The 121,896-nt window shown below is 47.0% G+C and overlaps 2 protein-coding genes across 2 annotated transcripts; one reads left to right on the forward strand and one right to left on the reverse strand.

The window, feature by feature from the left end:
- Positions 1-4,668: 4,668 nt before the first annotated feature.
- On the forward strand, positions 4,669-121,580 carry MEDAG (mesenteric estrogen dependent adipogenesis). The gene is made up of 5 exons (XM_063951754.1): positions 4,669-5,074; positions 43,794-43,906; positions 60,416-60,528; positions 81,746-82,037; positions 119,946-121,580. The coding sequence occupies exons 1-5, from the start codon at positions 4,842-4,844 to the stop codon at positions 120,023-120,025; spliced, it is 831 nt and encodes a 276-aa protein (XP_063807824.1). The 5' UTR covers positions 4,669-4,841; the 3' UTR covers positions 120,026-121,580.
- On the reverse strand, positions 46,720-54,141 carry LOC135003663 (uncharacterized). The gene is made up of 2 exons (XM_063951753.1): positions 51,715-54,141; positions 46,720-47,985 (listed from the first exon to the last, which is right to left on the reverse strand). The coding sequence occupies exon 1, from the start codon at positions 54,126-54,128 to the stop codon at positions 52,359-52,361; it is 1,770 nt and encodes a 589-aa protein (XP_063807823.1). The 5' UTR covers positions 54,129-54,141; the 3' UTR covers positions 46,720-47,985; positions 51,715-52,358.
- Positions 121,581-121,896: the final 316 nt, after the last annotated feature.

Here is a 121,896-nt window from a genome sequence, read left to right on the forward strand (position 1 = left end):
TTTTGAAACATTTGGGACAAAAACTAATTCTTTTCCCCCCAACCATGACCACCTCCCCCTCTTCTTCATCATCAGAAGAAGACAGGACATCAAACCTATTTGAGCAAATAAAATCTGCCTCCTTTTTTTTAGGCTTCCTCCTCCTCCCTTTATTCACGATCTGAAAGGATGCCTCCCCCTTTTCAGGCTGAACCTTCTCTTTCCCACCATCTTCTATTCTCTTCGAGATGTCCTGATGCTGCACAGTAACCGGTACGCTACTTTCGTGACCAGGACCAACCTCCGGCACCACTTCTTCCACCCCTGCACTATAATTATGCGAAGCCTTAGGGCATCGACTGTAGGGATGACCAACTGTACCGCAAAGATTACACCTGACCTTGCTGCATTCCCGGGACCCATGCCCCAACTGGCCACACAAAGCACATTTAATCACCCCACAATCGCTACTGAGGTGACGAAAGTCACCACACTTATGACAGGTTCTGGGTTGCCCAGGATAAAAACACTGGAGCCGATCACGGCCAATGTAAGCAGCGGAAGGTATGTGTCTAGTCTCAGCCCCTACCTGGTGTAACCTCACAAAGGCCGAATAGGCACCACCCCAGACCCCCCTAGTATGATCAAACTTTACCAAAGGAGAGAGTACTGTACAAGACCTAGACAACCAATATATAATATCAGCAGGGGACAGTGATTCGTTACGCACCAACACAGTGATCTTAACCCTGTCCTGTCTCGTGATGGTATGGGCTTTGAAAAAACAATATGGTTCCTTCATCTTGTTTTTCTCCCAACGGGAGCCAAAGGCCTGCAGGCCATTCAGGGAGAGGAAGCTCAGGTCAAAATCTGGAGTTCTCACTGGGTGAATGCATGCGAAAAGATCTGCAGCCTCAAACCCCAGCGAGAAGATCATACCTAAGAACTCCGACTTCGAAGGAGCCTCCCCATCCCCTACCCATCTGAACTGCACCACATTTCTTCTTTTTATGAGCTGACCCCCACTCACCCCGAACTGAGGACCAGCACTCGGCCGAACAGGAGCCGCCAAAGAATTAGCATATGAACCAGCACCCGGCCTAACCTCAGAGGGAGTTACAGGGAGCCCTTCAGGTGCCAGACCACTACCAGCCCCTATTCCCACACTCCCCACCCCACCAGTCATCCTGGCCTGGTTCGCCTGAAACAAATTCACAGCTGCTAAAGCCCTCACCGGCATATCCATGTTACCATATACAGTTTCTATCAACATAACTTCTTCAGGGGTTAATTTGCTCTTATCTACAGCTGGCAGTCCTTGAGCCAATCTCTGCCCCTCTTTCGGCACGGCTTCGTACTTTGAAACACCCATCGATGTGGGTAATGATGTCACCTGCGATGTCATACCCGATGCGTCTTTGGCCCCGCCTCCCTCAGCCACCACAGCGACTAAGCCAGAGCCAGCCACCGCAGGCTTACAGGGATGGCCAGCCTCAGCATCAACCACGGCCCGCGCCGCACCCACACTTGCAACTTTAGAGGCGAGCGTTTCGGGGACAAGTCCACAGGGAGCAGCGACAGTCACAAGAGTGCCAGCATCTGCCATTACCCCAGCAACCGCCACGCCCCCTGCACCGTCACCACTCAGCACTCCCTCCAGGAGAGACGCCTCCCCCATTTGGAAGCCACCAGATACTGCCATCATTGGTCTTTCCACGATATCTGCAGCATCATGCACGATCTTAGAAACATCACTTCCATCACAGCTCCTGACAGCCACTTCCTTCTCCATAGGCTGGACTCCCACCTCCATACACTCCACTGGAGGCTCTGATGCTGCAACTGAACTTGCCAGGACCAGGCCGCCACCGCCATCCTGTTCAGGCAGAGATTCCTGCAACTCCTGTTTCCCCTGAGACAGTACCTGACTACACAATGCTGATGCAGATACAGAAACTGCTGGGACCGAGCTGCTACTGCCCCCACAATCCTGCTCAGGTAAGGACTTTATCAACAATTCTTTCTCCTGAGAAAGTGCCAGATCACATAACACTTTAATTCTTTCCTTTACTGCAGCCAGGCTAGTATTTAGCTCCCAAATCTCATCCTTTAGGAGAGCTCTCTCACGACTGCTACAAGTATTTCGTTTCCTTCTCTTGAGGGAAAGACGAGAGGTTAAACGAGACTGCTCCGTTTTTAACTCTTCCAGGCTCATATTCACATATTTATCCATAGAGGATTCTGAGCTGTTATCAGAGACCACAGCATCCCCCGCTTCACCACAGGCAGATACCTTCGCCATATCACCCCCTCGGGTTTCCTCACCTGGAGAGCCAGCGTCCCGTGGTTTGGGGGTCACCAGTTGGGGATCCTGTTTCTTCACAGGGTCCACAATCACTGGGGCTGCCACACTGACCGAATCTCCCAATGCTTTAACTTCCACGGCTGTATGCAGGCCAGAAATCCTGGGGCCTCCTTCGGGCCCAGCAGCCCGGGACTCGCCATCATCGTCCTCCCCAGGAGGATCCATCCTCCCCTGGGAGGCTCCCAGGGGAAACACTGCAGGCTTCAGAAAAGGACCAGGGCCTAAGAGCTCTCTCCTGTGCAGCCTCCTCCAGTCTCAGGTGTCAAATTTGTGGCCCAAGACTGGTTAACCCTTGCAAAACTACAGCTACTTATTCAAAATGGAAAATATGGTGTGTGTGTGCCCACTTTGCCAGTGTATTTCATGCCCAAAAACAGCGTTGGGCCAGGCAAAATACAAGTGGGTCACATGCAAGTGACCACTCTCTGTTGATTTCAGGGGTCAAATTTGTGGCCCAAGACTAGTTAACCCTTGCAAAACTACAGCTACTTATTCAAAATGGCAAAATATGGTGTGTGTGCCCACTTTGCCAGTGTATTTCATGCCCAAAACAGTGTTGGGCCAGGCAAAATACAAGTGGGTCACATGCAAGGGACCCTACTCTGTTGATTTCAGGTGTCAAATTTGTGACAGAAGACTCATTAACCCTTGCGAAACTGAATGATCTGAATAAGAAGCTGGAGTTCGAATAAGAAGTGAATAAGAAGCTGGAGCTTGAATAAGAAGTGAATAAGAAGCTGGCCGAATAAGAAGCTAACTTCAGCCTCGTCCAAATTTCCAGGAATTTATACCTCTGCACCTGTGTATAGTGCCCAGATGTACCCTTTGGCTCATATATAGTGCGTATATCTGGCTCTGGTGCTAGCCAGTGCCTCCTGAGCCATTTAGCTTACCGCACATCCCTGGGTACACACTACGAGATACGCTCCACGAGCGATATCGCATAGTGTTTCCCCTCCTGGTCCGCTGACATAGTGCATACACACTATGCGATATCAGACAGTAACGTCAGTGATGATATAGTCAGATTGAGCTGCATGTACAGGTGACAGCGGGGGTCATTAATGACCCCTGGGAGCGTGCATTAGCCATCACTGGTAGCATACACACTGGGCGATATTGTAAGCAATATCACTCAGGAGGGCAAAAATGAGCGATATTGTTTACAAAATCGCCTAGTTTGCACTTTAAGGGTGTGGGGAATTATCGGGTCAACGCAGAGGCGTCTCTGGTACTAGTTATACCCAGTGCGGCAACCCCCTTGCGGCCGAAAAGGGGGCGTGGCAACGCGGTTGATCCCTTACAGTGGGCGTGGCTTGTGCATGAAGGGGCGTGGCTTCACATACAGCCCCCTGATTTAATCACTCCATGAGGCGTGCCCAACATCCACGGAGATTGCTGGCTGCCCCGGAGACCTGCCTGTATGCAGTGTCGGCTTCTCCGCTATGACAGGAGTCGGGTGCTGCAGGAGAATGTTACACTGCAGCACCTGATTCCTGTCTCTGTGGAGAAGCCGGCATATTGGTGTCACCCCTCCGATGGTGACACCTGGGTGCGGGCCGCACCCCCCGCAACCCCCTTCTGACGCCAGTGGGTCAACGGCAACCATTGATGGCAGGAAAACATTTTATTCCTTGCCATCGATGGTAAAACTAATAAACGTGTGGAGACCATCGATGATTATGCGGCATCGATGGTCGATGGCCATCCCTAGGGTCATTACATCATAGGGGTAATTCCAAGTTGATCGCAGCAGGAATTTTGTTAGCAGTTGGGCAAAACCATGTGCACTGCGGGGGAGGCAGATATAACATGTGTAGAGAGAGTAAGATTTGGGTAGGTTATTTTGTTTCTGTGCAGGGTAAATACTGGCTGCTTTATTTTTACACTGCAATTTAGATTGCAGATTGAACACACCACACCCAAATCTAACTCTCTCTGCACGTGTTATATCTGCCCCCCCTGCAGTGCACATGGTTTTGCCCAACTGCTAACAAAATTCCTGCTGCGATCAACTTGGAATTACCCCCAATGTGTCCATTAGTCTGTTGTACTTGGTGGAAAAATGTGAGCCTGTGCGTTGCTGCCTAGTGTGAACACTTCTTACTACATTTCACAGTTACCTTGAAGAAGCCATACATTAAACTGTGCTGCACATTAAGCTGCAAGCACAACTGTATTATACTATAGTTACTAATGTTAGGACCTACTTCACCTTGTGATATTTTGCATAGCACTGCAGCACACACATGTAATCCTCCATTCTTTTTTTTTAAATATATTTCGTAAGTGTTCGTAAAAACTTCAGTGCAGGAGAGAGGGCCACAGAGGGTGTGGTGTGTGACCAGTCCTGGCAATGGATGTGTGGGCAGTGCCGCTGCTCCATGTCGGTCCTCTGAGCTGCAATAGTATTTTTGTACAGTGCTACAGTCGCACACGTCCCGAGTCCTCTGCATATACAACCTCTGCTGCGATTTACTAGCGACTTGCCTCAGCAATGTCTGTAAACTCCGGCTCCGTGTCTTCCGAGATACTGGCCGCCGTCACCACGGCCAACTGCGAGATCGCTGTTCTGCCGCTAGCGCTGCTGCTGGAGTTGCAACCGCAGTACCTCAGCCTGGAGAGCGGCACCATGACCTGCGCTAGCCACAGAGGCGGCTACAACCTGTTCAGCGACGGCAGCGCTCAGATAGACGGGCGTCGGTGCAGGATCGGAAACTACCTGCAAAGGTGAGTGCAGGCCTGGAACGTTACAGTCTTTTTTTTTTTATTCTTTCCTATTCTATACTTTAGCTTCAGGTTATTTCAGAATGGTGTGCAACGCAGAGCTGGTCGCAGATTGTATACTAGTATAATAAAAAGTAGTTTAGGTCAGTAAGACTTGTTACCACACCCTAAAATGTCATTATTTTAAAAAATCATTATAAAATAAAACTGCTTAAAAATAGTCAGGGGGGGATGTACAAAAAAAAATGCAGAAAACCCCCCATTTTTTTCAAATGTACGAACCCGCGGCCGCCCGCATATCGATGCGGAGGGTATCGCTATCTTTTTATGGCGATACCCCATAGAAGCCTATGGGCGTCTTACTGCTTTCCGCCACTCATACCGACCTCCACCCCCCCTCACCTGCTTCCTTGCACCCTCCCGGTGCGCTCCACGATCCCCAACCACCTCCTACCCCACACCACAGCCATTTGTCCCTCCGGCTGTTGGGAGGAGGAGCCCAGGGAATCCCTACACACGCCACCTCCCGAGGCTGGGAGGTGACGGACCAGACAGAGGGGTGTGGATCATCAAATCGACAGTATCTAGGTCGACAATGTTTAGTTCAACCACTATAGGTCGACAGTCAGTAGGTCGACATGGATGGAAGATCGACAGGGTTTCTAGGTCGACATGTGGTAGGTTGACAGGTCTAAAGGTCGACATGAGGTTTTTTTGGTGTTGTTTTCTTCGTAAAGTGACCGGGAACCCCAATTAGTGCACCGTGTCCCCTTGCATGGCTCGCGAGCTTCGGGCAAGGTGCATCGCACCGCTACCGCTTCGCTCGGCACAGATTACCGTTCCAGTCGTAGTCACCGTGGATTGTTAAGTATGAAAAAATTCAAAAAAAGAAGGAAAAAAATTGTGAAAAACTCATGTCGACCTTTTGACCTGTCGTCCTAGCACATGTCGACCTAGAAACCCTGTCGACCTTCCATCCATGTCGACCTAGTAACTGTCGACCTATAGTGGTCGACCTAAACATTGTCGACCTAGACTGTGTCGACCTTCAGACCGGATCCCCAGACAGAGACCCCCTGCCAGCCCTCTCACAGGTCCTCTGTCATCACATTGCGATGCTAATCGCATATGTTAGTACGAGGGCCCTCATTCCGAGTTGTTCGCTTGCTAGCTGCTTTTAGCAGCATTGCACACGCTAAGCAGCCGCAACTGGGAGTGTATTTTAGCTTAGCAGAATTGCGAACGAAAGATTAGCAGAATTGCAACTAGAAATTTCTTAGCAGTTTCTGAGTAGCTCCAGACTTACTCTGCCATTGCGATCAGTTCAGTCAGTTTCGTTCCTGGTTTGACGTCACAAACACACCCAGGGTTCGCCCAGACACTCCCGCGTTTTTCCCAGAAACGGCAACGTTTTTTCGCACACGCCCAGAAAACGGCCAGTTTCCGCCCAGAAACACCCACTTCCTGTCAATCACAGTACGATCACCAGAACGATGAAAAATCCTTGTTATGCCGTGAGTAAAATACCTAACTTTTGTGTAAAATAACTAAGCGCATGCGCTCTGCGAACCTTGCGCATGCGCAGTAAGCGACTAATCGCAATATAGCGAAAATCGGCAACGAGCGAACAACTCGGAATGACCCCCCGATAGGTAGAGATGTATGTTAGTACATCCCGCCCTCAGTACGGATCCCTCTAGCTTCTGGGTTGGGAACCAAGTACATGCCGTCCCATTTATAATGATACTCTTAGTACCAACCTATATGTATTACAGACTAGCAAAGTAATTATTAATTATACTCTATTGTTATTGTGTATACGTCTTCCATATTAATAATTGTCCATTTCTAAACAACAATAGAATTAAGTTAATTACAAAACCGATGGTAATCCCCAAAAATCTCCCGGCATGGAGCAACTCATGGGCCTCCTGCTAGTGTCATCATAAGCTCAGTGATACCGCTTTCAGATCGCTAATGCCGGGTCGCACCCGGGAATCGGAAACGGGTCCTTCCCGGTGGCAACCCGGCATTGGACCCTGAGGAGCTGCCATCGGGGGCATCGACCCAGGAAATCCATTCACACTGCACCTGACCTGGTAATAGCCCGGGAATAGCCCTGGGAATCCCAGGAATTCGGGACTGGCCCTTTCACACCGCACAGCGACCCGTGGGGACTCGGCAATATACCGGGTCAATACTGGGTCATTTGTGTGGTGTGAAAGAGGTAGAATATTAAGGTGGCAGTGCAACTTTAATGGGTTTGGGATACTTGTTAGTATGTATACCACACCCAGACGTCAGACGTTCAGAATGCCGACACTCGATGTTGTCCAACTGGTGATACTGACATAATGTTGACATTTTTTAAATACTGACATTATGCATGTCGATGGAACTACTTTACTGTAACCCTAACACTGATATGTTCATAATGTAGACATGCATAATATTATGGGGTATGGTATCGGGATCCCGGTACCTGGGATGCGGCAGTCAAATCCCGACAGCTAGTAGGAACCTGACACCTAGTAGGTAAGTATGCCAGACCTAATCCCTAAACTTCCCAACCCTAACCCACCTTTCTCGCAGCCTGACCATAACTCTCCCTCCCCCGAAGCCTAACCTTAACCCTCCCCGGTGGTGCCTAACCCTAACCCCCATCCCCGTAGCTTAAACCTAACCCTCTCTCCCCTTCAGCCTAACCCTAATCCCCCCCCCACACACACACAACCAACCCCTAACCCTACCCCCGCAGCCTAAACCTAACCTCCCCAACCCCACCGCAGCTTACTTGTGTGCAGTGCCAGCAGTCCTTCATTTGGGATTCTGCCGCTGGCATTGCGATGCATGTCGGGATCCCGGCACTGGCATACTGAGCAGTGTCGGGATTCTGGCGTCTGTATTCTGACTGCTAGGATCCTGAATGCCGAGATCCTGACTGGATCCATGTTGTGGACCTGTTGACATTCTGACCAAATATGTCAGCATTCTGATTGTCCACATCCTATATATTAATAGCAGAAGGACGACCTTTATGAATGACATACAGTATTTCTATGATGCCGTTTTCTAAGCAGGACACATCGTAAAAGTCTTGGTCTGTAGGTTTTCAGAGAAATATTGGCGTTGTAATTTGTTGCTTCATTTCAGAGTTATGTGGCAAAAAAATGTCCGCCTTCCATTTACAATGCATCACCATTGTGCTCTGGAAAATGTGACAGTTTGTGAACTCTCCCTGTGCACCTGCTGGGTGACCTGAAACATGTGACCTGCTGGATGGTCTGGAAACTGTGACAGTTATTTGCAGCCACCCACTAAGCAGGGATTTCTCCTAAGGGGGTGAAAAGGGGTAAAATGTTCCTCCCAGCAAACCTTTACCCGGTTGAAACCGGACACATTATCTAGTTATTATTATTATTGTTATTATTACTACAACTTATTCACTGGCCTCCAGCTGGTACAGTGACATGACTGTTCCTTTACGTTCTGTGCTGCTTGCCGGAAACTTGTGCACTGTGTCTGTAAGAAGTCTCTGGCATAACCAAGAATGATGTCATTCATACGGTCCATGCCAATTGGTGAGCTGTCTTAAAGTCTAACTCTCAATGTGGGATGTTAAGTGAAGATTGTACGGGGGCTATTCAGGTTATCATTAGTTAAATTAGTTTACGCTTTTGCAGGATAGAAAGAGTAATGTGTACAGACTGAAACTGAAAAGAGATTTTTAAGTAATTTTCAGCCGTTGTTTATATAAATAAAAATTGTGTCTCTAGTGGTGACTGTTGCAATATGCTGATTTAAGAATGTCAGGTCCATTACTTATTGGCAGTCACTGACTACAGACGTCTTTTTTGGCATTGACCATTCTAATGAGATCATTTTAAGAAGAGGAGAAAAAATGATAATTAAAATGAAAGAAGGAATATTCTTATATTATTAATTATTTATTTTTTATCTTTAATGTTTAGGAACCTTATGCTGGGTACACACTGGGCGATATATAATCATCCATTAGAGCGAATATATCGCTAGTGGGTCGGCAGGGTGTGTATACCCGATATGTCTGTGAACAACGTCATATTGGCTGTGTGTATGGAAGGTCCTGTTACTGCCCGTTCTCTGGCTGCAGGGACTGATGTCAAAGCTGGGTGGGCAAATGCAGTTGTACTCCCATATCCCATGTACTCGACATATCGAGTGGCTGATCGGTAAGTGTATATGCTTACCTGAATCGACTGCTCAGGTAAATGTGTACCTAGCTTTAATTATCTGTAAATACCAAATTGCTTTCTAACAAATATTTAAAATGCCCGCTCTAATATATATTGTAAACGCCTGCACATCTTATTACCATGTGCCATGAATGTGCGCTATACATCGCAAAACACTGCATCCCATAAGAGAAAACAATACACCCACACATTATCTGAGTTCCAAAGCTCATTGATGTATATATTTGTTATTAAAAGGATATGTATTCAATATATCACAATGTACAGTATACATATAGTTACATGGTTACAATTTATACAGTAAGCAGTTAATACATACAGTTACAGGCCAGCGATACAATTACCATATCTTTCTCATATAAACTCGTCCCTCCATATCACTCTCTCTCTCTCTCTGTAAAATCATGCAGGAACTGGTCTAGAAGCACCTCCATCATCGTCTGGGATAAAACAGCAACTCCCTCCTGTGTGTCTCTGTAATGTGTTATCTAGTTTAAGGGAGGGAACTTTCTCATTCATGATGAGTCACTGGTCTATTCGTATGCTAAACATGTTCAGCCTTGAAGACATCCAAAGGGCTGGACTGAGTTTCCTGTCCACCACCTGTTTGGAATGTCTATTGTTCTAATAAAAATGACTTTAGCTTTCATACATTTAATCATAACTATTTGTTGCAATGTCCTACAACTTAATAACAAGTATCAAATGAATCTACACATTAATCTGCTTGCTTTAATACCAAATATGACAGGTCTATCTTGCTTCGTTTCAATAATACACATACATGACATTACTCCGTTATATAATTTTAAATCATTATGATGTCTGGCGCTTGATATTATTATAATTATGTACTGTATGAAATAAGTGTTGAATCCATCTCTGTGGCATGTCCGTGTAAATGCGTGTATTACCATATAATGCTGTGCTCGCTGCGCGTATGCAAGTATAGCGACTTATATGTGTGGAGTCTGTATGTTTTTTTCTATCTAATATTTTTGACTTCGACAGTCCACCCCTTGGCAGTAAACAATAACTGCCATCAATTATTAACATAAGAAAAAAAAATTTCAGACAATAATCGGTGACCTAGACACAAGTCTGTATTAATTTTGCAAATCAGACACTTGACTATATTTGGGGAAGACAGGGAGGAGGACGAGACATCTTCTATATGCAATCGGCGGTCACGGGACCACTGGTTGGGTGTGGGACAACATTCAACTTATAGCGTATGCTGGGACAGTGCTTTGGCCTATAATGTCTGATTTGCGACGAACATTTCACACATACATGTACCTACGTCTTTGTACACTGATGTTTGGATTCAATTGAGGTTCTGCTGGGTAGATGAAAAAGACACAAACAAATCGTGAAAGTGACATATAAAGTTTTCATGATCTACATATTCCTATCATTTTCGGAACATTGTTTCCATTTCTGGAACGTATGCTAGGTCTGTTTAATAATTGAACAAGGGTTATAAGTAGTGTCCTTCCTAAATAACATAAACCTTCGGAGTTCGGGGAGAGCCACTCATAAACCTTCCTTCCACATATATTAATGAGCTCTTTATCTGCAATGTGTGAATAGCCATTGTCTGATTGTTCCTGATTACCTCCGAACTCCATAACTACTAGACCTTTGATTTTTTCTCTGGTTTTAACAAACTGATCGGCTAATCCTGGGATCCTATAAGGAAATCACTCCTTCCTCCAGAACCAGTTCCGGTCCCACACTCGACTCCGCATAAAAAAACATCGCAAAAATAGAATGTCCTGAAAAAAAATGTTTGTCAGCGGGAAAGAGAGAAAAGAGAAATAGAACAAAACAACTCTTGTTCATAACAAATCAATTACAATGACTAGTCTTTCTGCAATCCTTTAGTACGCTCAGGTAGTGTTCAACAGTGCCGCCTCTCAGTCTTCACGGAACAGAGTCTCTGGTGATACTTTTGCGATCTCACTCCATTTACGAGTTCCTTCTGGACTACCGACTTTCCTGCAATGGGAATCGTGGACCCAAGTCTCTCTCTCGGCTACTTTCACTGGGGTAGTGCTGTCAACAAAACTTGGTAGGGTCCTTCCCACCTGTCTATTAGGCAACCTGAGCGTAAGAACAATCACACAGTCTCTTGGTTCACAATCAAGACAGTTAGTATTTGGCATACCAGCAATCAACAGTTTCAAGTTCTTTTGTCAAGTTCTCAAATGCTGGCTCATCTCAATAAGGTACTGTACTGTCACCTCATTGGTGTCTTCCAAAAACAACAACAAAAAAACACAAATACCAAAACAAAAACAAATTTCGAAGAGGGTGATTCGTTAAGTGAAGATCTGGGAGTGGTTCCGATGCTACATAATACTAGTGGCAGTATCTGTGATCACAATAGTACAATTTCAAGCTTTGCTCCTACTTCTAGGGGTACCATTATCTACACACACATTTCTGCTCAATTTTTTCTTTGCGATAAACACAGCAGCATCCGTGGCGGCAGGAAATGCCTCTACCCAGTTTGAGAAAACATCAGTGCACACCAATACATAACAATAATTCCCAAAGGGTGTTAACTGTACGAAGTCGATTTGTATTTCCTGAAAAGATCCGTCTGCAGGAGGGATGTGGGATAGCTCTGTTGGTATTGCCTTACCAATATTCTTCCTCAAGCAAGTAAGACAGGTCATTGCTTTCTCACCTGCATGAGAAGAAAACCCTGGTGCACTCCAGTAGGCTCTTACCAGCTTGCACATACCTTCCTTACCCTAGGTGAGTCAGACCATATGCCGCCTCAGCTAGGCTTGGGAGATATGCTCTGGGGGCCACTGGCTTACCGTGTGCACCACTCCAGAGTCCTGGGGACTCCTAACCATACCCCTTTGACTTCCAGACCTCCTTTTCCTGTAGGGAACACAAATTTGTATCTTAATTTAACTGTTGTGTGTTTGCAATGTAGAGTATCATGAGCATAACTCAAAAAAAAAGAAAAAAAAAACATCTCTAGAGGAGAGAAAGAAGGAGAAAATGAAAAAGAAAAATGTCAGGTTTGCCATTCACCAACAGGCATATAAGTGTCTATACAAAATTTCCCTTCACCAGTATTCTCATCCTTCCTCCACCCTTTGTGCATGACAAGGCACACTGCAGTAATACTGGTGTTATCGTGCTGTTGAGATATACTGGGTTTGGGCAGAACTCTGAAGGACCTAGGCATATGGAGTTTGAACTGTACTTGCGTCCATGTATTGTACCACCCTGTGTGAACGCAAAAGATGAAGAGGAAACTGTAGAGAAACAGAATAGAGGTTGGTGACAGATGAGTTTGTAGAGGTGGAGAAGATTTTATAAAAATTTGACAACTGGATTGGGCGCTACGGGGAAGTGATTCTCTACTTGGTCTACTCCCCTTAAAAAAATTCTGTGTTTATCGTATCGCTATTGGGACTATCCCAGCCATCAATCCAGTGTCCTGTCCATCCTAAGTTCATAGGGAACCCGGTATCTGTGAGATAATTTCCTCTACCTGTGATGGACATGAATCTAGAACCATGAAATGCAACATTAGTCTTCGTGGGTATCCAACATACTTTGTGCTTCCTGGGCGGGAGCACGCTATATGTATACCATCTCTAACAAAACTCCTGTTAAGTTAATCAGGGGCCATTTCTGCTAGAGAAAGAAGCAACAGTTTAGAGGCCTCATCTTAACCCCAGCAAGTTTTGTCAAAAGGGTAAAGTTGCATTTATTCCGTTCTTCCCATTAACCAAATCTGTGTTTTCTATATGGCTTATGATTCCTTACTATGGGGGTAATTCTGAGTTGATCGCAGCAGGAACTTTGTTAGCAATTGGGCAAAACCATGTGCACTGCAGGGGAGGCAGATATAACATGTGCAGAGAGAGTTAGATTTGGGTGGGGTGAATTCAATCTGCAATCTAAATTGCAGTGTAATAATAAAGCAGCCAGTATTTACCCTGCACAGAAACAAAATAACCCACCCAAATCTAACTCTCTCTGCAAATGTTATATCTGCCCCCCCCTGCAGTGCACATGGTTTTGCCCAATTGCTAAAAAATGTCCTGCTGCGATCAACTTGGAATTACCCCCTATATGTCCCTTGGTCCCGTCTATGTGTTTAATAATGTTGCTTGTGTTTTCTGTCTAGGGGGTCTATATTGACTATGTGTCCGACTACTCCTACAAATGCCCTTCCTTCCTACAAGTGTAACATATTATTGACCATTAGGGATCTGGGGTTTGGACTGATGTGTCTTTCCTGTATGTGCTAGTATACTTACCGTCCTCAACCTCTCCACCTGTTGGTCTCTGCGCCTAGCACTATTCTTGTGATGTTCAATAGCACACTTTCTAAGATTAGCTACTGTGACCCCTTTCCAATTTTGCAAAGAAGTCTGCACCCTGCCCTCAATGCCTTATTGAGCCCGTCCATTAACACAGAGACAGCCACCTCCCCTTTGCCGAATTAGTGTTTACCAGTGATCTTATCCAGATGGAGAGTTTTCTATTACTGCAAAAGACAAAAAAAAAATGAAAATTGTAACAAGCTTCTAGGTCATGCGAAGTATTCATTCAATCCTTCTCATCCCTTATTAAGGGTCTGTACATGGTCCAACAAACATTTCCGAGCTCATCTTGACTAGGGGCATTACTAGGAATGAATACTTCTTATATGGTAACTGAAAGAAATACCCGGGGGTTACCCTGTCTCTGTCCGCTTTCCTACTGGCAAATACTAATGTGCGGACAGGTTTTTCTCCATTTCTGACGTTACTTTCTTGATTTTTGTTTTATTTTTTGGGTTTTACTATAGATGTACACAAATAATACCATACTTACCCGTTCCACTGGTCTTAGCCACTTCCCCCACAGGCTACTGCTCTTCTTTTACCGGTTGGATACTCCTCTGAGTTCATGAGAAATGGCTGAAAACAATCAGGTCACCTTCTCCTCCTAAATAAACTTCAACATTCATTAGTACATATATAGGTTACAGTCATTTTTCATATTCTTATTATTTTCTATAGTTTGAATGCTGGCCGTAACTGCTTCCACATCTACAAATGGCGGTGTACTTGCATTCTCTTTTATTTTCCTACTTGTTTATTGTTGCTATAAGTTCAAACAGTTCTTATATTTCCATTCTTGTCTTATATGACTTTGGTTGGACATACCATCTGCAATACCTTAGGATCAAATTCACCAACCCCTCTTGCTGTCACAGGTTTAAACAATTTGTATGTCTGACCCTTTGTTTTCTGGATTTTATCGGACATATTTTAATACCTACATTCTGCAGTACCTCTGGTTCAAAGCTGCCCACCCTAGGGAATGATACCCTATCGCTGTCAGTCATACGTACCCATTCGTCACAGTAAACTTCAGCGTGTGGACCATATTTTCCACACATAATAAACCTTGCTGACCCTCTCGGCTGCAATTCTGACCTTCTCGGTCCCGAGTCTGACCTTCTCGGTCCCCACTCTTCTGCCTGAACCCTGGCTACCATACGTCCCTTAGTTGAGCAACTGGCTCCTATAATTTGTGGGTCTTGCCTTCTCAGCTATTCCCACAAATACCAAAATACTCAATATAAGGTGACGGTGAAAGTTCTCCGAGCGCTTCCACCCACTCTCGCCATGTTGGCCGGTACTACCATACACTGTCGATAGCGAAGGCAGTGTACCCAACTTAGGGCTCCTATCAGACCTTACAGCACCGTAATTTCTTTCGGTGTAGGTTCTGTTGGAATATTTTCCTGAGAGAGGCAGCGAAAAATTCCTTTTCGATATCTTTCAACTGGAATTGTTTGTAGGGTGAGAAACAGAGAAATTAGATAACTATCCTTCACCCTTTCCAGTGAAGGCCCACCAGGGAGATTTCCCGACATTATCAAAGAAAAACCCCTTTGGCTATACAATCACGTCTGCGTATGCCTTTCCACAGCGCATATGACACAATGGTATCACGTTGTGCTGTGTAGAACAAACAGACATGCGATGCAATAGCACAGCCTATAGATACTAGTTATCTATATGCCCTACGATTGCTGAAGACCACCTAGCCTAGACCACTCCAGATCACCTAGTTGTATGGGACACCTAGACCACTTCAGATCACTTAGACCACTTAGTTCTAATCACGCAAGGTAGCGAACCCTACGCCACTGGGCCTCTACTAACCCAGTGTTACCACTCCAGCCACTTAGACCACTTCAGTTCCTGGGTTCAGCTCCACTCGCTCCGCTTTCACTCACTCAAATACGCTTTGTTTTTCTGTACAGAAAATGTTCACTCGTTCTGATTGCCAGCTTTACCCCCAGAGGCAATACAGTTTTTAAACTAAATTAAGAGTAACCTGCTTCTGAAATCGGATAGTTATGTGCTATTGTATTAAATGTCTACTATCCCACCTTAATTGAACAAATATCGTGTGGTTTTATTATGCGCACACAACCCTACGCAAGCTTGCGTAATTACGCAACTGTGCGTACCCCTATGCCACGTGTGCGGCCTTGCGCCACATGCACGTTTTTGTACGCTGTCCTCACGTTCCGTACCACGTGTACCAATGTGCGTACACAATAAAACAAATCACACAACTCTATAAATGTGAGCAATACTAACTATAATCGCTCACTTAACACAGCACCCAGTTTTTTTTTCTTAACAACCGGGTCAGAACTGCGTTTCATGTCTATAATTACTCTCTTAAATACATTTATTTAAAATGTATCTGTATAGCAAACAAATGTATCTGATTTCACACAGATCTATGACTGCAATAATCTATAATTTAAATGATATGATTCAGATTGGATAGCTATCTTGCAGAACATACACTGATATAAATATACACATAATTATAATAATATTATATATATATATATATATATATATATATATATATATATAAAATTTACTGGCCTCCTATGAGTCTCATTCACCCATTCAGTGCTTCTAATTTGCATATCAAAGATGTTTTGCCTGCCTGTACTAGTGGTTGAACCAGTTAATTAACATTTCAATGCCTATCTTATAGCAAACAGAAAGTTAACTAAATCCTGGGAAAGAAGAAGAAGAAAAAAGTATTTTTTCTTTTTTTTTGTGTGTGCAATTTCTTACACCAAGCCAAGCATTTATCTCACCATTTACTCTCACTAGGCCCAATTGAAACTATTTGTAATTGACTATGGCATGGGTTAAATAAATGCATTGGTAACTCATAAATGGTGCTTGATGTGACAAAGGAAACTGATTGTTCTGAGCAGACTGAAAATCAGCTATTTAGAAAATGACCTTCCTAAAATGGCCACTGCTCCTCCCCCTTCCACATCCATGAGGTTTACACAAGATGGTGGACAGGCCATGTGGTTAGTCCAAAATGGAGGACAGAGCATGCGGCTTCCTTTGTCACAAAGAAATCACAAATCATACAAGCACCAGAAGTTATTTTAGGCCTGAGTTTTAAAAAAAAACTATATCAAGGCTATGCAGCAACTTTTAAATGTACTTTTAAATCTACTTAACAGATAAACAGTCCAATCTGAATCAAACACAATATGACTTATTTGAACTTTGTTTTGCAACAATAAAAATACATTTTAGCATTTTAAATATTATGAGAAACACATTGTCCCTTGAATTTTTCATATCATCGGCTTACTGATAACACAACAGAACACACGGATATGATTTTCTCAGCGTCACGATGCGTCCACCACAAGCTGATCGACCACAGCGTCGCGTTTGTAATGTACAGTGCATCATTAAGACCGTGATATCCCGGACGAGCCCCTATCTGTAAATACCAAATTGCTTTCTAACAAATATTTAAAATGCCCGCTCTAATATATATTGTAAACGCCTGCACATCTTATTACCATGTGCCATGAATGTGCGCTATACATCGCAAATCACTGCATCCCATAAGAGAAAACAATACACCCACACATTATCGGAGTCCCAAAGCTCATTGATGTATATATTTGTTATTAAAAGGATATGTATTCAATATATCACAATGTACAGTATACATATAGTTACATGGTTACAATTTATACAGTAAGCAGTTAATACATACAGTTACAGGCCAGCGATACAATTACCATATCTTTCTCATATAAATTCGTCCCTCCATATCACTCTCTCTCTCTCTGTAAAATCATGCAGGAACTGGTCTAGAAGCACCTCCATCATCGTCTGGGACAAAACAGCAACTCCCTCCTGTGTGTCTCTGTAATGTGTTATCTAGTTTAAGGGAGGGAACTTTCTCATTCATGATGAGTCACTGGTCTATTCGTATGCTAAACAGGTTCAGCCTTGAAGACATCCAAAGGGCTGGACTGAGTTTCCTGTCCACCACCTGTTTGGAATGTCTATTGTTCTAATAAAAATGACTTTAGCTTTCATACATTTAATCATAACTATTTGTTGCAATGTCCTACAACTTAATAACAAGTATCAAATTAATCTACACATTAATCTGCTTGCTTTAATACCAAATATGACAGGTCTATCTTGCTTCGTTCCAATAATACACATACATGACATTACTCCATTATATAATTTTAAATCATTATGATATCTGGCGCTTGATATTATTATAATTATGTACTGTATGAAATAAGTGTCGAATCCATCTCTGTGGCATGTCCGTGTAAATGCGTGTGTTACCATACATTGCTGTGCTCGCTGCGCGTATTTGCAAGTATAGCGACTTATGTGTGGAGTCTGTATGTTCTTTATATGTAATATTTCTCTAACGTCCTAGTGGATGCTGGGGACTCCGTAAGGACCATGGGGAATAGACGGGCTCCGCAGGAGACTGGGCACTCTAAAGAAAGATTCAGTACTATCTGGTGTGCACTGGCTCCTCCCTCTATGCCCCTCCTCCAGACCTCAGTTAGAATCTGTGCCCGGCCAGAGCTGGGTGCTCCTAGTGGGCTCTCCTGAGCTTGCTAGAAAAGAAAGTATTTTGTCAGGTTTTTTATTTTCAGAGAGCTTCTGCTGGCAACAGACTCTCTGCTACGTGGGACTGAGGGGAGAGTAGCAAACCTACTCACTGCAGCTAAGTTGCGCTTCTTAGGCTACTGGACACCATTAGCTCCAGAGGGATCGAACACAGGTACCTAACCTTGATCGTCCGTTCCCGGAGCCGCGCCGCCGTCCCCCTCGCAGAGCCAGAAGTACAGAAGCAGCAGAAGCAAGAAGACATCGAAATCGGCGGCAGAAGACTCCTGTCTTCACTTAAGGTAGCGCACAGCACTGCAGCTGTGCGCCATTGCTCCCGCAGCACACCCACACACTCCGGTCACTGTAGGGTGCAGAGCGCAGGGGGGGGCGCCCTGGGCAGCAATTAAGATACCTGATGGCAAAAGTATACATATATACAGTCAGGTACTGTATATATGTGCGAGCCCCCGCCATTTTTACACATGAGAAGCGGGACAGAAGCCCTCCGCTGAGGGGGCGGGGCCTTCTTCCTCAGCACACCAGCGCCATTTTCTCTTCACAGCTCCGCTGGAAGGACGCTCCCCAAGCTCTCACCTGCAGTATACAGGTGCAATAGAGGGTAAAAAAGAGAGGAGGGGCACATAAATTTAGGCGCAGAGATATCTCCTATATAATAGCCCAGATCTGTGACTTTGTGACTCATTTGCTAACGCTGGGCGGAGTCACAACACTGGGCGGAGTTAGTCAAATGAGTCACAGATCTGGGCAAATCTATAGGAGACTAGGAGCAGAAGCAGATGGTATGGGCATGGCACAGGCAGGGGTGCATACCTACCAGCTTTCTTCAGGCAGGAGGGACACACATGCGGCGAAAAGGGGCATGGCCAACGAAAAGGGGCGTGGCTTCACCGGAGGGCCCCCATTTTCATCAGTGAGGGGGCATGCCCAGCGCTCTGTGAGCTGCTGGCATGCCCCCAGGGGCGGATTATGAGTCCGGGGGGCCCAGGGCACTTGAGACAGGGGGGCCCTATCTCATTGCTGTGCCTGCTGTGGGTTTGGGGGCGTGGCCTAATCGCTCCTGCGTGGCCACGCCCCCTTATGCAAATTCCGGAGATTTTTTTTTTCCATGGGATTTTGGCCCCTCAGCTAGGGGTAAATCCAGAGGGGGTGGTCGCTCCCCCCTACACACCCGCACAGGCAGAAGAAAGCAGGGAGGCTGCTGCTTCCCTGCAACACCACAGACCTGCCAACACGCAGCAGCGTGCGCTGGCTGTAGCACAATGCTGCTGCTGTTACTGGCAGGACGGGGAGCTTAAGAGCTGGGACAGAGCTACTCCTGCCAGGGAGGCCCCTAAAACTGTGGGGCCCACGGTACGTACCCCCTGGCCCTCCCCCCTTAATCCGGCTCTGCTGCCGGAACCCCCTCTTAATCCGTACCCCCTGATGCCCCCTCTCCTCCTGTCTCCACTAAATAGACGCTGTGCGCATCTATTCACCGCTGTTCTGCTAAGCAGAACAGCGAGTTCAGGAGCTTCCCAACTGACCCCCCTTCACCGCGGGCCACGGGTGGGACAGCGGGACAGACCAAAAAAAATGGGACTGTCCCGCGAAAATCGGGACAGTGGGGAGGTATGGGGTTATGTGAGGGGGTATGCCGTACAGACAGACGGGCACCGGCTCACTGTGTGCTTGACCCCCCACATCAGCAAACTCAGCAGGGGCTCTCTGGCGCGGAGGAGCGTCACTTTCTGGCACACTCCACGCTTCTTAGCTGCAGTTTTGTGGGGCACCTGCCGCTGTGCAGGTTCCATAGTGCCTCTGTTATCTCCAGCCCCGGCAACCCCACCGCTAGCTGCAGCGCTGCCACCCGCAGTGAGGTGCGCCCAGCTCCTTCACACACTTTAGCCGGCGGGTAGCGCTGCAGAAGTCCGCGCTGATTGCAGGCTCCGACCCCCTCCTCCCTCCAGCCGCAGCATCTCCTGGGAGCTAACCAGTCACTCCCAGTCTCCCCTCTTTATAGTGCCCGGCAGCCGCGAGGCCCGCGCCGCGTGCATGCAACGACTCCCACCTCCCTCCAGCCGCAGCGTCTCCTGGGGGCTAACCAGTCACTCCCAGTCTCCCCTTACCACAGTGCCCGGCAGCCGCGAGGTCCGCGCCGCATGCTTGCTATATGACCCCCTCCTCCCTCCAGCCGCAGCATCTCCTGGGGACTAACCAGTCACTCCCAGTCTCCCATTACCACAGTGCCTGGCAGCTGTGTGAGGTCTGCGGTGTGTGACTGAGGAGGGGGGGAGGGATGCGGACGGGCAGAGGAAGCAGGACTCCAGCCTGAGAGAGTCCGCCATGCCAAGTCTCCACCAGCAGCAGATCCCAACAGGTTGGAGTGGAACAGCAGCAGCCAGCAGCAGTGACTCCGGTAAGACACATCTGTCTGTCACCACTGTTCTGTCCCTAATACCAATCTCTCCCGTGCCCTGTGTTCTGTCATGTCCCTGTCACCCCTGGCCTTGCCCTGTCACCCTTATCCTGGCCCTTTCACCCGTATCCTGGCCATTTCACCCTTATCCTGGCCCTTATCCTGGTCATTTCACCCTTATCCTGGCCCTTTCACCCTTATGCTGGCCCTGTTACCCCTATCCTGGCCCTGTCACCCCTGTGCTTGCCCTGTCAACCCTATAATTGCCCTGTCACCCCTGTCCTGGTCCTGCCGCCCCTACCCTGGCCATGTCACCCCTATCCTGTCCCTGTCATTTCTGTCCTGGCCCCGTTGCCCCTGTCCTGGCCCCATCACCACTGTCCTGGCCCCATCACCCCTGTCCTGGCCCCGTCACCCCTGTCCTGGCCCCGTCACCCCTGTCCTGGCCCCGTCACCCCTGTCCTGGCCCTGTTACTGCATACCCTCCAACTACCTTTTTGGCAGGTACAGTCCCCGCAGCGCCTCCAGACCCCTCCCCAATGCACCACACCTCCGCACCTTCCCCTCCACCACATGCGGCACCCCACCCCTCCCCATACGCAGTGCCTCCAGACCCCCTACACCACCCACAGCTCCCACTCCCCCGCCCCTCCACCACCCACAGCACCTCCAGGCCCCCTCCACCATCCACCCCCCATATATGTCTCCCTCCACACCTGCCCCCTCTCCACCCACAGCATCTGCAGACACCCTCCTCAATCCGTGGTTTCCTCCCCCCACTCACGGCACCCCTACACCTGTCCCTCCACCACCTGCAGCGCTTCGAGACCCCCTTCCCCATCTGCCGCACCACCTGTACCTGCTCCTCCCCCGCCCCTTCCCATCCCACAGCACCTCTTGAACCCTTCACCCATCCGCAACATCCCCGCACCTGCCCCTCCCCCACCCATGGCACCCCTGCCCCTCCCCCACCTGCAGTGCCTCTGGACCCCTCCCCCATCTGCAGCCCCCACTCCTCTGCCCCTCCCCCATCCGTAGCACCTCCCGACCCTTCCCCATCCGGGCCCCCCCACGCATCCGCCCCCTCCTCCACCCGCAGCATCTACAGACACCCTCCCCCATATATATATATATATAAAAACAGCAGCTACTGGGTAAACACTAAGGTACAGTGTAATCCCTGGGTTATATAGCGCTGGGGTGTGTGCTGGCATACTCTCTCTCTGTCTCCCCAAAAGCCTTTGTGGGGTCCTGTCCTCAGTCAAAGCGTTCCCTGTATGTGTGCGGTGTGTCGGTACGCCTGTGTCGACATGTTTGATGAGGAAGGATACGTGGAGGCAGAACAAGTGCAAATAGATGTGGTGTCGCCCCCGACTTGGCCGACACCTGATTGGATGGATATGTGGAAGGTGTTAAATGATAATGTAAGCTCCTTACATAACAGATTGGATAAAGCTGTAGCCTTGGGACAGTCGGGGTCTCAACCCATGCCTGCTCCCACAGCGCAGAGGCCGTCAGGGTCGCAAAAGCGCCCAATATCCCAGTTAGTTGACACAGACGTCGACACGGAATCTGATTCCAGTGTCGATGACGATGATGCAAAGTTGCAGCCTAAAATGACTAAAGCCATCCGCTACATGATTGTGGCAATGAAGGATGTGTTACACATTTCTGAGGAAAATCCTGTCCCTGACAAGAGGATTTATATGTATGGGGAGAAAAAGCAAGAAGTGGCTTTTCCCCCGTCACATGAATTGAATGAATTATGTGAAAAAGCGTGGGATTCCCCTGATAGGAAGGTAGTAATTTCCAAGAGATTGCTGATGGCGTATCCTTTCCCGCCAACGGACAGGTTACGCTGGGAATCCTCCCCCAGGGTAGACAAGGCGTTGACACGCTTATCTAAGAAGGTGGCCCTGCCGTCTCAGGATACGGCCGCCCTTAAGGATCCTGCGGATAGAAAGCAGGAAGCTATCCTGAAGTCTGTTTACACACATTCTGGTACGCTGCTGAGGCCTGCAATTGCTTCGGCCTGGATGTGTAGTGCGGTAGCAGCATGGACGGATACTCTGTCTGAGGAGTTAGATACCCTGGACAGGGACTCTGTTCTAATGACCCTGGCACATATCAAGGACGCGGTCCTATATATGCGGGATGCCCAGAGGGACATTTGCCTGCTGGGCTCTAGAGTAAACGCAATGTCCATTTCTGCCAGAAGGGTCTTATGGACTTGGCAATGGACAGGGGATACCGACTCTAAAAAACACATGGAGGTTTTACCTTATAAGGGTGAGGAATTGTTTGGGGACGGTCTCTCAGACCTAGTTTCCACAGCTACGGCTGGGAAGTCAAATTTCTTGCCTTATGTCCCACCACAGCCTAAGAAAGCACCGTATTACCAAATGCAGTCCTTTCGTTCGCGAAAGAGCAAGAAAGTCAGAGGTGCATCCTTTCTTGCCAGAGGCAGGGGTAGAGGAAAGAGGCTGCACCACGCAGCTAGTTCCCAGGAACAAACGTCCTCCCCGGCTTCCACTAAATCCACCGCATGACGCTGGGGCTCCACAGGCGGAGCCAGGAGCCGTGGGGGCGCGTCTCCGACATTTCAGCCACCAGTGGGTTCGCTCACGGGTGGATCCTTGGGCTATACAAGTTGTGTCTCAGGGATACAAACTGGAATTCGAGGTGATGCCCCCTCACCGTTACCTAAAATCGGCCTTGCCAGCTTCCCCCATGGAAAGGGAGGTAGTGCTGGCAGCAATTCACAAGTTATACCTCCAGCAGGTGGTTGTAAAGGTTCCTCTCCTTCAACAGGGAAGGGGTTACTATTCCACTATGTTTGTAGTACCGAAACCGGACGATTCGGTCAGACCCATCTTGAATTTAAAATCCCTGAACATTTATCTGAAGAAATTCAAGTTCAAAATGGAATCGCTCAGAGCGGTCATTGCAAGCCTGGAAGAGGGGGATTTTATGGTGTCTCTGGACATCAAGGATGCTTACTTGCATGTCCCCATTTATCCACCTCATCAGGAGTACCTCAGATTTGTGGTACAGGACTGTCATTACCAATTCCAGACGTTGCCGTTTGGGCTCTCCACGGCACCGAGAATATTTACCAAGGTAATGGCGGAAATGATGGTGCTCCTGAGAAAGCAAGGAGTCACAATTATCCCATACTTGGACGATCTCCTCATAAAGGCGAGGTCCAGAGAGCAGTTGCTGATCAGTGTAGCACACTCTCAGGAAGTGTTGCAACAGCACGGCTGGATTCTGAATATCCCAAAATCGCAGCTGATTCCTACGACGCGTCTGCCCTTTCTGGGCATGATTCTGGACACAGACCAGAAGAAGGTGTTTCTCCCGGCGGAGAAGGCTCAGGAGCTCGTGACTCTAGTCAGAGACCTCTTAAAACCGAAACAGGTGTCGGTGCATCACTGCACGCGAGTCCTGGGAAAGATGGTGGCATCATACGAAGCCATTCCCTTCGGCAGGTTCCATGCGAGGATCTTTCAGTGGGATCTGTTGGACAAGTGGTCCGGATCGCATCTTCAGATGCATCGGCTGATCACCCTGTCCCCCAGGGCCAGGGTGTCTCTTCTGTGGTGGCTGCAGAGTGCTCACCTTCTCGAGGGCCGCAGGTTCGGCATACAGGACTGGGTCCTGGTGACCTTCGCAACCAACCGGTGCTGATTCAGTCAGACAACATCACCGCAGTGGCTCATGTAAACCGCCATGGTGGCACAAGAAGCAGAGTGGCGATGGCGGAAGCAACCAGGATTCTTCGTTGGGCGGAGAATCACGTGCAAGCACTGTCAGCAGTGTTCATTCCGGGAGTGGACAACTGGGAAGCAGACTTCCTCAGCAGGCACGACCTCCACCCGGGAGAGTGGGGACTTCATCAAGAAGTCTTCACGCAGATTGCAAGTCGGTGGGAACTGCCACAGGTGGACATGATGGCGTCCTGCCTCAACAAAAAGCTAAAAAGGTATTGCGCCAGGTCAAGGGACCCTCAGGCGATAGCTGTGGACGCACTGGTAACACCGTGGGTGTTCCAGTCGGTCTATGTGTTTCCTCCTCTTCCTCTCATACCCAAGGTACTGAGAATCGTAAGGAAAAGAAGAGTGAAAACAATACTCATTGTTCCGGACTGGCCAAGGAGGACTTGGTACCCGGAACTGCAAGAAATGCTCACAGAGGAACCATGGCCTCTGCCTCTCAGACAGGACCTGTTGCAACAGGGGCCCTGTCTGTTCCAAGACTTACCGCGGCTGCGTTTGACGGCATGGCGGTTGAACTCCAAATCCTAGCAGAAAAGGGCATTCCGGATGAAGTTATTCCTACGCTGATAAAGGCTAGGAAGGACGTGACAGCAAAGCATTATCACCGTATACGGCGAAAATATGTTGCTTGGTGTGAGGCCAGGAAGGCCCCTACAGAGGAATTCCAGCTGGGTCGATTCCTGCACTTCCTACAGTCAGGTGTGACTATGGGCCTAAAATTAGGGTCCATAAAGGTCCAGATTTCGGCCCTATCCATCTTCTTTCAAAAAGAACTGGACAGGGCAGAATTGCGGACTCATTCGCAGTTTCTGCCAAAGGTGGTGTCATCTTTTCATTTGAACCAACCTATTGAGGTGCCTGTGGCTACTCGTGACTTGGAGGACTCCAAGTTGCTGGACGTAGTCCGGGCTTTGAAGATTTATGTAACCAGAACGGCTGGAGTCAGGAAGACTGACTCGCTGTTTATCCTGTATGCATCCAACAAGCTGGGTGCTCCTGCTTCAAAGCAAACTATTGCTCGCTGGATCTGTAACACGATTCAGCAGGCTCATTCTGCGGCGGGATTGCCGCAGCCGAAATCAGTGAAAGCCCATTCCACAAGGAAAGTGGGCTCTTCTTGGGCGGCTGCCCGAGGGGTCTCGGCATTACAGCTTTGACGAGCTGCTACTTGGTCGGGTTCAAACACTTTTGCAAAATTCTACAGGTTTGATACCCTGGCTGAGGAGGACCTTGTGTTTGCCCATTCGGTGCTGCAGAGTCATCCGCACTCTCCCGCCCGTTTGGGAGCTTTGGTATAATCCCCATGGTCCTTACGGAGTCCCCAGCATACACTAGGACGTTAGAGAAAATAAGAATTTACTCACTTACTATTTCTCGTAGTCCGTAGTGGATGCTGGGCGCCCGTCCCAAGTGCGGACTTTCTGCAATACGTGTATATAGTTATTGCTTAACAAAGGGTTATGGTTATGTAGCATCGGTTGAGTGATGCTCAGTTGTTGTTCATACTGTTAACTGGGTAAGTTTATCACAAGTTGTACAGTGTGATTGGTGTGGCTGGTATGAGTCTTACCCTGGATTCCAAAATCCTTTCCTTGTAATATCAGCTCTTCCGGGCACAGTTTCCTTAACTGAGGTCTGGAGGAGGGGCATAGAGGGAGGAGCCAGTGCACACCAGATAGTACTGAATCTTTCTTTAGAGTGCCCAGTCTCCTGCGGAGCCCGTCTATTCCCCATGGTCCTTACGGAGTCCCCAGCATCCACTACGGACTACGAGAAATAGAATTACCGGTGAGTAAATTCTTATTTTTTGACTTCGACAGATCTCAGCACACATTGGAAGTAAATTGTTTTTTAAAGTTACATGAGTTATTGGTTCAGTTTTCACTAGGGTGTACAGGGAAACCCCGGGTGGGCCCCATTGCTTGAGAGACCACCCCCCTCATCTGGGATCAGGTTCCAAACTATGCACTTGAATTATACATATGTTACAATATACTGCACAGGACTACATGGTGTATTTTCTACATTGCATTGTTGTTATTATCAATCCGGTACTTTATCATTCATGGACTATATTTATCAAGGGGTCCAAACCATGCATGCTTAAGTGGTTAGCCAAGACTCTGTGTTGGCTGGCCACACCCCCATGGAGGCTGCCCAAACCCGTAAATATGGCTCCTACCACTGCATTCCCCTTGTGGGTCCTTTATGCCTCGGTCCGACACTGGAAATCTGTCAGCAGGGGCGGAAGACCCAGAGGCAACTGAGTCAGTTGTTGTCTGGCTCCAGCCCTGAAGTGGGCACATGGCTACTGCACTGATTCCCTACTGTGCCCTTTCTGCTCCACTAGAAGTCTGGAGCTAACGAGTGGAGGCTGTGCTGTGTGTGGTCACGGATGTCATGTGACATGCAGGGGAAGTGGGGGACATGGCCCACGCAGGGGAAGTGGGGGACATGGCCCACACAGGGGAAGTGGGGGACATGGCCCACACAGGGGAAGTGGGGAACATGGCTCACAAAGGGGAAGGGGGGACATGGCTTACACATGGGAAGGGGGGGGGGCATGGCACACACAGGGGAAGGGGGACATGGCTTACACAGGGGAAGGGGAGGGCATGACTCACACAGAGGAAGGGGTGACATTGCTAACACATGGGAAGGGGGTACATCGCTCACACAGGAGCCCCTAGTTGTAATAAAAGGGAGAGACATGCCAAGCAGCCACGTGAGGGACGCCACAGCCTGAGGCCTAGACACAGTGTGATCATTGAGATTGTAAGTTTTGATTTTCCTATCGGTGCAGATTTGTTTGTTATTTTTCATGTGAAGCCAATTTGTTTTATTATTTCTCCTACGTCCTAGAGGATCCTGGGGACACTTCAAGAACCATGGGGTATAGACGGGATCCGCAGGAGACATGGGCACTTTAAGACTTTAAAAGGGGTGTGAACTGTCTCCTCGCTCTATGCCCCTCCTCCAGACTCCAGTTTAGAATCTGTGCCCAGTGAGAAGGACATTTCAAGGAAAAAGGATTTATTTTTATTTAAACCAAGGTGAGATACATACCAGCTCACACCTCAAACATGGCATTCAACCCAACGCATGCAACGGCATGAATAATGACAGCAACAGGCTGACTATAAATGCAACACAACACGTGTGTAACCATAACTGGATGCACACTGAGGAGCTCTCCTTAGTTTCACTGAAAAAATACTTTTGTTAGGTTTATTATTTTCAGGGAGCACTGCTGGCAACAGGCTCCCTGCATCGTGGGACTGAGGGGAGAGAAGCAGACCTACTTCTGTGAGTTTCAAGGCTCTGCTTCTTAGGCTACAGGACACCAGTAGCTCCTGAGGGTCTGAACGCAAGGTACGCCTAGATGCTCGTTCCCGGAGCCCGCCGTCGCCCCCCTTGCAGAGCCAGAAGTCAGAAGACCGGTGAGTAGAAGATCAGAAGACTTCAGTGACTGCTTTGAGGTAACGCACAGTGGCCGCGCTGCACACCATGCTCCCACACACACAGCGGCACTACAGGGTGCAGGGAGCGGGCGCCCTGGGCAGCATAAAATCCTCATTTTGAGACTGGCTATGAGGTATTTAAGTACCTAGGCACTGAATCCGAACCCCCGCCAGTATAAATAATTTAAAAAATAGCGGGGCTGAAGCGTGCCATTAAGGGGGCGTGGCTTAGCCCTCACAGCTCTCCTCAGCGCCATTTTCTCTTCACAGAGCTCCAGAGACGCTGGTCCTTCCTCAACACTGCTGTATCAAGTAACGGTGCAAAACAGGGGGGGGGGGGCACAGTTAATTTGGTGCTGGATTAATTATATAAAAGCACTAACAGGTCTGAGGCATTATATAAAAAGTTTCAGAACCGGGATAGGCGCTGGGTTGTGAGCTGGCACACTCCCTCTGTGTTTCTCTGACAGGCTTTACTGTGGGTCTGTCCCCTATATGCCTAGTGTGTTTGTGGTGTCGGTACACGTGTGTCGGCATGTCTGAGGCTGAGTGCTCTTCCCAGAAGGAGACTGGATTAGGGAAAGAAACGACTGTGGGAGTGACCCTGTCGGCACCGCCGACGCCTGATTGGGTAAATGTTTTGAGTGCTTTGAATGCGAATGTGACTATTAAATAAGAGATTGGATAAGTCTGAGTCTCAGACCCAGGCATGGAAAAAATCCGTGGAGGATGTGTTGTCACAAGTTGAGAACCCCTCGGGGTCACAAAAGCGTTCTTTTACCCAGATAGCAGATACAGATACCGACACGGACTCTGACTCCAGTGTCTACTATAGTGATGCCAGATTAAATCCAAAACTGGCTAAAAGCATTCAGTACATGAGTGTGGCGATAAAAGACGTGTTACATATCACGGAGGACCCTACTGTTCCTGATACAAGGGTCTGTATGTTTCAAGTAAAGAAACCTGAGGTAACGTTGCCTCCCTCTCATGAACTGAACGCTCTTTTTGAAAAGGTTTGGGAAAATCCTGACAAGAAGTTTCAGATTCCCAAGAGAATTCCGGTGGCATATCCGTTCCCCTCTGGGGATAGGGAAAAGTGGGAGTCACCCCCCACTGTGGACAAAGCTCTATCAGGGCTGTCCAAAAAGGTGGCGCTTCCGTCTCCTGACACGGCAGCCCTAAAGGAACCTGCGGATCGTAAGCAGGAAAATACATTGAAACCCATTTATGTCACTACGGGTACGCTACTCAGACCTGCCGTTGCTTCGGCGTGGGTGAGTAGCGATATTGAAAAGTGGGCAGATAACTTGTCATCTGAGTTAGATACCCTGGATAGGGTTAGCATTCTTTTGACACTGGGTCATATCAGGGATGCTGCAGCCTACCTTAAGGAAGCGGCGAGGGACATTGGCCTTTTGGGATCAAGGGCCAATGCTATGGCAATCTCAGCTTGGAGAGCATTGTGGATTCATCAATGGAATTCTGATGCTGACTCTAAGAAGGCTATAGAGTCTCTGCCGTATAAATGTGGTGTCTTTTTTGGTGACGGCCTCGCTGACCTGGTATCTACGGCTACCGCGGGTAAGTCATCCTTTTTACCTTATGTTCCTGCACAACAAAAGAAAACGCACCACTATCAGATGCAGTCCTTTCGGCCCAATAAATACAAAAGAGGACGAGGGTCTTCCTTCCTTGCTTCTAGAGGAAGAGGAAAGGGAAAAAGGTCACCGGCTGTGGCAGGTTCCCAAGAGCAGAAGTCCTCTCCGGCTTCTACCAAATCCACCGCATGACGCTGGGACTCCTCTGCGGGAGTCTGCACCAGTGGGGGCACGTCTCCGACTCTTCAGTCATTTCTGGGTTCGTTCGGCCCTAGACCCATGGGTATTAGAAATAGTGTCCCAAGGGTACAAGCTGGAATTTCAAGACGTGCCCCCTCGACGATTTTTCAAATCAGCCTTACCAGTTTCTCTTCCGGACAGGGAGGTGGTATGCGGTGCTATACAAAAGCTATATCAAAATCAAGTCATTGTCACGGTGCCCCCGTCACAACAGGGAGAAGGCTTTTATTTGAGCCTGTTCGTGGTCCCGAAGCCGGACGGCTCGGTCAGACCTATTCTGAACTTAAAATCCCTCAATTTCTATCTAAAAAAATTCAAATTCAAGATGGAGTCTCTCCGAGCAGTGATCTCCAGTCTGGAGGAAGGGAATTTTATGGTGTCTGTCGACATAAAGGATGCCTACTTACACGTCCCCGTATATCCTCCACATCAGACTTACCTGAGGTTTGCCGTTCAGGATTGTCATTACCAATTTCAGACGTTGCCGCTTGGTCTGTCCACGTCTCCGAGGGTTTTCACCAAAGTTATGGCGGAAATGATGGTTCTCCTGTGCAAGCAAGGAGTCACAATTATCCCGTACTTGGAAGATCTCCTGATAAAAGCGAGGTCCAAGGAACAATTACTGCAGAGCATGACGCTCTCCCTGACAATTCTGCAACAACATGGTTGGCTCCTAAACTTGCCAAAATCACAGTTGGTTCCGACGACAAGGCTATCGTTCTTGGGTATGATTCTGGACACGGAAATACAGAGAGTTTTTCTTCCAGTGGAAAAGGCTCTGGAAATTCAGAACCTGGTCAAACAGATTCTGAAGCCAGCAAGAGTGTCGATTCATCAATGCACTCGGTTGCTAGGGAAGATGGTGGCGACCTATGAGGCCATTCAGTTTGGCAGATTCCATGCCAGAGTGTTTCAGTGGGACCTGTTGGACAGATGGTCCGGATCCCATCTGCACATGCACCGACAGATAATCCTGTCTTCCAAGACCAGAATCTCACTCCTGTGGTGGCTGCACAGCTCTCACCTCCTAGAGGGATGCAGATTCGGGATACAGGACTGGATCCTGGTGACCACGGATGTGATTCTCCGAGGCTGGGGTGCAGTCACACAGGGGGAAAATTTCCAGGGAAAATGGTCAAGCCAGGAAACTTGTCTACACATAAACATTCTGGAATTAAGGGCCATTTACAACGGCCTTCTTCTTCGCGATCTGCCCGTCTTGATTCAGTCGCACAACATAACAGCAGTGGTGTACGTAAACCGCCAGGGCGGAAGGAAGAGCAGAGCGGCAATGGCAGAAGCCACAAAAGTTTTCTGCTGGGCGGAAAGGCATGTAAGCGCTCGGTCAGCGGTCTTCATTCCGGGTGTGGACAACTGGGAAGCAGACTTCCTCAGCAGACACGATCTCCATCCAGGAGAGTGGGGTCTTCATCAAGAGGTCTTTGCAGAAGTGACAAGTCGTTGGGGAATTCCTCAAATAGACATGATGGCATCTCGCCTCAACAAGAAACGTCCGAGATATTGTTCCAGGTCGAGGGACCCTCAAGCAATAGCAGTGGACGCCCTAGTGACACCGTGGGTGTTTCAGTCGGTATATGTGTTCCCTCCGATTCCACTCATTCCAAAAGTGATAAAGATCATAAGAAGAACAAGGGTTCATGCAATCCTCATTGTTCCAGACTGGCCAAGGAGGGCCTGGTATCCAGATCTTCAGGAATTGCTCATAGGAGATCCCTGGCCTCTTCCTCTATGAGAGGATATGTTACAGCAGGGGCCGTGCGTGTGCCAAGACTTACCGCGGCTTCGTTTGACGGTTTGGAGGTTGAACGCAGGATCCTAGCCCGAAAGGGTATTCCCGGTGAAGTAATTCCCACACTGCTTCAGGCTAGAAAAGAGGTAATGGCGAAACATTATCACCGTACTTGGAGAAAATATGTGTCTTGGTGTGAATCCAAGGAGGCTCCTACGGAAGAATTTCGGCTGGGCCGTTTTCTCCATTTTCTGCAAGCAGGGGTGGATGCGGGCCTAAAGTTAGGCTCAATTAAAGTACAAATTTCGGCCTTGTTAATTTTCTTTCAAAAAGAATTGGCTTCCCTTCCGGAAGTTCAGGCTTTCGTGACAAGCGTCCTGTACATTCAACCTCCCTTTGTGCCCCGGTGGCGCCATGGGATCTTAACGTGGTGTTGCAGTTCCTGCAGTCTCATTGGTTTGAACCTTTACATAAGGTAGAGTTGAAATTTGTCACTTGGAAAGTGATCATGCTGTTGGCCTTGGCCTCTGCAAGGCGCGTGTCTGAATTGGCGGCTTTGTCTCACAAGAGCCCCTATTTGATCTTCCATGAAGATAGAGCGGAGTTGAGAACTCGTCAGCAATTTCTGCCAAAAGTGGTGTCATCGTTTCACATGAACCAACCTATTGTAGTGCCAGTGGCTACTGACGCCTTTGAGGAATCAAAGTCTCTAGATGTGGTCAGAGCTTTGAAAATTTATGTAGCCAGAACGTCTCAGATTAGGAAAACCGAGGCTCTGTTTGTCCTGTATGATCCCAACAAGATTGGGGCTCCTGCTTCCAAGCAGACTATTGCACGCTGGATCTGTAATACGATTCAGCAAGCTCATTCTACGTCTGGATTGCCGTTAACGAAATCGGTGAAGGCCCATTCTACCAGAAAGGTGGGCTCATCCTGGGCGGCTGCCTGGGGGGTCTCGGCATTACAGCTTTGCCGAGCAGCTACTGGGTCGGGTTCAAACACTTTTGCAAAGTTTTACAAGTTTGATACACTGGCTAAGGAAGACCTCTTGTTTGGTCAATCGGTGCTGCAGAGTCATCCGCACTCTCCCGCCCGTTCTTGAGCTTTGGTATAAACCCCATGGTTCTTGAAGCATCCTCTAGGACCTAGGAGAAAATAGGATTTTAATACCTACCGGTAAATCCTTTTCTCTTAGTCCGTAGAGGATGCTAGCCGCCTGTCCCAGTGCATACTGTATCTGCAGTTATTGGTTATGGTTACACACGTGTTGTGTTGCATTTATAGTCAGCCTGTTGCTGTCATTATTCATGCCGTTGCATGCGTTGGGTTGAATGCAATGTTGTACGGCATGTTTGAGGTGTGAGCTGGTATGTATCTCACCTTGGTTTAAATAAAAATAAATCCTTTTTCCTCAAAATGTCCATCTCCCTGGGCACAGTTCCTATAACTGGAGTCTGGAGGAGGGGCATAGAGGGAGGAGCCAGTTCACACCCCTTTTAAAGTCTTAAAGTGCCCAGGTCTCCTGAGGATCCCGTCTATACCCCATGGTTCTTGAAGTGTCCCCAGCATCCTCTACGGACTAAGAGAAAAGGATTTACCGATAGGTATTAAATTCCTATTTTTTTTTTACTGTGGTGGCCTATTTACTTTATTATTTTCCTGCGGGGTCCTATGTGCTTTTTGTGGTGGCCTATGTGCTTTATTATTTTTCAGTGCCACTATGTCTTTTTTTCCTCCTATCTGGGCAAATGTGTGTGTGTGTGTGTGTGTGTGTGTGTGTGTGTGTTTTAACTACAATGGAGTCAGTAATGTAATGTAGGGTATACTGTAGAGGGACCTGTAAGTACAGTGGGGTCAGTAATGTAGGGTGCAGTAGTTTAGTGTATGCTATAAATGGGTCAGTAGGTCAGTTTAGGTTATAGAGGTGTCAGTGATTTAATGTAGGGCATAGAGGGGTCAGTGATGTAGTGTAGGGAATAGAGGGGTCAGTTAAACTACAAATTATTCTTTGTGGAAGGGGGGGGGGGGGGTTGCGGTTGTGGCGACAACATCTATCTTGCCTCCGGCCATCTGGGAAGATGTTACGTCACTGCCTGTCAGCATTTATTTTCGGCCTCTCTCATTGTAGAGTGCTAAGTGATCCTAGGAATCCGATCATTTATAAATGAAAACCTGTGAAAAAGTGTGACCAGAAGTCTGGTCATGTCATATTACATAACACTTGCCTGTAAGTCACAGATTATGTTGTTATAGAACCCTATTTCCTCTTCTGCTGTACATTTGGGTACATTAGGAGTCTGAGTTATTGTAACCTAATCATTTTGGGTGAAAAATTGCAGTGTCCTAGCAAATCAATAGTTTAGCAAGAAAGGTGAAAATCCCTATAGGCTTCTCTAAAGAAGTTAGCAAATTGTGTAATAGCATTACTGCCTCACAGCACTGAGGTCAACACAGCGCTAACTGTTTGGAGTTTGTATATTCTCCCCGTGCTTGTGTGGGTTTCCTCCGGGTGCTCTGGTTTCCTCTCACAATCCAAAAATATACTTGTAGGTTAATTGGCCCCCAACAAAAATTAGGTGTTTGTCTGTACATGTCTAGGACAGACTAGATGGGTCAAGCTGTTCTTATCTGCCATCAAATTCTCTGTTTCTATGCAGTGCTGTAACTAGACATTTTACTGCTGTGTGCAAGAAACAGCATTGGCGCCCCCCCATATTTAAAATAGGGCCAGTGCGCTCCTATGGCGTGCGTCAAAATAATAAGGGCGTGGCTTCATTAGGAAGGGGCATGGTCACAAAATATTACCAATTCATATTACGCTGTCTCCATTATTCAAATTACACAGCACAGTAGCGCTACTTACACACATTACACCAGGTAGAGCCCCTTTTACACATTACGCCAGGTAGAGCCCCTTTTACACATTACGCCAGGTAGAGCCCTTTTACACATTACACCAAGTAGAGCCCTTGTCAAACATTATGCCAGGTAGAGCCCCGTTTACTCATTATGGCAGGTAGAGTCCCCTGTCACACATTACGCCAGGTAGAGCCCCTTTTACTCATTACGACAGGTAGAGTCCCCTGTCACACATTATGCCAGGTAGAGCCCTTTTACACATTATGCCAGGTAAAGCCCCTTTTACACATTACGGCAGGTAGAGCCCATTTACACATTACTCTAGGTAGAGCCCCTGTCACACATTATGCCAGGTAGAGCCCCTTTTACTCATTACAACAGGTAGAGTCCCCTGTCACACATTATGCCAGGTAGAGCCATTTTACACATTACGCCAGGTAGAGCCCATTTTACACATTAAGGCACGTAGAGCCCATTTACACATTACTCCAGGTGGAGCCCCTGTCACACATTACGCCAGGTAGAGCCCCTTTTACTCATTACGGCAGGTAGAGTCCCCTTTAACACACTATGGCAGCTAGAGCTCCCTTTTACACATTACGGAAGGTAGAGCCCCTGTCACACATTACTCTAGGTAGAGCACCTGTCACACATTACGCCAGGTAGAGCCTCCTTTTACACATTAAGCCAGGTAGAGTGCCCTTTTACACATTACGGCAGCCTATCCCCTACACACACAGACACACACACACACACACCCTGTCCCCTACATACACAGTCTGTTCCCCCAATGCGCGCATGCACACACAGCCTTTCCCCTACACACACACACACACACACACACACACACACACAGACTGTCCCCTACACAGGCACACGCACACACAGCCTGTCCCCTACACACACACACACACACACACACACACACACACACACACACACACGACAGCAGCGCAGCTGATTGCTGGCTGGAGGGTGCCAGAAGGGCTTTTGAGTTGGCAGATTGCAGCAGTTTAGTGTGGGACAGAAGAAGACCTGAAGGCAAGCCCATTTACCCCAACCTCCAGTCCTTATTATCTTACCTTTTAAGACAGTGCAATACCTGCATCAGGGAGCATTATCTCACTACACCAGCATTACTCTGAAGGCAAGCTAGACTGTAAAACCCACATCAGGAGCCTTGCCTCACTTCATCAGCATCTCTGAGGGCTTCAATGTATTGATGTTCTTAGTCCTTGTAGCCCATCAATTGTCAGATGGTGGAGACAGAGGCTGAATTGAGCAAGAGAGGCATAATAGCCAGTGCACTAGGTTGCAATGAAGGGACATTAAGCAGGTGGTACTGCATCTGACCTCACATTATTTAGTCAGTATATACACCTGCAACACGATCAGGAACCTCTTTCTACACCAGTGTGCTGCAGCTCTCACCTCCCAAATAGATCAAGAGGGATCAGTACCTCACAGGGACAGCACATATACTACTCCAGCTTAACATCTGCAAACTTTCTAGCCAACGACCTTGTGACCCCTCACACACACACACACACACACACACACACACACACACGCACACACACACGCACACACACTCAGCCTGTCCCCTACACACACAGACTGTTCCCCCAATGCACTCACATACATACATACATACATACACACACACACACACACACACACACACACACTGCCTGTCCCATACACACAGCCTGTCCCCCCTCCCCCCCCCCCCACACACAACCTGTCCCTTACACACACAGCCTGTCTCATACACACACACATCCTGTCCCCCCTCCCCCCCACACACAGCCTGTCCCCTACACACACAGCCTGTCGTGTCCCCCCCCCCACACACAAACACACACACACTCAGCCTGTCCCATACACACACAGTCTGTTCCCCCAATGCACTCACATACATACATACATACATACATACATACATACACACACATTGCCTGTCCCATACACACAGCCTGTCCCCCCTCCCTTCCCCCCACACACAACCTGTCCCCTACACACACAGCCTGCATACCCTCCAACATGACCCGCCCCACTAGGTACAAAATGCTCTGTTTCTGGACTTCCCTCTTAATTTATGATTTCCATCACCTGTGAAGAAACAGCTTTCTTATCATTTAGCTAGTTCAACACAGGTGATGGAAATCATAAATTAAGAGGGAAGTCCAGAAACAGAGCATTTTGTACCTAGTGGGGCGGGTCATGTTGGAGGGTCTGAGCCTGTCTCATACACACACACACACATCCTGTCCCGCCTCCCCCCCCCCACACACAGCCTGTCCCCTACACACACAGCCTGTCGTGTCCCCCTCCCCCCCCCCCCCGCACACACACACACACTCAGCCTGTCCCATACACGCACAGTCTGTTCCTCAAATCCACACACGCACTCACTCTCCCCTGTTCCCACTGTGTTACCTCCGAGTCTAGAAGAGCCGAGGGACGCAGTCACGCAGACAGTCACTACAGACCACAGGCAAAGTCAGGGGCGTGGCCTAATCACGGACCCGTGACCACACCCCCTTTGAGGGAAAAACTGATACAGCAATCCAGTATAGGCGGCCTGGCAGGGGAGATGCTGTACAGGAGTGGAAAAAAATGACAAACTCACCCGGTGTCCCACTCCACCGCTGATGGGCGCTGAAATTGCTGAAACTTCCGCGGACACACCGAGCAGCACGGACCTGCAGGTGTTGCCGGTGGTCCTGCGCCCTCAGTGTACATGCGCTGTGTACCAGGCACCGCCGCACCAGGGCCGGCTCCAGGCCTACTAGCACCCCGAGCGAGAAAATTTCGAAGCGACCCCACACCCCTCCTGGAAAAGTGGGCGTGGCCTAGCAACTTCATATTATCAAACTATAAATAAATAAATATCTTTTCACACCCATTCTAAACTCACAATTAACAGCCTTACACATAGCATCCACAGTAGTTTTCCTTACACATAATGGGGGTCATTCTGAGTTGTTCGCTCGTTGCTGATTTTCGCTATGCTGCGATTTGTTGCTAACTGCGCATGCGCATGGTACGCAGAGCGCATGCGCTAAGTAATTTTACACAAAACTTAGTAGATTTGCTGGTGTTCGAACAACGCTTTTCAGTCGCACTGCTGATCGGTGAATGATTGACAGGAAAGGGGCGTTTCTGGGTGGTAACTGAGCGTTTTCCGGGAGTGTGCTAAAAAACGCAGGTGTGTCAGGGAAAAACGCGGGAGTGTCTGGAGAAACGGGGGAGTGGCTGGCCGAACGCAGGGCGTGTTTGTGACGTCAAACCAGGAACTAAACGGACTGAGGTGATCGCAATCTAGGAGTAGGTCTGGAGCTACTCAGAAACTGCAAGAAAATATTTAGTAGCAATTCTGCTAATCTTTCGTTCGCAATTCTGCTAAGCTAAGATACACTCCCAGAGGGCGGCGGCCTAGCGTGTGCAATGCTGCTAAAATCAGCTAGCGAGTGAACAACTCGGAATGAGGGCCCATGTCTCCAGTATAGTGCCAGATAAACGTCTCCAGTATAGTGCCAGATATACATAATGACCCCAGTAGTGCAGTGCCAGATAGACACGACATGCCCCCCAGCACTGCCAGAAAGACACGACATGCCCCCCAGCACTGCCAGATATTTATTTATTTATTTATTTACAGTTTCTTATATAGCGCAGCATATTCCGTTGCGCTTTACAATGAGAACAGTAATAGAACAAAACTGGGTAAAAACAGACAGACAGAGGTAGGAAGGCCCTGCTCGCAAGCTTACAATCTGTCGGGAAATAGGCATTGATACACAAGGATTGATGCTACCTATTGCATAATGGTCCACCAGATTGCTAGGTTCTTAATGGGTTGTATGATATGATCACCCCGCAATGTTGGCCAAGTGTCAGAAGGGTGTGAGAGTAAAGAAAGCCAAGATATGTGATGTTACGTGTACTGTACAGAGAGGATGTAATTGGTTAGGGAAGCATTGAAGGTTATGTGGGTGGGTCTGGAATTTGATAGGCTTGTCTGAATAGGTGAGTTTTCAGGGAACGTTTAAAGGTTTGGGAATTTGGGAACGTTTAAAAGTCCTGTAATTTTGAGTGGGAACAGGTAATACATGTGGATGAGAGACGCAGATCTTGTGCAGAGCGGAGAGTTCGGGTAGGGAGATATTTCGAGATGAGTGAAGAGATGTATGTTGGTGCAGTTTGGTTAATAGCCTTGTATGTCAGTAAAAGTATTTTATATTTAATATGGTAGAATACCGGTAACCAATGGAGGGACTGACAGAGCGGATCTGCAGACGATGAACGTCTAGCGAGGAAGATTAGCCTCGCAGCTGCATTCAAAATGGATTGTAGTGGTGAGAGCCTATGTTTGGGAAGATATACACACGATATACCCCCTAACACTGCCAGATACACATGATATGCCCCCTAACACTCCCAGATACACATGATATGCCCCCCAGCACTGCCAGATACACCTGATATGCCCCCCAGCAGTGCCAGATACACATGAAATGCCCCCCAGCAGTGCCAGATACACGATATGCCCCGCAGCAGTGCCAGATACACATGATATGCTCCGCAGTAGTGCCAGATACCCTTGATTTGCCCCCCAGCATTGCAAGATACACATGATTTGCCCCCCAGCAGTGCCAGATGCACATGATTTGCCCCCAGCAGTGCCAGATACACATGATTTGCCCCCCAGCAGTGCCAGATACACGATATGCCCCGCAGCAGTGCCAGATACACATGATATGCTCCGCAGCAGTGCCAGATACACATGATTTGCCCCCCAGCAGTGCCAGATACACGTGATTTGCCCCCCAGCAGTGCCAGATACACATGATATGCCCCCCAGCAGTGCCAGATACACATGAAATGCCCCGCAGCAGTGCCAGATACATGATTTGCCTCCCAGATACACATGTCCCCACAGATACATATATGCCCACACAGTGCCAGATACATATATGCACCATACAGTGCAAGATATGCCCCTAATGCCAGATACAGATGTCCCCACAGTGACAGGTATGCCCCCAATGCCAGATACACGTCCCCCAGTACCAAATATGCCCCCAGTGCCAGATACACATGTCCCCACAGTGCCAGATATGCCCCAATGCCAGATACACATGCCCCCATAGTGCCAGATATGCCCCCAGTGCTAGATATGTCCCCAGTGCCAGATACACATATCGTTACACAGTGCCAGATATGTCCTCCCCACCTGCCCCCGTGCTGCTCACCGCAAATCTGTTGTGAAGGGCAGGAGGCTGAGGCTGCTCTTGGTGGTGTTGCTCTTTAGCTGAGGACGGGGAGGAGAGCGCAGAGTGCGCCTCTCCTAGCCCTCAGTCTCTGGTGGCCGCGGCGGTGTATAGCTCCATCTAGGCGCCGGTCCGCAAGCCAATCAAAGCTCGCGGTCCGGCAGCCAATCAGGAGCCTTAGCTGCCAGACCACGAGCTTTGATTGGCACTGGTTAGCGGGGAGGGGGGTTTACACAGGGGCCGGGCTGTGCATGCAGTGCACGTCTCTGCTAGGAGATGGACATTGCAGTGCTGATGCTGTAGGGACGGCTCCAGGCTCCAATATGGCGGCCAGAGCTAGCGCGCTCATAAAGTGCGGCGCCCTGTTCGGCCGCTCTGTTGGAACGTACCTGTAGCTGGCCCTGGCCGGCACACACCTAGTTACGGCCCTGTTTCTATGTAACAGCAGTTTTTAGGAGATACTCAGTCACCAGATAAATGCACATATAGTAGAATACAGCACTTAACAGATGCGTCATTGCTTAGAAAGTGATAAAATGGAATGTGATAAAGTACCAGCCAATCAGCTCCTAACTGCCATGTTACAGGCTGTGTTTGAAAAATGTCAGTTAGGAGCTGACTGGCTGCTACTTTTTCTCTCTCATTTTTATCTCTCTCCAAGCGATGACACATCTGTCATTTATTTGAAATAACCCAAGCACTAAATTAATGGTTACTAAATATACAGCTACAGTATTTATGGTAAAGGATTGCTGATTATAAAGTTGAAATAGGGTTTAGTGGTAGGGGTATATTTATTAAAGTGCAGGTTTATAGAACTAAAGATAAAGTTAATAAATATATCCTGCCACTAAATGACAAGTTACTGGGCGCTGGCTGCTTATTCAAAAAGAGATACGATCCACTTAAAAAAATAACTTACAATCACCTTGTAACAGCTGCTGCTATAATTAGGAACCACTTAATCCCCTTAAAAGATACTTAAAATATACAAACATATACAGTGCTGCTGTGCCAAGGTAAGTGACATGGAACAATACCACAATTTAAAAATTTAAAACATATATTTATTATACAATTATAATACACACGGCAGGTGTTAGATTAAAACATTAAAACAATTGTACGTATACTCCTAAGCAGCTGAATTTACACTAAACTAGTTCTCTCAACAGAATAACAGCTCGTAGTTTGCTACAAATGGCAACAATAATTTCAAAACTCCAGAGTTAAGCAGGATAATATCCAGTTGTTTGCTACGAATGGCAACAATACTTTCAAAGCTCCGTTCCGTCTTTAGCTGAATCATTGAGCTCAGAATGGTAAATGATACGTCAGTATTCCAAACAGAAACAGGTTATGGGCTGTTCATTTAGTGAGCCTTCAGATGGATTAATTAGTCAGATCCTCTAACCTGACTGCTTGTCCATTCCAACATATCACAGGCAGTCAAGATTTTCAGCAAATCTCATGGAGTATTATATTTACACTCATCATATTGAGCTGCAAGTGTAAAAATGTCCCGAGTAGGCGCTCCAAATAAATGTGGGTTTTAATGGGCAGACTCAGATTGATCCCTTACCCGTTTCAAAGTTGGTAAGAACGGTGACGGGTCTCCTCTCCCCACTAGGCAGCGACTTGTCTCCAGGAACTCTATTTCCGCCCACACCAAGCCTCCAAATTCGCGTTTCTCCGCTTAGCAAAGTTTCGGTGGCTTCATCAGAAGGAAGCAAAGTCTTTTCTAAGCGGAGAAACACATAAGGGCATTTGGAGGCTTGGTTTGTGCGGAAATACAGAGTTCCTGGGGACAAGTTGCTGCCTAGTGGGGAGAGGAGACCCATCACCGTGCTTACCAACATCAATCGGAGTCTGTCCATTAAAACCAACACATTTATTTGGAGCGCCTACTCGGTCTCTGTCAGTCGGCATGTTGGGGTGGCAATCGGGCGGGATTCTGGCGTTGGTATAGTGACTGGCGGTCTCCCGACCGCCAGTCACATAACTACATTCTTCGCAGCTCCCATGCCCATGGAGGCACTCAGCGAGTCAGTGTTCCCGTATCTGCTGCGCGGTTGTGACGGAGTACACAGTTGCTGAGCCTGTTGAGATGGCTTCAGTGGGTGTCTCTGTTAACTTGTGGGCAACTGCTACAAGCCATTGTGACCGCATCTGAATCATGCCCTGTATTAGGTAACGCTGAAAATAGTTTTGGGGATATTCGAAAGGAATACCACTATTTTTAAGCATTTTTTTCTTTTCCACTAAAGCTAAAAGTTTAGGTTTTAGGCTGATTGTGAGTCGGTGCAGATACAAATAGCGAGTGTTAGCATACAGCGCATGCACAGATACGCATTTACACATTTTTGCGTTTCTTTCATACTGTGAGATGGATGGATCTTTACCAGATTGCACAGAACTGTTCTCTTGTGGGAGTGTAGTGGGCACATAGGGGGTAATTCCAAGTTGATCACAGCAGGACATTTTTTAGCAATTGGGCAAAACCATGTGCACTGCAGGGGAGGCAGATATAACATGTGCAGAGAGAGTTAGATTTGGGTAGGTTATTTTGTTTCTGTGCAGGGTAAATACTGGCTGCTTTATTTTTACACTGCAATTTAGATTGCAGATTGAACACACCCCACCCAAATCTAACTCTCTCTGCACATGTTATATCTGCCTCCCCTGCAGTGCACATGGTTTTGCACAACTGCTAAAAAAATTCCTGCTGCGATCAACTTGGAATTACCCCCATAGGGCGGGATGTAATGGAGTTTGAGATCGCTGGACGTGAGGGATGAGGGACGATCTCTGACTTTATTTAAAGGGGCAATCACTTACATGATTGCCCCTTTTTAAAAAGTCAGGCACGTCCGGCGAGCACGGACTCCATTACATTCCGCCCACAGCTTGAGTTCTGTTGTGCAAATCTATTTACGTATGGAGAAGTGAAGCCTGTTTCTGGCGGATCTTATACACCTTTCATGGTGCTGATGTAAGTGCCGATACTGATAAGTTTTGGCTGTGGACAGGAATACAGTGGGCAGTGCGGCTTCCCAGCTTGCTCCCATTAACCCTGTGAAAACTCTCATAGCATAATGAATCATCTCCTAAATGCCTATAGTAGTGGAGTGTGAGGAGGAGGATCACTGAGAACCACTGAATCACTCACTGTAATTGCAGCTTCTCATTGGTCCTGATCGCACACTCCTACAAAGCATCAGCACCCAGGGTGCCAAGAAGAAGTAGAGCTATAACGCTCCAGGTGGGCGTGCAGCTAAGAGTTATGCTATGTACACATTATACAATCCCATACAATACCATACTGTATGCTATTGTATAAGATATCAGATCAGATTGTGTGTACACACTACAAACGATGTCAAACATTGTCTAGAAACAAAGGGGGTAATTCTGAGTTGATCGTAGCTGTGCTAAATTTAACACAGCTACGATCAGGAACACAGACATGCGAGGGGACGCCCAGCACAGGGCTAGCCCACCCCGCATGTCAGTCTCTGCCCGTCGCTGAAGTACAAAAGCATTGCACAGTGGCGATGCTTTTGTACTTCAGGAGTAGCTCCCGGCCAGCGCAGTTTTTGCGTGCTGGCCGGTGCTACTCATCGCTGCCTGGCTCGCAGCGGCTGTGTGTGACGTTACGCAGCCGCTGCAGCCCGCCCCCCACATGGTCGGCCACGCCTGCATTGGCCTGACTGCACCCACTCCCGCCCAGCGACCGCCTCTGCCTGTCAATCAGGCAGAGGCGATCGCAAGGCAACGACAGCCGTTGGCTGTCATCCATGCGCCAGTGCTCTGTGGTGCCGGCGCATGCGCAGTTCTAATGTGAACGCTGTGCTGCAAAGAACTGCAGCAAGCATTCAGGTCAGAATGACCCCCAAAGTCACCTCATCAAAACTGCACGCATCGTACGTCGGATCATGCATACATATTATGCAATATCATTTAGGACTGAACAGTATCGTTCAGATAGTAAACGATATTGCATAGTGTGTATGGGCCATTACAAAATGGCTGCCCCCACTGCCTGTAGATGACAAGTATCAAACAGTTTGAGTCATACTTTTACAGCATGCTCCTAATATTTACATTTGCTGATGGTGGTCTTGTTTTTCTTTTAGGAAAGTCACCCTCCAGAGTCACGCGGACTATAAGGATTACAGAGAAACACTGTTTGCAAAACCCATGTTATTTATAACAAATGCAAAAAAAGTCAACTGCCCCTTTACCTCAGGTATGTGTGATAAGCCACTAGTGGTCGAATGTTTGGGGGTGGGTTGTACCTCATTCCCAGCAGATGTTGTCGTGCCACAGCTCCCCTTGAAGTCTCCTTGCATCTACTTCTCACTCTCCTCTAGATCTTAGGCAAAAGGTCGGGAACACTTAAAGAACCCCAACAAGCCACTACACATTTGAGAGTGACTAAAGTATTTATTAAACTGGAGCGTTGTGTCACTGTTGTGAACTGCGATTGATTAGATCAGTGGTTCTCAAACTCGGTCCTCAGGACCCTACACAGTGCACGTTTTCCATGTCACCCCGGCAGGTGCACTGTGTATCACCAACTGTCACATTTTAAAAATCTACAGGTGACCTGCAAAACATGAACCGTGTGGGGTCCTGAGGACCGAGTTTGATAACCTGTGGATTAGATTAATGGAAGAGTGAGTAGTAATATCATGCATCACAAATTGACTAAATCATTCACATGCTATGCAATAAAAACAATCCCTGTCCTTTAGAAATGTTTAACATACGGCATGCAAGTTAGTAAGCATTTCCATTTCAACATTAACCAGTATTAGGCATGCAAAAGGAGCGTTGGCAACTAGCATTTGGTTTAAACATATGCAAATTTGACATAACAGCATAATCGTTCGCAATAGAGCTATAATGTCTTTAATGTCCCGAGGTAGCCGGTATTATATTAGAAGAAAACAAGTCACAAGCAGTTAAGCAGTTCTCCCTTTATATTTGTGGTAGCACAAATATAATTCCATCTATTTGCAGTAATAACAAATAATGGCAATCCTCCCTTCTTATATAGGTGTTAATTAATCCACTCCTTAAGGTAGCTGGTGGTTGTTCCTGCAGCACTAAGTCATACAAAATAACTGGCTAAACCCCAAGTTGGGTAAAGCTCGCTCTATTTACTCCAAGATGACTGCTGAAGTAAAAGTTCTGTTCACTGTGCTGCTCAGGTAAACTAATGTGGATTTCTGAGGTAAAGGTACACTGTAAGATGCTGCTCAGGTGAACTATGCGGCTTTCTCAGGTAAAAGTACAACTCGCGATACCGCTTTACCCACCGATCGGAGTCGCCAACACTATTCCGACTCTGGCTCCATTCAGTGCTGTCGCTCGCTCGGTCACCTCTATCTCTGTCTGACTGCTTTCTTGAATCCCTCCCTAGAATCACCACAGCATCTCCCTGTCTCTCCATGCTCCACTCCTGGGTTCAGGGGTTAGCCAGCCCCTGGTCCCTGGCTTCCTGCTCACCAAAGCTGCGGCTGTTACATACCCCCCAACTGTACCTTTTTGGCAGTTACTGTACCCTTTTTTTATGGTCTGTACCTGCCAAAAAGGGCTTTGTATCGATCTTTGACTCTCCAAATTAACATTGAAAGTATAGGAAAGGGGCCGTGGCCACACCCCTTTTACCCATGGCCATGCGCCCTTTCCTAATTTGTACCGGTTTTCATGTGTAAAATGTTGGAGGGTATGCTGTTAGCCTCTGGGTCCTGCTGCTTTCCAAGTTTGCAGCGCTGCTGCTGATGTTATCAGGTGAGGGGTTATTAACCCCTGCAATTCCAGTGTCTCCCTGTAATGCTGGGCAGTGCAGGGTCCAGGGACCATTGATATGGCTTGCTTGTTGAGTATCACACATGATGACGTTTTACAAAGACCCTCTAATGTAGCAGAAATGTAGTAATATTTTTTTTTCTCCATAAAGTGGGTTATTCAGAGTTGATCACAGTTTTTCAAAAATTGCAGACCCCCTGGTATCGGCCGTGCATGTGCAGCGTTCGCTATGCGATCACATCCCGGAATGATGGTATCACATAGTGATTGACAGGCAGGAGCAGCAGCAGCAATGTGGCATCGGTGGGGTGTGGTGTAGGAAACGCAGGTGTCTCATGGCCATATTAGGGACGGCCAGATGACGTCGCCTGTGTTTCCTGCGTAGTTCCCAGCATTGGAGGACACCACAGCGGGGCAAGGATGCGGCTGCTGCATAGAGGGGTTGTGGCTGCACTCCTGGTGAGCAAAGTTTTATATGTAGAGGCACCAGTGCATCCACCAGTGGAGGCCCTTCTGCGAATCAGTACAAACCTGATTGGCATGGCTCACACAGAGGAAGGGGTGATATTGCTAACACATGGGTACATCGCTCACACAGGAGCCCCTAGTTGTAATAAAAGGGAGAGACATGCCAAGCAGCGACGTAATAGCCTTTATTTTTATATCTATAGATTGTTTGTTCACTAAGGATGTGTAACTCACAAGAAATACAACTTCAACAAACTTAGTGGACAAAGGATATACTATAAGAATTTCTCTAACGTCCTAGTGGATGCTGGGGACTCCGAAAGGACCATGGGGAATAGCGGCTCCGCAGGAGACTGGGCACAAAAGTAAAAAGCTTTAGGACTACCTGGTGTGCACTGGCTCCTCCCCCTATGACCCTCCTCCAAGCCTCAGTTAGATTTTTGTGCCCGAACGAGACGGGTGCAGGCTAAGGGGCTCTCCTGAGCTGCTTAGTGTAAAAGTTTAAAGTAGGTTTTTTATTTTCAGTGAGACCTGCTGGCAACAGGCTTACTGCACCGAGGGACTAAGGGGAGAAGAAGCGAACTCACCTGCGTGCAGAGTGAAATGTGACACCCTAAAGTAGGTTTCACTGAAGTCAACTCTGGTTTAATGTGTTGCTTTATCTTTTCTGGTGTTCCTTACCTGGACCTAGTGTCTGTAGCTTCTAACAGGCATAAGTTTCACCAGCAACTCACAATATAGTTCAGGGTATATTGCACACAGACATTAATTACACAATTTCTCTATATGAATTTTTATTCTACTGAAACACTGCTATAAGTTTTTCTCAGCTGTAGAAATTTGAGATTATCTCATATACTGGCAATTTAGATTAACCTCAATGTCTATGCTAGTCACATACCATTTTCATGCAAAGAACAATAAAGCACAAGAAACAATATCCACATTTGACAATCCTTACACACTAATATAAAGTTTTAAGCAATCACTTGAAGATACTCTTATAATTGGGGCCCCGTAAAAACCTTTAGTTTTGTAGCTAGCTACATTGAGTATAGTGCACCTTTCTAGGAAAGTTATATCCTGAGAATAGTTAATACAAGTCTTGGATGAAGGTAGCAATGGATGGATTACAACAAATGAAGTGTAGCTGGTTCTGTCCAACCAGGCAGTTTTGTAACTTCTAATATGATGCAGCACGCTAATTTTAGGCAACTGTGAGTCTATTTTGCTAGTCTGGATGTAATATTAACTGATTGTACTGTAAGTGCTATTTTCTTAAAGGAGGCTCTCTGCGATATCCACATGACTGTGTCAGGCAATAAGTAGGTTTACAACTGTGCCACTTGATCCTGTCTCATCCTTAAACGCAATATAGGCAGCTAAGGTGTCTCTGTCCCTGTTATGAGCAGTCTCTTTATCTCTGCAAGGGCTTGCGATGAGTAGTTGGTGAAACAGGGCTACTGACTTGTACTCCAAAAAGGTTACTGTACTCAATTGTTACATGTACACTGTCTGACTGAGAGCAGTACATCAGCTGCAGGCCCCTGTGATATTGAGTCCTGAATCCTTTAAGCTGTCTGTGTAACTAAGACAGTATTGTTCCTTACTGCACTACAAAGTTCTGGCTGTGTGCTGAGAAAACTGCAGCACGTGACTGTCTGCTTCTGCGCAGAGGTGCTTACTGCTATTTGATGGCTCTTATCAGTCTCATAAAGGGTGTTATTACTATAGAAACTGGCTAATTTACTGTATAAAACTGTGATCTCTAGTATACCAGGGTATTTCAGCAGGGAGTTTGTGACAGTCAATTAGATCATTCAGCAATTACTGAGACTGCTACTATGGAGTGTGAGAATGTATAATCTACATACAATGGGGCTCCTGGATCTCACTAGAAGTGGCTATTTTGCCTCAGGGCTGACGTAGTCTGCTCACCACTCCATAGACACTCTCTTTGTCAGCTGCTGGACTCTGATTTATTGAAGATCAGGTAAGGAGTCTCCTTTGGTCACCATGTACACCACCAAATCAGCTCAGCACCTTCTGCTCCTAGGTCCTGTTCCACTCTGCTCATCCTCCTAAGATGGCCGCCGCCCAACTGCCAACAGACTCGGCACACGGCTGTTAACTGTCCAAGCGCATGACAGCTATAGCATAGAAAATGTTCTTAACCCTTTCCTTGCTGAAGTCTCAAAGCATTTAGCCAGGCTGTATTTTGTAGAGGGGGAAAAAGGGCGCAGAAATAAGTTAAATGTCCGTGGCAACTCTGTTGGGGTGTCACATATCAGCCCACTAGAATTATGCGTGTCCTCACGCATATCAGCAAACAACCTTGCAGCTGTGAAATTCAAATACATCTTTACATTACACTATATTTAACATAAATAACATTAGAAGACGTTCTGTTTTAACTTTCAAGACTTCACTTTAAGTTTTACAAATTTACCATAAACATTAACACTGTCAGTTTGCCATATAGCAACAGTAACATTAAACACTTCTAACACTTACTTTTCCCAAAACTATTGTATAAACTGATATGTTTGTTATATAATCACTTTTACATTTTCTTTTGCCAGTATCTAATGGGAAGAAATCCCTTTGGGCCTCTTTCCTGATCTTCTTGATGACTGTTGCAAAATTGAGACAAACTCTTCACCGCTTATTGTGGTGTATTCACAGTCTTTGCAATGCCACTCTGGGAAAAGCCATGTTACAGCCTCTTTTGTTTTATTAGAGGGTTTTGCAGGAATATGAGGTTCAGACATTGACATAACGGAATTTGGTGCAATGGGTTTAGAGGAAACTTCCAAGGCTTCTGCTGCAGCCATGTAGATCACTTTCTCTGTGACTTCTTCCTGGTCGGCTACACCTGAATCTGCCTGATCAAGGCAGGCCGCACTGGAACCGATGTCCTTGACTCTGGCCTCACCTGAACATGCTGGATCTGGAGGAAGCTGTGGTCGGATTATGTCTTGCAGGCTCTGCTGCACAGTGTCAACTCTCTCCTCCGCCATTTCCTCATACAGTGGGTAGCAACATGTCCCATCATGCTGTGGTTGATATGCACTTTCTGCCACATTCTCAACTTCTTTGCTCTCCTCTCCACCTTCACTGTATTGGCAGCTTTGCTGATAATCACATGGAGCACCTCTGTGACAATAATGCTTGCGATTTGCTGCATATCTACTGCCTTGCACTGGAGCACCACCAGGACCAGTTACATTAGCTGCCTGCGGACCTTTTTCTCCATTCACAACATCAAACTCAACCGTTTCTCCTCTCTCCAGACTTTGGAAATAATTCCGGTGGTTGTTCTCCTTTATGTCAGTATAATGTACAAACACATCTTTTTTGGTGTCAAGACAATTTATAAAGCCATAACCAAACCACACGTTAAACCAAACGACTTTCCCCATAACTTTCCTTGCACTGACTACAGGCTCTGGGTCTGTAGCTGGTGTTGTGATCACTTCAGTTTGATTCTGGTCTACAACATGAAGGTCCACATCTCTGGGCTGTCTTTCATCGATGCTCCAGTTTGTCTCTCCTCTGCACTTTTCATGTTGCTGCATGAAATACTGCAATTGCTGTATCATTTCATTTATCCCATGGGTCAGCTCAGCGACTTGCACTCCTATAGTACTTAATAGATCGGTCCTTGGCACCTGATCACCCTGTGCAACAACTTCTTTAGGTGAGTGCAGATCCAATTTCAGATTTGTGATCTCTGGAGGGTATTTTTCTTCTTGGATTCCCAACATCTCAGGGCAGGACATTTCTTGCATCTGTAACGTCCCTACCACTTTAATGGCAGCTTCTTTGAAGACCAAAAATGAGCTATTTGATAACTGTAGCTGAAGGAGGCGTAAATGCGACTTCACTATCTCACCATGGGATCCCTCTATAAATTGATTAATCAATATTTCATCTGTTGGCCGAATTTCTGTTGGATCTATGGCCTGTAATGCTCGAAGTGCCTCCTGAAGACTAAGTGCAAAGTCACGCAGTGTTTCTCTTGGCCGCTGCTTTCTCGTGTAAAAAGCCACCTTAAGTTCAGATAACGGTCTTGTTTCAAATGTGGCAGCTAGTCGGTTTAAGATGAGGCCTACGGTTTCTCTTTTTTCCTCTGGCCATGAAGTCACCTCTCTCAGGGCTGTGCCTTTTAGCTGCCCCATAAGAATCTCCACTTGCTGTTGTTTGCTCAATTGGTATAAACGGAACAATGACTTCATTTTGTTCCTAAATTCAGTCCATGTGTTCCCTTCAGAACCTCGAACATCTCCGCTATATGATGGAAGCCATGGAGCCCCAAAGTAATACGGCAAGATGATTGGATTTATGCTGGCCATGGTTGGGTGAGTATTTGACAAATCCCCCGCTGCTTGATCATCAGAAGACATGTTCGTATCCTGTTCGTACGACGCCAAAATGTGACACCCTAAAGTAGGTTTCACTGAAGTCAACTCTGGTTTAATGTGTTACTTTATCTTTTCTGGTGTTCCTTACCTGGACCTAGTGTCTGTAGCTTCTAACAGGCATAAGTTTCACCAGCAACTCACAATATAGTTCAGGGTATATTGCACACAGACATTAATTACACAATTTCTCTATATGAATTTTTATTCTACTGAAACACTGCTATAAGTTTTTCTCAGCTGTAGAAATTTGAGATTATCTCATATACTGGCAATTTAGATTAACCTCAATGTCTATGCTAGTCACATACCATTTTCATGCAAAGAACAATAAAGCACAAGAAACAATATCCACATTTGACAATCCTTACACACTAATATAAAGTTTTAAGCAATCACTTGAAGATACTCTTATAATTGGGGCCCCGTAAAAACCTTTAGTTTTGTAGCTAGCTACATTGAGTATAGTGCACCTTTCTAGGAAAGTTATATCCTGAGAATAGTTAATACAAGTCTTGGATGAAGGTAGCAATGGATGGATTACAACAAATGAAGTGTAGCTGGTTCTGTCCAACCAGGCAGTTTTGTAACTTCTAATATGATGCAGCACGCTAATTTTAGGCAACTGTGAGTCTATTTTGCTAGTCTGGATGTAATATTAACTGATTGTACTGTAAGTGCTATTTTCTTAAAGGAGGCTCTCTGCGATATCCACATGACTGTGTCAGGCAATAAGTAGGTTTACAACTGTGCCACTTGATCCTGTCTCATCCTTAAACGCAATATAGGCAGCTAAGGTGTCTCTGTCCCTGTTATGAGCAGTCTCTTTATCTCTGCAAGGGCTTGCGATGAGTAGTTGGTGAAACAGGGCTACTGACTTGTACTCCAAAAAGGTTACTGTACTCAATTGTTACATGTACACTGTCTGACTGAGAGCAGTACATCAGCTGCAGGCCCCTGTGATATTGAGTCCTGAATCCTTTAAGCTGTCTGTGTAACTAAGACAGTATTGTTCCTTACTGCACTACAAAGTTCTGGCTGTGTGCTGAGAAAACTGCAGCACGTGACTGTCTGCTTCTGCGCAGAGGTGCTTACTGCTATTTGATGGCTCTTATCAGTCTCATAAAGGGTGTTATTACTATAGAAACTGGCTAATTTACTGTATAAAACTGTGATCTCTAGTATACCAGGGTATTTCAGCAGGGAGTTTGTGACAGTCAATTAGATCATTCAGCAATTACTGAGACTGCTACTATGGAGTGTGAGAATGTATAATCTACATACAATGGGGCTCCTGGATCTCACTAGAAGTGGCTATTTTGCCTCAGGGCTGACGTAGTCTGCTCACCACTCCATAGACACTCTCTTTGTCAGCTGCTGGACTCTGATTTATTGAAGATCAGGTAAGGAGTCTCCTTTGGTCACCATGTACACCACCAAATCAGCTCAGCACCTTCTGCTCCTAGGTCCTGTTCCACTCTGCTCATCCTCCTAAGATGGCCGCCGCCCAACTGCCAACAGACTCGGCACACGGCTGTTAACTGTCCAAGCGCATGACAGCTATAGCATAGAAAATGTTCTTAACCCTTTCCTTGCTGAAGTCTCAAAGCATTTAGCCAGGCTGTATTTTGTAGAGGGGGAAAAAGGGCGCAGAAATAAGTTAAATGTCCGTGGCAACTCTGTTGGGGTGTCACATATCAGCCCACTAGAATTATGCGTGTCCTCACGCATATCAGCAAACAACCTTGCAGCTGTGAAATTCAAATACATCTTTACATTACACTATATTTAACATAAATAACATTAGAAGACGTTCTGTTTTAACTTTCAAGACTTCACTTTAAGTTTTACAAATTTACCATAAACATTAACACTGTCAGTTTGCCATATAGCAACAGTAACATTAAACACTTCTAACACTTACTTTTCCCAAAACTATTGTATAAACTGATATGTTTGTTATATAATCACTTTTACATTTTCTTTTGCCAGTATCTAATGGGAAGAAATCCCTTTGGGCCTCTTTCCTGATCTTCTTGATGACTGTTGCAAAATTGAGACAAACTCTTCACCGCTTATTGTGGTGTATTCACAGTCTTTGCAATGCCACTCTGGGAAAAGCCATGTTACAGCCTCTTTTGTTTTATTAGAGGGTTTTGCAGGAATATGAGGTTCAGACATTGACATAACGGAATTTGGTGCAATGGGTTTAGAGGAAACTTCCAAGGCTTCTGCTGCAGCCATGTAGATCACTTTCTCTGTGACTTCTTCCTGGTCGGCTACACCTGAATCTGCCTGATCAAGGCAGGCCGCACTGGAACCGATGTCCTTGACTCTGGCCTCACCTGAACATGCTGGATCTGGAGGAAGCTGTGGTCGGATTATGTCTTGCAGGCTCTGCTGCACAGTGTCAACTCTCTCCTCCGCCATTTCCTCATACAGTGGGTAGCAACATGTCCCATCATGCTGTGGTTGATATGCACTTTCTGCCACATTCTCAACTTCTTTGCTCTCCTCTCCACCTTCACTGTATTGGCAGCTTTGCTGATAATCACATGGAGCACCTCTGTGACAATAATGCTTGCGATTTGCTGCATATCTACTGCCTTGCACTGGAGCACCACCAGGACCAGTTACATTAGCTGCCTGCGGACCTTTTTCTCCATTCACAACATCAAACTCAACCGTTTCTCCTCTCTCCAGACTTTGGAAATAATTCCGGTGGTTGTTCTCCTTTATGTCAGTATAATGTACAAACACATCTTTTTTGGTGTCAAGACAATTTATAAAGCCATAACCAAACCACACGTTAAACCAAACGACTTTCCCCATAACTTTCCTTGCACTGACTACAGGCTCTGGGTCTGTAGCTGGTGTTGTGATCACTTCAGTTTGATTCTGGTCTACAACATGAAGGTCCACATCTCTGGGCTGTCTTTCATCGATGCTCCAGTTTGTCTCTCCTCTGCACTTTTCATGTTGCTGCATGAAATACTGCAATTGCTGTATCATTTCATTTATCCCATGGGTCAGCTCAGCGACTTGCACTCCTATAGTACTTAATAGATCGGTCCTTGGCACCTGATCACCCTGTGCAACAACTTCTTTAGGTGAGTGCAGATCCAATTTCAGATTTGTGATCTCTGGAGGGTATTTTTCTTCTTGGATTCCCAACATCTCAGGGCAGGACATTTCTTGCATCTGTAACGTCCCTACCACTTTAATGGCAGCTTCTTTGAAGACCAAAAATGAGCTATTTGATAACTGTAGCTGAAGGAGGCGTAAATGCGACTTCACTATCTCACCATGGGATCCCTCTATAAATTGATTAATCAATATTTCATCTGTTGGCCGAATTTCTGTTGGATCTATGGCCTGTAATGCTCGAAGTGCCTCCTGAAGACTAAGTGCAAAGTCACGCAGTGTTTCTCTTGGCCGCTGCTTTCTCGTGTAAAAAGCCACCTTAAGTTCAGATAACGGTCTTGTTTCAAATGTGGCAGCTAGTCGGTTTAAGATGAGGCCTACGGTTTCTCTTTTTTCCTCTGGCCATGAAGTCACCTCTCTCAGGGCTGTGCCTTTTAGCTGCCCCATAAGAATCTCCACTTGCTGTTGTTTGCTCAATTGGTATAAACGGAACAATGACTTCATTTTGTTCCTAAATTCAGTCCATGTGTTCCCTTCAGAACCTCGAACATCTCCGCTATATGATGGAAGCCATGGAGCCCCAAAGTAATACGGCAAGATGATTGGATTTATGCTGGCCATGGTTGGGTGAGTATTTGACACAGAGTGGATTGGGCTTCTTAGGCTACTGGACATTAGCTCCAGAGGGACGATCACAGGCCCAGCCATGGATGGGTCCCGGAGCCGCGCCGCCGGCCCCCTTACAGAGCCAGAAGAGTGAAGAGGTCCGGAAAATCGGCGGCAGAAGACGTCCTGTCTTCAATAAGGTAGCGCACAGCACCGCAGCTGTGCGCCATTGCTCTCAGCACACTTCACACTCCGGTCACTGAGGGTGCAGGGCGCTGGGGGGAGCGCCCTGAGACGCAATAAAAAACCTTTGTTTGGCAAAAAAAATACATCACATATAGCTCCTGGGCTATATGGATGCATTTAACCCCTGCCATTTTTCCATTAAAAAGCGGGAGAAAGGCCGCCAATAAGGGGGCGGAGCCTATCTCCTCAGCACACTGGCGCCATTTTTTCCTCACAGCTCCGTTGGAGGAAGGCTCCCTGACTCTCCCATGCAGTACTGCACTACAGAAACAGGGTAAAACAAGAGAGGGGGGGCACTAAATTGGCATAGTAATATATACAGCAGCTATATTAGGGAAAAACACTTATATAAGGTTATCCCTATATATATATATATATAGCGCTCTGGTGTGTGCTGGCAAACTCTCCCTCTGTCTCCCCAAAGGGCTAGTGGGGTCCTGTCCTCTATCAGAGCATTCCCTGTGTGTGTGCTGTGTGTCGGTACGCTGTGTCGACATGTATGAGGAGGAAAATGATGTGGAGGCGGAGCAATTGCCTGTGTTAGTGATGTCACCCCCTAGGGAGTCGACACCTGACTGGATGGTCTTATGGAAAGAATTACGTGATAGTGTCGGCACTTTACAAAAGACTGTTGACGACATGAGACAGCCGGCAAATCAGTTAATACCTGTACAGGCGTCTCAAACACCGTCAGGGGCTATAAAACGCCCGTTACCTCAGGTCGATACAGACACTGACACGGACACTGACTCCAGTGTCGACGGTGAGGAAACAAACGTATTTTCAGTAGGGCCACACGTTACATGATCACGGCAATGAAGGAGGTTTTGAACATTTCTGATACTACAAATACCACAAAGAAGGGTATTATGTGGGGTGTGAAAAAACTACCCGTAGTTTTTCCTGAATCAGATGAATTAAATGAGGTGTGTGATGAAGCGTGGGTTTCCCCCGATAAAAAACTGCTAATTTCTAAAAAATTATTGGCATTATACCCTTTCCCGCCAGAGGTTAGGGCGCGTTGGGAAACACCCCCTAGAGTGGATAAGGCGCTCACACGCTTATCAAAACAAGTGGCGTTACCGTCTCCAGATACGGCCGCCCTCAAGGATCCAGCTGATAGGAAGCTGGAAAATATCCTAAAAAGTATATACACACATACTGGTATTATACTGCGACCAGCAATCGCCTCAGCCTGGATGTGCAGTGCTGGGGTGGCTTGGTCGCATTCCCTGACTGAAAATATTGATACCCTGGACAGGGACAATATATTATTGACTATAGAGCATTTAAAGGATGCATTTCTATATATGCGTGATGCACAGAGGGATATTTGCACTCTGGCATCAAGAGTAAGTGCGATGTCCATTTCTGCCAGAAGAGGGTTATGGACGCGACAGTGGTCAGGTGATGCGGATTCCAAACGGCATATGGAAGTATTGCCGTATAAAGGGGAGGAGTTATTTTGGGTCGGTCTATCGGACCTGGTGGCCACGGCAACGGCTGGGAAATCCACCTTTTTACCCCAAGTCACCTCGCAGCAGAAAAAGATACCGTCTTTTCAGGCTCAGTCCTTTCGTCCCCATAAGGGCAAGCGGGCAAAAGGCCACTCATATCTGCCCCGGGGCAGAGGAAGGGGAAAAAGACTGCAGCAGACAGCCTCTTCCCACGAACAGAAGCCCTCCCCCGCTTCTGCCAAGTCCTCAGCATGACGCTGGGGCCTTACAAGCGGACTCAGGCACGGTGGGGGCCCGTCTCAAGAATTTCAGCGCGCAGTGGGCTCACTCGCAAGTGGACCCCTGGATCCTGCAGGTAGTATCTCAGGGGTACAAATTGGAATTCGAGACGTCTCCCCCTCGCCGGTTCCTGAAGTCTGCTTTACCAACGTCTCTCCCCGACAGGGAGGCGGTATTGGAAGCCATTCACAAGCTGTATTCCCAGCAAGTGATAATCAAGGTACCCCTCCTTCACCAGGGAAAGGGGTATTATTCCACGCTGTTTGTGGTACCGAAGCCGGACGGCTCGGTGAGACCCATTTTAAATCTGAAATCCTTGAACACTTACATAAAAAGGTTCAAGTTCAAGATGGAGTCACTCAGAGCAGTGATAGCGAACCTGGAAGAAGGGGACTATATGGTGTCTCTGGACATCAAGGATGCTTACCTCCATGTCCCAATTTGCCCTTCTCACCAAGGGTACCTCAGGTTTGTGGTACAGAACTGTCACTATCAGTTTCAGACGCTGCCGTTTGGATTGTCCACGGCACCCCGGGTCTTTACCAAGGTAATGGCCGAAATGATGATTCTTCTTCGAAGAAAAGGCGTCTTAATTATCCCTTACTTGGACGATCTCCTGATAAGGGCAAGGTCCAGGGAACAGTTAGAGGTCGGAGTAGCACTATCTCAAGTAGTACTACGACAGCACGGATGGATTCTAAACATTCCAAAATCGCAGCTGATTCCGACGACAGGTCTGCTGTTCCTAGGAATGATTCTGGACACAGTACAGAAAAAGGTGTTTCTCCCGGAAGAGAAAGCCAGGGAGTTATCCGACCTAGTCAGGAACCTCCTAAGACCAGGCCAAGTGTCAGTACATCAATGCACAAGGGTCCTGGGAAAGATGGTGGCTTCTTACGAAGCGATTCCATTCGGCAGATTCCACGCAAGAACTTTTCAGTGGGATCTGCTGGACAAATGGTCCGGATCGCATCTTCAAATGCATCAGCGGATAACCCTGTCTCCAAGAACAAGGGTGTCTCTCCTGTGGTGGTTACAGAGTGCTCATCTCCTAGAGGGCCGCAGATTCGGCATTCAGGATTGTTTCCTGGTGACCACGGATGCCAGCCTGAGAGGCTGGGGAGCAGTCACACAGGGAAGAAATTTCCAGGGCTTGTGGTCAAGCATGGAAACGTCACTTCACATAAATATCCTGGAACTAAGGGCCATTTACAATGCCCTAAGTCAGGCGAGACCTCTGCTTCAGGGTCAGCCGGTGTTGATCCAGTCGGACAACATCACGGCAGTCGCCCACGTAAACAGACAGGGCGGCACAAGAAGCAGGAGGGCAATGAAGGAAGTGGCAAGGATTCTTCGCTGGGCGGAAAATCATGTGATAGCACTGTCAGCAGTGTTCATTCCGGGAGTGGACAACTGGGAAGCAGACTTCCTCAGCAGGCACGATCTTCACCCGGGGGAGTGGGGACTTCACCCAGAAGTCTTCCACATGATTGTGAACCGTTGGGAAAAACCAAAGGTGGACATGATGGCGTCCCGCCTCAACAAAAAACTGGACAGGTATTGCGCCAGGTCAAGGGACCCTCAGGCAATAGCTGTGGACGCTCTGGTAACACCGTGGGTGTACCAGTCAGTGTATGTGTTCCCTCCTCTTCCTCTCATACCAAAAGTACTGAGAATCATAAGAAGGAGAGGAGTAAAGACTATACTCGTGGCTCCGGATTGGCCAAGAAGGACTTGGTACCCGGAAATTCAGGAGATGCTCACGGAAGACCCGTGGCCTCTACCTCTAAGAAAGGACCTGCTCCAGCAGGGACCATGTCTGTTCCAAGACTTACCGCGGCTGCGTTTGACGGCATGGCGGTTGAACGCCGGATCCTGAAGGAAAAAGGCATTCCGGATGAAGTCATCCCTACCCTGATCAAAGCCAGGAAGGATGTGACCGTACAACATTATCACCGTATTTGGCGAAAATATGTTGCGTGGTGCGAGGCCAGGAAGGCCCCTACAGAGGAATTTCAACTGGGTCGATTCCTGCATTTCCTGCAAACAGGACTGTCTATGGGCCTCAAATTAGGGTCCATTAAGGTTCAAATTTCGGCCCTGTCAATATTCTTCCAAAAAGAACTAGCTTCTGTTCCTGAAGTTCAGACGTTTGTCAAGGGAGTACTGCATATACAGCCTCCTTTTGTGCCTCCAGTGGCACCTTGGGAGCTCAATGTAGTGTTGGGATTCCTAAAATCACATTGGTTTGAACCACTCACCACTGTGGACTTAAAATATCTCACATGGAAAGTGGTAATGCTGTTAGCCCTGGCTTCAGCCAGGCGTGTTTCAGAATTGGCGGCTTTATCCTATAAAAGCCCTTACCTAATTTTTCATACGGACAGGGCAGAATTGAGGACTCGTCCTCAATTTCTCCCTAAGGTGGTTTCAGCTTTTCACTTAAACCAGCCTATTGTGGTGCCTGCGGCTACTAGGGACTTGGAGGATTCCAAGTTGCTGGACGTAGTCAGGGCCCTGCAAATATATGTTTCCAGGACGGCTGGAGTCAGAAAATCTGACTCGCTGTTTATCCTGTATGCACCCAACAAGCTGGGTGCTCCTGCTTCTAAGCAGACGATTGCTCGTTGGATTTGTAGTACAATTCAGCTTGCACATTCTGTGGCAGGCCTGCCACAGCCAAAATCTGTAAAAGCCCATTCCACACGGAAAGTGGGCTCATCTTGGGCGGCTGCCCGAGGGGTCTCGGCTTTACAACTTTGCCGAGCAGCTACTTGGTCAGGGGCAAACACGTTTGCTAAATTCTACAAATTTGATACACTGGCTGAGGAGGACCTGGAGTTCTCTCATTCGGTGCTGCAGAGTCATCCGCACTCTCCCGCCCGTTTGGGAGCTTTGGTATAATCCCCATGGTCCTTTCGGAGTCCCCAGCATCCACTAGGACGTTAGAGAAAATAAGAATTTACTTACCGATAATTCTATTTCTCATAGTCCGTAGTGGATGCTGGGCGCCCATCCCAAGTGCGGATTATCTGCATTACTTGTACATAGTTATTGTTACAAAAATCGGGTTATTGTTGTTGTGAGCCATCTTTTCAGAGGCTCCTTCTGTTATTATGCTGTTAACTGGGTTCAGATCACAAGTTGTACGGTGTGATTGGTGTGGCTGGTATGAGTCTTACCCGGGATTCAAAATCCTTCCTTATTGTGTACGCTCGTCCGGGCACAGTATCCTAACTGAGGCTTGGAGGAGGGTCATAGGGGGAGGAGCCAGTGCACACCAGGTAGTCCTAAAGCTTTTTACTTTTGTGCCCAGTCTCCTGCGGAGCCGCTATTCCCCATGGTCCTTTCGGAGTCCCCAGCATCCACTACGGACTATGAGAAATAGAATTATCGGTAAGTAAATTCTTATTTTTTCTTTTTTTTCTTTTTTTCAATTTAAGTGTTTTTTATATGGAATTAATTAAAAGTTAAATTTTTTCAATGAGTGTGCCAACAAAGGGTCTTTCTTTCTCGTGTCCTGTATATTGACTACTCAGCAGTGTATTACTGTACCCTCGGTGCACCACCAACCTTAGATTTCTAACAATACTAGTACCTAGATAAATCAGAAGTTGGTCATTACTGAATATTGGCCCTCATTCCGAGTTGTTCGCTCGGTATTTTTCATCGCATCGCAGTGAAAATCCGCTTAGTACGCATGCGCAATGTTCGCACTGCGACTGCGCCAAGTAACTTTACTATGAAGAAAGTATTTTTACTCACGGCTTTTTCTTCGCTCCGGCGATCGTAATGTGATTGACAGGAAATGGGTGTTACTGGGCGGAAACACGGCGTTTCAGGGGCGTGTGGCTGAAAACGCTACCGTTTCCGGAAAAAACGCAGGAGTGGCCGGAGAAACGGTGGGAGTGCCTGGGCGAACGCTGGGTGTGTTTGTGACGTCAACCAGGAACGACAAGCACTGAAATGATCGCACAGGCAGAGTAAGTCTGGAGCTACTCTGAAACTGCTAAGTAGTTAGTAATCGCAATATTGCGAATACATCGGTCGCAATTTTAAGAAGCTAAGATTCACTCCCAGTAGGCGGCGGCTTAGCGTGTGTAACTCTGCTAAATTCGCCTTGCGACCGATCAACTCGGAATGAGGGCCATTGTAATTCATTTTGCTCTTATTGCTTATTGGTGCGGAAACACACTTATACCTCCAGAAGTCCCTCTATCTCCCTAACCTCTATCATGATTTGACACCCTCGTTTGTACCTGCAGCACCACATGGTGAGTGATTCCCAGTATTGTAATAAATACACTGTCTTTTTTCCAGCTAAAACATTTGCCTTAATTGTGAATACCCGACATCCAAAGGTGAAAAGCAGGGTGGAGGATGGGATGAATAATGCAATATCCTCAGTTTGGGGCGAAAACTACAGTTTACAAGTAAGATACGTTCCATTTTATGTGTATGCCTTAAATATATACTGATTTGCATGCATCATATAATATTATGGTTGCAGAGCATTGTATAGCCCCAGCAACATGTTGCTAATTCTCCTCACAGAGCTTTCTATGGTAACATTGCAGACTTTGGGGGGTAGTTAATAGGTTTGAGATGATGGAATTTCCAAGTTAAATTGAAAGTGGCAATAAATTATAAGGCTTTTTGTGCCTTTTAATTGATTGCTCGTTTAAATTTAGTAGCAAACTCTGCAAAATCACACTGGTTCCAAATAGAGGCATGCGAAGCCACACCCCTTTATGGACACGTGCGCCATAGGGTAGATTCTACTTCGCTCACCGGGTGTCACCAGACCCAGTGACGACGCTGCACAAAAATATACATTTTATTATGTACTGCAGACTAAAGTGGTGAATCCAATTGTTATGATCGACTGTTGAGTTTGAGATGCAGTTATTGGATTTTATTGCTGCAAACTCTTTTAACCTGGTATATGACGGAGTTTCAGTTTAACATCATGGTCTGTGTATTGATTTTCTAAATAATTGTTCTATATTCCCGAGCCAGTTGTTAGTGTGACAAGTACTAGATGTTAGCAGAGATAATAGGACAAAAAAAAAACCTGTAGCATCGATTGATACTATATATCTGTTATTCTGTCTGTGTTATTTATTGTCTATGACTCAGATTGTATTTCCTAATAATGCGTTCAAATGAACATCACTCTGGTAGACAGGAACAGTCTCAGTGAGTTGTTCTGTCACTTTTATACTTCTCAGAAGCCTCTTTCCACTTAAAATAGCTGTTGATAACATTAATATCTTACTGTGTGGGCTGTAGATAATACAGTATATATGTATATAAAAGGTTACTAGTGTAAAACTCATTATATAAATGGGTTGCGGTATGAATGGTTGACCATGTTATGGTCGACAGTCATTAGGTCGACCACTATTGGTCGACATTGACATGGACACATGGTCGACACATGAAAATGGTCGACACATGAAAGGTCGACACATGAAAAGGTCGACATGAGTTTTTTAACTTTTTTTGGTGTCGTTTTTTGCTTAAAGTGACTGGGAACCCCAATTAGTGCACCGCGTCCCCTCGCATGGCTCCCTTCGCTCGCCATGCTTCGGGCATGGTGCCTTCGCTCCGCTACCGCTTCGCTCGGCACAGATTACCGTTCCAATCGTAGTCCATGTGGTTTGTAAAGTATGGAAAAGTTCCCCAAAAGAAAAAAAAGTTAAAAAACTCATGTCGACCTTTTCATGTGTCGACCATTTTCACGTGTCGACCATGTGTACATGTCGACCATGTCAATGTCGACCAATAGTGGTCGACCTAATGACTGTCGACCATAACATGGTCGACCATGTGAACGGATACCATATAAATGATATAGTAAAGAATGGTATGCGGTTAACATACCGCCCATCGGTATCCCGGCTATTATACCCCCGCCGGAATACCGGCGAGGTAGGTGTTTCCACCTCTAGGGGTGTCCACGAACCCATAGAGAGGGAGAATAGAACCTGTGGCGTGCGAAGTTCGGCACCGAGCCCGCAGTGTGGCGAGCACAGTGTGCCTGCAAGGGGCTCCATTGCGCTTGCCCCCCTGCCGGCATACCAGCGCCCGGGATGCCGATGTCGGCATACCGATCCCTAAAGAACTTCCTTACATCCAGAAAATGTGAACAATGGAACACCAGAATATGTTGGGACTTTTTTTTTATGTGGAAGAACATATGAATATATTTGTTCTGTACTATATCATGCATTGAAGTTGATGGGCTTCATTGTGTATTTTGTTTTTCTACATCTACAGTTGTGCCTTGGAGACATACGGGGGGTAATTCCAAGTTGATCGCAGCAGGATTTTTGTTAGCAATTGGGCAAAACCATGTGCACTGCAGGGAGGCAGATATAACATGTGCAGAGAGAGTTAGATTTGGGTGGGGTGTGTTCAATCTGCAATCTAATTTGCAGTGCAAAAATAAAGCAGCCAGTATTTACTCTGAACAGAAACAAAATAACCCACCCAAATCTAACTCTTTCTGCACATGTTATATCTACCTCCCCTGCAGTGCACATGGTTTTGCCCAATTGCTAAAAAAAAATCCTGCTGCGATCAACTTGGAATTACCCCCACTATTCTTTTTATTCCGTGTAACACTCTAGATCCAATATTTCACCATAATCAGAGATTTTAAACTGAATTAAGTTTATTGTTTATGATAAATTGTAACAGTAGACAAGAGTGCCCCTTCGATATCATTGTAGACCACCTGTTCCAAAACGGTGCCCTAGAGTATCAGATTTTTTTCCATGGCACCCCTAGGCCAAAAGTTTCTTATTGAGAAATTTTGAAAAAAAAATATTACATTGAGTAAATTGTGTTGATATGTCATCCTTAGGTTCAGTTGTGTGGTGAGGGACAAGTTTTGCTTCTGTTTGTCCACATGTTTTATGATTGACAGTCACCAGCACTGGTTTTGCCTATGACATTGACTATAAATAATTTAAATTGGTGCTGGCCCATCAATCCAAGGCACCCCTGCAAGTGTTCCTAAGCACCCCAGGGTACCAAGGCACACAGTGTGAGAACCACTATTCTAGACTTTAGGTCACTTTAGCTCTAACAAGTGTTGGGAGAGCCAATTCTCTAATGAAATGATTGCATTATGACTGGATTCCATTAAATGTAGAGGGTATGATTCACTTTCCAGTGTGGGCCAAATATACTTTCAGAGTTTACTGTGCACAAGAGATCCATTGTTTTGTATGTCCTTTAATACCCTTTTCTCTAACGTCCTAGTGGATGCTGGGACTCCGTCAGGACCATGGGGAATAGCGGGCTCCGCAGGAGACAGGGCACATCTAAAAAAGCTTTTAGGTCACATGGTGCGTACTGGCTCCTCCCCCTATGACCCTCCTCCAAGCCTCAGTTAGGTTTTTGTGCCCGTCCGAGAGGGTGCAATCTAGGTGGCTCTCCTAAAGAGCTGTTTAGAAAAGTTTTTTTTTAGGTTTCAATCTCAGTGATTCCTGCTGGCAACAGGATCACTGCATCGAGGGACTTAGGGGAGAGATTTCCAACTCACCTGCGTGCAGGATGGATTGGAGTCTTAGGCTACTGGACACTTAGCTCCAGAGGGAGTCGGAACACAGGTCAGCCTGGGGTTCGTCCCGGAGCCGCGCCGCCGATCCCCCTTACAGACGCTGAAGAGACGGCAGAACGGAGGTCCGGAAAGCAGGCGGCAGAAGACTCCTCAGTCTTCTTGAAGGTAGCGCACAGCACGGCAGCTGTGCGCCATTGTTGTCACACGGCTCACTGACTCAGTCACGGAGGGTGCAGGGCGCTGCTGGGGGCGCCCTGGGCAGCAATATAATTACCTTTAGTGGCAAAATAAATACATCACATATAGCCATTAAGGCTATATGTATGTATTTTAACCCAGGCCAGTTTCTTAAAAACCGGGGAAAAGCCCGCCGAAAAAGGGGCGGAGCTTATTCTCCTCAGCACTCAGCGCCATTTTCCTGCTCAGCTCCGCTGGTGAGGAAGGCTCCCAGGTCTCTCCCCTGCACTGCACTACAGAAACAGGGTAACAAAGAGAAGGGGGGCATAAATTGGCGATATTTATATATTAAGAGCGCATATATAGTAAACAACACCTTCTAGGGTTGTTTATATACATTTATAGCGCTTTTGGTGTGTGCTGGCAAACTCTCCCTCGGTCTCCCCAAAGGGCTAGGGGGTCCTGTCTTCGATTAGAGCATTCCCTGTGTGGCTGCTGTGTGTCGGTACGTGTGTGTCGACATGTATGAGGACGATGTTGGTGTGGAGGCAGAGCAATTGCCGATGATGGTAATGTCACCCCCTAGGGAGTCGACACCGGAATGGATGGCTTTAGTTATGGAATTACGTGATAATGTCAGCACATTACAAAAGTCAGTTGACGAAATAAGACGCCCGGCAAACCAGTTAGTACCGGTTCAGGCGTCTCAGACACCGTCAGGGGCTGTAAAACGTCCTTTACCTCAGTCAGTCGACACGGGTACCGACACAGATGAATCTAGTGTCGACGGTGAAGAAACAAACGTATTTTCCAATAGGGCCACACGTTATATGATCACGGCAATGAAGGAGGCTTTGCAGATCTCTGATACTGCTGGTACCTCAAAAAGGGGTATTATGTGGGGGGTGAAAAAACTACCTGTATTTTTTCCAGAATCAGAGGAATTGAATGACGTGTGTGATGAAGCGTGGGTTAACCCCGATAGAAAACTGCTAATTTCCAAGAAGTTATTGGCATTATACCCTTTCCCACCAGAGGTTAGGGCGCGCTGGGAAACACCCCCTAGGGTGGATAAGGCGCTCACACGTTTATCAAAGCAAGTGGCGTTGCCGTCTCCTGATACGGCCGCCCTCAAGGATCCAGCAGATAGGAGGCTGGAAACTACACTGAAGAGTATATACACACATACTGGTGTTATACTGCGACCGGCAATAGCCTCAGCCTGGATGTGCAGTGCTGGGGTAGTGTGGTTGGATTCTCTGACTGAAAATATTGATACCCTGGATAGGGACAGTATTTTATTGACTCTAGAGCAATTAAAGGATGCTTTCCTTTATATGCGAGATGCTCAGAGGGATGTTTGTACTCTAGCATCAAGAGTAAGCGCGATGTCCATATCTGCCAGAAGAAGTTTATGGACGCGACAGTGGTCAGGTGATGCGGATTCCAAGCGGCATATGGAAGTATTGCCATATAAAGGAGAGGAATTGTTTGGGGTCGGTCTTTCGGACCTGGTGGCCACGGCAACTGCCGGCAAATCCACTTTTTTACCTCAGACCCCCTCCCAACAGAAAAAGACACCGTCTTTTCAGCCGCAGTCCTTTCGCTCCTATAAAAAGCGACCAAAAGGACAGTCTTATCTGCCGCGAGGCAGAGGAAAGGGTAAGAAAGGGCAGCAAGCAGCCCCTGCCCAGGAACAGAAGCCCGCCCCGGCTTCTACAAAGCCATCAGCATGACGCTGGGGCTTTACAAGCGGACTCAGGAACGGTGGGGGGTCGACTCAAGATTTTCAGCAATCAATGGGTTCACTCACAAGTGGACCCGTGGGTCCTGCAGATAGTATCTCAGGGTTACATGCTGGAGTTCGAAAGGTCTCCCCCTCGCCGGTTCCTAAAGTCTGCTTTACCAACGTCTCCCTCAGAAAGGACGTCGGTTTTGGAAGCCATTCACAAGCTGTATTCTCAGCAGGTGATAGTCAAGGTACCCCTCCTACAACAGGGAAAGGGGTATTATTCCACACTATTTGTGGTACCGAAACCGGACGGTTCGGTAAGGCCTATTCTAAATCTGAAATCCTTGAACCTGTACATAAAGAAATTCAAGTTCAAGATGGAGTCACTCAGAGCAGTGATAGCGAATCTGGAAGAAGGAGACTTCATGGTGTCCTTGGACATAAAAGATGCTTATCTACATGTCCCGATTTACCCCTCACACCAAGGGTATCTCAGGTTCGTGATACAAGACTGTCATTATCAGTTTCAAACGCTGCCGTTTGGGTTGTCCACGGCCCCTCGGGTCTTTACCAAGGTAATGACCGAAATGATGGTTCTTCTACGAAGAAAAGGCGTATTAATTATCCCTTACTTGGACGATCTCCTGATAAGGGCAAAGTCCAGAGAACAGCTGGAAGTCGGTGTAGCGCTAACACAAGTAGTGCTTCAGCAACACGGGTGGATTCTAAATCTTCCAAAATCTCAATTGACCCCGACAACACATCTGCTGTTCCTGGGCATGATTCTGGACACGGTTCAGAAAAAGGTATTTCTCCCGGAAGAGAAAGCAAGGGAGTTATCCGAACTTGTCAAGAACCTCCTAAAACCAGGAACTGTGTCAGTACATCAATGCACAAGAGTCCTGGGAAAGATGGTGGCTTCGTACGAAGCGATTCCATTCGGCAGATTCCATGCACGAACATTTCAGTGGGATCTGCTGGACAAATGGTCCGGATCGCATCTGCACATGCATCAGCGGATAACACTGTCACCGAGAACAAGGTTGTCTCTCCTGTGGTGGTTGCAGACTGCCCATCTGTTAGTGGGCCGCAGATTCGGCATACAGGACTGGGTCCTGGTGACTACGGATGCCAGCCTACGAGGTTGGGGAGCAGTCACAAAGGGAAGAAACTTCCAGGGCGTGTGGTCAAACCTGGAGACGTCTCTTCACATAAATATACTGGAGCTAAGAGCGATCTACAATGCTCTAAGCCTGGCAAAATCGCTGCTTCAGGGTCAGCCGGTGTTGATCCAGTCCGACAACATCACGGCAGTCGCCCACGTAAACCGACAAGGCGGCACGAGAAGCAGGAGTGCAATGGCAGAAGCTGCAAGGATTCTGCGCTGGGCGGAGAATCATGTCGTAGCACTGTCAGCAGTGTTCATCCCGGGAGTGGACAACTGGGAAGCAGATTTCCTCAGCAGACACGACCTTCACCCGGGAGAGTGGGGACTTCATCCAGAAGTTTTCCACATGATTGTGAACCGTTGGGAAAAACCAAAGGTGGACATGATGGCGTCTCGCCTCAACAAAAAATTGGACAGGTATTGCGCCAGGTCAAGAGACCCTCAGGCAATAGCTGTGGACGCTCTCTTAACACCGTGGGTGTACCAGTCAGTGTATGTGTTCCCTCCTCTGCCTCTCATACCAAAGGTACTGAGAATTATACGGAAAAGAGGAGTAAGAACAATACTGGTAGCTCCGGACTGGCCAAGAAGAACTTGGTATCCGGAACTTCAAGAGATGCTCACGGAGGATCCGTGGCCTCTACCTCTAAGAAGGGATCTGCTTCAGCAGGGACCTTGTATGTTCCAAGACTTACCGCGGCTGCGTTTGACGGCATGGCGGTTGAACGCCGGATTCTAAAAGAGAAGGGCATTCCTGAGGAAGTTATTCCTACTTTAATTAAAGCCAGGAAAGAAGTGACCGCACAACATTATCACCGCATTTGGAGAAAATATGTTGCGTGGTGTGAGGCCAAGAAGGCTCCAACGGAAGAATTTCAATTGGGTCGATTCTTACATTTCCTGCAAGCAGGATTGTCTATGGGCCTCAAATTGGGGTCCATTAAAGTTCAAATTTCGGCCTTATCAATTTTCTTCCAGAAGGAATTGGCGTCAGTGCCTGAAGTACAAACTTTTGTCAAAGGTGTACTACATATACAACCCCCAATAGTGCCTCCAGTGGCACCGTGGGATTTGAACGTGGTTCTAAATTTTCTCAAATCTCATTGGTTTGAGCCTTTAAAATCGGTAGATTTAAAATACCTTACATGGAAGGTAACCATGCTGTTGGCCCTGGCTTCAGCCAGGAGAGTTTCGGAGTTGGCAGCTTTGTCATACAGAAGCCCATATCTGATATTCCATTCGGACAGGGCAGAATTGAGGACACGTCCTCAATTTCTCCCTAAGGTGGTTTCGGCATTTCACTTGAACCAGCCTATTGTGGTGCCTGCGGCTACTAGCGACGTGGAGGACTCCAAGTTACTGGACGTTGTCAGAGCATTAAAAATATATATTTCAAGGACAGCTGGAGTCAGAAAATCTGACTCGTTGTTTACATTGTATGCACCCAACAAGTTGGGTGCTCCTGCGTCTAAACAGGCGATTGCACGTTGGATATGTAGTACAATCCAACTTGCACATTCTGTGGCAGGCCTGCCACAGCCTAAATCTGTAAAGGCCCATTCCACAAGGAAAGTGGGCTCATCCTGGGCGGCTGCCCGAGGAGTCTCGGCATTACAACTTTGCCGAGCAGCTACGTGGTCAGGGGAGAACACGTTTGTAAAATTTTACAAATTTGATACTCTGGCTAAAGAGGACCTGGAGTTCTCTCATTCGGTGCTGCAGAGTCATCCGCACTCTCCCGCCCGTTTGGGAGCTTTGGTATAATCCCCATGGTCCTGACGGAGTCCCAGCATCCACTAGGACGTTAGAGAAAATAAGAATTTACTTACCGATAATTCTATTTCTCATAGTCCGTAGTGGATGCTGGGCGCCCATCCCAAGTGCGGATTGTCTGCAATGCTTGTACATAGTTATTGTTACAAAAATCGGGTTATTACTGTTGTTGTGAGCCATCTGTTCAGAGGCTACTTCGTTTGTGTTATCATACTGTTAACTGGGTTCAGATCACAAGTTGTACGGTGTGATTGGTGTGGCTGGTATGAGTCTTACCCGGGATTCAAGATCCTTCCTTATTGTGTACGCTCGTCCGGGCACAGTACCTAACTGAGGCTTGGAGGAGGGTCATAGGGGGAGGAGCCAGTACGCACCATGTGACCTAAAAGCTTTTTTAGATGTGCCCTGTCTCCTGCGGAGCCCGCTATTCCCCATGGTCCTGACAGAGTCCCAGCATCCACTACGGACTATGAGAAATAGAATTATCGGTAAGTAAATTCTTATTTTCTCTTACGTCCTAGAGGATACTGGGGTTCCATTTAGTACCATGGGGTATAGATGGGTCCACTAGGAGCCATGGGCACATTAGGAATTTGATTGTGTGGGTTGGCTCCTCCCTCTATGCCCCTCCTACCAGACTCAGTTTAAAAAATGTGCCCGGAGGAGTTGGTCACGCTTATGGAAGCTCCTGAAGTTTTCTGCATTTATTTTTCTGTTTGTTATTTTCAGGCAGGTCTGGATGGCACCAGCCTGCCTGCTTCGTGGGACTTAGGGGGGTAGAACGGCCCAACCTATTGAAGGGTTAATGGTCCCGTTCGCCGCTGACAGGACACTAGCTCCTGAGGAAACTATTCGCAAGCCCCACCACGGCGAGCGTACAGTACATTCCCGCAGCATGCCAACGCCCCTAACAGAGCCAGAAGAAAGAAGAGTGGTGAGTACTAAGGGGGCGTCCCGATTAGCGGGTCGCCGGCCATTATGGCGGCATGAGGGTACGGAGACGCATGGCTTCTCACCGGGGTGGATTGCGTCTCCAGGCTCAGTACACAACTGCGTCTCAGTACACTGTACACAGTACCCACACTGGCAAACAAAGCCTTAAAACGGATCTAGCTCCATTTTAAGCACAAAATTACCTCAGCCAGTATAAAAAATAGCGGGAAGACTGCTTGCCATTGAAGGGGCGGGGCTTCACTATTAGAGGATCCAGCAGCTCACCAGCGCCATTTTCCCTCTGCAGTGGACACAGACGCTGACTGACAGGGATGCGCAGCTCCTCCGCTGTGACTCCAGATTACCTCAGCGGTACGAGGGGGTCATAGCAGGGGGGGGGGGAACGATTATTCGTGTACTACGTCCCCAATCTATTAGCAAAAAGGGCGCTGTGTGCTGGCTCCAAAATATCTCTGTTTCTCCCTGGAAGGGTTCTTTGTGGGTTAAATGTGCTTTTAACCTTTCCTGTGTGTGTGTGTGCTGTCACATTTACAATATGTCAGGCAAAGAGTGTGTTTCATGTACGGCAGAGTGTTCCTCTTCCCCAGGGAGCTCACTACTATGTACTCAGTGTAGTGCACCTTCTCAGGCTAGCGGGGCTGAACCAGCGTGGCTGGATTCCATTAAAGGAATGATTTCCAATATATCTAATAAATTGTCCCGCCATGAGAAAGAGACGCAATACTTAAGACAGTCTGTGGATGAGATCATGAATAGAGACTCAGTCCCCAAACAAGCGTCTCAGTCCCCTGCCATTTGTCCACAAAAGCGAACTCTGGCGCATATCCTGCAGTCTGACTCTGACGCTGAGGGGTCAGACATGGAGGAGGGGAAGGTGTATTCAGAAGGGGGGGGGGAACGCTGCTCTGTCACAGGGAATAGAGGCTCTATAGAAGCTATCAGAGATGTTCTGCAAATTCCTGATAAAGTGGCAGAGGAGTGTGAGGAATCTTATTTTAATGTAAAAATAAATCCTTAGTCACTTTTCCTGTGTCAAAGGAATTGAATACCCTGTTTGAAGAACCGTGGGTTAATCCTGATAAGAAATTTCAGATCCCTAAAAGGTTAATCTCATCTTTTCATTTCCTCCGAAGGATAGGAAAAAATGGGAAAATCCACTGAAAGTGGATGCATCAGTATCCAGGCTGAAACGGAAAATAGTGTTGCCTGTCCCTGGTGCAGCCTCCCTGAAAGAGACGGCTGATTGCAAGATTGAGACTACACTCAAATCCTTGTACACGGTTGCTGAGGCTCACTATAGCATGTGTGTGGATTTCTAAAGCCATTGCTAGATGGTCAGGTAACCTAATTGAGGGGTTGGATTCCTTATCTAGGGGGGGGGGATTGTTTTACTCCTGCAACATATACAGGACTCTGCAAACTTTATGGTGAAAGCCATAAAAGAAGTGGGTTTGCTTAATGCACGCATCACGGCTATGGCAGTGTCAGCACGCAGGGGCTTATGGTTACGCCAGTGGACTGCGGACTCTAGGAAAGACGTGGAAGGTCTACACTTCACAGGAGAGGCCTTATTTGGAGACAAACTAGACAAATGGATCTCTAAAGCTTCTGCGGGTAAGTCTACATATATTCCTTCTGCAGCTCCCGCAACTAGGAAGGCCTACTCAGGACCTACTCTACAGTCCTTTCGGACTGCCAAGTTTAAGGGCAAAGCCAGAGGATACAGCCAACAGAGGCGCTAGAGGTAAACCACGCAAACCAGCAACTGCCGGTTCTCAGGAACAGAGCTCCAGCGCTGCTTCCGCAAAGCCTTTGTTAGGGTCTCCTGCTCTGTGCTGCCACGTCGTCATGGCAACCGGGAGACAAGTGCTAGCGGAGTAACCTGAGCGTAGCTGATACTCCGGTTCGGGTCTTTTGCTGTGCAGTGGTTACAGGCTCTGTGCACGGCAGGGGATCCGGTGCTGGTTTTTGTGCTCACAGTCTGTGAGGTCTGAGTGGGGCATGGACAGCACCTGCTATATAAACCCTCTTCTCAGGTTAGGCAGATGCTGCTGAATCTTTGTTGGTTAGTCAGTTCCTGAAAGCTAGCTAGTACTGTGTAAACTTTGTATTTGTTTGTTGCTTACTGCAAATAGGCCTTGGGATTTGGTATTACACTCTGCCAATCCAGACCTAGCAGTAAGACTGGAGTCAGTCGTTTAACCTGCTGGGGTTCTTTTGCTACTCTGTGAACCTAGCAAGTTTGTGGCTGTATTCTCAGACTTGCCTGCCAAAATCCTTTCTCACTGTGCAAGGTGTTCAGGTGTCAGTTTAGTGGCAGTAAGCTGAACCAGTGCACTGCAAGTGAAGACTAGGATTGTGGAGACTCTCCTTGTGTCTATTATTCCATCTCTGACCAAGGAGTTTACTGCCACACCCGTTGGTAACCCTTTAGGGTTTTGCTGTTGCCCTTAGCAACAGCATTTCGGGTTCTCTACGTATTAAATCACAACATCTCGCTTCTTTCCATCTGAGCATTCCTAATACTAGGGAGACACCCAGTTTCTTAGCCTTTGGGCTTCTCTGTTCACTTTGTATTTATTTTGTTACCCTATCACCTTCTGTGTATATAATGTCATATTCCCCAGTCTGTCTGTGAGTTCATTTGTTTTGCATCCCTCTCCGTTCAGACACCAGTACATTCCTGCTGGCACTGGTGTGCATAACATATTCAGCAGCCTAATACTCCTGTTGAAATTTTGTGGGAATATGGAGCATACCCCTCAAAATACTTTGCAACAGGTGGTCGATCAGGTGCAGGTCCTGACTCGACAATTGAATGATTTGTCCATTAAAATGCACACCTCGCAGGCCGCTGGCGGAGCTCCCACAGCAGCAGTACCTTCAGGGGTTAAGGAGCCGAAAGTAAATCTCCCGGATCATTTTTCTGGAGATCGCTCGCAGTTCTTTTGTTTCAAGGAGAGCTGCAAGCTATATTTCCAGCTTAGGCCTCAGTCTTCTGGGTCGGAGATTCAGCGGGTGGGCATAGTGATTTCCTTGCTACAAGGAGACCCACAGGTCTGGGCATATGGGTTGCAGCCTGACTGTCCGTCGCTTAAAAGTGTTGATGCTTTTTTTACGGCACTGGGCATGTTGTATGATGACCCTGACAAGACGGCCTCAGCCGAGGCTCAGATTTCGATCCTTAAGCAAGGGCGAAGGCCAGTTGAGGTTTATTGTACGGAGTTTCGGAGGTTGGCCCATGATACCCAGTGGAATGACCCAGCCCTGAGACACCAGTACCGAAGAGGTCTTTCTAACCAGTTAAAAGACCAACTGGTACAATATCCCTTGCCTGATAGCTTGGATCAGCTCATGCAGTTATCCATTCGGGTGGATAGACGGCTGAGAGAGCGCAGGCTTGAAAGGGAGACCGAGGTTTCCTTCTTTCCCAAGGGAACCTCAGACTCTGAGGAATTTTCCGAGGAGCCTATGCAGATTGGGGCTACCCGCCTCTCCTCGCGTGAGAAGACGCGGAGGAGACAGCAGGGGTTATGTTTGTACTGTGGGAATAAAGGTCATGTGGTAGTATCATGCCCAGAAAAGCCGGAAAACTTCAGGGCCTGAGGGTGATGGGAAATATCCTGTCAGGCCAGAAGTCAGAATTTCCCAAGAAGACTTTTATCATTCCAGTGACCTTGAAGATCCTCGGTCAAACTGTCAAGACTGAGGCCTTTGTGGACAGTGGGGCCGACTGGGTTTTTATGGACCGCCAATTCGCCCTGAAACACTCTGTTCCCTTAGTACCCTTGGCATCGGAAATTGAGATTTGTGGGTTAAACGGGGAACCATTATCCCAGGGTAAAATTACCTTTTGCACTAGCCAGATTTCTTTGTTTATTGGAGCCACACACTCTGAAAAATTGTCCTTTTATGTGACTGTCTGTACTTTTGCCCCATTGGTGTTGGGGTTACCCTGGTTAAGGGCCCACAATCCTCAATTTGACTGGGTCTCTGGGGAGATTCTTAGTTGGGGTACTGATTGTTTCAGGAGTTGCTTGAGCCTTCCAGTCAGGCTTTCGCAGCTAAGTTTGCCAGGATTGCCAGAATGTTATGCAGATTTTGCGGACGTGTTCTCCAAAAGAGTTGCAGAGGTACTACCTCCCCATCGCCCCTATGACTGTGCCATTAATTTGTTGCCGAATGCTAAGCTTCCCAAGAGCAGGTTGTACTCCCTGTCACGTCCTGAGACTCAGGCTATGGCAGAGTACATTCAGGAGAACTTGGCTAAGGGATTTATCAGACCTTCACAGTCTCCAGTTGGGTCGGGGTTCTTCTTCGTGGGTAAAAAGGACGGTTCGTTGCGACCCTGCATCGACTTCAGGGAATTGAACCGTATCACGATTAAAAACTCATACCCACTGCCTCTCATTTCGGTCTTGTTTGACCAGCTTCGTACGGCCACCATTTTTTCTAAGATTGACCTACGCGGTGCGTACAATCTAATCCGAATAAGAGAGGGGGATGAATGGAAGACTGCCTTTAATACCCACTCAGGGCACTATGAATATTTGGTGATGCCTTTTGGGCTCTGTAATGCCCCGGCAGTCTTCCAGGACTTCATGAACGATGTGCTCAGGGAATATTTGGATAGATTCTTAGTTGTATACTTAGATGACATCCTAACCTTCTCCCATTCCCTGGAGGAACATCGGAAGCATGTACGCTTAGTCCTCCAGAAACTCAGAGACCACCGGCTTGGGGCGAAGCTGGAGAAGTGCGAATTTGAAGTTCAGCAAATCGCATTTCTAGGATATATTATCTCTCCAGAAGGTTTCCAAATGGAGGGTTCCAAGGTACAGGCAGTCCTGGATTGGGTGCAGCCCACTAGTTTGAAGGCGCTTCAGCGTTTTCTGGGCTTTGCGAATTTTTATAGACTATTTATCGCTGGATTTTCTTCTTTAGTGGCGCCCTTGGTGGCACTCACTAAGAAAGGGGCGGATGTTGCTCACTGGTCTTGTGAGGCCAAAGCGGCTTTTGCCCGTCTCAAAAGGGCATTTGTCTCGGCCAAGGTGCTGCGACACCCAGATCCAGAGCGTCCTTTTGTGGTGGAGGTGGATGCCTCTGAGATGGGTATTGGGGCAGTGCTCTCTCAGATGGGGGTGTCTGATAATCGCCTTCATCCCTGTGCTTACTTTTCCCGTAAATTTTCGCCTGCCGAGATGAATTATGACGTGGGTAACCGGGAATTGTTGGCTATTAAGGATGCACTCGAGGAGTGGAGACACTGGCTTGAGGGGGCTAAGTTTGTGGTCTCAATTCTCACCGACCATAAGAATTTAGCATATTTAGAGTCAGCGAAGCGCCTCAATGCCAGGCAGGCACGATGGGCTTTGTTTTTTGCTCGCTTTAATTTTTTGATAACATATCGCCCTGGGTCAAAAAACATCAAGGCTGATGCGCTCTCGCGGAGTTTTGCTCCAATCCAGGAGACCACCGAGGAGCCATTGCCCATTGTGTCCCCATCATGTATTAAAGTGGGCATTACCCAGGACCTCTTGTCATTAGTCCTTAGAGCACAGGAGCAGGCTCCTCCAGACCTTCCGGTAGGTCTTTTGTTTGTGCCTCCTAGGTTAAGACAGCGAGTGTTCCTGGAATTCCATGCCAAGAAGTCGGCAGGTCACCCGGGTATTGCCAGAACTCGGGAGTTGCTATCTAGGGCGGTGTGGTGGCCCTCGGTGGCTAGGGATGTGGATCAGTGGGTTCGGGCATGTGACATCTGTGCCCGAAATAAGACTCCTAGAGGGGTTCCTGTTGGCCCATTACATCCACTCTCTATTCCATCTAAGCCATGGACCCACATTTCAATGGATTTTGTGGTGGACTTGCCCAAATCCTCGGGGATGACAGCCATCTGGGTTGTCGTTGACAGGTTTTCGAAGATGGCGCACTTCGTTCCATTGGTTGGGCTGCCATCGGCCAGACGCCTGTCCGAATTATTTATGCTGCATGTTGTGCGCCTCCACGGGTTGCCACTTGATGTGGTCTCTGACTGCGGATCTCAGTTTGTGGCCAAATTCTGGAGGGCATTTTGTTCCGATCTCCAGATTTCTGTCAGCTTGTCGTCAGGCTACCATCCGCAGTCTAATGGGCAGACTGAAAGGGTGAACCAGTCCTTGGAGCAGTTCCTCAGGTGTTATGTCTCCAAGTGTCAGACTGACTGGGTTGCTCATCTGTCCATGGCGGAGTTTGCCTATAACAACGCGGCTCACTCTGCTACAGGGATCTCTCCCTTCCTTTGTGTGTATGGGCATCATCCTAAGGCCAATTCTTTTGACCCCCTGGACTCCACGCCTGGTGGTTCCTCTGTGGTTTCGGTCCTTAGAGGTATTTGGAGGAAAGTGAAGAAAGCCCTTGTGTCTGTGTCATTAGTGACCAAAAGGGTTTTTGATAAGCGGAAGAGACCCTGCAGCTTCAAATTAGGAGACTTCGTCTTGTTGTCTACCAAGAATTTGAAGTTGAGACAGCCATCTCATAAGTTAGGCCCCCGGTTCATCAGTCCTTATAAGATCACTAGGGTTATCAATCCGGTGGCATTTCAGTTAGATCTACCCCGTTCTTTGGGTATCAATAAAACATTTCATTGTTCCCTTTTAAAACGGGCGATTAGTAATCCTTCTTCCAGTGGAAGACCTTCCCCTCTTCTGATACGTTGCCAGAGGGAGTTTGGTGTTGAAAGGATTCTTGACTCCAAGATGGTCGGGGTCGGCTGTCATTTTTGGTGCACTGGAAGGGATATGGCCCGGAGGAGCGGTCGTGGGTGCGCAGTTGTGATCTTCATGCCCCCAGACTGTTACGCTCTTTCTTCTCGCAGTTCCCCGATAAACCCGGTGGTAGGGGTTCTTTGACCCCTCGTCAGAGGGGGGGTACTGTTAGGGTCTCCTGCTCTGTGCTGCCACGTCGTCATGGCAACCGGGAGACAAGTGCTAGCGGAGTAACCTGAGCGTAGCTGATACTCCGGTTCGGGTCTTTTGCTGTGCAGTGGTTACAGGCTCTGTGCACGGCAGGGGATCCGGTGCTGGTTTTTGTGCTCACAGTCTGTGAGGTCTGAGTGGGGCATGGACAGCACCTGCTATATAAACCCTCTTCTCAGGTTAGGCAGATGCTGCTGAATCTTTGTTGGTTAGTCAGTTCCTGAAAGCTAGCTAGTACTGTGTAAACTTTGTATTTGTTTGTTGCTTACTGCAAATAGGCCTTGGGATTTGGTATTACACTCTGCCAATCCAGACCTAGCAGTAAGACTGGAGTCAGTCGTTTAACCTGCTGGGGTTCTTTTGCTACTCTGTGAACCTAGCAAGTTTGCGGCTGTATTCTCAGACTTGCCTGCCAAAATCCTTTCTCACTGTGCAAGGTGTTCAGGTGTCAGTTTAGTGGCAGTAAGCTGAACCAGTGCACTGCAAGTGAAGACTAGGATTGTGGAGACTCTCCTTGTGTCTATTATTCCATCTCTGACCAAGGAGTTTACTGCCACACCCGTTGGTAACCCTTTAGGGTTTTGCTGTTGCCCTTAGCAACAGCATTTCGGGTTCTCTACGTATTAAATCACAACATCTCGCTTCTTTCCATCTGAGCATTCTTAATACTAGGGAGACACCCAGTTTCTTAGCCTTTGGGCTTCTCTGTTCACTTTGTATTTATTTTGTTACCCTATCACCTTCTGTGTATATAATGTCATATTCCCCAGTCTGTCTGTGAGTTCATTTGTTTTGCATCCCTCTCCGTTCAGACACCAGTACATTCCTGCTGGCACTGGTGTGCATAACAGCCTTCAGCATGACAGCGGACCGCAATGCCTGGTAGACTGGCAGGTGGGAGGCCGACTAAAAAATTTAAGTCACATCTGGACAACATCATGCCAGGATCCCTGGGTCATAGATCTTATTTCCCAGTGTTACAGACTGGAGTTTCAGAAACTCCCTCCTTACAGATTCTTCAAATCAGGCTTACCAGTTTCACAGGAGGCAAGTATAACCTTACAGGATGCCATTCAAAAACTGGTACAAACGCAGGTCATTGTTCCAGTTCCACTTTATCTCCAAAACAAGGGGTATTATTCCAGCTTGTTTATAGTACCGAAACCGGACGGTTCGTTAAGGCCAATTCTGAATCTAAAGTCATTGAACCTGTACTTACGAATGTTTAAGTTCAAGATGGAGTCCCTGAGAGCGGTGATCTCAGGTCTGGAGGATGTGGAATTCCTAGTGTCTCTGGATATCAAGGATGCGTACCTTCACATTCCGATCTGGCCGCCTCACCAGGCTTATCTATGGTTTGCACTGCAGGACTGTCACTACCAGTTTCAGGCCCTACCTTTTTGTCTCTCCACGGTAATGAGGGTGTTCACCAAGGTGATGGCAGAGATGATGTTTCTCCTTCGCAAGCAGGGAGTGAACATAATTCCATACCTGGGCGATCTTCATAAAGGCTCCGTCCAGGGAGAGGTTGTTGAACAGCATTGGCCTCACAACCCAACTACTCCTGGATCACGGCTGGATTCTGAATCTTCCGAAATCTCATTTAGAGCCAACTCGGAGGCTCCCATTTTTAGGAATGATACTGGAAACACAGTCGCAGAAAGTTTTTCTTCAGTTGGAAAAGGCATTGGTAATCCAGTCGATGGTTCGGGATGTTCTGAAGCCAACCTGGATATCAGTGCACCTATGCATTCGCCTTCTGTGAAAAATGGTGGCCTCTTACAAGGCTCTTCAGTACGGAAGGTTTCATGCACGACCCTTCCAGCTCGATCTGTTGGACAAATGGTCCGGATCACATCTTCACATGCACCAGAGGATTCGTCTGTCGCCAAAGGCCAGGATCTCCCTTCTGTGGTGGCTACAGACTTCTCACCTGATCGAGGGCCGACGGTTCGGGATTCAAAATTGGATTCTGCTAACCACGGACGCAAGCCTCAGAGGTTGGGGAACAGTCACCCAGGGGGTGCAGTTTCAAGGAAGATGGTCAAGTCAGGAAGTCGTTCTTCCAAACAACGTTCTGGAACTCAGGGCTATATACAACGCCCTTCTGCAGGCCTCATATTTTCTTTAAGATCGGGCCATTTGGTCCAGTCGAACAATGTGTCGGTAGTAACGTACATAAACCGACAGGGCAGAACGATAAACAGAGCAGCAATGTCAGAGGTGTTGAGAATTCTCCTCTGGGCAGAAAAACACGCTGCGGCGTTGTCGGCGGTCTTCATTCCAGGAATAGACAACTGGGAAGCAGACTTCCTCAGCAGACACGACCTGCACATGGGGAAGGGGGGCCTTCACCCGGAGGTGTTCAGGTGCTTGACAAGTCGATGGGGATATCCACAGATCGACATGATGGGATCTCGTCTCAACAAGAAGCTCAAGTGGTATTGTTCCAGGTCTAGAGACCCACAAGCAGTGGCAATGGATGCTCTGACAACTCCATGGGTCTATCAGATGGTGTACGTGTTTCCTCCACTTCCTCTGATCCCAAGAATTCTTAAAAGAATAAAAAGGGAAAAGGTTCAAGCAGTTCTCATTGCTCCGGACTGGCCAAGAAGGGCCTGGTACACGGACCTTCTGGAGATGCTCCTGGAAGATCTGTGGCCTCTACCTCTTCGCGAGGATCTTCTGCAACAGGGCCCGTTTGTCTATCAAGGCTACGTTTGACGGCATGGAAGTTGAAAGGCTGATTCTTGCCAGGAGAGGCACCCCTGACAAAGTCATCCCGACTATGATCCATGCCAGGAAGAAATACGTCTCTTGGTGTGAAAGCAGATAATATTCTGCGGTGGAATTTCATCTGGGACGTTTCCTGCTTTTTCTGCAGTCGGGTGTGGATGTGGGCCTATGTCTGAGCTCACTAAAAGTCCAGATTTCGGCCTTATCCATTTTGTTTCAGAAACAATTGGCTTCTCTTCCTGAGGTCCATTCTTGAAAGGTGTTCTGCACATCCAACCTCCCTTTGCGCCTCCTACGGCACCTTGGGATCTCAATTTGGTGCTGCAGTTCCTCCAATCGGACTGATTTGAACCGTTACAGGAGGTAGATGTTAAATATCTTACATGGAAGACAGTCACACTGTTGGCCTTAGCTTTAGCGAGACGTGTGTCGGAGCTAGGGGCGTTGTCTCACAAGCGCCCCTACTTAATTTTCCATGAGGACAGAGCTGAACGCGTGGTGTACGCGTTTCACATCAACCAACCTATTGTGGTTCCGGCTGTTACAGACACCTCTGCTACTCCAAAATCTTTGGATGTTGTGAGGGCTTTGAAGGTGTATGTAAAGAGGACAGCTCGTCACATGAAATCTGACTCGCTGGTTGTTCTCTATGATACCAATAAGATTGGGTTTCCTGCTTCAAAGCAGTCCATTGCACGCTGGATCAGGCTCACTATCCAGCATGCTTATTCCATGGCAGGCTTGCCGGTTTCGAAATCTGTTCAGGCCCACTCGACTAGGTCGTGGGTTCTTCTTGGGTGGCTGCCCGGGGTGTCTGGGCTTTACAGCTCTGCCGAGCAGCTACTTGGTCAGGTTCGAACATGTTTGCTAAGTTTTACAAGTTCGATACTTTGGCCTTTGACGACCTTCAGTTTGGTCAATCGGTTCTGCAGGAACCTCCACACTCTCCCACCCGGTTTGGGAGCTTTGATACATCCCCATGGTACTAAATGGAACCCTAGTATCCTCTAGGACGTAAGAGAAAATAGGCTACCGGTAAATCCTTTTCTCGTAGTCCGTAGAGGATACTGGATGCCCACCCAGTGCTTCGTTCTTCCTGCACTGTTACTTGGTTAAGTATTGTTGTTTGGTTCAGCTATTGCTGTTCCTGTTTCAAGTTTGGTTAGCATGGCTTTCCTCTTTTGTGTGTGCTGGTTCGGAATCTCACCACTATCCTTATATATCCATCTCTCAAAGTATGTCTGTCTCCTCTGGCACAGTTTCTTAGACTGAGTCTGGTAGGAGGGGCATAGAGGGAGGAGCCAGCCCACACTAACAAATTCTTAAAGTGCCCATGGCTCCTAGTGGACCCGTCTATACCCCATGGTACTAAATGGAACCCCAGTTTCCTCTGCGGACTACGAGAAAAGGATTTACCGGTAGGTAATTAAAATCCAATTTTTTTACCCAATATCTATCATGTCATCATCTCACAATGCACCAGTTTGTGGGCACGGCCTAGTGAATAGGATCTGATGTTGTTGGGAACATGTCAGGTAGGAAGAAGAGAGCAGAGAAAGGCCTTCCCCTAGGATTGCTCCTGGCTTGTACAGAGAAATAGCTTAAAACTAAGGGGGTTATTCAGTAAGGATTGCAGGTTCTGCTAAGAAGAAGAATCTGCTATCCTTTTTATACCATGCTGGGGGATGCCCATCGCAGGGCAAGGCTGCTTTGCATGCTGAATGGTCATCCCAGCAGCTGCGACCGCAATTTGATTGTGGTCGCAGCAAGTGTGGACGACCCCCTGCAGCCGCAGCTAGGCTGCATATACAGGCGGTCCGACGCTATTTGTCCTGCAAAAAAAAAAACAATGACCCGTCCCCGCTTTCTCTGCGCCATCCCTGCATAGGTACGTCGCCGCCCCATGCTCGCCCTGCGTACGCCTCTGCCTGTTAATCAGGCCGAGGCGGTGGCAGCCAATGCGATCCAATCTGACGTTACTAGAGGGGAAATTGTGGTCCCTATGTCAGCAAACGTATAACATCTTAAAATCAGGTAATAGGGGGTTGCACCTTATTGGCTATTCATAGAAGAATTTATTTGACCTATGTAGAGAACTACCTCTTCATAAGCTGGATGAGTGCCGTTGTTCCTAACAAAGTGTCAGACATACTGGCGAGTACAGTTTTGATAATGATTTTCCTTTATGTACCCCTGGTACATTACATCTGAAGTACCTGCATATACCAAACAGCAGAGAATATCCCTTAACTCCTGCCTCTTAAATAGTCTTGGATACATTTGTAGATAAATGGGTAAGCAATTCACCCGCAAAGTATTTTTTAGTTAATAGGATTTCCAGAACTGTAATTAATGAGAGCACCAACATTAAATTTGAGAGCAAAACTTACCAGGACCACAAGGGGTGAGCAATGGAATCAGGACAACAGGACAAGCTGCATCATTGTGTGTACGAGCCCTTAAAGTCTGTTTGTAGACTGCCTAATGTAAAGAGTTTCTCCACCACTTGTAGCTCCCATACATGTCAGTGCTCTGTATAGTGAGAACAAATGACTGATATTCCTTTTCTTCTCTCTCTTTCTAGATTAGTTTCCAGAATACCTTTAGAAATTACCTTCTGAGGCAAAATTTTGAAGTGACAGAAGAGAACTTGAGTTTTTCTTACACGTTCAAACTCGATGTGCTTCTGGATATTTCCTACTTACTGGGTCTCAGCAAAAAGAAAAGCGAAATGAATGGGGCGATTTTGAATTTGTCCTGTTCAAAGAAAGAGAAAAAGGAAAAAGTTAAAATGTTCCTGTCAAAAATGACTGACCCCCTTATCCGGCGCGGCAGTAGCTTTAACAGAGACCGAAGGAGGAGTTCCTTCGCCCTAGGTAAGACTCAGTAACGCAGGGCAAAGCAGAAATGAATGTCTATAGAGATTGCTAGTGACATTGGAACGTTCTATGTACTTGCAGCCACCAAAATGAAGCTCTCTTTGTTTTGGGCAGCACTATTTTGTGCTATTTGTCTCTAGAGAGTGAACAAGTGGAGAAGTTGCCCATAGCAACCAATCAGCATTTTGCCCATGCACAGTAGAAAATAATCGCTCAAATGCACATCTGCATTACGTCCACATCTGAATAAGGCCCATGTTATGGTGCCGCAGGATGTAGTCAGAAGGTTGCCAATAACTATATCGACAATCATGTCGCCACCACAATGTCAACAGTTATCATGTTGACATTGTCAAATTGCCGAAGGAAATGTGCCGACTCTGCATTGACAAAGGGGTTTGAGCCCCGAAACATTGAACTTGCTAAACAGCCTTCAGTGTTTCATTAGTCCCTGATGTGTGTGTGTGTGTGTGTGTGTGTGTGTGTGTGTGTGTATATGTGTATATATATATATATATATATATATATATAATATAGGTCCATTGAAAAAGTTGCTCTCACAATATTCATCCATAGGCAACAGCTGTGGTGCATTAGTTTCCAGAGATCAATGTAATTAAAACAAAGTCTCAATATTCAGCATTCTTAGCAGGAAGCACTCACCAGACTTGCTAGTAGATCATACACACGTGTGTATGATCTCAGTGACTGTATGACTTGGTCTTGAAAAAGATCCATGCCAGGACCGAAACGTCGACCTCTACCTGTGACTATGTGAGTCTGTGTTAAAAGCTACATTTCTACTAGCAAGTCTGGTGAGTGCTTCCTGCTAAGAATGCTATATATATATATATATATATATATATATATATAAAAATCAATACACCCTTTTGTTTCAATAACTGTGCTGGAAATGGGAAAACTAAATACTCCAGTAAGGTATGGGTGAGGTGGGCTATCTATTGCATATTTTAACAACCGCACCCAGAAAGACCTCCAATATCACATAACACTGTCAGGTGCCTAATTTCCAAATTCTGAGCGCCTGGGACTGTGTCTGACAAGTCACGGAGTGATAGTCCAAAAAGTGCTACTGACGAGACAACCTCAACAATGGTTTTGGCATCCTTCATGAAGAGCCCACAACACAGCACATGACGTTTGTCAGCAGAATGTGGAAACAGCCAGTCATCGATCGTATGAATCCTTCATGCCCATTGATGACATCCATTCAATATCCAGTGCTATGTGAAATTGGAGGTCTTTCTGGGTGCGGTTGCCCCATACTTTGGATGCCTTCATCACAGTCATACCTAAGGAAGGAAAAGATCCGTGGCAATGTGTAAGCTACCGTCCAATCTTGCTCCTCAATACAGACATCAAACTGTTTGCCAAACTTATAGCAAACAGGCTGAAGCTGTTGCTTCCAAACATTATCGATTTGTATCAGGTGGGATTTGTCCCTGGGAGAGAGGCACGAGACAATCCAACTAAAATTATTGACCTGATACACCTAGCCTCCTCCACAAGGGCTGCAGCATTTCATATGTCAGTGTGACATACTGTGCTGCTGCTCCATCACCTCCCCAGCGGCGTTGCATACTCCCGCTGGCTCTGCTCCCGAGTACTTGTGGCAGAGACACTCCGGCTCTAGGCACACGGTCGCAGGCGCTCTCCTGGTTCGCGTGGCTGCTACAGAAAGGAAGAGGTAAGAGAGTCCCCCAGACGGGACCCATCATTAAATCGCAGTCTTGGGAGACGGACCGCGGCGCTGGCGTGGACACTGTCACCGAGCAGGGACCCCACTATAGCCATACGAGTACAGGTCGGATATACTAATATCCATTTTAATAAGACTCTATAGTACCAGGTGGTGAAGTCCAGCATAGGGGAGCCGGCTCTTGACCTGTAGCCTCTCCGGCGAACCAGGGCACCATCTACTGCTGGTGTTCCCGCCCTGGAGCTGCCTCACACTCTCCCTCACTCCCTGAGATGCTGGGCGCCATTTTCTAAAATAGATGCGACTGGTCTCTGGGACTGCAGGGCAAGGTCTCCTTTGTAAACCCGCCTGTACATCAGTGCCATGGTTTTACAAACACTTAAGTATTCTACATGTTGATAATAAGACAGCGTTAATTAAGAAAAAGTGTACCTGTGACAGAATATATTGTACGAGTATTTTGATATATACATCCGGTCTCAGAACACGCATTGTTTTATATATATATATATATATATATATATATATAGACAAGAAACACCTTTATCCTGCGCTGTGGTATAGCTGCCCTCTGATACGGTCCTACTGTTAGCCAGGACCAAACTACAACACCTCCAAACAACGAATCAGAGGGCGCTAATAATCACTCCCCACTATACCAGCAATACAATTGACCACATATATAAATGAATAATAACAATTTATTAAAAGCACAAATGGCTAAAAGAGATGACCCTTTCAAATACACATATCAATAATTTGTGTCATAGATGAAATGAAGGGTACGTTTTCTCTCTTCCACCCTGACGCGTTTCGTCCTTTACGGACTTCTTCAGTGGGATGATCAGTACAGCTATACAATCCAAAACTGATAATCATATAAATCTTCAAGTTCTTAAGACCATTTAGCAGTACAGGTTTGTAGGACACTTTAAAAAAAATAGGACCTCAGATCACAATTCGTGAGGGTCTAATAAAATAAAAACTGTTGGAAAGCCCTACCTAGGGAGAATCTCATAAAAATGTTGAACAACAATATTCTAATGTGCTCCTGTGTGCTCTCCCAAAGTGCAAAGTGCAAACTAATTATCTGCATTTCAAATGTGACTGTGTACCTGTATCTGCTATGTGATTTCACTGCGGTGTATTCCAGGTATATCTATCACTGTATACTGTACCCTAGGGGACTAAGTGCATCTGGGTCAATATATAGAGCGTCACAATATTTACCTATTACATGTATTCTACTGTGTACTCACATAATACCGGATTTATTCGCAGGTGTTGTACTCTGTCTGGCTTCATCGTACTAAACCGCTCTCTGTTGCATTTGTGTATAATGTTTAACATGTAGTGCAATACATCTGGGGACGCCACTGCATCCTGCAGAGCATGCGCAACGGATTTACCTGAGGGGGAAGTTTGTGTGATGGTCTGTGTACTATGGCCCTCATTCCGAGTTGTTCGCTCGCTAGCCGCTTTTCGCAGCAGTACACACGCTAAGCGCCGCCCTCTGGGAGTGTATCTTAGCTTAGCAGAATTGCGAACGAAGTATTCACAATATTGCGAAAAGATTTTTCTGTGCAGTTTCTGAGTAGCTCGAGACTTACTCTTCCAGTGCGATCAGTTCAGTGCTTGTCGTTCCTGGTTTGACGTCACAAACACACCCAGCGTCTCCCCCAGACACTCCCCCGTTTCTTCAGCCACTCCCGCGTTTTTCCCAGAAACAGCAGCGTTTTTTCACACACTCCCATAAAACGGCAAGTTTCCGCCCAGAAACACCCACTTCCTGTCAATCACACTCCGATCACCAGAACGAAGAAAAAATCTCGTAATGCCGTGAGTAAAATACCAAACTTCTTAGCAAATTTACTTGGCGCAGTCGCAGTGCGAACATTGCGCATGCGCAATTAGCGGAAAATCGCTGCGATGCGAAGAAAATTACCGAGCGAACAACTCGGAATGAGGGCCAATGTCTCATACATCTCCCAGTCAGTCCGCAGCTCCTGTAATCAATCAGGAGCCAACCTGGGCTCCGTTCTCAAACCTGCTGCGTACTTTAGTTGAACACTTTATGCCCCCTATGGGACCACCTGTAACATTACAGTCACTGATGTCCTCATGGTTACTCCGCTTTGGGCGGGAAAATTTTGCCTCAAGGGTTGTAGTGTATGACTCATTCCTTGGTCAGGCAAAACCCTATTCCAGGTCACTCTCGTGTGTCTGGGTCATCTAAGCGGGCTGCTTGCTCCTCCCTATCCTATAATCTCTCTGATATTTTATCTGAAGAGAGGGGGGTCATGCTGTCCTGTCAGTCCCTATATTAGGTGTTTCTGACAAGGATTTTGCATTGCTATATGACACCACTGCCTTTGTGGTTCCTGGGAAGCAAATCCTACAAATCACTGATTATAAGAGGATTCCCCCACCGTAGTTAGGCAAACTGATATGTTCACACGTCAGAGGGTAAATAAAATTCTGTTACCACAATCTGACCATTAAGTGTACATCAGACAAGACCCCTGGTCTAATCCAGGGAAGACATTCCCCCTGTCGACAACAGGCGTTAGCTCGATATCCTCCCCCTGCAGAGTTATATAACAAGCAGGTAATTCACTGCTAGTGAACTCATGTGTCATCCACTCTGCCTCTCACCACTGTCCCCTCACTGTAGGAACTGACAGATAAATGTTTGGAGGGAAATCTATTACTCCCTTACAGGTGTTGTACATAGACCACGATTGCGTCCTCTTGGGGCTGCAAAATAGATTGATGACTGGATCAGGCATTAGAGGAAGAGCTGCCCGAGGATATATCTGACAATGCCAGACATTCCCTGTGTCACAATACCACCGCCACCTTTTTCTATACCAGGAGGCGTCCCCTGAGGCAGGTGTATTGTGCTACTAAGGCGTCGAATACATCTGTCTTGGCTCGCCGTATTCTGTGGTTAAGGTCATGGAAGGTGGACCTGGACTCCAAAGTTCCTTGGAGGTATTCCCCTTTACTGGGGACATCTTATTTGGGGAAGACCTAATTAAAAATTGGATCTGAATCGGCGGCTACTATGACTGCCTTTCTCCCAAATGCTACTACTCCTGTACAGAAGGCAAAAGGTACCACTTTTCCCTGCTTTTGGCCTCAAGGGAAAGCGAAGGTCAGGCATACCTGAGATTGTCTCGTGCTCCCAACAACCACTAAGCCCTAGGCCTAACAATCCTGGACTGCTCGTAAGCCTGCTTCTGATTACAAGCCTGCTGCATGACGGGACAGGCCTCCCCCTGGGGGATCCCAGGGAGCGGGGCCGACTTCTACAATGCATCCAGGTCTGGTTAATGACCACTTCAAACGCATGGATGCGAGAAGTTGTCTTTCACGGGTACGTCGTCTCTTTCAAGAGACATCCCCCTCTAGTTCCGAAACCTGATGGGACTTTCCGGCCTATTCTCAACCTCAAATCGCTGAACAAGTTTGTGAGAGTGTCAAAGTTCCGTATGAAAACACTGCGCTCAATTGTACTGGTCATGGAACCCGGAGACTATATGGTATCCATGGATATACAAGATGCTTACCTGCATATGCCTATTGGCATATCGCATCAGCAATATCTGCGGTTTGCTATTGGCAAGCTTCACTATCAATTCCAGGCTCTGCTGTTTGGACTGGCCATGGCCCCTCGGATCTTCACCAAGGTTATGGTCGTGGTGACGGCTCATATCCGTCGCCAATGAGTCAGAATCCTGCCGTGACTGGACGATTTGCTGATTTTGGCAAACTCCCACGATGTCCCCCTCAGTCATCTACAACTGATGGTAAACTTCCTACAAGCCCACGGGGGGCTCATCAACTGGAAGAAGTCCTTGCTGGTCCCTGCTCGGAGCATGATGCACCTGGCGGCACTACCGGACACACACAGCCAAAGACTGTTTCTGTCTCCAGGGAATGTCCTGAAACTTCAGGACAGGATCAGATACTTCCTCTCTCGCCCACGAGTGTCTATACACTCGGCGATGCAAGTACTAGGCCTCATGGTGTCTGCTTTCGACATGGTAGAGAACGCTCAATTCCATTCCCGCCTTCTACAGGGGTTAATCCTTTCCAAGTGGGACGGCCTGCCTCATCGGATCAGGTCTCAAATGATCTCATTGACTCCGGAGGGTCGTCTGTCACTGAGCTGGTGGCTACAGGACCAGCAGTTGAGCAGGGGCCGTCCCTTCTGGATCCCCAACTGGGTCCTGCTGACTATAGACACCAGTCTGGGGGGTTGGGGCACGGTGCTTGAGCAACACTCTCTCTAGGGTCAGTGGACCAAGGAGGAATCTCTCCTCCCGATAAACATTCTGGAATTGCGAGCAGTGTTCAATGGGGGTCATTCCGAGTTGTTCGCTCGCAAGCTGCTTTTAGCAGCTTTGCACACGCTAAGCCGCCGCCTACTGGGAGTGAATCTTAGCTTATCAAAATTGCGAACGAAAGATTCGCAAAATTGCGAAAAGACTTCTCTGTGCAGTTTCTGAGTAGCTCGAGACTTACTCTGCCAGTGCGATCAGTTCAGTGCTTGTCGTTCCTGGTTTGACGTCACAAACACACCCAGCGTTCGGCCAGACACTCCTCCGTTTCTCCAGCCACTCCCGCTTTTTCCCCAGGAACGTTAGCGTTTTTTCACACACACCCATAAAACGGCCAGTTTCCGCCCAGAAACACCCACTTCCTGTCAATCACACTCCGATCACCAGAACGAAGAAAAAAACCTCGTAATGCCGTGAGTAAAATACCTAACTGCATAGCAAATTTACTTGGCGCAGTCGCACTGCGGACATTGCGCATGCGCATTAGCGACTAATCGCTCCGTTGCGAGAAAAAAATAACGAGCGAACAACTCGGAATGACCCCCAATGCTTTGACTCTTGCCCTGTCTCTGATACAGAACAGGCCTGTTCAAGTACAATAAGACAACTCCACCACGGTGGCATACATAAACCATCAAGGGAGCACTCAAAGCCACATGGCAATGATGGAAGTGTCAAAAATCCTTCATTGGGCAGAACGCCATCTGCCAGCAATATCAGCAGTGTTCATTCCAGGAGTCCTCAACTGGGAAGCGGATTTCCTCAGTCATCAGGATGTACACGCCGGAGAGTGGAGCTTCATCAGGAAGTCTTTAAACTCCTAGTGGACAAGTGGGGTCTACCAGATGTAGGCCTGATGGCATCACAACATGATCACAAAGTTCCGGTCTTAGGATCAAGAACAAGGGATCCTCAAGCAGCGTTTGTGGACGCACTGGCAATTCCATGGCACTTTCGGCTGCCCTACGTGTTCCCTCCAGTATCACTTCTGCCCAGGGTACTACGGAAATTCAAGCAGGTAGTTATACTACTGCTATTCGCTCCAGCGTGGCCCAGACGGCATTGGTTCTCAGACCGGCAGGGTCTCTCGATAGAGCATCTTCTTCTTCCTCAATGCCCAGACCTCCTCTTTCAGGGCCCTTGTGTCTACCCGGACCTGGCCAGCCTGGTTTTGACAGCGTAGCTCTTGAAGCTTCACTCCTGAGGGCCAAAGGTTTCTCTGAGGTGGTTATCTAAACTGTGCTAAAGGCCTGCATACCGGCTTCTGCATGGATTTATTATAGGGTCTGGAATTCTTACTTCACCTGGTGTGCTGCTAAGAATTACGATGCTTCCAATTTTTTAGTACTTCCAGACTTCTGGCTTTTTCACAACAAAGCCTGGATTTAGGACTTCGTCTGGCCTCCCTCAAGGTTCACATATCTGCCTTGTCTGTGTGGTTTTAGAGAAAAATTGCGTCTATACCTGACATTCCTACATTCACTCAGGGCGTACTGTGGATTCAGCCTCCCTATGTCCCTCCTGTGGCTCCATGGGATTTGTCTTTTGTCCTGAATGCCATGCAAGAGTCTCCATTTGAACCTCTTGAGTCAGTGGACCTTAAATGGCTCACAGCCAAGGTCCTGTTTCTACTGGCTATTGCCTCTGCTAGAAGGGTGTCAGACTTAGGCGCTTTGTCCTGTCGTCCACCCTTTTTGATATCTCATCGTGACCAAGCAGTTCTTAGAATTCGCCCTGGTTATTTACCTAAGGTGGTGTAATCTTTTCACATTAATCAAGAGATTGTGGTTCCAGCCTTTACCTCTCGTGGTTTGTCCTCCAAAGAGCGGTCTTTGGATGTGATGCGGGCTCTCATATATATGTAGAAAGGACTGCAAAGAACGGTCTTTGGATGTGGTACGGGCTCTCCGTATATATGTGGAGAGGACTGCCTCTATAAGTAGGTCAGATACCCTCTTTGTACTATTTGGTTTCCACAAACGTGGCTGGCCTGCGAATACGCAAACCTTGGCCAGACGGATTAGAATGGTGATTGCACAAACTTATGCGCAGGCTGAACTCCCAGCTCCTGCTGCTATCAAGGCCCATTCTACTCGGTCTTTTGGACCCTCTTGGGCGACTCATCGTGGCGCGTCCGCAGAACAATTGTGCAAGGCGGCTACGTCGTCCTCAGTGAACATGTTTATTAGGTTCTATGCCTTTGATACTTCTGCCTCCCAGGAGCTTCCTTTGGACGCCTCATACCCGCTAAGTTGCGTCCCCTCCCTTGAGGAACTGCTTTAGGACATCCCCAATGTATTTTCTGTGGAACACAGTGTACCCCGCTGCAGAAAAGGAGATTTATGGTAGATTTACCATGGTTAAATCTCTTTCTGCTAAGTACACTGGGTTCCACAGGGCGCCCACCCTGACACGCTTAGCTTCTTTGGGTTTGTATGACATTAGCCGCTAGTCCCTTCTTCTGTCATGAGAACGTGGTTCTATGTGACTAACATCTGTCTTCTCTTATACCTGTTTCTGCATTGGACTGGTTAACAAAACTGAGCTCACAGTGCCTGGAGGCGGGGTTATAGAGGAGGCCCCGCAATGCATTCTGGGATAGTCTAAAGCTTTAGCCTGTTGGTGCCTCTGGATCTAGATCCATCTCTACCCCCCAATGTATTCCCTGTGGAACCCAGTGTACCTCGCAGAAAGAGATTTAACCATGTTAAGTCTACCATAAATCTCTCTCTCCCTCTCTCTATAGAGCTGTCTGGGGTATGGAGAGAAAGGTGGAAGGAGGGAGGCAATATAGGTGGGTGAGCAGCTATACCCAAGCAGCTGTGGGTAAAAGGAGAAGGTGGGAGAAGCGGGGGATATGGAGTATCTACTCCCTGACTCACCACCTGACGTCCAGGTTATTGCAGGGAGACTTGGACTGCAGGGGGCGGAAGGCGCGGGTCACGGTCCAGCCAGTGACTGCTGCGCCTCTGAAACCGCCCAGCCATACAGCAAAATGGAGCAGGGGTCACAGGACGGCAGGATGTTTGTCTGACGTTTGTCCCCCCAGAGGGCTGCAGTGCTGGAGCAGGGAGAGATGAGCGCAGCTGACAGTCCCCCGGCTGTGTGGAGAGATGAAACCACAGGAGCACAGCAGTCACCCGCCGGATCCCCCCCATCCTTCTGTCTCTGCTATCAGGCTGTTTGGGTTAACTGTGCATTTAACCTTTTCCTGTGTGTGTGCATTCTATTATACAGTATGTCTGTCAGAAATTCTCTGTGTCAGTTAAGCAACACTAAGTTTTCCCCTTCACCAGAGGGATCACTGATGTGTACACAATTGTAGTGTCCCTTCTCAGGGAAGCAGTCTGCAGGAACCAGCATGGCTGGACTCCATTAAAGGGATGATTACTAACATCTCCACTGAGCTTGCTTTGGCCAAGGAGGAGACGCAGGAATTAAAGAAGTCTATGGCTGATTTAGTAACTAAACATTCAGACCGCAGACTAGTGTCTCAGTCCCCTGTACTTATTCCAGAAAAGCGAGCAATAGCCCAAGTACTCCACTCTGATTCTGATCATGAAAATTCAGATCTGGAGGAAGGGGAGGTGGATGTAGAGGTGGGGGATTGTACTCTTTCTCAGGAAATAGAAGCTCTCATTTACTCTATTAAAGAGGTCCTAAATATCCCTGATAAAGAGGCAGACACGGCAGAGAAAATGTTTGTCATGGTAAAACCAAAATCATCTGCTACCTTTCCTGTTTCCAAGGAATGAAATACGCTCTTTAAAGAGACATGGGTTAATCCTGACAAAAAAATTAAAATCCCTAAGAGGTTGTTGTCATCCTTTCCTTTTCCTCCTGAGGAAAGGCAAGTGTGGGAAAACCCACCGGTGGTGGATACTTCAGTTTCCAGGTTGTCATGTAAAAAACTGTACTACCTTGCCTGGTGCTATCTCCCTAAAAGACTCAGCTGATTGTAAAATTGAGACTACTCTCAAGTCACTGTATACTGCAGTGGGAGTTGCTCAGAGACCCACTGTAGCGTGTGGTTGGATTACACGAGCCATTGCTAAATGGTCAGGTAATTTAATTGAAAACTTTGAGACTATGTCTCAGGATGAAGTGGTCACCCTCCTGCAACATATACAGGACTCTGCAAACTTTATGGGTGAGGCGATCAAGGAAATTGGCTTGATCAGTGCACGTGCTTTAGTGATGGCGGTGTCAGCACGCAGATGGTTATGGCTGCGGCAGTGGGCATCAGATGCTGACCACAAAAAGGGAGTTGAGAACTTGCCATTTACAGGTGAAACCCTGTTTGACGAAGAGCTGATCAAATGGATTTCTCAGGCTACTGCTGGTAAGTCCACCTATTTACAGTCTGTAGCTCCGCCAGCTAGACGAACTTACTCAGGATCCAATCTGCAGTCCTTTCAGTTTGCCAGATTTAGGAGCAAGGCCAGGGGTGCCTCCAATGCCTCCAGAGGTAACAGAGGTAAACCTTGTAGACCAACGGCTGCTGGTCCCCAGGAACAGAGTTCAGGTTCAGCCTCCTTTCGCATGACGGTTGGCCTCATGCTCTGGGGAATCTGCAGGTGGGTGCTCGCCTGAAATCCTTCAGTCAAGTCTGGGAAAATTCCTGCCGGGATTCCTGGGTCAAGGACCTGATATCCCAGGGTTACAGGTTAGAGTTCCAAACTATCCCACCTCACAGATTCTTCATGTCAGGTTTACCAGTTTCACAAGAAACAAGAGTAACCCTGCAGGAAGCTATTCAAAAACTGTTACGAATGCAGGTCATTGTTCCAGTGCCGCTGCAACTCCAGAACAGGGGATATTACTCCAACCTGTTTGTTGTACTGAAACTTGACGGTTTGGTAAGACCGATCCTAAACTTCAAATCACTGAACCCGTATTTACGTGTGTTCAAATTCAAGATGGAATATCTGAGAGTAGTAGTCTCTGGCCTGGAGGAAGGGAGTTCCTAGGGTCCCTTTTGGCCTATCAACGGCACCAACGGTATTCAGAAAGGTGATGGCAAAGATGATGCTGCTACTACAAAAACAGATTGTGAACATCGTTCCATATCTGGACGATCTCCTGATAAAGGCTATGTCCAGAGATCAGTTGAGAGAAAGCATCAGCCTCACAACACGCCTGCTCACGTCACATGGATGGGTTTTCAATCTGAAAAAAATCCCATCTGGAACCAACGCAGAGACTTCAGTTCCTGGTTATGATCCTGGACACGGTGTCTCAGAGGATTCTCCTTCCTATGGACAAGGCAAGGACAATCCAGACGATGTTTCGGTCCCTCCTGAAGCCGAACAAGGTCTCAGTGCATCTTTGCATACGTTTACTGGGAAAGATGGTAGCCTCCTACGAGGCAATACAATACGGGAGATTCCATGCGCGGCTCTTCTAGCTGGATCTGCTGGACAAATGGATCAGATGCATCAGATGATACGTCTCTCGCCCAAGGCCAGGATTTCCCTGCTGTGGTGGCTGCAGAAGTCTCACCTGGTGGAGGGTCGAGCATTCGGAACTCAGACTTGGGTTCTCTTAACCACAGATGTAAGCCTCAGAGGTTAGGGAGCAGTAACCCAAGGGGATCAGTTCCAAGGAAGGTGGTCAAGTCAGGAAACAGTCCTTCTGATAAACATCTTGGAACTCAGGGCAATTTACAATGCCCTTCTACAGGCCTCATATCTTCTTCAGAATCAAGCCGTTCAAGTACGGTTGGACAACGCAACGACAGTGGCACACATAAACCGACAAGGAGGTACAAAAAGCAGAGCTGCGATGAGAGAGGTATCCAAGATGCTCCTCTGGGCGTAACAGAATGCCAAAGCCATCTTGGCCATCTTCATTCCGAGAGTAGACAACTGGGAAGCAGACTTCCTCAGCAGGCGCGACCTGCATCCGGGGAAATGGGGCCTTCACCTGCAGGTGTTCCAACAACTAACACAGTGGTGGGGATGTCCGCAAATCGACATGATGGCTTCTCTACTCAATGGGAAATGCCTGTGTTATTGTTCCATGACAAGGGAACAGCAACCCGCAGCTGTGGGTGCTCTGATGATGCCATGGTCTTACCAGTTGGTGTACCTGTTCCCTCCAATTCCTCTGCTTCTGAGAGTTCTAAAAAGAATAATAAGGGAAGGAGTTTGGGTAATTTATTTATTATTTATTTATTAACAGTTTCTTATATAGCGCAGCATATTCCGTTGCGCTTTACAATTAGAACAACAGTAATAGAACAAAACTGGGTAAAAACAGACAGACAGAGGTAGGAAGGCCCTGCTCGCAAGCTTACAATCTATAGGGAAATAGGCATAGATACACAAGGATAGATGCTACCTATTGCATAATGGTCCACCAGATTGCTAGGTTCTTAATGGGTTGTATGATGATACCCACAAAGTTATCCAAGTGTCAGGAGGGTGTGAGACTAAAGAAAGACAAGATATGTGATGTTATGAATACTCAACAGAGGATGTAATTAGATAGGGAAGCACTGAAGGTTATGTGGGTGGGTCTGTAATTTGATAGGCTTGTCTGAAGAGGTGAGTTTTCAGGGAACATTTAAAGGTTTGGAGACTAGAGGCGAGTCTTACTGTGCGTGGGAGGGCATTCCACAGAGTGGGTGAAGCCCGGATAAAGTCCTGTAATTTTGAGTGTGAACAAGTAATGCGTGTGGATGAGAGACGTAGATCTTGTGCAGAGCGGAGAGGTCGGGTTGGGAGATATTTTGAGATGAGTGAAGAGATGTATGTTGGTGCAGTTTAGTTAATAGCCTTGTATGTGAGTAAAAGTATTTTATATTTAATACGGTAGAATACCGGTAACCAATGGAGGGACTGACAGAGCGGATCTGCAGACGATGAACGTCTGGCAAGGAAGATTAGCCTCGCAGCTGCATTCAAAATGGATTGTAGTGGTGAGAGCCTATGTTTGGGAAGACCGGTCAGGAGACTATTACAATAATCAATGCGGGAGATAATGAGAGCATGGATTAGAGTTTTTGCTGTGTCTTGTGTAAGATATGGTCGTATTTTGGATATGTTTCTTAGATGTATGTAACATGATCTTGAGACAGATTATATGTGGGTAACAAAGGACAGTTCAGAGTCAAGAATGACACCTAGGCAGCGAGCTTGTGGGGTAGGGGTGATTGCAGAGTTCTCAACAGTGATAGAGATATCAGGTTGGAAACTACTATTGGCCGGTGGAAATATAATTAATTCTGTTTTGGAAATATTAAGTTTGAGGTGGCGAGATGTCATCCAAGATGAAATGGCAGAAAGGCATTCAGTGACACGGCTCAATACAGATGGTGACAAATCAGGGGAGGATAGGTAGATTTGAGTATCATCCGCATACAGATGGTACTGAAATCCGAAAGAGTTGATTAGTTTGCCAAGAGATGTGGTATAGATAGAGAAAAGCAGAGGACCTAGGACTGAGCCTTGTGGTACTCCAACTGAGAGAGGTAGCGAAGGAGAGGTGGAATCAGAGAAACGAACACTGAAGGAGCGATTAGATAGATAGGATGAGAACCAAGAAAGGGCTGTGTCCTGAATACCTAGGGATTGTAGTGTTTGTATGAGAAGAGAATGGTCAACAGTGTCAAAAGCAACAGAGAGATCAAGGAGAATAAGTAGAGAGTAATGTCCTTTAGATTTAGCAGTGACCAAATCATTCACTACCTTAGTCAGTGCTGTCTCTGTGGAGTGTTGGGCACGAAATCCTGACTGAAGTGGGTCCAGTAGGCTGTGTGAGTTAAGAAAGTGTGTGAGGCGAGTGTAGGCAAGTCTCTCAAGTAGCTTGGAGGGGCATGGGAGCTGAGAGATGGGACGGTAGTTAGAGAGAGAGTTCGGGTCAGAGTTTTGTTTTTTCAGAATGGGAGTAATCACTGCATGCTTGAATAGAGAAGGAAAGATACCAGTAGACAGGGAGAGATTACAGATTTTCGTTAAGGTTGGGATGAGCACAGGGTAATTCTCATTGCCCCGGATTGGCTGTGCAGAGCCTGGTATGCAGACCTTCTGGCCATGTCAATTGAAGATCCTTGGCCTCTGCCACTTCGAGAAGATCTTCAGCAAGAGCCGTTCGTTTATCCAGACTTAACACGGCTTTGTTTGATGGCATGGCAGTTGAAAGGGAGATTCTAGCCAGAAATTGCATCACAGCCAATGTTATCTTAACTAAGATACAAGCCAGAAATGGGGTCACGTCGAAACATTACCATCTCATATGGAAGAGGTATATCTCTTGGTCTGAAATTCGCCAGTTTTCTGCTGTGGATTTCGATATGGCCATTTCCTGCATTTCCTTCAGTCAGCCATGGACATGGGCCTAGGTTTAGGCTCTCTTAAAGTTCAGATTTCGGCTCTGTCTATATTTTTCCAAAAACAGTTGTCTGCCCTTCCAGTAGTGCAGACCTTTCTGCAGGGTGTCCTTCATATTCAGCCTCCCTTTGTGACCCCCACGGCATTGTGGGCTCTCAGTTTGGTTCTAAAATTACTCCAGTATGACTGGTTTGAACCTTTGCACAAGGTTGAGGTGAAGTATCTCACATGGAAGACGGTCATGCTGTTGGCTTTGGCTTTGTGTCGGAGCTAGGGGCTTTGTCCTGTAAGAGTCCCTACCTGGTGTTCCATGAGGATAGAGCGGAGCTCAGGACTTGTCAGCAGTTCCTGCCCAAGGTGGTGTCTGCTTTTCATATCAATCAGCCGATAGTGGTTCCAGTTGTTGTTGACACTGCTGCTACTCCAAAGTCCTTGGATGTCGTATGGACTTTGAAGATCTATGTCAAACGGACTGCTCGGACACGGAAGTCCGACTCGCTTTTTGTGTTGTATGATGCCAACAAGATTGGCTGTCCTGCTTCTAAGCAGTCTATTGCGTGTTGGATCAGGCTTACTATCCAACAGGCTTACTCAACGGCAGCTTTGCCGCTTCCGACGTCAATTCGGGCCCATTCCACTAGGTAGGTGGGTTCTTCCTGGGCAGCTGCAAGGGGTGTCTCTGCTTTACAGTTGTGCCGAGCTGCCACAAGTTCAACACCTTGTCTACTGATGTCCTTCGGTTTGGACAATCTGTTTTGCAGGGGTCTCGGCACTCTCCCACCCGGTCTGGGAACTTTGGGACTTCCCCATGGTACTAAAACCATCTCAGTATCCCCTACGATGTTAGATAGGAATTTGATACCTGCCGGTTATTCCTTTTCTTGTAGTCTGTAGGGGATACTGGGCGCCCACCTCCGTGCTTCGGTTTTGTTCCTGCAAATGTTGTTACTTGTTGTGCGTTGGATCAGCTGTTGCTGTCCCTAATTTCTAGTATGGTTATGTTACTATCTTCCTGTTGTTGTGTGCTGGTTCGAAAACTCACCACTTTACTAATTTCCTCTCTCAATTGTAAATGTTGATTTACTCACAGGACTAAAAGCAACACTTTAAAAAGACATTCAATACACTTTAAATGGAGCCGCTACAGCCGCTGTAATCAATCCTTAGCCTACGTACTTTTTACCCAGTTTGCATACAAAGCCCTGTATTGTGTACGCACTTTGCGTACAAACGCTGCGATGGTCATACAAAGTACACGCAGTGCGTACACACACAAAGACACGCCGTGAGCACTTTGCAGCTACACGTGTGACTGGATTTCACTTATATAACACTAGCAGGGAAAGAGAGACACGACACCAATTTGTATTTCAAAGACTATGTTGGGATCTGACCCACCAACGGTTCTTTACTAGCAGGGGGTTACAATAACAACAATACAATACAATAAGAAAATGGCTACAGTCAATGGTACATACGTTTTGGTTTCGCCTGCGCTTCCCGGTCCGGTCCTCAATCATCAAGGTTGATGATCTTCAGAGACTGAGAGTGACCTGGCCTGCAGCTGGCTATTTATACATTTGTCCAAAACCTAACACAATGGGAACTGTAATCTCTTTATCCATTGGACACAGGGATGGTCATTTACAGTACAGGAGAGGTCATAGGTCAGTTTGAATAGGTGGGCGATGTCTGTTCCAGGTGCACTTGCAGATGGTCTCCTCTGGGTTCCTGCCGCATATCAAGTGAACAGTAAATACAGTTAACATTTATATTCTGCTCCTGCGCATAACTATTCGCAGGAGCGTGCGATCTTCTGCAAACTAACACCGGAATATTGCTCTTAAAATACCCTACAGCTGGATACCAAACACCTCCTTACAACCTAGTTCTGTCCCTTCCTGTCCTGTAAAGGTGAATCCCTTTGTTCTTATACCATTTAAACATGTGTAACTCACTGGTGTGGTGCAGGGAGACTGTGTACATTGTGCACTATTTGGATTAAATATGTAATGTGTTTTTATGGCTTTTCCATGCGATTACAAACACTACCGTAATTACTCATACCACTTGCTAATACGCAGGACCGCGGGAGCGACCACACACAAATTGCGAATATGCGCACGCACGGCAGAGCAAGTACGCGCACGGAGGCCATCTGTGTGTAGTTTGTACGTGATGTGTGTACTGCAATATTTTTCGACTTCGACAGTCCACCCTTTGGCAGTCATCAATAACTGCCACTAACTAATCAATAAACAGAAAAATATTACCTATACAATATATACAGAAGCTTAGATGATCGGGGAAGAGTTGTAGGTGGGAAATGTATGACCTAGTGGGATAGTAAAAAGCATGTATGTATGAATCAGTGTCTGAGGGGCATGTATCATCGTGCCGTATATGTTCTAAAGCTTTGAGGTATTGCGAAGTATACATTAAATCCTTCTCATCCCGTATTAAGGGTCTGTAAATGGGCAAACAATTACTACCCAGCTCTTTTCGGCTTCTTATTCCAACAAATGGGGAGCACATTTAGTTGATGATACATGGAGGGGGAAAATATGTGAGTGCTAGTATATTTGGCTATCACCTGTCGACTATGTGTGCCATTAACTGGAGGTTGCAGAGATGAAGATAAGACACATATCTAAAATACATTTACATAAACATTTTGGGTAGGGTTGACGTCTTTTCCGGTTGGATGTATCTGGGCAGAGGGGGAGACAGAGAAAAACGGGTGAAAGAAACAGGCCATGAAATTAATTTTTACAATCCTTATCATATCACAGTTTCTATTGAGGGGTCATAAATTAAATCTGCTGCTGTAACAGCGCCCTCGCTCCTTAGACTCATCAAATTTGTGCTGCGCTTGCGTCGCATTAGAATTTGAACACACCTGAATATCAGACCAATAATTATGATGACTCCCAGGATACAAAGGACAAACTTCCCCACACTCATAATGATATTTTGAGCCCACTCTCCTAACCCTGAGACCCATTTGCGTGGGTTCAACCATGAGACCCAGCCGGTCAGTTCATTACCCACAGTCGCTAAGGTAAGGTTGTGCTTCCTCCTGAACTCCCACTTCAACTGTAAGATCTCGTCCATCTTCTGATCGATGATCTCCGTGGGATCGTCAGTGCTATTCGTGATATACGTACAACAATTCACGCCATATTGAGTTGCCAGGGTAACACAGTACCCACCTGTCACGGCTGTAACCTAATTAAGGACCATCCTGTGCTGGATCAGTTCCTTCTTGTAGGCTTGTAACTCCCTTCCCGTATACCTGAAGGTGTCATCATACATCTCTGTGATATTGTCTATCAAGTTCGCTAGCGCATGGATGTACCTATAATTTATAGTTCCTCTGGCAATACGGGTGATATCTAAAGCGAGAAGGAACTGAATCCCGGTGGATTCATGGATCAAATCAGAGGCTGCGTTCTCTGCCCTATCTATGAGGAGTCTGGGCGCTGCGGTGAACATCTTTCATCTTATCATGGGTTATGGTCATATCCCTCAGAGCTTGGAGCAAGCCACTTGTATGCTTTCATCCCACATATGAAATAGGCATCATCTGGGAGAACATAGGGGACAAAATGTAACATCACCATGTTGCAAACTTTCCAGGTAAAGAAACCAATCCCTAGTTCTCTCATTTGCTCAGTACAAGTATCGGGCTGGATGATATGGGCACAATACCCTGATGATACTTTTCCAACCCACATGGTCTTGCTTCCACGTGTATACCTATACCGAAAATACCTCCCACTGTTGGCTATCTGGCGGACAAGTTCAGAGTCAACAGGAATCCTATCAGCTCTGTGTGAAAAAGTCATTGTCTGGTTATTCCAAGTCACTTCCCAATTTCCAGGTTTTCGGTAATTGGAAATATTGAAACACAACAGGGACCTATCTACGTTGTACTGGTGGAGCTTCAAGCTAGGGGGCCTAGAGATATTGAATTTCTTGTCCACCGGTCTCCCACCCCGTAATTTGAGTACCTCATCTATTGCTAAAGGGTATATTGCTAATCCTGATTTACTCTGTCCTTGAGGTACTTGTGAGCACAATCAGCATTCTGTCTGGTTTAAGACCTTACCCACTAGTGAGTGGTAATCACTCAACGGATGTCGGTCCATGTCGATATTAATGTTGGACTGACATCTCTGGATGCACCCATCTTCGACTATGTTCTCACAATTCCTACAAATACAATATTCATCAGACAATAACCCTTCACATTGCCTCCGAGCTCCATGACTACCCGAGCGCTTACTGATACCAGCCTTTACTCGAGTGATGTGCTGCTCCTGCGATCCTACAAATTCGTACTCGCCATCAGAACCCATTCCAGATCCCCGCTTGACCTCTCTGGGACCCTCACCAAAACAAATTGTCCTGATCAAAAACAGAATTACTAGTAGAACCCGAAACGCAGTCTCTTGTGATAGATCCATTTCGTTGGGGGAAAGAAGGAAAATAAGGAGGAGAAAAGAAAGGAAAATGCAGGGGAGGGTGAAAAAAAGAAAATGGTGCGACAACCGTCCTTGGTCTTGTTGCTCTCCGCGCTCAGGTGCCGTTCAACAGTCCTGCCTCTCAACTTTCCCGGAACAAACACTCTAGTGATACGAGGTTCTCTTCACCTTGCTCTTTGTCATGAGTTCTCTCCGGGTCAGTGACCTTCTTGCAGTGGGACGAGTGGACCCAAGTCTCTCTTTCGGCGACCTTTAATGCTGTCGTGCTGGTTAGTAAGACTTGGTACGGTCCTTCCCACCTGTCTATGAGGCAACCTGAGCGTAAGAAATTTTGAATCATCACATAATCCCCAGGCTCAATGTCATGACAATTACTGTTCGGTAGGTCAGGAATCACCAGCTTTAGATTTCTTTGTTGATTTCTCAGCTGCTGGTTCATCCTAACCAAATATTTCACAGTCATTTCATTATTGCATTTCAAATCATCCTGGGGGGCTGTACACGTTATGTGTCCCTTTGTTCCTACAGTCCCTTGCAAAATGTCCTTCCTTATTACAATAGAAGCATACTATTGACCATGACTTACCATCAGGGGTCTGGGGTTTTGGCTGATGTGGTTTTGCTGTAAGAGCCTGTATACTCACCGTCATCAGCTTATCCCCTTGCGACTCCCTGTGCTTACTGATGTTCCGATCGTGCTCGACAGCGGACTCTCTCAATGCAGCCACCGAGATACCTCTCCAATTAGGTAGAGAGGTTTGCACCCTTGTCCTCAGTGCCTCCTTTAACCCGTCCATTAATACAGAAACAGCTACCTCCCTGTGGTGTGCATTATCCTTAATGTCCTCGATCCCAGTATATCTAGCTATTTCCTGCAGTGCTCGATGGAAATATTCGGATGCCATTTCACCTTCTTTTTGTCTTATGGAGAAGATTTTATTCCATTTAACAACAGTAGGGAAATACACTCCTAATTGCAGGTTGATTTGCCGTACATTCTCCTGATTGTATTCATCAGTGAGAGGTACCTCTGCGTCTAACTTACAATCCGTTATGAATTTTGGGATGTCAATATTAGAGGGTAAACACACCCGTAGCACTGTTCGCCAATCTTTATTTGTGGGCTTGTGAGCGTTACCTAACTCTTTAATGAACTTCTGGCATCCGACTAGATCTTTTCTGGGATCGGGAAATTCTGACATAATTGACCTTAACTCTGCCCGGGACCAGGGACAATGCATGGCAATGTTCCTGATGGGAGTCACCCCCTGAGTGTCAATTTTCCCGTTGGGAACTGCAATCACCCTGACAGGATTTAATTCAACTACATAGTAACATAGTAACATAGTATCTGAGGTTGAAAAAAGACAATTGTCCATCGAGTTCAACCTATTTGTGGTCTCCTATGCATGATGATTTGACTAAAATTTCTGACTGATGCTGCTGTCAGCCGTTGCATTTTATCCCTATTTATAGTAACTATAATGCATGACTATGCACCACACCCCTGGATATCCTTATCCATTAGGAATTTATCTAACCCATTCTTAAAGGTGTTGACAGATTCCGCCATAACAACTCCCTCGGGCAGGGAATTCCAAACACGTATTGTCCTTACCGTGAAAAAGCCTTTACGCCGTATTGTGCGGAATCTCCTCTCCTCTAACCTGAGCGAGTGTCCACGAGTCCTCTGTGTTGATCTAACCAAAAACAGGTCCCGCGCAAGCTCTGTGTATTGTCCCCTTATATATTTGTAGATGTTGATCATATCCCCTCTTAGTCTCCGCTTTTCCAATGTAAACATGCCTAGTCTTTCAAGCCTTTCCTTGTATTCCATCGTCTCCATGCCCTTAATTAGTTTGGTCACCCTCCTCTGTACCTTTTCAAGCTCCAGGATATCCTTTTTGTAGTACGGTGCCCAGAATTGTACACAGTATTCAAGGTGTGGCCTCACTAGTGATTTATATAACGGGAGTATAATACTCTCGTCCCTAGCATCAATACCCCGTTTTATGCATGCTAATATCTTATTAGCCTTCTTTGCTGCAGTCCTACTTTGGGTACTACTGCTTAGCTTGCTATCTATGAGGACACCCAAGTCCTTTTCCAGTACAGAATCCCCTAATTTCTCTAACGTCCTAGTGGATGCTGGGGACTCCGTCAGGACCATGGGGAATAGCGGCTCCGCAGGAGACAGGGCACAAAAAGTAAGCTTTTAGGATCACATGGTGTGTACTGGCTCCTCCCCCTATGACCCTCCTCCAAGCCTCAGTTAGGTTTTTGTGCCCGTCCGAGCAGGGTGCAATCTAGGTGGCTCTCATAAAGAGCTGCTTAGAAAAAGTTTTTTAGGTTTCTTATTTTCAGTGAGTCCTGCTGGCAACAGGCTCACTGCTACGAGGGACTTAGGGGAGAGAAGTGAACTCACCTGCGTGCAGGATGGATTTGCTTCTTAGGCTACTGGACACCATTAGCTCCAGAGGGATCGAACACAGGCCCAGCCATGGAGTCCGGTCCCAGAGCCGTGCCGCCGACCCCCCTTGCAGATGCCGAAGTTGAAGAGGTCCAGAGGTCCGGAAACAGGCGGCAGAAGACTTTCAGTCTTCATAAGGTAGCGCACAGCACTACAGCTGTGCGCCATTGTTGTCGGCACACTTCACACCAGCGGTCACTGAGGGTGCAGGGCGCTGGGGGGGGCGCCCTGGGCAGCAATGTATAATACCTTTTTCTATGGCTAAAATACATCACATATAGCCCTTGAGGCTATATGGATGTATTTAACCCCTGCCATATATCGCAAACTCCGGGAGAAGAGCCCGCCGTTTTAGGGGGCGGGGCCTATTCTCCTCAGCACACAGCGCCATTTTCCTGCTCAGCTCCGCTGTGAGGAAGGCTCCCAGGACTCTCCCCTGCACTGCACTACAGAAACAGGGTAAAACAGAGAAGGGGGGCATATTTTGGCAATATTTTTATATATTAAGCGCATATAACAGAAACAACACCTTTTAGGGTTGTTTATATACATTTTTATAGCGCTTTGGTGTGTGCTGGCAAACTCTCCCTCTGTCTCCCCAAGGGGCTAGTGGGGTCCTGTCTTCGATAAGAGCATTCCCTGTGTGTCTGCTGTGTGTCGGTACGTGTGTGTCGACATGTATGAGGACGATGTTGGTGTGGAGGTGGAGCAATTGCCGGTAATGGTGATGTCACCCCCTAGGGAGTCGACACCGGAATGGATGGCTTTAATTATGGAATTACGTGATAATGTTAGCACGCTGCAAAAGTCAGTTGACGACATGAGACGGCCGGAAAACCAGTTAGTACCTGTCCAGGCGTCTCAGGCACCGTCAGGGGCTGTAAAACGTCCCTTACCTCAGTCAGTCGACACAGGTACCGACACAGATGAATCTAGTGTCGACGGTGAAGAAAGAAACGTATTTTCCAATAGGGCCACACGTTATATGATCACGGCAATGAAGGAGGCTTTGCATATCTCTGATACTGCAGGTACCTCAAAGGGGGGTATTACGGTATGTGGGGTGTGAAAAAACTACCTGTAGCTTTTCCAGAATCAGAGGAATTGAATGACGTGTGTGATGAAGCGTGGGTTAACCCCGATAGAAAACTGCTAATTTCAAAGAAGTTATTGGCATTATACCCTTTCCCACCAGAGGTTAGGGCGCGCTGGGAAACACCCCCTAGGGTGGATAAGGCGCTCACACGCTTATCAAAACAAGTGGCGTTACCGTCTCCTGATACGGCCGCCCTCAAGGATCCAGCTGATAGGAGGCTGGAAACTACCCTGAAGAGTATATACACACATACTGGTGTTATACTGCGACCAGCAATAGCCTCAGCCTGGATGTGCAGTGCTGGGGTGGTGTGGTCGGATTCCCTGACTGAAAATATTGATACCCTGGATAGGGACAGTATTTTATTGACTATAGAGCAATTAAAGGATGCTTTTCTTTATATGCGAGATGCTCAGAGGGATATTTGCACTCTGGCATCGAGAGTAAGTGCGATGTCCATATCTGCCAGAAGAAGTTTATGGACGCGACAGTGGTCAGGTGATGCGGATTCCAAACGGCATATGGAAGTATTGCCGTATAAAGGAGAGGAATTATTTGGGGTCGGTCTATCGGATCTGGTGGCCACGGCAACAGCCGGAAAATCCACTTTTTTTACCTCAGGTCACCTCCCAACAGAAAAAGACACCGTCTTTTCAGCCGCAGTCCTTTCGTTCCTATAAGAACAAGCGGGCAAAAGGACAGTCATATTTGCCCAGAGGCAAAGGAAGGGGTAAGAGGGTGCAGCAAGCAACTACTTCCCACGAACAGAAGCCCTCCCCGGCTTCTACAAAGCCCTCAGCATGACGCTGGGGCTGTGCAAGCGGACTCAGGGGCGGTGGGGGGTCGACTAAAGATTTTCAGCACACAGTGGGCGCGCTCACAGGTGGACCCTTGGATCCTGCAGGTAGTATCTCAGGGTTACAAGTTGGAATTCGAAAAGTCTCCCCCTCGCCGGTTCCTAAAGTCTGCTTTACCAACGTCTCCCTCAGAAAGGGCGACGGTATTGGAAGCCATTCACAAGCTGTATTCTCAGCAGGTGATAGTCAAGGTACCCCTCCTACAACAGGGAAAGGGGTATTATTCCACACTATTTGTGGTACCGAAGCCGGACGGTTCGGTAAGACCTATTCTAAATCTGAAATCCTTGAACCTGTACATACAGAAATTCAAGTTCAAGATGGAGTCACTCAGAGCAGTGATAGCGAATCTGGAAGAAGGGGTCTTCATGGTGTCCCTGGACATAAAAGATGCTTATCTGCATGTCCCAATTTACCCTTCACACCAAGGGTATCTCAGGTTCGTGATACAAAACTGTCATTATCAGTTTCAAACGCTGCCGTTTGGTTTGTCCACGGCACCTCGGGTCTTTACCAAGGTAATGGCCGAAATGATGGTTCTTCTACGAAGAAAAGGCGTATTAATTATCCCTTACTTGGACGATCTCCTGATAAGGGCAAGGTCCAGAGAACAGCTGGAAGTCGGAGTAGCACTAACCCAAGTAGTGCTTCAACAACACGGGTGGATTCTGAATCTTCCAAAATCTCAATTGACCCCGACGACACGTCTGCTGTTCCTGGGAATGATTCTGGACACTGTTCAGAAAAAGGTGTTTCTCCCGGAGGAGAAAGCAAGGGAGTTATCCGAACTTGTCAGGAACCTCCTAAAACCAGGAAATGTGTCAGTACATCAATGCACAAGAGTCCTGGGAAAGATGGTGGCTTCTTACGAAGCAATTCCATTCGGCAGATTCCACGCACGAATATTTCAGTGGGATCTGCTGGACAAATGGTCCGGATCGCATCTGCACATGCATCAGCGGATAACACTGTCACCAAGAACAAGGGTGTCTCTTCTGTGGTGGTTGCAGAGTGCCCATCTGTTAGAGGGCCGCAGATTCGGCATACAGGACTGGGTCCTGGTGACTACGGATGCCAGCCTACGAGGCTGGGGAGCAGTCACACAGGGAAGAAACTTCCAGGGCGTGTGGTCGAACCTGGAGACGTCTCTTCACATAAATATACTGTAGCTAAGAGCGATTTACAATGCTCTAAGCCTGGCAAAACCGCTGCTTCAGGGTCAGCCGGTGTTGATCCAGTCGGACAACATCACGGCAGTCGCCCACGTAAACAGACAGGGTGGCACGAGAAGCAGAAGAGCAATGACAGAAGCTGCAAGGATTCTTCGCTGGGCGGAAAATCATGTCATAGCACTGTCAGCAGTGTTCATTCCGGGAGTGGACAACTGGGAAGCAGACTTCCTCAGCAGACACGACCTCCACCCGGGAGAGTGGGGACTTCATCCAGAAGTCTTCCACATGATTGTGAACCGTTGGGAAAAACCAAAGGTGGACATGATGGCGTCCCGCCTCAACAAGAAACTGGACAGATATTGCGCCAGGTCAAGAGACCCTCAGGCAATAGCTGTGGACGCTCTGGTAACACCGTGGGTGTACCAGTCCGTGTATGTGTTTCCTCCTCTGCCTCTCATACCAAAGGTACTGAGAATTATACGGCTACGGGAAGTAAGAACAATACTCGTGGCTCCGGATTGGCCGATAAGGACTTGGTACCCGGAACTTCAAGAGATGCTCACGGAAGAGCCGTGGCCTCTACCGTTAAGAAGGGATCTGCTTCAGCAGGGACCTTGTATGTTCCAAGACTTACCGCGACTGCGTTTGACGGCATGGCGGTTGAACGCCGGATTCTAAAAGAAAAGGGCATTCCAGAGGAAGTTATTCCTACCTTGATTAAAGCCAGGAAGGAAGTGACCGCACAACATTATCACCGCATTTGGAGAAAATATGTTGCGTGGTGTGAGGCCAAGAAGGCCCCAACGGAGGAATTTCAATTGGGTCGATTCCTACATTTCCTGCAGGCAGGATTGTCTATGGGCCTCAAATTGGGGTCTATTAAGGTTCAAATTTCGGCCTTATCGATTTTCTTCCAGAAAGAATTGGCTTCAGTGCCTGAAGTACAAACCTTTGTCAAAGGTGTACTACATATACAGCCCCCAATTGTGCCTCCAGTGGCACCGTGGGATCTCAACGTAGTTTTGGATTTTCTCAAATCCCATTGGTTTGAGCCGCTCAAATCGGTAGATTTGAAGTATCTTACATGGAAAGTAACCATGCTACTGGCCCTGGCTTCAGCCAGGAGAGTATCAGAGTTGGCGGCTTTATCGTACAAAAGCCCATATCTGATTTTCCATTCGGACAGGGCAGAACTGCGGACGCGTCCTCAGTTTCTGCCTAAGGTGGTTTCGGCTTTTCACTTGAACCAGCCTATTGTGGTGCCTGCGGCTACTAGCGACTTGGAGGACTCCAAGTTGCTGGACGTTGTCAGAGCATTGAAAATATATATTTCAAGGACGGCTGGAGTCAGAAAATCTGACTCGCTGTTTATCCTGTATGCACCCAACAAGATGGGTGCTCCTGCGTCTAAGCAGACGATTGCTCGTTGGATCTGTAGCACAATCCAACTTGCACATTCTGTGGCAGGCCTGCCACAGCCTAAATCTGTAAATGCCCACTCCACAAGGAAGGTGGGCTCATCTTGGGCGGCTGCCCGAGGGGTCTCGGCATTACAACTTTGCCGAGCAGCTACGTGGTCAGGGGAGAACACGTTTGTAAAATTTTACAAATTTGATACTCTGGCTAAGGAGGACCTGGAGTTCTCTCATTCGGTGCTGCAGAGTCATCCGCACTCTCCCGCCCGTTTGGGAGCTTTGGTATAATCCCCATGGTCCTGACGGAGTCCCCAGCATCCACTAGGACGTTAGAGAAAATAAGAATTTACTTACCGATAATTCTATTTCTCATAGTCCGTAGTGGATGCTGGGCGCCCATCCCAAGTGCGGATTGTCTGCAATACTTGTACATAGTTATTGTTACAAAAATCGGGTTATTATTGTTGTGAGCCATCTTTTCAGAGGCTTCTTCGTTGTTATCATACTGTTAACTGGGTTCAAATTAGAGATGAGCGCCTGAAATTTTTCGGGTTTTGTGTTTTGGTTTTGGGTTCGGTTCCGCGGCCGTGTTTTGGGTTCGACCGCGTTTTGGCAAAACCTCACCGAATTTATTTTGTCGGATTCGGGTGTGTTTTGGATTCGGGTGTTTTTTTCAAAAAACCCTAAAAAACAGCTTAAATCATAGAATTTGGGGGTCATTTTGATCCCATATTATTATTAACCTCAAAAACCATAATTTCCACTCATTTTCAGTCTATTCTGAATACCTCACACCTCACAATATTATTTTTAGTCCTAAAATTTGCACCGAGGTCGCTGGATGACTAAGCTAAGCGACCCTAGTGGCCGACACAAACACCTGGCCCATCTAGGAGTGGCACTGCAGTGTCACGCAGGATGGCCCTTCCAAAAAACACTCCCCAAACAGCACATGACGCAAAGAAAAAAAGAGGTGCAATGAGGTAGCTGTGTGACTAAGCTCAGCGACCCAAGTGCCCGACACAAACACCTGGCCCATCTAGGAGTGGCACTGCAGTGTCACGCAGGATGTCCCTTCCAAAAAACCCTCCCCAAACAGCACATGACGCAAAGAAAAAAAGAGGCGCAATGAGGTAGCTGTGTGAGTAAGATTAGCGACCCTAGTGGCCGACACAAACACCGGGCCCATCTAGGAGTGGCACTGCAGTGTCACGCAGGATGTCCCTTCCAAAAAACCCTCCCCAAACAGCACATGACGCAAAGAAAAAGAAAAGAAAAAAGAGGTGCAAGATGGAATTGTCCTTGGGCCCTCCCACCCACCCTTATGTTGTATAAACAGGACATGCACACTTTAACCAACCCATCATTTCAGTGACAGGGTCTGCCACACGACTGTGACTGATATGACGGGTTGGTTTGGACCCCCACCAAAAAAGAAGCAATTAATCTCTCCTTGCACAAACTGGCTCTACAGAGGCAAGATGTCCACCTCATCATCATCCTCCGATATATCACCGTGTACATCCCCCTCCTCACAGATTATCAATTCGTCCCCACTGGAATCCACCATCTCAGCTCCCTGTGTACTTTGTGGAGGCAATTGCTGCTGGTCAATGTCTCCGCGGAGGAATTGATTATAATTCATTTTAATGAACATCATCTTCTCCACATTTTCTGGATGTAACCTCGTACGCCGATTGCTGACAAGGTGAGCGGCGGCACTAAACACTCTTTCGGAGTACACACTTGTGGGAGGGCAACTTAGGTAGAATAAAGCCAGTTTGTGCAAGGGCCTCCAAATTGCCTCTTTTTCCTGCCAGTATAAGTACGGACTGTCTGACGTGCCTACTTGGATGCGGTCACTCATATAATCCTCCACCATTCTTTCAATGTTGAGAGAATCATATGCAGTGACAGTAGACGACATGTCCGTAATCGTTGTCAGGTCCTTCAGTCCGGACCAGATGTCAGCATCAGCAGTCGCTCCAGACTGCCCTGCATCACCGCCAGCGGGTGGGCTCGGAATTCTGAGCCTTTTCCTCGCACCCCCAGTTGCGGGAGAATGTGAAGGAGGAGATGTTGACAGGTCGCGTTCCGCTTGACTTGACAATTTTGTCACCAGCAGGTCTTTGCACCCCAGCAGACTTGTGTCTGCCGGAAAGAGAGATCCAAGGTAGGTTTTAAATCTAGGATCGAGCACGGTGGCCAAAATGTAGTGCTCTGATTTCAACAGATTGACCACCCGTGAATCCTTGTTAAGCGAATTAAGGGCTGCATCCACAAGTCCCACATGCCTAGCGGAATCGCTCCCTTTTAGCTCCTTCTTCAATGCCTCCAGCTTCTTCTGCAAAAGCCTGATGAGGGGAATGACCTGACTCAGGCTGGCAGTGTCTGAACTGACTTCACGTGTGGCAAGTTCAAAGGGCATCAGAACCTTGCACAACGTTGAAATCATTCTCCACTGCACTTGAGACAGGTGCATTCCACCTCCTATATCGTGCTCAATTGTATAGGCTTGAATGGCCTTTTGCTGCTCCTCCAACCTCTGAAGCATATAGAGGGTTGAATTCCACCTCGTTACCACTTCTTGCTTCAGATGATGGCAGGGCAGGTTCAGTAGTTTTTGGTGGTGCTCCAGTCTTCTGTACGTGGTGCCTGTACGCCGAAAGTGTCCCGCAATTCTTCTGGCCACCGACAGCATCTCTTGCACGCCCCTGTCGTTTTTAAAAAAATTCTGCACCACCAAATTCAAGGTATGTGCAAAACATGGGACGTGCTGGAATTTGCCCATATTTAATGCACACACAATATTGCTGGCGTTGTCCGATGCCACAAATCCACAGGAGAGTCCAATTGGGGTAAGCCATTCTGCGATGATCTTCCTCAGTTGCCGTAAGAGGTTTTCAGCTGTGTGCGTATTCTGGAAAGCGGTGATACAAAGCGTAGCCTGCCTAGGAAAGAGTTGGCGTTTGCGAGATGCTGCTACTTGTGCCGCCGCTGCTGTTCTTGCGGCGGGAGTCCATACATCTACCCAGTGGGCTGTCAGTCATATAGTCCTGACCCTGCCCTGCTCCACTTGTCCACATGTCCGTGGTTAAGTGGACATTGGGTACAACTGCATTTTTTAGGACACTGGTGAGTCTTTTTCTGACGTCCGTGTACATTCTCGGTATCGCCTGCCTACAGAAGTGGAACCTAGATGGTATTTGGTAACGGGGGCACACTGCCTCAATAAATTGTCTAGTTCCCTGTGAACTAACGGCGGATACCGGACGCACGTCTAACACCAACATAGTTGTCAAGGACTCAGTTATCCGCTTTGCAACAGGATGACTGCTGTGATATTTCATCTTCCTCGCAAAGGACTGTTGGACAGTCAATTGCTTACTGGAAGTAGTACAAGTGGGCTTACGACTTCCCCTCTGGGATGACCATCGACTCCCAGCAGCAACAACAGCAGCGCCAGCAGCAGTAGGCGTTACACGCAAGGATGCATCGGAGGAATCCCAGGCAGGAGAGGACTCGTCAGAATTGCCAGTGACATGGCCTGCAGGACTATTGGCATTCCTGGGGAAGGAGGAAATTGACACTGAGGGAGTTGGTGGGGTGGTTTGCGTGAGCTTGGTTACAAGAGGAAGGGATTTACTGGTCAGTGGACTGCTTCCGCTGTCGGCCCAAGTTTTTGAACTTGTCACTGACTTATTATGAATGCGCTGCAGGTGACGTATAAGGGAGGATGTTCCGAGGTGGTTAACGTCCTTACCCCTACTTATTACAGCTTGACAAAGGGAACACACGGCTTGACACCTGTTGTCCGCATTTCTGGTGAAATACTTCCACACCGAAGAGCTGATTTTTTTGGTATTTTCACCAGGCATGTCAACGGCCCTATTCCTCCCACGGACAACAGGTGTCTCCCCGGGTGCCTGACTTAAACAAACCACCTCACCATCAGAATCCTCCTGGTCAATTTCCTCCCCAGCGCCAGCAACACCCATATCCTCCTCATCCTGGTGTACTTCAACACTGACATCTTCAATCTGACTATCAGGAACTGGACTGCGGGTGCTCCTTCCAGCACTTGCAGGGGGCGTGCAAATGGTGGAAGGCGCATGCTCTTCACGTCCAGTGTTGGGAAGGTCAGGCATCGCAACCGACACAATTGGACTCTCCTTGTGGATTTGGGATTTCGAAGAACGCACAGTTCTTTGCGGTGCTACTGCTTTTGCCAGCTTGAGTCTTTTCATTTTTCTAGCGAGAGGCTGAGTGCCTCCATCCTCATGTGAAGCTGAACCACTAGCCATGAACATAGGCCAGGGCCTCAGCCGTTCCTTGCCACTCCGTGTGGTAAATGGCATATTGGCAAGTTTACGCTTCTCCTCCGACAATTTTATTTTAGGTTTTGGAGTCCTTTTTTTACTGATATTTGGTGTTTTGGATTTGACATGCTCTGTACTATGACATTGGGCATCGGCCTTGGCAGACGACGTTGCTGGCATTTCATCGTCTCGGCCATGACTAGTGGCAGCAGCTTCAGCACGAGGTGGAAGTGGATCTTGATCTTTCCCTAATTTTGGAACCTCAACATTTTTGTTCTCCATATTTTAATAGGCACAACTAAAAGGCACCTCAGGTAAACAATGGAGATGGATGGATACTAGTATACAATTATGGATGGACTGCCGAGTGCCGACACAGAGGTAGCTACAGCCGTGGACTACCGTACTGTACTGTGTCTGCTGCTAATATAGACTGGTTGATAAAGAGATGTAGTAGTAGTATGTATGTATAAAGAAGAAAGAAAAAAAAACCACGGGTAGGTGGTATACAATTATGGACGGACTGCCGAGTGCCGACACAGAGGTAGCTACAGCCGTGGACTACCGTACTGTACTGTGTCTGCTGCTAATATAGACTGGTTGATAAAGAGATGTAGTAGTAGTATGTATGTATAAAGAAGAAAGAAAAAAAAACCACGGGTAGGTGGTATACAATTATGGACGGACTGCCCAGTGCCGACACAGAGGTAGCTACAGCCGTGGACTACCGTACTGTACTGTGTCTGCTGCTAATATAGACTGGTTGATAAAGAGATGTAGTAGTAGTAGTATGTATGTATAAAGAAGAAAGAAAAAAAAACCACGGGTAGGTGGTATACAATTATGGACGGACTGCCCAGTGCCGACACAGAGGTAGCTACAGCCGTGGACTACCGTACTGTACTGTGTCTGCTGCTAATATAGACTGGTTGATAAAGAGATGTAGTAGTAGTAGTATGTATGTATAAAGAAGAAAGAAAAAAAAACCACGGGTAGGTGGTATACAATTATGGACGGACTGCCCAGTGCCGACACAGAGGTAGCTACAGCTGTGGACTACCGTACTGTACTGTGTCTGCTGCTAATATAGACTGGTTGATAAAGAGATGTAGTAGTAGTATGTATGTATAAAGAAGAAAGAAAAAAAAACCACGGGTAGGTGGTATACAATTATGGACGGACTGCCCAGTGCCGACACAGAGGTAGCTACAGCCATGGACTACCGTACTGTACTGTGTCTGCTGCTAATATAGACTGGTTGATAAAGAGATGTAGTAGTAGTAGTATGTATGTATAAAGAAGAAAGAAAAAAAAACCACGGGTAGGTGGTATACAATTATGGACGGACTGCCCAGTGCCGACACAGAGGTAGCTACAGCCGTGGACTACCGTACTGTACTGTGTCTGCTGCTAATATAGACTGGTTGATAAAGAGATGTAGTAGTAGTATGTATGTATAAAGAAGAAAGAAAGAAAAACCACGGGTAGGTGGTATACAATTATGGACGGACTGCCCAGTGCCGACACAGAGGTAGCTACAGCCGTGGACTACCGTACTGTACTGTGTCTGCTGCTAATATAGACTGGTTGATAAAGAGATGCAGTAGTAGTAGTATGTATGTATAAAGAAGAAAGAAAAAAAAACCACGGGTAGGTGGTATACAATTATGGACGGACTGCCGAGTGCCGACACAGAGGTAGCTACAGCCGTGGACTACCGTACTGTACTGTGTCTGCTGCTAATATAGACTGGTTGATAAAGAGATGTAGTAGTAGTATGTATGTATAAAGAAGAAAGAAAAAAAAACCACGGGTAGGTGGTATACAATTATGGACGGACTGCCGAGTGCCGACACAGAGGTAGCTACAGCCGTGAACTACCGTACTGTGTCTGCTGCGACTGGATGATAAATAATGATATAAAAAATATATATATATCACTACTGCAGCCGGACAGGTATATATTATATAATGACGGACCTGCTGGACACTGTCTGTCAGCAGAATGAGTTTTTTATAGAATAAAAAAAAAAACACCACACAAGTGAAGTCACACGACGAGTGTTTAACTTTTTCAGGCAATCACAATATAGTATACTATACTACTAACTATACTGGTGGTCAGTGTGGTCAGGTCACTGGTCAGTCACACTGGCAGTGGCACTCCTGCAGCAAAAGTGTGCACTGTTTAATTTTAATAATAATATGTACTCCTGGCTCCTGCTATAACCTATAACTGGCACTGCAGTGCTCCCCAGTCTCCCCCACAATTATAAGATGTGTGAGCTGAGCACAGTCAGATACGAGTGTTTAACTTTTTCAGGCAATCACAATATAGTATACTATACTACTAACTATACTGGTGGTCAGTGTGGTCAGGTCACTGGTCAGTCACACTGGCAGTGGCACTCCTGCAGCAAAAGTGTGCACTGTTTAATTTTAATAATAATATGTACTCCTGGCTCCTGCTATAACCTATAACTGGCACTGCAGTGCTCCCCAGTCTCCCCCACAATTATAAGATGTGTGAGCTGAGCACAGTCAGATATATACATAGATGATGCAGCACACTGGGCTGAGCAGTGCACACAGATATGGTATGTGACTGAGTCACTGTGTATCGTTTTTTTCAGGCAGAGAACGGATATATTAAATAAAACTGCACTGTCTGGTGGTCACTGTGGTCAGTCACTAGTAAACTCTGCACTCTCTACAGTTCTACAGTACTCCTAAGCTCCAGTAAATCAGGTCAATCTCTCTCTCTCTTCTAATCTAAATGGAGAGGACGCCAGCCACGTCCTCTCCCTATCAATCTCAATGCACGTGTGAAAATGGCGGCGACGCGCGGCTCCTTATATAGAATCCGAGTCTCGCGAGAATCCGACAGCGTCATGATGACGTTCGGGCGCGCTCGGGTTAACCGAGCAAGGCGGGAAGATCCGAGTCGCTCGGACCCGTGAAAAAAAACATGAAGTTCGTGCGGGTTCGGATTCAGAGAAACCGAACCCGCTCATCTCTAGTTCAAATCACAAGTTGTACGGTGTGATTGGTGTGGCTGGTATGAGTCTTACCCGGGATTCAAGATCCTTCCTTATTGTGTACGCTCGTCCGGGCACAGTACCTAACTGAGGCTTGGAGGAGGGTCATAGGGGGAGGAGCCAGTACACACCATGTGATCCTAAAAGCTTACTTTTTGTGCCCTGTCTCCTGCGGAGCCGCTATTCCCCATGGTCCTGACGGAGTCCCCAGCATCCACTACGGACTATGAGAAATAGAATTATCGGTAAGTAAATTCTTATTTTTACCCCATTTAGTAGTTAGGTGTAATTTTTGTTCTTGTTACCACAGTGCATTACCTTACACTTGTCTGTGTTGAAGCGCATTCTCCATTTGGCTGCCCATGCTTCTAATTTAACTAAGTCGTTCTGAAGAGACTCGGCATCCTCCTCTGTATTTATAGCCTTACACAATTTGGTATCATCTGCAAAAATTGACACCATGCTCTCTAGACCTTCTGTTAGGTCGTTAATGAAAATATTGAACAATAGCGGTCCTAATACTGAGCCTTGCGGCACACCACTTAGCACTTCAGTCCAAGTTGAAAAAGATCCATTAACCGCAACGCGCTGCTCCCTATTATCTAACCAGGAGCTATGCAGAGCTATTGTCTCTGCATAGTGTATGGTGCCGTACTAACCTGTGGACACGACGTCACTTATCCCTCCGCTAGGGGGCCTTGCTACAACTCTTGGTGGTTGGGCCGTGCCTACCTGGGTGTCCTGTTTGGTGGCTGCTAGAGAGAGTGCCGATATCGTGCTTGGCTCATCTTCCTGCTCACAGTCCTGAGGAAAATTTATAACGGGATACAACTGGCAAGGGTTAAGGTTAGGGTTAACACATTTATCTATCATTTTCCTATCTTTTACCGATGCACCATTGCTTGTAGCCAATTTCTCCCCATCAATATATGGTGGTGGTGGTGGTGCTCTTGCAATTGCTTTCCCGCTAGATTTGGAACTTGCTGTGCAAGCCAGTTCCTTTTGCATCTCCCCCTCTTGCTGCCACAGGCTTAAACAATTAGTATGTCTGACCCTTTGTTTACTGGATTTAATCAGACATACTTTAATCCTTATGTTCTGTAACACTTCTGATTCAAAGCTACCGACCTTTGGGAATGGGGCTCTATCTTCCGCAGTCATACGTACCCACTCATTGCAAAAAGCCTCCGTGTGTGAACCATATTTTTCACACATAATAAACCTTGCTAACCCTTTCGGCCGCAATTCTGACCTTCTCGGTCCCAACTCTTCTGCCTGAACCCTAGCTACCAAACGCCCACTGCTTGTGCAATTGGATCCCATCGCAGACTTTTTGCCAATAAACGCAATCCCCAATGCACACCGCAAATAGACGGTGAAGACACCTAGCGCTTTCACTCGCTCCTTCTCCGCTGACGTATCACGACTCACTCCAATAGTGAACGCCGCGTACTCAGTGAGGCCCTAACTGGCTTCTATTCACTGGAAGTTTTTAGGAGTAACTTACCTGTTCCAGCGAATATCCGCCGCTGAAGATTTTCCTGAGAGAGACCAGCGAAAACTTCCCTTTTTGACTTTTTTCTAAATCACGCTTGCGTATGCTCTACACAGCGATAATGATACCGCGATTTTACGCAAAAGCTCGTAAAAGGGGTATCAAGTTGCGCTATGCATCGCACCCACAAACATGCGGTCCAATCGCACAGCGTATAGGTACTTGTTACCTGTCCGCCCTACGACCACTGGAATCGAATCACAAGCTGCAAAACCTCAGCCGGAGCGTAATACAAAACCTTTACACTTCAATTCACAATTTCTATACTTCTGCACAATGCACAATCCTATATTACGCTCCTCTACAAATCTCCTCACAATTTGCGCATTACCTTTACCTTTATTAACGTGAGTCAGTCGCCTCACGCCACCAAGTCTCCACTCACATGGTGTACCCATGGGACCCAAATTTCCGGGGTTCAAATCCTCTCACTCCACTTTCACTCACTCAAATACACCTTATTTTTCTTTTCTGTACAGAAAATCTTTTACTCCCTCAGTAGCTTTTTTCCAGAGGTGTTCACGGTTTTTAAACTAAATTTTAGAGTAACCTGCTTTTGAAACCGGATAGTTATGTGCTATTGTATTAAATGTCTACTATCCCACCTTAATTGAACAAATATTGTGTGCTTTGTACTTAGCGTCCGTATTCCTACGCAACCTTGCGTAAACACGCGACCAGCTTGCCTTTTACACTACGAGCGCTCTCCTGTACTTTGTCCGGACCACGTGTACAAACGTGCGTCCGCAATAAAACAAATCACACAATCTCTATAAATGTGAGCAATACAAACTATAATTACTCACTTAATACACCCCACACTTGTTCCGTATAACCCTTTATGACTGGGCCAGAACTGTGTTTTGTGTTTTCTTATAATTACTCCCTTAAATACATTTATTTCAAATTTATCTATATAGCAAACAAATGTATCCGATTTCACACAGGTTTAAGAATGATTACTACCCTATGGCAACAATGTACGGGAGAGTCTGCAAACTATTGGTACGCTTTGTGTACGCTCTTGGCTCCAAAATTACACAGACTTTTAAATAGCTTTTTTCCTGTTTACCTCCGGGCTCTGTCAGCACCTCTATAGACCAGACAGAGCAAACGCAATCTAACAGCACACAAATAGGGTTTTTAGAACATCCAACAGCCAGGAAAAGGTTTAACGTAGATATCTTTCCACCCTTTGCTGATAGATAAAAGTCTGCTATGACCTGCTAGCCTTTGAGTATGTGAAAAAACCGAATCGAGCTCCCAATTGTAAATGTTGGTTTACTTACAGGACTAAAAGCAACACTTTAAAAAGATATTCAATACACTTTAAATGGAGCCGCTGCGGCCGCTGTAATCAATCCTTAGCCTACGTACTTTTTACCCAGTTTGCGTACAAAGCCCCGTATCGTGTACGCACTTTGCGTACAAACGCTGCGATGGTCATACAAAGTACACGCGGTGCGTACACACACAAAGACACGCCGTGAGCACTTTGCAGCTACACATGTGACTGGATTTCACTTATATAACACTAGCAGGGAAAGAGAGACATGACACCAATTTGTATTTCAAAGACTATGTTGGGATCTGACCAACCAACGGTTCTTTACTAGCAGGGGGTTACAATAACAACAATACAATACAAAACAAAAAGAAAATGGCTACAGTCAATGGTACATACATTTTGGTTTCGCCTGCACTTCCCGGTCCGGTCCTCAATCATCAAGATTGATGATCTTCAGAGATTGAGAGAGTGACCTGGCCTGCAGCTGGCTATTTATACATTTGTCCAAAACCTAACACAATGGGAACTGTAATCTCTTTATCCATTGGACACAGGGATGGTCATTTACAGTACAGAAGAGGTCATAGGTCAGTTTGAATAGGTGGGCGATGTCTGTTCCAGGTGCACTTGCAGATTGTCTCCTGTGGGTTCCCGCCGCATATCAAGTGTACAATAAATACAGTTAATATTTATATTCTGCTCCTGCGCATAACAGGTGCAAACAAACACCGGAATATTGCTCTTAAAATACCCTACAGCTGGATACCAAACACCTCCTTATAACCTAGTTCTGTCCCTTCCTGTCCTGTAAAGGTGAATCCCTTTGTTCTTATACCATTTAAACATGTGTAACTCACTGGTGTGGTGCAGGGAGACTATGTGTACATTGTGCACTATTTGGATTAAATATGTAATTTGTTTTTATGGCTTTTCCATGCGATTACAAACACTACCGTAATTACTCATACCACGCGCTAATACGCAGGACCGCGGGAGCGACCACACACAAATTGGGAATATGCGCACGCACGGCAGAGCAAGTACGCGCACAGAGGCCATCTGTGTGTAGTTTGTACGTGATGTGTGTACTGCAATATTTTTCGACTTCGACACAATGTATCTCCGTCTCCTCGGGCACAGTTTCCTAGACTGAGTCTGGTAGAGGGGCATAGAGGGGAGGAGCCAGCACACACTATAAAGATTTAAAGTGCCAAGGCTCCAATGGGACCCATCTATACCCCATGGTACTAAGACCATCCCAGTATCCCCTACGGACTACGAGAAAAGGAATTACCGGTAGGTATCAAATTCCTATTTTTGATATCTTTACATATGAAACATAGTTTGTGTTCATTGTACCATCTGAAAACAAAGCTATCTCAGTAGGCACTCCATTTTTTTAATTTTTTTTTGGGAGCATTTCGGATTTTTTAAGATTTAGAATATGGTATACTCAACCGGTGTATTCATAAGTACATATATATATATATATACATGTACGTAAGGGAGAATTTAATTTGACCCGTTAATTTAATGGATGTGAAAAAGGGTGGTAGCCTCAGGCAATTAAAGCCCCTTTTTCTCCCCTGGTAAATGAACTGTTTTCGGGCGTTAGCAAATAGAATCTGGGATAAGTTTTTATCGGGGATTTGTTTTTGGGTCTGCCGTTAACTGCAGCCGGCTGACTAATTGGATAGTCCCAGGGGATCAATTAATCTGTGGTAAATTCAGCGGCTAATTGAATCTTCCCCCCAAGTGTAAACGTGACAGATTATATAATAAAAAGTATCCGTCTCATTGTATTTTCAGATATGATCCTGGAAGATCCGTTTCCACCAGAAGAAAATACAAACGATGCTACAGCACCAGTCTGGCCTCCAGAGTCATGAAGTAAAACTAAGAACTGTCACAACATAAGTTGTTCAATATTTGGACCTGAATAAAAGTAAATGTCCCCAAAAAACGTAAAGTTGCTCCTAAACAAAATGTACTTGGAATGTGCATCATGGACACCGCTAGAGATGTTGGGGTATAAACCCATTTTCCATTTAACTGCAAAATTAAAATGTACACTGATATTTTCCTGTCGAAGCTTCATAAATGACCCTGGAGAATACCACTGGATATGACTTAAGAAACTATATTTTATCCATTGTTTTAATATACTGGATTTCACTTACGGCATTTTTCTGAGGTTAAGCTAAAATGCCCCTATACCATCAGATATAGGAAGAAAAGTCCCTTCTGAATCTTGTCCGGTGTTATGTAAGAAAGGCCCGGCAAGATAGAACATTTATTCTTTATCTCCTGTCACTATTATTTTGGGCCACTTTATCAATTTCTTAAACCTCAATTGCATGGTTCTGTGGTTGGCAGTCATTGGGTCTGAGGCGTGTGCAAGTTTGCAGGCAGCCGCATCTAGCCACTTTTAGCACACTGCACAGACATCACAGGCTACAAAGCATCTTTCTGTACTTACAGCAATTCTGACCCATAAGAATTCCCTCCGAGAACCAAGTGGGCGTTACTGGGTATGGACTGCGCAGTGACAAGGCTTTTACTCATAAGAGAAACATTCTGTGGTTGTTGTGGCTGTGTAGCCAGGGTTCTTGCAGACGTAGAACTGGGGCGGTGCATTCATTTACAAGGCGAAACCATCAACCCAAAATCCGACCCATAGTTTTATTTGGAGCAGGAACTGTTATTGGTGAAAACTGTTTTGTTCTGTATAAATGTAAACATCACGACTAGCAAGTATTTCTGCTGTCAACCTGCACATTGATTAGTACTGTATGTGCAATGAAATCATGTATGTAAACTGACAATACAAACACCAATAGAGCGCTTATAGGGGCAAATTCAGTAAGGATCGCAAGTCACAATTCGTACAGAATTTTTGTGGGGGTGGCGTGGGCGCATGCGCAGCGGGCCCTACTGCGCATGCGTCTGCATTTTCTGCGGGGGCCGCAGAAAATGCGATCGCCTCTGCCTGTCAATCAGGCAGAGGCGGGCGGCAACGCTCTGTTTTCAGGGAGGAAAATGAGCGTTGCGGGGCAACCCTAATGGTGGGTTGTGCGGTGCGAACGGGGGAGTGTCAGGGGCGTGGTCGTGGAGGCTGCATGATGTCACACGCAGCCGTCGCGACAGGGAAAATGGCACCGGGACTCCTGCGGCCGCAGCTAAGCTGCTCAGGCAGGAGTCAACCTTAGTTTCTGCTAACAAGCAGAAATTTGCGTGGTGAACACAATTTCTGCTTGTAGCAGGAGGGGGGAGGCGCCGGTCAAGCATGCTGGGCGGCCCCCAGCATGGGTGCAAAAGGATAGCAGAATTTGCTATCCTTACTGAATTAGCCCCATAGTGTAGTCGTTTCAGTAGGCTGTTAAAAACATATAATGGTATAAAATATGCTTTAACTTTCTTGCAAATAAAATTATCTGATCATAATTTGCAGAGGTGGGATGTCCTGAAATTTAACACACTCGAGACGTCACCTAGAAGTATACCCTCATACCCAACAAAGAAGGTCAAAGGTCATTCATTGCATAATGTTTACACTTCCTACACATGCTAAGGAGGACATAATATATATGGATTTCCCCGTGTCTGACAAATCCCTGATGAAATCTAAGTATTGATGAAATGCATTGCATTGCATTTAGGGAGGCCGATACTCGGGACTGAAAAATAGTCAATCCCGGGATTGGCTTTTCCATATGTGGCCGCTCCCTTGCCCCACCCGCTCGCCCCGCACACATAACTC

The sequence above is a fragment of the Pseudophryne corroboree genome, chromosome 2 (assembly GCF_028390025.1).
Source record: "Pseudophryne corroboree isolate aPseCor3 chromosome 2, aPseCor3.hap2, whole genome shotgun sequence".
Lineage (NCBI taxonomy): Eukaryota > Metazoa > Chordata > Amphibia > Anura > Myobatrachidae > Pseudophryne > Pseudophryne corroboree.

Coding starts and splice junctions, on each gene's coding strand:
- LOC135003663 (XM_063951753.1), bottom strand. CDS start 54,128: ATGGCCAGCATAAATCCAATCATCTTGCCGTATTACTTTGGGGCTCCA.
- MEDAG (XM_063951754.1), top strand. CDS start 4,842: ATGTCTGTAAACTCCGGCTCCGTGTCTTCCGAGATACTGGCCGCCGTC. Junction 5,075..43,793: donor ATCGGAAACTACCTGCAAAG/GTGAGTGCAGGC, acceptor TTTTTCTTTTAG/GAAAGTCACCCTCCAGAGTC. Junction 43,907..60,415: donor CAACTGCCCCTTTACCTCAG/GTATGTGTGATA, acceptor TCTTTTTTCCAG/CTAAAACATTTGCCTTAATT.